This window comes from Oncorhynchus clarkii, chromosome 22 (genome assembly GCF_045791955.1).
Source record: "Oncorhynchus clarkii lewisi isolate Uvic-CL-2024 chromosome 22, UVic_Ocla_1.0, whole genome shotgun sequence".
Lineage (NCBI taxonomy): Eukaryota > Metazoa > Chordata > Actinopteri > Salmoniformes > Salmonidae > Oncorhynchus > Oncorhynchus clarkii.
The window spans coordinates 8,746,157-8,890,335 of NC_092168.1; the positions used below are offsets into that span (position 1 = coordinate 8,746,157).

The 144,179-nt window shown below is 41.6% G+C and overlaps 5 protein-coding genes and 1 pseudogene across 11 annotated transcripts in view; 3 read left to right on the forward strand and 3 right to left on the reverse strand.

Moving 5' to 3' along the window:
* Nucleotides 1-3,059, forward strand: part of LOC139380283 (interferon-induced helicase C domain-containing protein 1-like) — an 18,068-nt gene extending 15,009 nt beyond the window's left edge. For both annotated transcript variants that reach the window (XM_071122848.1, XM_071122849.1), the window contains exons 12-16: nt 162-311; nt 570-731; nt 870-1,063; nt 1,300-1,393; nt 1,955-3,059. In XM_071122848.1, coding sequence (XP_070978949.1) covers nt 162-311; nt 570-731; nt 870-1,063; nt 1,300-1,393; nt 1,955-2,149 — 795 coding nt within the window. In that variant the 3' untranslated portion in view covers nt 2,150-3,059. The remainder of the gene's footprint in view (nt 1-161; nt 312-569; nt 732-869; nt 1,064-1,299; nt 1,394-1,954) is intronic.
* Nucleotides 3,060-7,139: 4,080 nt separating this feature from the next.
* LOC139380054 (prolyl endopeptidase FAP-like) lies at nt 7,140-13,884 on the forward strand (annotated as a pseudogene).
* Nucleotides 13,885-21,087: 7,203 nt separating this feature from the next.
* On the forward strand, nt 21,088-22,543 carry LOC139380412 (pro-glucagon-like). Its single transcript, XM_071123064.1, has 4 exons — nt 21,088-21,170; nt 21,281-21,386; nt 21,518-21,673; nt 22,075-22,543. Exons 2-4 carry the CDS (start codon nt 21,292-21,294, stop codon nt 22,193-22,195), a joined length of 372 nt encoding a protein of 123 aa, XP_070979165.1. The 5' UTR covers nt 21,088-21,170; nt 21,281-21,291; the 3' UTR covers nt 22,196-22,543.
* A 3,980-nt stretch (nt 22,544-26,523) lies between these two features.
* On the reverse strand, nt 26,524-84,251 carry LOC139380285 (sodium-driven chloride bicarbonate exchanger-like). Of its 6 annotated transcripts, XM_071122853.1 has the most exons (28): nt 65,554-65,741; nt 58,939-59,020; nt 54,954-55,097; nt 54,585-54,723; nt 53,557-53,717; nt 52,893-53,075; nt 51,952-52,016; nt 51,590-51,665; nt 49,853-49,944; nt 46,540-46,697; nt 46,148-46,235; nt 45,910-46,056; nt 45,702-45,796; nt 44,406-44,580; nt 43,252-43,385; nt 42,101-42,346; nt 41,487-41,592; nt 37,297-37,458; nt 36,756-36,869; nt 36,473-36,634; nt 35,784-36,035; nt 34,133-34,201; nt 33,748-33,921; nt 32,791-32,913; nt 29,864-29,931; nt 29,647-29,733; nt 29,119-29,136; nt 26,530-28,182 (listed from the first exon to the last, which is right to left on the reverse strand). In XM_071122853.1, coding segments are annotated over exons 1-27 (3,360 nt in total). In that variant the 5' UTR covers nt 65,611-65,741; the 3' UTR covers nt 26,530-28,182; nt 29,119-29,135. The 6 variants fall into 6 exon arrangements, 5 of the variants coding, with proteins under 5 accessions (XP_070978956.1, XP_070978954.1, XP_070978953.1 ...); XR_011628433.1 differs by having other exon boundaries at nt 29,119-29,733; XM_071122852.1 differs by lacking the exons at nt 29,119-29,136; nt 65,554-65,741 and adding an exon at nt 83,557-83,951.
* A 24,325-nt stretch (nt 84,252-108,576) lies between these two features.
* Nucleotides 108,577-112,385, reverse strand: LOC139380286 (T-box brain protein 1-like). Its single transcript, XM_071122856.1, has 6 exons — nt 111,703-112,385; nt 111,253-111,407; nt 110,870-110,991; nt 110,386-110,544; nt 110,162-110,223; nt 108,577-109,535 (listed from the first exon to the last, which is right to left on the reverse strand). Exons 1-6 carry the CDS (start codon nt 112,383-112,385, stop codon nt 108,698-108,700), a joined length of 2,019 nt encoding a protein of 672 aa, XP_070978957.1. The 3' UTR covers nt 108,577-108,697.
* A 21,492-nt stretch (nt 112,386-133,877) lies between these two features.
* On the reverse strand, nt 133,878-140,185 carry LOC139380203 (TRAF family member-associated NF-kappa-B activator-like). Its single transcript, XM_071122672.1, is given in 9 exon segments — nt 133,878-134,353; nt 135,659-135,760; nt 135,762-136,060; nt 136,642-136,760; nt 136,845-136,918; nt 137,866-137,975; nt 138,245-138,356; nt 138,699-138,862; nt 140,051-140,185. Coding segments are annotated over 8 exon segments (1,107 nt in total). The 5' UTR covers nt 138,798-138,862; nt 140,051-140,185; the 3' UTR covers nt 133,878-134,161.
* Between the last annotated feature and the right edge of the window lie 3,994 nt (nt 140,186-144,179).

Consider the following 144,179-nt stretch of genomic DNA (forward strand, 5'->3'; position numbering starts at 1 on the left):
CTGTGAAAATGTACTAAAGTGGATGACAGTAGTATTACATCAAATTGGTTCATATTTGTTTGACTAATGCACACTGTCATACACATCCTCTTCTGTGTAAAGTTGTGCTTAATTACATTGTATTGAATAATATATATTTTGCCCACGTTTGTGTTTCTCAGGCAGAACAAAGGGATGTTTTGAACAAGTTTCAGAATGCGGAGATCAACTTGCTGATTGCAACAACAGTGGCTGAAGAGGGTCTGGACATAGCAGCATGTAACTTTGTGATTCGATATGAGCTTGTGACCAATGAGATCGCTATGATTCAGGTCAGTGATTTAAAGGTTAACTGGCTTTGCCAAAAACATGTCAATATCCACAGTGTCATTATTAACTGAGAACTATGAACTTAGATTCTGTATCGTCTGCTAACTCTTTTGGTATGCGCCAAATAAATAGTATTCACTGGTTAGCAGACGATGTACTCACTGTATCACTCAATCTGCGGTATCATGCTGTTAGCCTGACTTCAAGCGCTCACTGCCATGGTTTAATGAGAACATGTTTACTGTGTTTGTGTCTTGTAGGCCCGAGGCAGAGGCAGAGCTGAGGACAGTAGTTATACCTTAGTGGCAGGGGAGGGTTCTGGGGTCGCCGAACGAGAGAGTGTCAACGAGTACCGTGAGAAGATGATGAGCAAAGCTATCGATAAAGTCAAGAAATTAGATCAAGAGGAATATGAAAAGAGGGTAAGTCTCCTCTCAACTCTTAACTGCCAGCTTGATATTAAATGAAATATATTTTAAGATTTGATTTCTTAAACCTAGTTGAGTAACGTCAAAAAAAAGAAATGATATACTAATTGCGTTTTAATTGTTTGTTGCAAGATTAAAGAATTCCAGATTCAGGCGATCATGGAGGAAAGAGTGCGAACAACCAAGAAGAAGCAGAAAGGAATGAAAAAGGAGAGCCCGTCCAAAGTGAAGTTCAGTTGTAGAAGCTGCAACAAACCAGTCTGCTCTGGGGAAGATGTTGAAATCATTGAAAATATGCACAGAGTCAACGTAACACCCCAATTTAAGTATGTTCTGCTGCAAACAGCTGCCCTCTTGTCAAAGTAACCCAACCTGTGCAAGTTTGTAGCCTACTATACAGTACACGGTTGTTGGTAAAGATCTGTAGTACACAAGTTCTAGCATTAGAAATCTAAAAGATATATATTCACATTTTAAAATGCTTGCCTTGAGTCTGCATACAGCCCCTCAACCACAGATGTCAGTTATTATTGAAACCATGTCTGTTCTCTCTCTTTTGCAGGGAACTTTTCATTCAAAGAGAAAACACCTCACTTGTTAAGAGGCTACTGGACTACGAGACCAATGGTTTCATAGCATGCAAAGACTGTGGACAGGTAGGCCTATGCCCTGTCCTAATTCTGTAAAGCGAGAAAGACGTTGGTGTTGACCTATAATAGACAACAATTGACGTTAAAGTTTGAAAGGCACTTGCCAATCTAGCAAGTAAGGAGTATTTTTTTTCTTCGGTTGCCTGAAGATTTGCCTAAGAATGTACATTTGCTTTTTACATCCAGGAGAGCCACATATGGCCTACCTTACACCTACACATATGGGAGGAATCAGAAAGATCAGTACTGGAATTATTGTATTTTGGTTGTTATCAGTAAAAGATTCTCAGAGCAGGCTCAACTTGTCCGACTGCCATAAAGTGTCTTGTCTTTCACTTAAACAATTGGGAGAAACCCAAGCGATCAGTTTTAGGCTACTAGAATTCTTTCTGTTTGGTTGTTTTCAGAGCAGGCTCAACTTGCGTGACTGCTTAGTTCATTTGCCCAAGGCAATAGGGCAACCCTTAATGTCAATCCCTGAATAGATATTCAAACATCTCAATCTATATCCACTGTAAGTGCATGTTACAAAGCCAACTGTCCACTCACGTCGATTTCCTCCTGCAGAGGTGGGGTTCAATGATGCTCTACCGTGGAATCGAGTGTCCCTGTCTTCACGTCAAGAACTTCCTGGTGACGTATGATGAAAAGAGGAAGAACGTCAACAAGTGGAGCGAGCTGGGTATCCAGTTACCTGCCTTTGACTATGCTGAACACGCTCGATCTGTGGCCGAAAGCTCAGAGGATGAAGACTCAATGTAATAATATGGTAACGACAAGGATTGTTTTGCGAAAAGTAAGAATCAAAACAAATGCATGCAGCTCTGTGTATCTGTGGTAGTTGGATTGGATACATCAGCCTTACATTTTCAGTTGAAGGTGCAAGCTTTTACAATGTGACTTTGCTCATATCTTTTTAATTGCGAAAGCCGTCATTGATGCAGTATGATACGGGGGGGTTTCAGGTGTCTTACAAGCTGCTGCTTTTAATTGTCATGGATGAATCATTGTATTATTCCATTTATTGTCAATGGCTATCAGTAAATGTTGAATCAAATGAATAATGTGCTTTTCTGATTGAAAAAAATATGACATTACTATGTGCCCTAGACATCTCCATGCTTAATCACTGATTGGGGAAAACGGGTTCAGCAGGAAGAGCGATTACTAGTTGAATATGGTGTGCAAACATTTTCTTTTAAAAACATTTCTAATCTGTGCTCCTAGACGAGCTGTTGTTGTGTCAGACACCGCATACATCATGAATGGGTCAAACTAAAGATGAAATTGAACATCTCGACACACTTCCTCTCCCTTGGGATCCGCTGGTGTTTTCCCGGACCCTATGGTCCGCACCGGTCAGCACACGTTTATGTTTAGATCTAACACACTAGACAGGTGGGGTTTTTTGTGTGTATTGTCAGTAAATTCACTTATCACTTTGCCCAATGTCACAGGTGTAACCTGTCCAGGGGTATGGTGATGTGTTGTCCTGGCTACTGTGACTTGATAGTTCAGGGAGTAATAAAATGACAAAGTATGGGTGCCCACGTGATTACTTCTTTCTTCTTCATTGTTTAGTTTAATCCTAAATTCATAGCTTTCAAAATATTTCCATAATACAAATGTCTGCAATGTGTAAAGTGTATGAGACAATAAATTGAGCAGGCAATTTGCCTCAATGTGTGTTTGCTTTCAATCCTCTCTGTCACTTGGCACACCCCTGCATGGAATAAACTGTATATACTTTGCAGACATACAAATTAATGTTTATTTATTCACAAAATGCCTAGAACTCCACAACTTGCGAATGTATTCTATATAATTCCAAAGGTTGCCCATGTTCACTGATAATAACTGGACTACTTATGATATGTGGTGAATGGAAAAGTCACTTCGTAAATCTTGGCAAATTCAGCGCCCTTTGAAAGTTATTTGGGCTGCTGACTTCGAGGAGGCATCCCTGACTAGCATGCCTTACAATTTCCAGATTAATAAAGGATGCCAAGTGCAACTTTAATTGGAAGGAGTAACATATACTGTATACATTTTTTGGGGTGCTTAAGTTCTGATTTTTATGCGTTATGTTAAATATTTGACATCCAGAGAGTGTGCTATGAAGTTTACTTGTCATTCCACTAGCGGATGAATGCCTATACAGAATCGGTGCTACTACGGTCAGTAAAACTAATTCATATTAGAAATACATACAAATTGTGTTTTTAAATGAATTTAACGGGAAGCCTCATCAAAATGATCTTGAAAAATACCTCACAAATGTTTTGTTGCTAATATATATAAATAAATCCCGTTTCAGCATTGTCAAGCATCATGTTGCCTTGTCTCGTTTTATGCAGGTATTCATTATCTATAGGTGACACATGAGCAAAACGGAGAGACACATGAGCAAAACGGGGTCACTTCAAAAACAAAACTGACAATGACAAGGAATGCATGCATACTCTAGTGGAAGCAATTGAATAAACAAAACAAGTAAATACCTGATATCAATCGCAAATGATAGATTTTATACCTAATGGTGTCATTGAAATAATCTGCCAGGGTAAAAGGCCTCGTGGCGCTTCAGTCCTTTCCTAACATGAAAATAAATGAACTTGTCTACAGTGTGTCAGATTTAACATGAACATATCTTCAACAAATCAGTGGAAATTGTACTGCATCCACAGAGGCAATAGCAATCACTTGGTGGCAACACATGGTTATCGGTATACTATATTGCATGTAGTAGGCCGACTGGAATTTGCAATGTTCACATTGGTGGTTTAATAAACCCCATCCTATCTCATCTTTGGATTTAGCGATTTATGAAATGTAAAGAATTCTAGAATTCTAAAAACAAGACTAATTCATGAATGCTCATACTGGAAGTTGCAGTGAATCAACAAACTCATTTGAAATGTAAAATCCTATTTCTGTTGATTATTCATTATGACTGACTAAATTGAACTTGGTGAAGTTGAATAATCATCCATTTGAAGGGTCATTGGTCAGCAAAAAAAAGCATAATTAGCACAATAAGCTACTCAGTGGACACCATAGAAAATCATTCTCATATAATTAAATGTTGAAATCATCCATGAATGATAAGATAAAGCAACTTACTATTCAGATATATTGCCATGGGGATGGTTATTAACGTGATGACAACAGCAACCCCCAGTACTGCCCAAAGCACCTTGCTGTAGCAATGTTATTAAAGGTGAGGGTGAAACAACGTTGCAAAAAGCTCTGTGTGAATATAAAATCTCATATTTGGACTCATCAGACCAAAGGACAGATTTCCACCGGTCTAATGTCTATTGCTTGTGTTTGTTGTCCCGAACATGTCTCTTCTTATTATTGGTTTCCTTTAGTAGTGATTTCTTTCCAGCAATTCTACCATGAAGGCCTGATTCACACAGTCTCCTCTGAACAGTTGATGTTGAGATGTGTCAGTTACTAGAACTTTGTGAAGCATTTATTACTCTAATGAACTTATCCTCTGCAGCAGAGGTAACTCTGAGTTTTCCTTTCCTGTGGCCGTCCTCGGGAGAGCCAGTTTCGTCATAGCACTTGATGATTTTTGCGGCTGCACTTGAAGAAACCTTAAAAGTTCTTGAAATGCTCCGTATTGACTGACCTTCATGACTGTTATTTCCCTCTGCATATTTGAGCTGTTTTTGGCATAATATGGTCTTGGACTTGGTCTTTTATCAAATTATTTATTTATTTTTATTTAACCTTTATTTAACTAGGCAAGTCAGTTAAGAACAAATTCTTATTTACAATGACGGCCTACCAAAAGGCAAAAGGCCTCCAGTGGGGACGGGGGCTAAAAGCATAAATAAAAGATAAGTATAGGACAAGACACACATCCCGACAAGAGAGACAACACTCCATAAAGAGAGACCTATGACAATAACATAGCAAGGCAACGACACATGACAACACAGCATGGTAGCAACACAACATGACAACAACAATGTAGCAACACAACATGGTAGCAGCACAAAACATGGTACAAACATTATTGGGCACAGACAACAGCACAAAGGGCAAGAAGGTTTAGAGATAACAATACATCACGCAAAGCAGCCACAACTGTCAGTAAGAGTGTCCATGATTGGTTCTTTGAATGAAGAGATTGAGATACAACTGTCCAGTTTGAGTGTTGCAGCTCATTCCAGTTGCTAGCTGCAGCGAACTCCTAACTTGTCACAACACAACACAACTGATTGGCTCAAACGTGTTAAACGCATCAAACACATTAAGAAGGAAAGGCACACCTTTTAACAAGGCACACCGGTTAATTGAGATGCATTCCAGGTGACTACCTCACGAAGCTGGTTGAGAGAATGCCAAGAGTGTGCAAAGCTGTCATCAAGGCAAAGGGTGGCTACTTTGAAGAATCTCAAATATAAAATATATTTTGATTTGTCAAACACTTTTTTGGTTACTACATTATCACATATGTGTAATTTCGTTGATGTCTTCGCTATTATTCTACAATGTAGAAAATAGTACAAATAAAATAAAAACTTGAATGAGTAGGAGTGTCCAAACTTATGACTGGTACTGTATATCTGAGAGCCATGAGAAAGATCAGGAAACTATTTTAAAATGTTTTTGCGTGTATTTATCCCCTTAATTAAGGCGCTAAACTATCTCCATATAGACTAGCACCGAGACCTTAAGCCAAACGGAGAACATCATCCTGTTAGTGAGTGTCTCATCTTTCAATAGAGGGGTCATAATAGTTTTGTTAGACCAAACCGTTCGGACACAACAGACGTTTTTGTGAGGAGACCGATTTTCAGGATATCTCATGATCTGACAAACACTGCTCTAGCTCTGCCACCTCTCAGGGCGATGTCAGCGGATGTGGTGGATTGAGACACAGCCCATGCAACAACAAAAAACAACAACATATCTCTAGTTTCAACAGACAGACTTTGATGGGAATTTCTGTGTGATGTTAGTTATTCTTATTTTTTTAGGTGGTAGACCAGCTTTAATGTTGCAGATAGATTGTAGCATCCATCAATGTGATTGTCTGCATCATTTCCAATCCCCCATATATTTGGGAAAATGTATATATATAGTGAACAACAACGCTTAGGCCTCTACTTCCAGCTTATATATACTATATACATTTAACGGACACAGTCTGTTTTACAATAGTTATATTCTGTTTGTTTTTACTCCTGTCCTTCATCTACCCTCAACCTCCCCCATCTATTTCTGATGTCCATCCGGTTTGATTTCTATTTGCCATATATTTCAAACTGTGCTCTTTCACAAAAGTTCTTAGCCCATAAACGTTTTGTTGTTGTTTGTAACATTTGCAAAAAGCTTTGGGAACTTTGTATCTGTAGTCAACTTGATTCTGATTCTGCGGTCACAGTCAAACAGATACCTAGCCTAAACATCTTGATTCTATGTTTAGCGGAGATCTTCTGTGAATAAAGTAGTTAAAAAAGGGAAGAAGAAAAATGTCCTTTGGCTGCTCTATGAGTGGTCTGGATCACTCTTAGATGTGGGGAGGTGTTTAAGAGCAAAGTTACTAACGAAGGCTCTGGGAAACGAGGCCCTGATGTTTCCATCTTTTTTCCCCCCCTAGAACATAAATCAATATATCAAATTGTGCCAAAGGCCTGATGCCAAAGGCACATCTTATCTTTAACTTTCACCCAAACACCAGATGTGCTCTCTCTCCCATGTCAAGTATGGGCAATGGCCCTGAGCGATAAACATGCAAAAGCACAGTGGGGTTAGCGCTGCACCAACCAAAATAATCTGGAATAGGAAACCACTGAAGAGGAAGTCCCAGTAGGCTGTCTCTAGTGTAAACTAAAGAGAATGGAATGCTGACATTAACTTGACTATCGGTCTCTCTGCCAGGCTTACGTCTGGAATTACAACATTTATTTGAAACCCAACACCACTGCTGAAGCCATGCAAGTCGCCCATAATGGAAAAGATCATCAGATCCTTAACGGTGGCCCTGACTGGGCATATGAGGGTGAGTACTGAGTAGCATTGACACATTTTAGAGGGAATCAACAAGGTGTGTTTCATCACACACAAGGCTTTTGAGTAACGTGATATCTTCCACTTTTTTTCAGAGCAGGTTTTCTCATCCATTGAGGCAATATGGTGGTCACCAACTGGAAAGTGCCTGTCTTATGTTGATTTTAATGACACAATCAACTTCTTTTTGTATGGATATGGACAACACCTCAGAACGGTGGTTGTCCCATACCCTAAGGTGGGATGTTGTAATATGTGCCCTTTTTAAAACATGGTATGAATGTCATAAGAATGATATATATACCACAGATAGCAGGTAATAGGTCAAATATACAGTATACCATGATCCCACATTATGTGTGTGTTGTACATTGTACAGAGTAAATACAGTATTTGAAGTATATGTACTGTATCCTGAAAGAATGCTCATAATTTTTGTTATCTCCTGTCAAGGCTGGTTCAACAAATTCTAAGGCAAAGCTGTTTGTGGTGGACACAACAAATCCGTCAAGGCGGACACAGGTGGGGGTGCCAGATTCCATTGGTGCAGGGTACAGTATCATGTCATACTTTCATATACGTTGATAGCGGTTGATATAGTAAAGTGTTGTCATAGGGTGATAGAAAAAAGGGTGATACAAACTGGTCGCTTTGTGTTGTTTTTCTCCCAGTGATCACTATTTGAGATCAGTCAGATGGGGTGACGGATGAGCACGTCGCTGTTCAGTGCACCAGGAGGAAGAAGAACCATGTCCTTTTACAGATCTATGACCTTGACGGAAACAACTGGATTGAGAACCAGGTAGTTGTCACCTCACCTCACTCTGTGGGTGGGCTCCTTGGTAGACAACAGCATTCAGAGAACAGAGAATCATGTGTTTTCCAACATTAACACCAGGAATGTTGCTGTTTGAATCATACTGGAACTGTATAGGCTAATAGAATATTTTGTCTTGATTAACGTATTGAAATACATTTATATTTTTATTTTAGAAATGTGAACATGTAAGCAAGACAGGTTGGGTTGGCCAGGTAAGTTCACATACTGTATAATGAAAGAACCATGAGAACTAAATGTAGCTTTTTATGAAATATTTTGTTTTATGATAATCCATTATTTCCATTTTCCAATATGTTCCTCTCCAACCAATGTTTGCAGATGATCAGATACGTTTCTACAAAGGAATAAGTGACACATACGGTTCTAAACAAATTGGCCATGTGAAAGATGTGTTTTAGTGTTTTATTCCTCAAAGTGATTGTTTATTCAATATCAAATCAAAGTGCATTTGCCATTTGCACAGGATAATAAAATGCAGACTTGCAAGCTATTCAAGGGAAAGGGGGATAGCTAGTCAGTTGTACAACTGAATGCCTTCTGCATTTAACCAACCCCTCTGAATCAGAGGGGGGGGGGGGCTGCCTTAATCAACATCCAACAGCAGGTTAACTGCCCTGCTCAGGGACAGAACAACAGCTTTTTACCTTGTCAGCTCAGGGATTCAATCCAGCAACCTTTCGGTTACTGGCCTAACGCTCTAACCACTAGGCTACCTGCCAGGGGTGGTGCCAAATGTGTAGATTTGAATGATTGATTCCAGTCTACTGTAAATGTTAGCAATATCAGAATTCAATACCTACAGTATGAAAGTGTATATCATTCCAAAGGGAAAGGCAACACCCATTACCTCAGGCAAATGGGAGGTCATCTACATTTCAAAACTCACCCAAGGCGCTATGTAAGTACAGATGCAAATCCATTTCACTTAATTAGATAACAAAATAGAGTAAACCTACTATTTATCTATCACTTTGACCACATTGTCTTAAATGTGTTTCTTATAACCCCCCATGGATATTTCATTTCAAGTGGTTTCTCTAAATTCATGATCCTGAATACCAAATAAACCATGAAAGTATGTTCAATTGTTCATCGTTCAGACGGAGATGTTGACTCGTATGAACCTGTGTTTGTTTGTTTGTGAGGGTTATGATCGGAAGGAGCCACTCTGCTCCCCAGTGCCTCATCTGTGGCCTGTATAAGGACAGGTGTCAGTACAACTCAGCCTACTTCAGCTACGATGCCTCTTACTACCGCATGGTCTGCTATGGTCAGTTACCCCATTCCCCATTCACACCCTGAGCACTAACCCATCCGTGATCAATGCACAAAAATAACTGTGCTGGTCAATATCAATGAGTAACACAATAAGTGTCCCAGATAACACCCGATTCCCTATCCAGTGCACTACTTTTGACCAGGGCCTATAGGCCACAGTCTCAGTTCTGTCCTCTGACCTCCAGGTCAGTTAGTACCTGAGGTTACAGTGCCTTGTGAAAGTATTCGGCCCCCTTGAACTTTGCGACCTTTTGCCACATTTCAGGCTTCAAACATAAAGATATAAAACTGTATTTTTTTGTGAAGAATCAACAACAAGTGGGACACAATCATGAAGTGGAACGACATTTATTGGATATTTCAAACTTTTTTAACAAATCAAAAACTGAAACATTGGGCGTGCAAAATTATTCAGCCCCCTTAAGTTAATACTTTGTAGCGCCACCTTTTGCTGCGATTACAGCTGTAAGTCGCTTGGGCTATGTCTATCAGTTTTGCACATCGAGAGACTGAAATTTTTTCCCATTCCTCCTTGCAAAACAGCTCGAGCTCAGTGAGGTTGGATGGAGAGCATTTGTGAACAGCAGTTTTCAGTTCTTTCCACAGATTCTCGATTGGATTCAGGTCTGGATTTTGACTTGGCCATTCTAACACCTGGATATGTTTATTTTTGAACCATTCCATTGTAGAATTTGCTTTATGTTTTGGATCATTGTCTTGTTGGAAGACAAATCTCCGTCCCAGTCTCAGGTCTTTTGCAGACTCCATCAGGTTTTCTTCCAGAATGGTCCTGTATTTGGCTCCATCCATCTTCCCATCAATTTTAACCATCTTCCCTGTCCCTGCTGAAGAAAAGCAGGCCCAAACCATGATGCTGCCACCACCATGTTTGACAGTGGGGATGGTGTGTTCAGCTGTGTTGCTTTTACGCCAAACATAACGTTTTGCATTGTTGCCAAAAAGTTCAATTTTGGTTTCATCTGACCAGAGCACCTTCTTCCACATGTTTGGTGTGTCTCCCAGGTGGCTTGTGGCAAACTTTAAACAACACTTTTTATGGATATCTTTAAGAAATGTCTTTCTTCTTGCCACTATTCCATAAAGGCCAGATTTGTGCAATATACGACTGATTGTTGTCCTATGGACAGAGTCTCCCACCTCAGCTGTAGATCTCTGCAGTTCATCCAGAGTGATCATGGGCCTCTTGGCTGCATCTCTGATCAGTCTTCTCCTTGTATGAGCTGAAAGTTTAGAGGGACGGCCAGGTCTTGGTAGATTTGCAGTGGTCTGATACTCCTTCCATTTCAATATTATCGCTTGCACAGTGCTCCTTGGGATGTTTAAAGCTTGGGAATTTTTTTTGTATCCAAATCCGGCTTTAAACTTCTTCACAACAGTATCTCGGACCTGCCTGGTGTGTTCCTTGTTCTTCATGATGCTCTCTGCGCTTTTAACGGACCTCTGAGACTATCACAGTGCAGGTGCATTTATACGGAGACTTGATTACACACAGGTGGATTGTATTTATCATCATTAGTCATTTAGGTCAACATTGGATCATTCAGAGATCCTCACTGAACTTCTGGAGAGAGTTTGCTGCACTGAAAGTAAAGGGGCTGAATAATTTTGCACGCCCAATCTTTCAGTTTTTGATTTGTTAAAAAAGTTTTAAATATCCAATAAATGTCGTTCCACTTCATGATTGTGTCCCACTTGTTGTTGATTCTTCACAAAAAAATACAGTTTTATATCTTTATGTTTGAAGCCTGAAATGTGGCAAAAGGTCGCAAAGTTCAAGGGGGCCGAATACTTTCGCAAGGCACTGTATGTGGTGAACAATTAGCCTACGTGATGTTTTAGTGTATTGTGTTCACACTCAGGGACGATAGAGGCTCAGGTGAAGGTATGCAAAAAAGTACCACTATTATGAAAATACTCTTTGTAACTGACCAATACTCAGGTTCATGAATCTTCACCACAAACGGGCCAACTTCTGATATGACTTTTAATTGATAAAGAAGTTTTGTTTTAAAGCTCCTGGTTCTTCGTGACAACAAAGATCTTGAAGACATGATAAAAAATAATTCCAAATGCCGACCATGCAGTGTGGGACCCTGAGGGTAGCAGAATTTGGTGGGACTGAAGTTTTACAGACTGGCAGATCAAATCATACCACGCTAAATCAAATGTATCTCTATTGGCCTCATGTTTCACTACTTTTTTGCCAACAGATCTTTGGTATCAAATGATGTTACGCCCTAATTTCCCCAAAAAATGAAAAGTACCCTCTTCTAATTGATATGTAAGTACACAGGCCTAAGCATCTTACAGGATTTGCAGAGAGTTGATTATCCATTCCACTTCAATTTACTGCCTCCAGATCCAGTACATTATATTACAATAATTGTAATTGGTCAAGTTATATACTGATTTCCCTTGCAGATATGGAGGCCCCTGTAGTCAGAAGGCAGATTACAGACAGAAGACAGACTGAACTGGGGGTTCGTACCTCTCCAGTACGGAGGGGATCACAGTGGCCAGTTTCGATGGATGGGGAAGCAGTTGCCAAGGGGACAAAATAATGCACTCCATCTACCAACGTCTTGGAACGTTGAAGGTGGATGATTAAATAACGGCCGTGGGGTAAAATGCCATTGAACTACAGAGACCTCAGTGTGTCAAGTATAACATCTGTTTAACAGTATGTAAAAACAATTTACAAGTTCAGCAATGTATTCATTTCTGATAATTCATGCAAATTGGAATACCCCAAAGTGGGCTATCTGTTGCTCTTGAAAAAGGTCTCATTAATGTAATCTGCTCTCATCGGTTTTTGATTCTGATGAGATCAACACTTGAATGACATAATGCTGTAATTCCCGTCGCCGGGAATACTAACCACCGGTCCTGGGATCCATCATTACGCACACCTGGCATCCATCATTACGCACACCTGGCATCAATCATTACCTCCCCTATATCTGGCACTCCCTTAGGTTGTTTCCCCAGTCAGTATTGTTGATGTGTTTCATGTCTACACGCTACTCGTGTTTGTTATATTGTTCAATGTTCCGTTTATTATTATTAAACTCACCACCTGAACTTGCTTTCCGACTCGTATACACCCAGATCCCACAATCTCCTTTGTGGTGGAGGTGGACGCTTCAGAGGTGGGCCTGGGGGCAGTTCTGTCTCAACGACAGGGTCATCCACAGAAATTGTATCCGTGTGAATATAACTCTTAACAAACTGTCCCCCGTAGAGAGGAATTACGACGTCAGTGATTGAGAGCTCCTGGCGGTGAAGTTGGCATTAGAGTGGAGACACTGGCTGGATGGCGCCAAGGAACCATTCGGTATCCTTACCGACCATCGGAACCTGGAGTACATACGGACAGCGAGGAGGCTGAATCCGCGCCAAGCAAGATGGGCCCTTTTCTTCACAAGGTTTGACTTCACGCTGACCTATCGCCCATGTTTTAAAAAAACACCAAGGCCGATGCCCTGTTCCGTCTCTACGATTCGGGAGAGGGTCCTGTCCAGAATGCACCAATAATCCCATCCTCCCGAGTCGTAGCTCCTGTGGTCTTGGACGTAGATGTGGACATTCGCCAAACTCTGGAGAGGGAGCCCACACCCACTAACTGTCCTCCTGAGCGCATCTACGTTCCCAAAGGGATAAGGGATCGGCTGCTGACCTGGGCACACACAGCTGTTATCACTTGACATTCAGGCATTTCTCGCACTTCCCAATCCATCTCCGAGAAGTACTGGTGGCCCACCTTGGCGCAGGACGTCACTCGTTACGTCAACTCCTGTTCCGTATGTGCCCAAACCAAATTCCCCCAGAACGCTCCAGCAGGGAATCTCCTTCCCATGCCTCAGCGTCCATGGTCCCATCTATTCGTTGACTTTGTTACTGATCTCCCCTCTGACGGTTTCACCACCATTTTGGTGGTTGTGGATAGATTTTCAAAACCCTGTCGTTTAATCCCTCTTTCTGGTCTCCCTACGACTATTCCAGCAGGTCTTCCGGCATTATGGCCTTCCCGGAGGACATTATCTCAAACAGTGCCCCCCAATTCACATCACAGGTAGGTAGAGCCTTTATGGAGAATCTTGGGGTCACTATCAGCCACACTTCCAGGTATAGGCCTCAGTCCAACGGGCAGGTGGAGAGGATGAACCAGGAGCTGGGGAGGTTCCTGACGAGTCACTGTCAGGACCGGCAGGGAGAGTGGGCTCGATTCCTTCCATGGGAGGAGTATGCCCAGAACTTGCTACATCACTCCTCCACTGGGTTGACCCCCTTCCAGTGTGTTCTGGGTTTTGGAGAATCTCTCACGTGAGACTCCAGCATGTCATCCACCGTCAAAAGGAACAGGCAGACCTCCACCACAGTTAGACCCCCGTGTAACACCCTGGGGTCCGTGTCTGGCTTCCTACCAGGTACCTTCCACTCCGCCTGCCCGCAAGAAGCTGACCGGAGGATCAACGAGGTGACATAAAGGTTTCAGTTTCCCATTGACTTTTGTATCTCACCTTCTTGGTACCCTAGCTGATGCTGTCCCCCACGACACTTCTCCACCCATCCTGGACATCGAGGGTGGTCCGGCCTAAGCCGTCAGATCTCTACTAAACTCCCGACGTCGTGGGGGTCGGCTCCACTATCTGGTGGACTGGGAGGTGTATGGCCCGGAGGAGCGGTGTTGGGTTCCGGTGAAAGACATTCTGGATCTCAACATCATCCGTGATGTCCACCTTCGCCACCCGGACCAACCCTCTCCTTGTCCTCGGGGCCGTTCCTCTGGTCGGCGTCGTCCTGCGTCTGGAGCCACTGCCACTGCCACATCACAGCTACTGCCACATCTACTCTCACTCCTCCCCTCCGGCGTTTGATGTTGCCGGTATACTAACCACCGGTCCTGGGATCCATCATTACGAACTCTTGGCTTTACACGCACCTGCACGTCATCAGGCACACCTGGACTCCATTATCTCACTTATTACCACTCCTATATCTGGCACTCCCTTAGGTTCTTTCCCCAGTCAGTATTGTTTATGTGTTTCATGTCTATACCTGCTTGTGTTTGTTACATTGTTCAATGTTCCGCTTATTATTAAACTCACCACCTGCACTTGCTTTCCGACTCCCAGCGTCTACGTTACAGGGTGCTGGAAGTGGAGTTTTTAAGTGTCGAATAGCAGTTGCCCCAGTAGCTAAGTGGGTATATTATGGTATGTATCAGGGCGTATAATCATACAACCGGTCAAATACTATAAAAACATGCATTTAGTAATGCAGAAAGTTCAAAAGGCAATGTTTGTTTCACCTTATATGAGTACAGTCACTAGCTGGATATTCCTTTCCTAGACTTGTGTATACTGAATGCTACATTAGTAAACTGGAGAAGAATGCTGAAGGTAAAGACATCCGAAACATCACAATGTCCCTCTTAGTCATCAAATAATCTATTGTATGTCAACTGTAACTGTGTCTACATTAAAAATACATTATATTCTACAGAATTCTACAGTAACAACTAGAGCACAGAATTTCAAATCAGTGGACGATCTCCTGGTTCATGGGACAGCTGCTGGTATGTGTCTTTGTTTCAGTTAAATATTTTACATGCTACTCAGTCACTCACTCACACACAATGCTGTATTCTTAATTTTTAATGTATAGAATATAGTACTCGGTATAGCCATTAACAGGTGAATGCTCCTGATCTTATTCAAAATTGGTTTTAACCTGTTGAGTCTATGGGGGCGCTATTTCATTATTGGATAAAAAAACGTGCCCGTTTTAAGCGCAATATTTTGTCACGAAAAGATGCTCGACTATGCATATAATTGACAGCTTTGGAAAGAAAACAGTCTAACGTTTCCAAAACTGCAAAGATATTATCTATGAGTGCCACAGAACTCATGCTACAGGCGAAACCAAGATGAAACTTCAAACAGGAAATTAGCAGAATTTCTGAAGCTCTGTTTTCCAATGTCTCCTTATATGGCTGTGAATGCACCAGGAACGAGCCTGCGCTTTCTGTCGTGTCTTCAAGTTGTCTGCAGCATTGTGACGTATTTGTAGGCATATCATTGGAAGATTGGCCATAAGAGACTACATTTTCCAGGGGTCCGCCCGGTGTCCTTTGTCTAAATTGGTGCGTAATCTTCAGTTGCGGTCATTTTCTCCTGGGATTCAGGACAGAAAGCACACTTCCACAAACGATATATCATCGAAGAGATATGTGAAAAACACCTTGAGGATTGGTTCTAAACAACGTTTGCCATGTTTCAGTCGATATTATGGAGTTAATTTTGGAAAAAGTTTGGCGTTTTGATGACTGGATTTTCGTTTTTTTTGGTAGCCAAACGTGACGCACCAAACGGAGCGATTTCTCCTAAACAAATAATCTTTCAGGAAAAACTGAACATTTGCTATCTAACAGTCTCCTCATTGAAAACATCTGAAGTTCTTCAAAGGTAAATTATTTTATTTGAATGCTTTTCTGGTTTTTGTGAAAATGTTGCCTGCTGAATGCTAATGCTAACGTTAAATGCTACGCTAGCTAGCTACTGTTACACAAATGATTGTTTTCCTATGGTTGAGAAGCATATTTTGAAAATCTGAGATGACAGTGTTAACAAAAGGCTCAGCTTGAGAGCTAGCATATTTATTTCATTTCATTTGCGATTTTCATGAATAGTTAACGTTGCGTTATGGTAATGAGCTTGAGTCTGTATTCACGATCCCGGATCCGGGATGGCTAAGGTATTTGACCGATGCAAATATTTCCTTGTTCAATAAGGTATTACAAACTGTTTGTTTTTCTTGTAGACAATGTTCACTTCCAGCAATCTGAACAGATCTCCAAAGCCCTGGTTGACCAGCATGTTGACTTTGAGGCAATGGTAAATATTGGTTTGGGGAGGACAACCTGAGGAATGTGGTGGGGATGATGAGTTGCACTTGGAGTCCGCGTGAGAAGTGTCAAATATTCTTCATTGGTTCTGATCTACAGTATGCCTATGTTTGATAGTCATATGGCTAACTATAGTATGTGTAATAATATTTTGGGGAGTTACTACTGTATGTTACATACAAACTATATGTTACAACTTTCATTACACACATTTGACAGTTTATAAGACATTTTGCATACCCTTCACTGAGTGGTTTGAATATGACCTAACTGTATCTATGATATGAACTACACTGAGTGTACAAACATTAAGAACACCTGCTCTTTCATTGACATAGACTGACCAGGTGAATCCAGGAGAAAGTGAATCCAGGTGAACGCTATGATCCCTTATTGATGTCACGTGTTACATTCACTTCAGTCAGTGTAGATGAAGGGGAGGAGACGGGTTAAAGAAGGATTTTTAAGCCTTGAGACAATTGAGGCATCGATTGCGTTTGTGTGCCATTCAGAGGGTGAATGGACAAGACAAAAAATGGAAGTGCCTTTGAGTGGTTTATGATAGTAGATGCTAGGCGCACCTGTTTGTGTCTAGAACTGCAACGCTGCTGGGTTTTTCACGCTCAACAGTTTCCCCTGTATCAAGAATGGTTCACCAGCAGTGGCGACCCGTCATTCAGGTTAGGTGGGGCAGAGCTCCACCTGTTTTGAGCCCCACCTGTTCAGCAAAAATACCACATATACAGTTCCTTCGGAAAGTATTCAGACCCCTTGACTTTTTTCCACATTTAATCCTAGTAAAAATTCCCTGTTTTAGGTCAGTTAAGATCACCACTTTATTTTAAGAATGTGAAATGTCAGAATAATAGTAGAGAGAATGATTTATTTCAGCTTTTATTTATTTCATCACATTCTCAGTGAGTCAGAAGTTTACATACACTCAATTAGTATTTGGTAGCATTGCCTTTAAAGTGTTTAACTTGGCTCAAACGTTTCGGGAAGCCTTCTACAAGCTTCCCACAATAAGTTGGGTGAATTTCGGCCCATTCCTCCTGACAGAGCTGGTGTAACTGAGTCAGGTTTGTAGGCCTCCTTGCTCGCACACGCTTTTTCAGTTCTGCTCACAAATGTTCTATAGGATTGAGGTCAGGGCTTTGTGATGGCCACTCCAATACCTTGACTTCGTTGTCCTTAAGCCATTTTGCCACAACTTTGGAAGTATACTTGGGGTTATTGTCCATTTGAAAGACCCATTTGGGACCAAGCTTTAACTTCCTGACTGATGTCTTGGGATGTTGCATCAATATATCCATATAATTTTACTACCTTATGATGCCATCTATTTTGTGTCCCTCCTGCAGCAAAACACCCCCACAACATGATGTTGCCAAACAGTTCTATTTTTGTTTCATCAAACCAGAGGACATTTCTCCAAAAAGTACCATCTTTGTCCCCATGTGCAGTTGCAAACCGTGGTCTGGATTTTTTAAGACGGTTTTGGAGCAGTGGCTTCTTCCTTGCTGAGCGGCCTTTCAGGTTAGGTCGATATAGGACTTGTTTTACTGTGAATAAAGATACGTTTCTACCTGTTTCCTCCAGCATCTTCACAAGGTCCTTTGCTGTTGTTCTGGGATTGATTTGTACTTTTCGCACCAAAGTACGTTCATCTCTAGGAGACAGAACGCGTCTCCTTCCTGAGTGGTATGATGGCTGAGTTGTCCCATGGTGTTTATACTTGTGTACTATGAATGTGGTACCTTCAGGCATTTGGAAATCTGCTCCCAAGGATGAACCAGACTTTTTTTTTTTGGTCTTGGCTGATTTCTTTTGATTTTCCCATGATGTCAAGCAAAGAGGCACTGAGATTGAAGGAAGGCTTTGAAATACATCCACAGGTCCACCTCCAATTGACTCAAATGATGTCAATTAGCCTATCAGAAGCTTCTAAAGCCATGACATAATTTTCTGAAATTTTCCAAGCTGTTTAAAGGCACAGTCAACTATGTAAACTTGTGACCCACTGGAATTGTGATACAGTTAAGTTAAATAATCTGTCTGTTAACAATTGTTGGAAAAATGACTTGTGTCATGCACAAAGTAGATGTCCTAACCGACTTGCCAAAACTATAGTTTGTCAATGAGAAATGTGTGGATTGGTTGAAAAACATGTTTTAATGACTCCAACCTAAGTGTATGTAAACTTCCAACTTCAACTGTATGTACATGTGACCTATCAGTTTTTATATTTTTAATACATTTGCAAAGCAATTATCTTTTTGTCCTGAATACAAAGTGTTATATTTGGGGCAAATACAAAACAACACATTACTGAGTACCACTCTCCATATTTTCAAGCATAGTGGTGGCTGCATCACGTTATGGGTATGCTTGTAATCGTTAAGGACTGAGGAGTTTTTCAGGATAAAAAATAAATGGAATGGAGCTAAGCACAGGCAAAATCCTAGAGGAAAACCTGGTTCAGTCTGCTTTCCACCACACTGGGAGATGAATTCACCTTTCAGGAGAACAATATCCTAAAACACAAGGCCAAATATACATTGGAGTTGCTTACCAAGAAGACAGTGACTGTTTCTGAGTGGCCTAGTTACAGTTTGGACTTAAATTGACTTGAAAATCTATGGTAAGTCTTGAAAATAGCTGTCTATCAACAAACAATTAGACAGAGCTTGGAGAATGTTGAAAAGAATAACGGGCAAATGTTGCACAATCCAGGTGTGGAAAGCTCTTAGAGACTTACCCAGAAAGACTGACAGCTGTAATCACTAACAAAGGTGATTTTAACATGCATTGACTCAGGGGGTTGAATACTTGTCTAATCAAGATACATTAGTGTTTTATTTTTCATGAATTTACAAATGTTAGCATTTTTCTTCAAATTGACAAAAAATGACAATTAAATAAATTTTAATTCCTCATTTTGTGGAAAAGGTCAAGGGGTGTGAACACTTTCTGAAGACACTTTATATGATTGTTCACATGGTACGCTACATTGCCAAAAGTATGTGGACGCCTGCTCGTCAAACATCTCATTCCAAAATCATGGGCATTAATATGGGAAGGCTTCTGGGAAGGCTTTCCACTAGATATTAGAACATTGCTGCAGGGACTTGCTTCCATTCAGCCACAAGAGCATTAGTGAGGTCGGGCACTGATGTTGGGTGATTAGGCCTGGCTCGTAGTCGGCGTTCCTATTCATCCCAAAAGTGTTCAATGGGGTTGAGGTCAGGGATCTTTGCAGGTCAGACACATTCTTCCACACCGATCTCAACAAACCATTTCTATATGGACCTCGCTTAGTGCACAGGGTTATTGTCCTGCTGAAACAGGAAAGGGTCTTCCCCAAACTGTTGGCAAAAATTGGAAGCACAGAATCGTCTAGAATGTCATTGTATGCTGTAGCGTTAAGATTTTCCTTCACTGAAACTAAGGAAGGAATTACCCAAACCATGAAAAACAGACAATTATTCCTCCACCACCAAACTTTACAGTAGGCACTATGTATTGGGGCAGGTAGTGGTCTCCTGGCATCTGCCAAACCCAGATTCGCCAGATGGTGAAGTGTGAATCATCACTCCAGAGAATGCATTTTCCATTGCGCATAGTGATTTTAGGCTGTGTGTTGCAGCTCGGCCATGGAAACCCATTTCATGAAGCTCCTGAAGACGAGTTAATGTGCTGACATTGCTTCCCGTTCTGTGAGCTTGCTTGGCCTACCACTTTGCGGCTGAGCTGTTGTTGCACTGCACTTTACAATAACAACATTACATTTGGCCGGGGCAGCTCTAGCAGTGCTGAAATTTGACGAACTGACTTATTGGAAAGGTATCATCCTATGATGGTAACACGTTAAAGTCACTGAGCTCTTCAGTACGGGCCATTCTACTGCCAACATTTGTCTATGGAAATGTCATGGCTGTGTGCTCGATTTTATAGACCTGTCAGCAACGGGTGGAGCTGAAATAGCTGATCCACTGATTTTAATGGGTGTCCACATACTTTTGGCCATGTAGTGTATATGAGTATATACCAAGTTCACATGGTATATGATTCTTCAGTCTGGACACATTATTGATACAGACTGTGTGTTTTGCATGTGATCACATTAGTATTGAACAAATAAACAAATTAATATAATACTGAATTACATTGTGTTCGTTCCTTGATCACCTAAATATCTGATCAGTCTCTAAATTCCACTCAGGGATAAAATGCTGAAAGGAGGTGTTTCAATGTTTGCTTAACTCCATGTTCTTACGTTCCACAAACACTGAACCTGCAGTGCAAACCAGGTTATCTGAAAACAGATGGTAGACTGTTATATAAGTATTTGGATTTGTTGGACAGGATGAAATCATGTTTGATTTCGACACCTAAGTGACAGCTTTTACCTCTGGACAGTTCCACATTTAAACAAAGATGGACTGCAAATGTATCTAGTGCGTTGAGTCGAGTTCTGACTAATGGATTGAGAGTAACGAATGTGCTTGTGCGTCTGTGAGGAGGGTGCCACCTGAGCAGACAGTCACCCAGCTCAACTATATAAAGGCTGGCCAGACCAAGAAGGGGCCAAGAAGCAGCTCCAGGGAGCCAAAGAAAGAAAAAAACAGCAGAGATCTACCTACGCACAGCAGGCAGCCAGGCACAGACTCCCCCTTTCTCACCGACGCTCAACAGAGGGAACACAGGTGAGCAGCACCAAACCCCTACAACTCATTTTCAACCGCTGATACTTCACATCAGGAAGTTTCTCTGAATTTGTTTTTAGCAATTTCCTATTTCCACTGCTAATATCTAGGAGGTCAAAAGATGAAAGGCACCCACTCTTTCGCTGGACTTCTGCTCTTGATCATTGCTCAGAGCAGCTTGCAAATCCCGCAGGAGGACACAGAGGACAACTCCAGGTAGGAGCCTCAAACTCTGAGAAACTTTTGAACTCTGCACCAATCAGGTTTAGTCTCTCTCTTTCTCTCTCTCTCTCTCTCTCTCTCTCTCTCTCAGCATCCTGTAACTACTGACTTGTCTGTTTCTGCAGCCTATTGACAGAGGACTCTATGTTCAGCGAGCCAAGGGAGCTTTCGAACACGAAGAGACATTCAGAGGGAACATTCTCTAACGACTACAGTAAATATCTCCAGTCGAGACGAGTGCAAGACTTTGTCCAGTGGCTAATGAACTCGAAGAGAAGTGGGTGAGTGTTTCTTTATTTTTCTCCTACTGTGTGTGTCTGTTTTCCTCATTCCATTTCAAAAAGCAGTAGATCATCTTCCAATATGTTCCAGCTTAACCTGAAACTGTATGAATGCAGTACTTAAGCGATAGGATGAATGAGCTATAATGAGCTATAAACAAAGACAAAAATGGCCAAAATGTTTATGACTGTAGATATTTACTACATGTTGGTGATTTACATGGTTTTACATGGTTTTACATGGTTTTACATGGTTTTCAGTTACAGCTCAGAGAAATCTTACTATAGCAGCTTAATAATGCACAGTGAATCAATGTGTTCAACAACTGCTTATTTCTCATATATTATTATTTTTATATAGTTACTATCAACACTATAAAATCTCTCCATATTTTTTTCAGGGGTCCCATCAAACGACATGCAGAGGGTACCTACACCAGCGACATGAGCTCCTACCTGCAGGACCAGGCAGCCAAGGAATTTGTGTCCTGGCTGAAGAATGGCCGAGGCAGACGAGAATAGGGCTCCTCTACTCAGCCACAGAGTCCCAGTGTCTTATTAATCAGTCACAGAGTCCCAGTGTCTTATTAATCAGTCACAGAGTCCCAGTGTCTTATTAATCAGTCACAGAGTCCCAGTGTCTTATTAATCAGTCACAGAGTCCCAGTGTCTTATTAATCAGCCACAGAGTCCCAGTGTCTTATTAATCAGTCACAGAGTTCCAGTGTCTTATTAATCAGCCACAGAGTCCCAGTGTCTTATTAATCAGTCACAGAGTTCCAGTGTCTTACTAATCAGTCACAGAGTCCCAGTAGCTTATGTCTTATGAGCCCCCAGTCAAGAGAGAATGCAACTCATCCAGAATGACCCCCCTGTATCCTCCTTCTTCTGGTCATGCTAATAAATCCTCCGACAAGAAATTGTGTTGCCTGTCAATTGCTTTTTGTTTGTTAACATAAAATGGTGACATACTGTATTAACAAAATGCTTCACTTTCTACTTCAAGGGCAAGATTTTCAGTGTTAGGAGGGGAACAAGACCGAATGGTTAAACAATAAAAAGGTTTGATAAAAAAAACACTCTCCTTCTAAAAATAACAGGTAAAAAATGTTGGTAAAACTGGCCCAAAATCTGTAGTCTGTAGCTTGCTAATTTTGTTGGAGAAAAATGTTAATAAACCATTATTCTTGCCATACAAAATGTATTCAAATATCCAAAGATACACTCAAAAGTATGTGGACGCCCCTTCAAATTGAGTGGATTTGGCTATTTCCCGTTACTGACAGGTGTATAAAATCGAGCAAACACCCACACAATCTCAGTGCTCCGTTACTTTCAACGTGGCACCGCCATAGGATGCCACGTTTCCAGTAAGTCAGTTTCATCAACCTTCTGCCCTGCTAGTGCTGCCCCGGTAAACTGTAAGTGCTGTTATTGTGAAGTGGAAACGTCTAGGAGCAACGGCTCAGCCGTGAAGTGGTAGGCCACACAAGCTCACAGAGCGGGAACACCGTGAAATGGGTTTCTATGGACGAGCAGTCGCACACAAGCCTAAGATCACCATGCTCATTGCCAAGTGTCAGCTGGAGTGGTGGCCTGCACAAAGCCCTGGCCTCAACCCCATTGAACACCTTTGGGATGAATTAGAACGCCGACTTCGAACCAGGGCTAATCGCCCAACATCAGTGCCCGACCTCACTAATGCTCTTGTGGCTGAATGGAAGCAAGTCCGCGCAGCAATGTTCCAATATCTAGTGGAAAGCCTTCCCAGATGAGTGGAGGCTGTTATAACAGCAAAGGGCAGACCAACTCCATATAATGCCCATGATTTTGGAATGAGAGTCCACATAATTTTGGCCATGTAGTGTATCTAAACACTAACCAGAGAGATGCCTTATTTTATGAACCCATAAACACAAATACTGTGGAAATACTATATTCAGTTCAAATATAATCCTTACTTTTATAATACATGTCATTGTATTATATATAAATATAGAACCTGTGTCAATCGATGAGTAACAATTCAAGATCATGTTCGAGTAGAGAACCTGTGATCACGGAGGTGGAACCCAAATCAATCAGCCTTGAGGACAGCCATATCACCAAGGGGAAAACACACCCAGGGATTTCAATCAAGTAATGGAATGACGTGATGTGAATCAACAGCCTGGCAGGGATCAGTGATCAGGGAGCACTTCCTAGGTGTTACTGGCATGGAAATAAACTAGTCACATGTGCCAGATATATGTCATGCTTTGGGATGTGATACCTCTCTAAGCTGTCAGCTAGTGAATTGAAAACCATCTGTTGATTTAGAAAAAAAACGCCTGCCCACACAATTCTATTTATATTCCAAATCTCTAAGGGTCATACTGGGCATTTGTCGTAATAGAATTTGGGTCTCTTTTGTTGTTGAATAAAAAATTATATGTAACTCACTTCTGTGGATGAGGCTGTCATTGTTTTGTACAATATGTTCAAGTGAAGTCACAGTGTATAATCCAACGTATTACCTCCAGGCAAATTGAGGTCCTGCAATGAATGACTTCAGCAATTGTACTTCCTCTTTATCCAACCTTATGCTCAACAAGGCAGGTGTGGCTGTGAGTGAAGTGGAAGACTCAGTTCAGTTGAGGGGATTTCTGTCAAACACTTTCACCCACAGTGTAATGTGACCTGACCTTTGACCAATCACATCCAATTTTTTTCAGAGCTGATCTGATTGGTCAAAAAAACAATTAGTGAAAAAATTATTCTGAATTGGACTGCCTGTCTAAACGCTGCCCTAGTGTATAAGGTTGACTGGTCAACTTGAACTGAAAGTTGACCCTCCCTGCCTTTATTCACTGGAAATTGCATACTCCTTGGCTTTCTCCTAGATCAAAGCATACAGAGTAAATCTAAAAACTCTTACAAATTTAGAATTAGGGTTCTATTTTGGGCATTTGTTTTAGGTGTCAAGGCCACTTCAGATCACTAGTTGACTTACTCCAAATCAGACATTCCAAACAGCATGCAGTAATATTGATGGGGAAAAGAAACATGTTCAAATAAATGTATTAAGTTTGAGTTTTATACTTTCATAGTAAATGTACATACAGTTGAAGTCAGAAGTTTACATACACTTAGGTTGGAGTCATTAAAACTCGTTTTTCAACCACTCCACAAATATCTTGTTAACAAACTCTAGTTTTTCTACTTTGCGCATGACACAAGTAATTTTTCCAACAATTGTTTACTGACAGATTATTCCACTTATAATTCACTGTATCACAATTCCAGTGGGTCAGAAATATACATACACTAAGTTGACTGTGCCTTTAAACAGCTTGGAAAATTCCAGAAAATTCTGTCATGGCTTTAGAAGCTTCTGATAGGCTAATTGACATAATTTTTGTCAATTGGAGGTATACCTGTGGATGTATTTCAAGGCATACCTTCAAACTCAGTGCCTCTTTGCTTGACATCATGGGAAAATCAAAAGAAATCAGCCAAGACCTCAGAAAAAAATTGTAGACCTCTACAAGTCTGGTTAATCCTTGAGAGCAATTTCCAAATGCCTGAAGGTACCACGTTCATCTGTAAAAACAATAGCACTCAAGTATAAACACCATGGGACAATGCAGCCATCATACCACTCAGGAAGGAGATGCGTTCTGTGTACTAGAGATGAACGTACTTTGGTGCGAAAAGCGCAAATCAATCCCAGAACAACAGCAAAGGACCTTGTGAAGATGCTGGAGGAAACAGGTACAAAATTATCTACAGTATATCCACAGTAAAAAGAGTCCTATATCGACCTAACCTGAAAGGCCGCTCAGCAAGGAAGAAGCCACTGCTCTAAACCCTCCATTAAAAAGCCAGACTACAGTTTGCAACTGCACATGGGGACAAAGATTGTACTTTTTAGAGAAATGTCCTCTGGTCTGATGAAACAAAAATAGAACTCTTTGGCCATAAAGATCATCGTTATGTTTGGAGGAAAAAGGGGGACGCTTGCAAGCCGAAGAACACCATCCCAACCGTGCAGCATCATGTTGTAGGGGTGCTTTGCTACAAGAGGAACTGGTGCACTTCACAAAATAAATGGCATCATAAGGAAGTAAAATTATATGGATATATTGACGCAACATCTCAAGACATCAGTTAAAGCTTGGTCGCAAATGGGTCTTCCAAATGGACAATGACCCCAATCATACTTCCAAAGTTGTGGCAAAATGGCTTAAGAACAACAAAGTCAAGGTATTGGAGTGGCCATCACAAAGCCCTGACCTCAATCCTATAGAAAATGTGTGGGAAGAACTGTGCGAGCAATGCGTGTGCGAGCAATGAGGCCTACAAACCTGACTCAGTTACACCATCTCTGTCAGGAGGAATGGGCCAGAATTCACCCAACTTATTGTGGGAAGCTTGTGGAAGGCTACCTGAAACGTTTGACCCAAGTTAAACAATTTAAAGGCAATGCTACCAAATACTAATTGAGTGTATGTAAACTTCTGACCCACTGGGAATGTGATGAAAGAAATAAAAGCTGAAATAAATCATTCTCTCTACTATTATTCTGAAATTTCACATTCTTAAAATAAAGTGGTGATCCTAACTGACCTAAGACAGGGAATTTTTACTAGGATTAAATGTCAGGAATTGTGAAAAACTGAGTTGAAATGTATTTGGCTAAGGTGCATGTAAACTTCAGACTTCAACTGTACACAAGATACATAATAAACAGTCATACTTCAGCTCTAAAGACCAGTAACAATAGCAGAAAGTAAACGTAATATTGTTTTGCAGTGCCATGTTTCCTTACACTGCTTCACGGATTTCTGCCACAAACAAAACTGATTGAGTGACTTTTCAAACACATTTATTCAGAGCTAAGTACAATTAGTAACACGAGTAGTAGTAGCAGAGTAGAAATGTTCAACAAGAGATTTTCAAAATATTGTGCAGATACTGATCATTTAAAATGAAGCAAAAGGTGTTATAGATAAATAGGCTTAGAAAATTAGATGTGAACAAATTCGTTGTTGGTATTTTACAAAGGAAATATAGTTTAATAATCTTTATAACAATAAATATAGCTCCTATAAATGTTCCCCTTCTAGAAAAAGTGCTATTGCATTTGTTTCTATAGCCATGTATGTTGCCCTTTAGCAGACACCTTCAAGTATCAGTTAAGCTTCATATTTAGTTACTGAGTGGACAATCATTCCTGGGCACACACACTGCCCCCATGACAAACAACTCAAATAAAAAAAAGAACAAACGAGCATTAACTTTGCAGCTTGAAAATATTGATATACTGCAATAACTGCAACTATTTCAACTTTGGCAACAAATATTTATGATTTAAAATAAATGCCAGGATTATATTTTCTTCTTGAACATTGTTTCAATACTATCTATTGATATGCATAACAGTATTCTACAACGTAAGTCAGGCGTTTTACTAATCAAATGCTCAATGCAATGTTTGCTCTTTGTACAATAATAAATTGCCAACAATAAATAATATAGAAATGCTATTTTCAGCTAATCTCTTTACTGGTAGTAACACAATTGGAAAATATTCTAAACTTAAAGACTATTGCAAATAGCTAAACTCATAATGCAATACATTGGATGTTTTAACACAGATACTGTAGATTTGTATTTGCCAATGAAAGTAGCCAATTCCTGCAGTCAAACGACCTAGTGGCCCCATGGGCGAAATGTTTGTTTTTTACGCCGGGATGCAAACTTAAAAGGTAATAAAAAATGTTTAAACTCATAACCATCTGTGTGAGGTGTATACTTTTGTTTCAAAGTAGATTTGTTTAAGACGACCAAGAAACACTCCAAGTGACCGTGATTTAGCCCACTGCAGTAAAAGGTTCATCAGATGCTGTATATTTCATAAAAGTGGATTAATTAAAGTTGCATGCATACAGTACATTTTCACTTTGCCTATTTTGTAGATATATGAACTCGTCAATTGTATATACTGATGCACAGTACATAGTCTTTAACTGCAGTATTGTACACACTTTTTTAATCGATTGTTTATCTGGTTGGATAATTTAGCAATTTCAAAACAACTGTCATATTATGATATTGAAAAAAATACAAAAACATACAAAATACATTCAATAAATTAAAAAACAAACACAAGCTGAAAACAGTTTCTCAATGTGACAGATATATCCTCGACAAGTAACATTCCGTTGCTTTCACATACAGTCAAACTTACCTCTCCTATATCACGCGGGTATTACTTGACATTTAAAAACACAAAAACAAATCAAAACAAAGAAGCAGCTTCCGACACATAAACTATAAACACTAACGCTTTTGAACACACAAAGATTTACAAGACAAATGTAAAGGAATGGTAAACTGTGGCACACAATTTTGATTTGTTTTCAACACAGTGGAGGGGGAAACGTCATAGACTTGTCTCCCTTGCGAAGCAGCCCTTCTGCATATTTATCCTCTTCTTTTGTTTCCTTCCACTGTTCTTGGATAAGCTGTGGGTATCAACACTGGCTGTTAGTGCTTTCAAGTATACCATTTCAGAACGTAGCTTATAACTAACTATCAGCTGTCTGGCTCCAACAATGGAGATTCTACATTATGAATCATTTTTTTGTCCAGGATTAGACTTAATCTGTGTCCCCAAATGTATCATCAACTGATGTTTTAGTAGGGAGGGGCTTTAACGTGAACATTAACACCATATTGATGTGCTTTAGTAAATCGCATGGTAATCCCATCCCATACAGAGTTGCACTGTATGTTCAGGCAGCTGAGAAGTATAATGGGATCAGAATCTCAGACAATGTTCATGAAAGAGCAGTTTTCACAAGAGAGATGTACTAATATAATTACACTCTCCAGCTGTTGCGTAATGGGAGCCTGCAGCTAGTACGCTGTCGTGCTCCTTACCGAACTGCCCGTCACGGCCATTGGCTGAGGCATAGTAGATTGGGTAGAGGGATGACTGTCATGCTAGCAGAGCCTGATTGGCACAGCAGCATCATGTTGTCAGAGATGCACTTTCCTACATGCACTTTACATCCTTGCTTTCTCAGTCATGTCACTTTAGACTGAGCACATTCATTTGTCTCTGCCTGTAATACGCTGGGTTTATATTCCAAGCAGTGAACAGGTAACGGATTTAGCATCCATAATATTTACCTTTGCCTAACATTGGCAGTCATCAAAGAGTTTCAAAGAGCTGTGCTCTCCCAGTGTTCATGAACTCGAAAATGCATAACATGACAATTTGAAAGATGCAAAATAAGCAGCATCTAATTTCAACCTGATGGTAAATTGAGGAATAAGACATTGTATAATCCTGCCTCATATCATGCAAAGATAAACATAATTATTTTTATTCCAAAAAGTGATGGTCACCAAATGGAGTAAGGAAGCTCAAACGGGCACGGGGATCAGACTCTTACCTTTGAGGGGTTCAGCATCTTAGAGGACATAAGAGAGTTTATGACAGAGATGGAATGGGAAAATACAGTCAAGAAAAGTCATCAGTTCTAAAGTGGAGAGACAACTCCTTTCTACAGCGAATAAGTAGCATCTAGTTTCAACCGAACGGTGAATCTGCAATTTCGTTCATATACAATAGCCATGACATATCAATATCCTGAAAATTCTCTGAGCATAGAACTTGGGTCAATAAGAGGCATTTTATGAATTCAATGGTACATTGTCATCTGTTTCCAATATAATGGTTATGACACGGTATCTATTCAGTATAGGAGGTATCCTAACTTGAGATATTCTCAACAAACTCCATATTTTCACAAGGATTGATGCCATGGGGAAATGTGCAAGAAAGTTTGAGTTGCAGGCACATATCTTAAATTAAGACACATTTTTATACAAACTGACAGAAGAGAAACAAAGATACGTTTTAAATGAAAAACCCCAATGTGCTGATTTTGGGGAAACATGCTTGAGGCAAAATGCAATACCATTTTGAGTTGTCGGAGTTGACATTCCACGTGTTTCCAAAAGAGCCTTTGGACATTTCATCTGTGATGTTGAGTACGGATTCACTCCTAAAAAACAAGACATAATCATGCATTATAATACACAACAAACAGTCAACTATTTTACTACCAATGAAGCTTGAAGTCTTTTTACAGTTTAAAAAGGGAGATATAATGTCATCATAACGGCCTGACTTACTTTTGATATCCTTCTAATGGTAATTGCACTACTCCCTCTTCCTCTCCCAATATGCTTTGCTCCTCCTCCTGAAGAATATGATAATCAACAGGAAGTTGTTAAACTATAGTGATAGTACTATATATAATTAATTGGTTAAAACACATGCAGAGATAAATCATTACAATAAAAGTTACATACAGTGCCTTGCGAAAGTATTCGGCCCCTTGAACTTTGCGACCTTTTGCCACATTTCAGGCTTCAAACATAAAGATATAAAACTGTATTTTTTTGTGAAGAATCAACAACAAGTGGGACACAATCATGAAGTGGAACGACATTTATTGGATATTTCAAACTTTTTTAACAAATCAAAAACTGAAAAATTGGGCGTGCAAAATTATTCAGCCACTTTACTTTCAGTGCAGCAAACTCTCTCCAGAAGTTCAGTGAGGATCTCTGAATGATCCAATGTTGACCTAAATGACTAATGATGATAAATACAATCCACCTGTGTGTAATCAAGTCTCCGTATAAATGCACCTGCACTGTGATAGTCTCAGAGGTCCGTTAAAAGCGCAGAGAGCATCATGAAGAACAAGGAACACACCAGGCAGGTCCGAGATACTGTTGTGAAGAAGTTTAAAGCCGGATTTGGATACAAAAAGATTTCCCAAGCTTTAAACATCCCAAGGAGCACTGTGCAAGCGATAATATTGAAATGGAAGGAGTATCAGACCACTGCAAATCTACCAAGACCTGGCCGTCCATCTAAACGTTCAGCTCATACAAGGAGAAGACTGATCAGAGAGGCAGCCAAGAGGCCCATGATCACTCTGGATGAACTGCAGAGATCTACAGCTGAGGTGGGAGACTCTGTCCATAGGACAACAATCAGTCGTATATTGCACAAATCTGGCCATTATGGAAGAGTGGCAAGAAGAAAGCCATTTCTTAAAGATATCCATAAAAAGTGTAGTTTAAAGTTTGCCACAAGCCACCTGGGAGACACACCAAACATGTGGAAGAAGGTGCTCTGGTCAGATGAAACCAAAATTGAACTTTTTGGCAACAATGCAAAACATAACGTTTTGGCGTAAAAGCAACACAGCTGAACACACCATCCCCACTGTCAAACATGGTGGTGGCAGCATCATGGTTTGGGCCTGCTTTTCTTCAGCAGGGACAGGGAAGATGGTTAAAATTGATGGGAAGATGGATGGAGCCAAATACAGGACCATTCTGGAAGAAAACCTGATGGAGTCTGCAAAAGACCTGAGACTGGGACAGAGATTTGTCTTCCAACAAGACAATGATCCAAAACATAAAGCAAAATCTACAATGGAATGGTTCAAAAATAAACATATCCAGGTGTTAGAATGGCCAAGTCAAAGTCCAGACCTGAATCCAATCGAGAATCTGTGGAAAGAACTGAAAACTGCTGTTCACAAATGCTCTCCATCCAACCTCACTGAGCTCGAGCTGTTTTGCAAGGAGGAATGGGAAAAAATGTCAGTCTCTCGATGTGCAAAACTTATAGAGACATACCCCAAGCGACTTAGAGCTGTAATCACAGCAAAAGGTGGCGCTAGAAAGTATTAATTTAAGGGGGCTGAATAATTTTGCACGCCCAATTTTTCAGTTTTTGATTTGTTAAAAAAGTTTGAAATATCCAATAAATGTCGTTCCACTTCATGATTGTGTCCCACTTGTTGTTGATTCTTCACAAAAAAATCCAGTTTTATATCTTTATGTTTGAAGCCTGAAATGTGGCAAAAGGTCGCAAAGTTCAAGGGGGCCGAATACTTTCGCAAGGCACTGTATCTACAGTAAAAATGAACATTATTTTGAGTTATTGACATAGCCTTGTTCTGTTCAATGTTCTCTAAGGCCTTGCTGGCCTTATCTCGGGGTAATAAGTTGGTGGTTGAAGATATTCCTCTAGTGGTGTGGGGGCTGTGCTTTGGCAAAGTGGGTGGGGTTATATCCTGCCTGGTTGGCCCTGTCCGGGGGTATAGTCGGACGGGGCCACAGTGTCTCCCGACCCCTCCTGTCTCAGCCTCCAGTATTTATACTGCAATAGCTTATGTGTCAGGGGGTAGGGTCAGTCTGTTATATCTGGAGTATTTCTCCTGTCTTATCCGGTGTCCTGTGTGAATTTAAGTATGCTCCCTCTAATTCTCTCTCTCTCTCTTCCCTCGGAGGACCTGAGCCCTAGGACCATGCCTCAGGACTACCTGGCCTGATGACTACTTGCTGTTCCCAGTCCACCTGGTTGTGCTGCTGCTCCAGTTTTAAATGTTCTGCCTGCGGCTACAGAACCCTGACCTGTTCACCGGACGTGCTACCTTGTCCCGGACCTGCTGTTTTCGACCCTCTCGTCCTACCACACCTAACTCTAACTCTGAATGATCGGCTATGAAAAGCCACCTGACATTTACTCCTGAGTTGCTGACCTGTTACACCTTCTACAACCACTGTGATTATTATTATTTGACCCTGCTGTTCATCTATGAACATTTTAACATCTTGGCCATGTACTGTTATAATCTCCACCTGGCACAGCCAGATGAGGGTTGGCCACTCCTCATAGCCTGGTTCCTCTCTAGGTCTCTTCCTAGATTCCTGCCTTTTCTAGGGAGTTTTTCCTAGCCACCGTGCTTCTACATCTGCATTGCTTGCTGTTTGGTATTTTAGGCTGGATTTCTGTATAGCACTTTGTGACATCGACTGATGTAAAACGGGCTTTATAAATACATTTGATTTGGTACTCTAAATAACCAAATTCATGTTGTTACTTCAAAAGACTACAAGATAAAAATCACTGGCACCATTCAAACTAATGAGAGTCTGGAACTTTAAAGCCAATTATCTCAGAATCATATTTTTGCAGATAGAACCTTATAGTCTCAAACTCTAGCTTTGTTATGTAGATGCTATTTTCATACCTCTTCTTCGGCTTCCTCCAATTTCTTCTTCTTACTCTCTGGCATGAGATCATCCAGCCAGCTCATCTCTCTCTTGGTGAAGAAGCAATCCATCAGCTTCCTAATAAACACCAGAGCCAACACCTGCAAAGAACACAAACACACTTACTACTTAACTTACTATTCACGGATTGCATGTTTCGTCAAAATATAGTTTTGAACGTTCGTTTTGGACGGATGCCTAACTGAGCATTCTACTTAATGCATCTACTTAATGCATCATCAAGGAGCGCTGATGAACATTTAATCAAAAGTGCATTACGGGGGCTTGGAAATAGAATGACATTCAAAAGGGGAAAATAATTAGTAGGAAAACCTTTTGTCATCATTTTGATGTCACCAAATTTACTTTAGATGCCGTATAACATTAGCTAGCTAACTAAAATTGAGGGGGGGGCACCGGATTTTAGCTAGCTAACGTTATCATTGCTAGCTAATGACAACACTGCCATCTGTCTAAAATAATTTGACAACATGATAATGCTGGCAAAGTTGTTTCCTACAAAATATGTCTCTACTTTATCAATGTCATTCTATTTCCATGCACTATAGTGTAATTTCGACAGAACAGTAGTTATTCTCCGTCCAGAATGGCTGAGTTTATCACCATTTTAGAGGGCTGATAGATGGCTTGAGAACGTTCAAAAACAATGGCATGACGTGACCGAGTGACGGAGGTGCAACCTATGACACTCAGACAAAACCTACTAAATAATCCTTGTCCCAGCAAGAACGGCCCATAGGGCAGGAGCCTATCTCCTGTTTCTGGTGTGGACGCATTCTAATGTAAAACTTAAGTCAGTGGCTATACTGTACATCTCATAGTGGTGCTAATTGTGTTAAACTACAATGTGGCCAAATAAATCCACATGTAACCTATGACCCAGGGAGAAAGCTAGGAGAAAGGCATTTGCTAACCATCATGGGGAAGACAATGGCATAATTGGAGGTCTTGATGACCCAGAGCATGACCAGGCAGCTGAGCTGGATGATGGTGAAGAGGTGGACCTTCCTCAGGGGAACGTATCTCAGGTAGATGAAGTCTGGCTGGTGCTTGGCTGGCATTCCAAACAGCTTCAGACGGTCAAAGAACTGATGAGCAATAGAACAAAGGCTTTACATGATAACCTCAGGAGAATTCAATTCAGGCCAACTGTGTGGTGATAAGTCTGCATTTTCTCAAGATGGTATTTTTGAACTTAGCTTTAGATGTTAGCCAAGTGTTTTAGAACTTAGCCTTACAATCATATTTTGACTGAGAGTGTACTTTAACTTTATCTGAGTGTGCTTCGTGACATCTTACCTGTATCCCTCTGAGCGAAGATGCTCCCATGTACAGGAATACTCCATACAAGACAGGCATGGGAATATACTGAAGGGACGAGAGCAATCATATTATGATTCAGTTATACAAGCATCAGTAAAGACGGGAAACAGTCGAAAACGTGGCCTTGAACCACATAAAACATAATGGTATAAATTATCTGTTCACTTTGAGGCACTGCAGACTTATACTCTGGGTGCAAAATAAATACAACTTAAGCAAGACAGAGATACTTATATTGCATTCGGAAAGTATTCAGACCCATTGACTTTTTCCACATTTTAATACATTATAGACGTATTCTAAAATGTATTCATTTTGTTTTCCTCGTCAATCTACACACAATACCCTATAACGACAAAGTGAAAAGAGGTTTTTAGAAATGTTTGCAAATTATAAAAAATAAAAAACAGAAATACCTTATTTACATAAGTATTCAGACCCTTTGCTATGAGAAATGAAATTGAGCTCAGGTGCATCCTGTTTCCATTGATCATCCTTGAGATGTTTCCACAACTTGATTGGAGTCCACCTGTGGTAAATTCAATTGATTGGACATGATTTGGAAAAGCACACACCTGTCTACATAAGGTCCCACAGTTGACAGTGCATGTCAAAGCAAAAACCAAGCCATGAGGTCAAAGGAATTGTCTGTAGAGCTCAGAGACGGGATTGTGTCGAGACACAAATCTGGGGAAAGGTATCAACAAATTTCTGCAGCATTGAAGGTCCCCAAGAAAATAGTGGAACCACCAAGACTCTTCCTAGGGCTCGCACCCGGTCAATCGGGGGAGAAAGGCCTTGGTCAGGGATGTGACCAAGAACCCAATGGTCACTCTGACAGAGCTCCAGAGTTCCTCTGTGAAGATAGGAGAACCTTCCAGAAGGACAACCATCTCTGCAGCACTCCACCAATCAGGCCTTTATGGTAGAATGGCCAGACGGAAGCCACTCCTCAGTAAAAGGCACATGACAGCCCGCTTGGAGTTTGCCAAAAGGCACCTAAAGGACTCTCAGACCATGAGAAACAAGATTCTCTGGTCTGATGAAACCAAGATTGAACTCTTTTGCCTGAATGCCAAGCGTCACGTCCGGAGGAAACCTGGCACCATCCCTACGGTGAAGCATGGTGGTGTCAGCATCATGCTGTGGGTATGTTTTTTTTTTTCAGAGGGAGGGACTGGGAGACTAGTCAGGATCGAGAGAAAGCTGAACGGAGCAAAGTACAGAGAGATCCTTGATGAAAACCTTTTCAAGAGTGCTTAGGTCCTCAGACTGGGGCGAAGGTTCACCTTCCAACAGGACAACGACCCTAAGCACACAGCCAAGACAATGCAGGAGTGGCTTCAGGACATGTTTCTGAATGTCCTTGAGTGGCCCAGCCAGAGCCCGGACTTAAACCTAATCTCTGGAGAGACCTGAAAATAGCTTTGCAGCGACGCTCCCCATCCATAGATTGATGAGGGGGGAAAAGGATTTAATCAATCTTAGAATAAGTCTGTAACGTAACAACATGTGAAAACGTGTAGGAGTCTGAATACTTTCCGAATGCACTGTATATTACACTGTGATAGGAAAAGTCTTTGGACAGCCCGGAGGCTAGGGCCAAAACAATATGAGCTCAGATGACCTTGAGCACAGAGGTCATGAAGACGGAGCAGCCCATGAGCAGGAAGATCATGAGGCCGGTGAAGCGCTGCTCCCGGATGCCCAGGAATTTGGGCTGTTCCCCGGGGGCCGAGCACTCCGACTCCAGCTTCAGACTGTTGACGTGGGAGATGGAAAGCACGGTGGCAGCCACGAACCAGGGCAGCCCCATGATGGAGCACACCCCCAGCATGATGCCCACCACAAACAGATCCAGATGGTACCCACAGCCTTTCTGTGGGAATTGATAGACAATACAGCACAACTGAGAATGCACTACTCAATACTTAGGAATGGCAACACTTTCAAATGGAATGTTTCAAGAAATGATGTTTACAGAAGTGCTCCACTGTCAAAATGTTGACTACTCTGCGATGATTAAAAAAAAATACTTCTGAAGGGGGCTTCTTTAATCCATGTCAACAACCAGTACCAAACAGGTAACGGTCAGGCTATGGTATATAAAGCCTCCCAGATGATCTGAGCCTCCCCATTCCAGTAGCCTACTGCACGGTTTCCCAAACTCGGTCCTGGGGTGCACCTTTTGGTGTTTGGCCCTAGCACTACACAGCTGATTCAAATAATCAAAGCTTGATAATGAGTTTGGTTATTTGAATCAGCTGTGTGGTGCTCGGGCAAGGGCCGACTTTGGGAAGCACTGGTCTACAGTACCTTTAGTTTGTGCTCCTTCCTGTTGATGATGACCGCGGTGATCTGCTGGTCCATGAAGATGAGGATGGTGCAGAGCAGAGCAGGGATCACTGTCACTAAGGTGGTCCACCAAGGGTTGCCGCCTAACGGGCTGATCAACCAACCACGGTCATCTCTGGTCGGCTGCAAAGATTTAAGTTCTTGGTAAATATTGCATCGACATAGCATGGCGACTGTCCATAGTGTAGAGTATCTTGAGTTAAAAATGTGGAATCACATGGTAATATCTTGATATCTACCTCACCTTAAACACACTGGGGACTTTTAGTTTTGGAGACGGGACCCCTAAGACATAGTCCACCAGGACCATGGTAAAGATGGTGATGAACACAGCAAAATCACTGATGACGGCTCTCAACTGTGCAAGAGAGGGGTGCATGTCAACTGTCTGGTTTTAGCACGGGGGAAAAATCTATATTATTGTTCAACATCAAACTACTATGTCAATCACAGATTGCACAGGTAAATCAAACACAGAGCACCTTGGTTGTTGATTCAATTCTCACATGGGCCACACATTTGGCTTGAAGAAAAAACGGGGGTTCTGTGCTCAGACAACGGGAGAAAAAGTGCTGCCTTAAACCATAATAGAATCCAAAGGAAGTGGTGGAGGCAGACACGTCTCCATTAGAAACTCCGACAGTACTCAAATATGACCACTAGAGTGCTTCACTGCACCATGAAACTCAGGAGCATGACAGAAACCCTACCCTGTCTGCAGTCGACAAACACATAACAGATACAAATGAGTGGGATTACAGCAGGAACTGGGTCTGCTGCCTTACCTTGGTGGGGAAGTAACGGCTGAACTTGAACTCTTTGAGGAAAGCCGACATGAAGACAGTGGAGAAGAAGAGAACCACAGACCAGAAGAGAACATCTGGAATGTAGGGTCCATGAGGGCCACAGGCGGTGCCCACAAACTCCCCTCGCCTCTTTATGCAGTCCTGCAATAATAGGTGGTCATTCAAAACATCCTGTATTACAGGGTTGGGGTCAATTCCATTTCAAATCAGTCAATTTACACGGACAAGGGGACTGAGTGTATAGGGAATGTTGTTCCAAATGTGACTATTAAAACCTACCCAAACCAGAAACCGTGGATAGATGGCAGCATTCCCGCGAAAAACTGAAAGCGTGAACCATCGCATTTAATCATGGCAAGGTGACTGGGAATATGGTTGAATACAAACAGTGTAGTTACTCCCTCCGTTAGGCAATCAAACAGGCAAAACATCAGTACAGAGACAAAGTGGAGTCGCAATTCAATAGCTCAGACATGAGACGTATGTGGCAGGGTCTACAGACAATCACGGATTACAAAGGGAAAACCAGCCAAGTCGCGGACACCGACGTCTTACTCCCAGACAAGCTAACCACCTTCTTTGCCCGCTTTGAGGATAATACAGTGTCACCGACGCAGATCGCTCCCAAGGACTGTGGGCTCTCGTTCTCCGTGGCCGAAGTGAGAGACATTTAAGCGTGTTAACCTGGCCCAGACGGCATCCCCAGCCACGTCCTCAGGGCATGTGCAAACCAGCTGGTTGGAGTGTTTATGGACACATTCAAAAAATCACCGGGGGCCATGGCCTGTTCGTCCCGCTATCATCCAGAAGGCGAGGTCATTACAGGTGCATCAAAGCTGGGACCGAGAGAGTGAAAAACAGCTTCTATTCCAAGGCCTTTAGACTGGTAAATAACCATCACTAGCCGGCTACCACCCGACTACTCAACCCTGCACCTTAGAGGCTGCTGCCCTATATACAATTGATGTTTACAAGTTTACATACACTTAGGTTGGAATCATTAAAACTCGTTTTTCAAACACTCAACAAATTTCAAGTCGGTTAGGACATCAACTTTGTGCATGACACAAGTAATTTTTCCAACAATTGTTTACATACAGATTATTTCACTTATAATTCACTGTATCACAATTCCAGTGGGTCAGAAGTTGACGTACACTAAGTTGACTGTGCCTTTAAACAGCTTGGAAAACTCCAGAAAATTATGTCATGACTTTAGAAGCTTCTGATAGGCTAATTGACATCATTTGAGTCAATTGGAGCTGTACCTGTGGATGTATTTCAAGGCCTTCCCTCAAACTCTGTGCTTCTTTGCTTGACATCCTGGGACAATCAAAATAAATCAGCCAAGACCGAAGAAAAATAAATGTAGACCTCCACAAGTCTGGTTCATCTTTGGGAGCAATTTCCAAATGCCTGAAGGCACCATATTCATCAGTACAAACAATAGTACGCAAGTATAAACACCATGGGACCATGCAGCCATCATACCGCTCAGGAAGTAGATGAGTTCTGTCTCCTAGAGATGAACGTACTTTGCTACGAAATGTGTAAATCAATCCCAGAACAACAGCAAAGGACCTTGTGAAGATGCTGGAGGAAACAGGTACAAAAGTATCTATATCCACAGTAAAACAAGTCTTATATCGACATAACCTGAAAGACCGCTCAGCAAGGAAGAAGCCACTGCTCCAAACCCACCATTCAAAAGCCAGATTACGGTTTGCAACTGCACATGGGGACAAAGATTGTACTTTTTGGAGAAATGTCCTCTGGTCTGATGAAACAAAAATAGAACTCTTTGGCCATAAAGACCATTGTTATGTTAGGAGGAAAAGGGGGGAGGCTTGCAAGCCGAAGAACACCATCCCAACCGTGAAGCACGGGGGTGGCAGCATCATGTAGTGGGGGTACTTTGCTACAGGAGGGACTGGTGCACTTCACAAAATAGATGGCATCATGAGGAAGTAAAATTATGTGGATATATTAAAGCCACATCTCAAGACATCAGTCAGGAAGTTAAAGCTTTGTCGCAAATGGCAAAATGGCTTAAGGACAACAAAGTCAAGGTATTGGAGTGGCCATCACAATGCCCTGACCTCAATCCTATAGAAAATTTGTGCGCAGAACTGAAAAAGCGTGTGCGAGCAATGAGACCTACAAACCTGACTCAGTTACACCAGCTCTGTCAGGAGGAATGGACCAAAATTCACCCAATTTATTGTGGGAAGCTTGTGGAAGGCTACCCGAAATGTTTGACCCGATTTAAACAATTTAAAGGCAATGCTACCAAATAATAATTGAGTGTATGTAAATGTCTGACCCACTGGGAATGTAATGAAAAAAAAAAAGCTGAAATAAATCATTCTCTCTACTATTATTTTGACATTTCACATTCTTAAAATAAAGTGGTTATCCTAACTGACATAAAACATGGGAATTTTTCCTAGGATTAAATTACAGGAATTGTGAAAAACTGAGTTTAAATGTATTTGGCTAAGGTGTATGTAAACTTCCAACTTCAACTGTACATGGACATGGAATAACTGGCCACTTTAATAATGGAACCCTCGTCCCTTTAATAATGTTTTCATACTGCTTTACCCATCTCATATGTATATACTGTATTCTATTCTACTGTATTTTAGTCAATGCCACTCCGACATTCCGACAATTTCATGTTATTAAAATAACATGAAATTGATTAGAAATACAGTCTAGACATTGTTAATGTAGTAAATGACTATTGTAGCTGGAAACGGCAGATTTTTTATGGAATATCTACATAAGCGTACAGAGTCCCATTATTAAAAACCATCACTCTGTGTTCCAATGGCACGTTGTGTTAGCTAATCCAAGTTTATCATTTTAAAAGGCTTATTGATCATTAGAAAACCCTTTTGCAATTATGTTAGCACAGCTGAAAACTGTTGTTCTAATTAAAGAAGCAATAAAACTGGCCTTTAGACTTTAGAGTATCTGGAGCATCAGCATTTGTGGGTTAGATTACAGGCTCAAAATGGCCAGAAACAAATAACTTTCTTCTGAAACTCATCAGTCTATTCCATGCGAGAAATTGCCCAGAAACTGAAGATCTCATACAATGCTGTGTACTACCCCTTCACAGAACAGCACAAACGGGCTCTAACCACAATAGAAAGAGGAGTGGGAGGCCCTGGGGCACAACTGAGCAAGAGGACAAGTACATTAGAGAGTCTAGTTTGAGAAACAGATGCCTCAACTGGCAGCATCATTAAATAGCACCCGCAAATTAACACCAGTCTCAATGTCAACAGTGAAGAGGCGACTCCGGGATGCTGGCCTTCTAGGCAGTTGCAAAGAAAAAGACACATCTCAGACTGGCCAATAAAATGAAAAGATTAAGATGGGCAAAAGAACACAGACACTGGACAGAGGAACTCTGCCTAGAAGGCCAGCATCCAGGAGTCGCCTCTTCACTGTTGACGTTGAGACTGGTGTTTTGCAGGTACTATTTAATGAAGCTGCCGTAGAGGACTTGAGAGGCGTCTGTTTCTCAAACTAGACACCCTAATGTACTTGTCCTCTTGCTCAGTTGTGCACCAGGGAGCACTGTTGGAGCTAGGAACACAAGCATTTTGCTACATCCGCAATAACATCTGCTAAATATGTGTATGTGACCAATACAATTTAATTTGAATTAACTGAAATTCCAATTTAAAAAAATTCTCAGAGCATTTAAGGGAATTGGAATTGGAACATCCTACATTTAAATGGAATTGACCCCAGGGTCCTGCTGGGATAAGAGCATGCTTGTCCACAAAAAAAGTTACATTAATACTAAAAATGTGTTTTCATGATTTGTCATGGGGTAATCCAGAGTAATCCAGCCCACATGTCCTTAATCCCCTGCACTGGGCCAGCTCCATCTGAGAGAGCCTGCCACTTTGTGTGGAACAACCTAAATGTGCTCTTTTTTGGTCTCTACCATCATGCTGGGGGTGTGCTGTTTAATCAAAAATACAATACAACATTTCCTTTTGTGTGTAGAGTAAAACGTTTATCCTCAACATGTGACAAAACCTGGAAAAACCACAAGACTAACCATGGGTTCTATTTACAGTATCCATCATCTTCCTAATTTTGCTTGATCCTATCAACAAATTATGCCACACCCTCTCATACACTACCTTGACCTCAAGTGCCTCCCAATAGATCTCCGAAGCAGTAATGTTGTTCTGCTCCCAGTACCGTAGGGTGGCATTACTGGGATCCGGAGGTTCAACACATGAACACCTATGGAAACAACAGAACACTTCACCATCAAATCCCTTACCGATCACGATCATCTCAAATGCTATGCAGGACTTCTTTCAAACACAAGTTAAGATGTTGCTGTCATTCTGAACTCTAAGGGACGGTTTGCTTGACACAGATTATGCCTAGTTCTGGATTAAGATGCAGTTTAAGAGGCCAAGAAGATGATCAAGGACCTCAGCAAACCGAGACGGTCTGTTCACTCTACCTTCTAGCAGAAAGAGATGGTACAGATGCATCAAAGAGAGACTGAATAACAATAACAGCTTCTACCTTCAGGCCATGCCTAGCCACCTGGGAATCTGCCCTGCAGTTTGAGACTAATGTGCCATGTACTGTATATAGAGAGTCATTGAACGCTGGTCACCTAATATTCTGTTTATATACTGTTGTTTACTATAACACCTGCAAATCTGTGTACGCAATCAATAAATGCGATCAATAAATGTTGATTTGATTTGATTCAATGGAGTGAGTGCACACTTACGAGTATCGTGTGAGTTTGTCCAGGTTGTTGTTCATGTTGATGGGGTAGTGTTCCCCCAGGTGGATGAGCTTCTCCAAGGCCTCGTAGATGAAGATGATGCAGATGAGCGAGGCGAAGGCCTCCTCTGTGAATCGTGTGATGTAACACACCAGGGAGCTGGCATCTGTGGCCACCAGGAGCAGACAGAGGAATGCAGTCCACAGCCCTATACAGGTTCTCAGTGAGAGGTAGGATAATCCATACTCCCTGAGGACAGAGTGCAAAACATCCCATTTATTTTATATTTGTAAATGTAATCTTATTTATTCAGGAAGTCCCAAAAAGGGCAGCTCAATTAAAAAATACATAGATCCTTCACAGTACAGTGCATGCACAGCACCGGAAGAGAAATCACTGACACTGCAGCACTAACATCTCGTAAATTATTTTGACAACATCTGAGGTTTTAACCTCCTCTCTGATCTATCTGCAGGATATGGGATCTGAGGTTGTCATTACCACAATGGTATTTTAATACTACTTAAAGCAGTATAGAACATTAAAACAAATGATCAATGTACTGTGGCAGTACTGTATATGACATCCGGTCATCCTCCATCAGCATGTGACCTTAACTATTGTTATAGGGACGGATGATCATCATGCAATCAAATCGCACATTATCAGATGTGGTGGCAGAATTTGGGGTGAGCTGTTGTAACTTCTCACGGGATATGTTCTGTGTTGGACTGTGATGTCATGCCTTTCACAGACTCCTGGTATGTCTCCACCCTAACACAAAGCCATTGTGTTCCAGAACTGTTGCTTGTATTGAAAGAGGTGTTGGGTAACAATATGATTGTATTATCACCTCCCACTATATAAGGGGCATGTAACCATTTATCATTTGAGTTCTTCCCTGTGAAATCAGAGGTGGATCTCCCCTCCAGCTCCTTGTATTAAAAATGTTATAAAATTATATTATATTATATCTCTGCCTTAATCTTTGGATCGAATTTTCCACAACACAGAGATGTGAGTACAGAAATGGCCTGAGTGCTATAGACAATACATAGAGATTATTAATAATGTGGGCCCATAGCGTTATACTACTGTATATGTAATTATAACTATATATAACAATACAACTATACTGTTGTCAACAAACTTACTTGCAGAATTTGTACAATATCTTCTCAAACACCAGCACAGGCCCTGTGCTGCCCAATATGGTGAGTGGCTGGCCAGCAAAGAGGGAATAAGCTATTCCTGTCATTGAGGCGCCAAACAGTGATTCAATTGCACTCTGCGGGACACAAAGAAAAATACACTGTAAACCCCAAGGCATTTTTAACTCAAATACTTCTAGTAAGTTGTACTCAAACTCAATGAAGTCATTATTACTTAAAATGTTAATGTGGTACTGACTCAAATCTAAATGAGAATTCACACCAACTACATTTAAAAAAAACGTATAATATCAAATGTTTTAAAAATCCCAGCATGCTCTTTTGCAGGTTGATTTTATGCAATTGTTTTTAACATCTGCATTTTTGCATGTACCTTGAGTGATTGATTGATTAAATGTTTAGCTACACAAATATTTTTTAGAAACTTATCCGATCATTGAATTTTTACATCCCGTTACTGAAATGGTTGTTCCAGTTTAAATGGCTTTAGATAGTTTCTCCACCACAGTTCTTGACCCTGGCAGTCATTCTGAATGCTGGTTACGGGTGAATACAAATGTAAACTGTTGGATAGCCTAATGCTGGCTAGGTTCCAATAGGAATACACATCACTTTGCAAGCCAACAGAATGCGATTTACAGTGAGGGTTGCAAAATTCTGGTAAATGTCCCAGGGTTTTCCAGAACACCTGGTTGGAAGATACCTGAACAAATACTTGGGAAAGCTTGTGGAATTTTGCAACCTTACTTGCAGGACTGATGTGCCCATGTGGGGGCGTTGGATTTAAGTATACCTTACAACAATAAACAGTGTGTTACTTTTATGGAGGTAGTACTGCTCACTTCAGCTATTTCATCTTCTTAACTGATTTTTTTTTTAGGTAATTGGTTTCCTCAAAATGTTTGAGCAGACAGAATTGGTTTTACAGCGTAGATAACATTTATGAGCAAGAGAAATCTCTCAATAAATGTCGAAGCCGTTTATTATTCTATTACTGTGTACTTGATCGGGATGGGTTGCATCCTAAATGGAATGCTATTCCCTATATAGTGCATTACTTTTGACCAGGTCACAAAAGTAGTGCACTATGTAAGGAATAGAGGGAGCCATTTGGGATGAAACCCATGGTGTCTTACTATGCGTCCTTCTGTTGCCTCTCCCAGTAAACCGCCGAACGTGATGACAGGTGACATGCAAGCACAGTACAGGAAGAGGAAGGAGGCCAAGCACTGCAGGCTGAGACCGTCTGTGTAGTCAGACAGGTAGTGGGGCGCCTTGCGTTTGATGTCCATCAAGAGACCACCAAATAATCTGTAAACATAATGATAACATAAGCCATTTAGCAGACACGTTTATCCAAAATGACTAATATTATTGTGTGCGTACACGTTTAGGTGGCTCCAGCAGGAGTCGAAACCCACCATCCTGGTTTTGCAAGCTCCATGTTCTATCAACTAAGACACAGAACACCTACTGTATATCTAATACCAGCACAGATAAAATTATTTTATTTTATATAATGGTAATTCATTTAATCTCTTGTGACGCTCACATTGAAACTAACCTCCTAACAACTGCCTGCATTTCAAATCCACATCCAACCGCATTGGTAATCTGCTGTCTCGTGGTGAAGTGTGGATTTTGCAGTTGGAGCCTTTTTACACAATTAAAAAAAAAACTTGATGTACTCCTCACACTACTTAATGAGCATGAAATACTGTAGAAAGAGTAATGAGGATGACTTAGCATGAACTCATGCGGAAGAATATAGACCAGGCATTTGGGAACCCATCAATAGGTTGCTACACTCTGAGGTTGCAAATTGTACTTAAATTGGTACAAACGCTTGTCACTATAGTTGTACACTATAAGGTACATCAATTGTACTATTAGTTATAGGTACACAATTGTACCCTTATAGGCCATGCTCAAACTTGAATTAACAGACTATAGGCAAATTGTCCCCTCACGGGTGGCAAAAAGAACTAACTGAAAGCCACTCCTCCACTAAGCCACACCTCCAATAATTATACCTTTCTATTCAAAATGTTGTGTACACAAATGTACCATTATACTAGATTGTCTTCACATATACCCTTAAAGGTACCGGACAGTACCATGTGAGATCATATGTGTGTACCTCTGTAAGTACATTATGTGTATTTTGATATTTTGTACCCCATGGAACAAAACTGTACCCTAATCGTACCTTTATTCTGAGAGCGTATGGCAACCATTGCATGACTTTCGTTCACACCTAAAATGAACTGCATGCAATGGCATCCTGTCCTCTGTCCAAGGATCCGTAGATGTTTTTCAAAAAAAATAGGTGAACAACCTGGTTACTTTGAATCTATCGTTATTTCTTAATACACAACCACGACCACATACACTCACACTGTCTGAGCACCAGGCTGCCCCGCCTCACCTACCGTCCTGTCCGCTGCAGCTCCGGACCACCATGTCCCTCGTGCTCCTCTTCATCACCTAGGTCTATGCCGGTCTGTGCTGCAATCTTCCTCTTCTCCTGTTATTCAAAGAACACTGTTATTTCTTTCATTTTTTGGGGGAATGAAAGACAATGCTGTGATTTGTATGTCTGCTGAGGACAGACTTGTTAAAGAAAAGGCTTCAACTCACCTGAGACGGCACATTTTTTGGTGGCTCTATTCGTATAGAAGGATCCCACTCCCCTGGTGGCAGGACAGTCACTTGGTCCAGGAACTCATCGATTCCAGCAATTAGATCATTGCGGTCCTTCGCTTTGTAGGCAACATCATGGAAAACCTTGGAAAACAAGAGTACATTCAGTCATGAATTGACATGTTAATTCAGTCATGCCCAACAGCTATGTTCATTATCGGAGAGGCTGTCTTACCTCGTCTGTCATTAGTGTTGCGATGGATCGGCCAATCTCATGGTACTGTGGCCCTTTCCCAAGAGGCCCTAGTAGAATGAACAAGAACCTAAAAAAACAGAGCGGTGTAGAGACAGTTGAGGGTCAGCCCAAAAAGGACTAAGGAGGGCATAGTATTAGTCATAGACAGAAGACCATAGTTACAGACTTATAGAAGGTAGGGTTGTAAAATTCCCGTAACTTAAAAAAAAAATCCCGGGCTTCCAGAAATCCTGGTTGGAGGATTCCCGGATGTCCTGCTTATTTTCTCCTGATTCCAGGAATATTCCATCCGGGATTTCAAGAAATCCTGGGAATTTTGGGAGAGTTATGGGAATACTGCAACGTTAATTAGGGGTCATAGTGTTACTAACCTGGTAACGATGGGGACCTCAGCCAGCCCGTTGAGCATGACGGCAGGTGAGAGACGTACAAACGCCACCACAGGCTTGTCTAGGAACTCCGCCTCACCCACCAACACATTGGACGCTTCCGCTCCCGGGGGAATCTTCTTCATGAAGTGGAGGTCTATCTAGATGGACACGGGATAGAATATGCCAACGTTTAGTGGAGCATTTTACGACTGAAGTCTTAATATAGCATTTTACTGTATTAGTATCTCAACTCCTCAATTCAAAAGAAGAGTATTCATGGATGGCACGTTTCGTCACAATATTGTTTTGAATATTTGTTTTAAGACTGATGCCCAACTGAGAATTCTACTCAATGCATTGTCAGTGGGCACTGTCTAAAATGCATTACTGTGGCTTGGAAACACGATGACGTTTCAAAAGTAGGCAAAAAATGTGTAGGGAAACCTTTTGTTATCATTGTGTTGTCGCCAGATTGACTTTAGATGCAGTATTTAGTTAGCTAGCTAGAATTGAGGGGACCCCACCGAATTTTAGCTAGTTGACATTACCATTGCTAGCTATTTTTGACAAACTTCGATAGCTAATGGCAACATTGCCATCTCTCTAAAAATAAATTTGACCACATCATAATCATGCCAACGTTGTTTCCTACTAATAATTTGCCTACTTTAGCAATGTCATCATATATCGATGCCACGTTAGTGTAATTTTAACGAAACAGTCATTAGTCCCTGTTATGTGTGGGCACCAGTCGCCTTAATGACGCAGGTGTTGTAAGAATGCTCATAACAATGGCATGACGTAACCGAGTGATGAAGGTGCAACCCATAATAAATAGGTAAAGAAAAGCAGAACATCTGGAATATATTCTAAAAACACAAATAACTCTACTGAAAATGTGTGACTAGGGTTACAAAATTCTGGTAACTTTCCTAAAATTCCCTGGTTTTCTGGATTGCCTGCTAGTTTTCTCCTGATTCCTGGAATCGTCCAACCAGGATTTCTGTAAAATCTAGGAATTATGGGATATTTACCAGAATTATGCAGCCCTGTGTGTGATAATAGTGCATTTCCTGTTAATAGCTAGACATAGATTGGCCAACTGGATCCTATTTCATAACATAACCATCATAACATACATATGAACATGTGTTATATATAAACTATTACAGAAGAATACCATAAATCCGTCTAAAGTGCTATCTCCATTTACATAACATTTCCAGAGGTTATTATCTCCGTGTTGTTACATTGTCTGCCCCCGCAGTGACACATCCATCCAGACCTGAGCCTGCCTGGCTGCCTGCAAACTGATCCTCCTGTCTCTGTTCTGCTGTGATCCTGTCTGCCTGCTATGGAGCCGCACTGCGTCAAATGGAAGTGAGGTAACTTTAAGAAGAGGCAGTAGGGGCATCGGAGTCCCAGCTATAAACTCCAGGCTCACTGCTAACAGAATAAGGAGGCCTCAAACTATATTGTAGTGAAGTGGAACAGAAAAGCGCAGCCTATAGAATGTGTAGCAAATTGAAGTAACTTAATTTTATTTATAATATTATAGGACAATAAATGTGTAACATGAGCTTCTATCCCCTGACAGAAGAGTAGGGATATGAATGAGCAGCAGTTACTGAGGTTAAATATATTATTTATGTCATTTGTACTTGTTATTGATAGATATAGTGAAGAAGTGATTGAGAGGAGGGGGATAGAGGAGAGGGACATAGAATGGAAAGTGACACAGTCAGGGTTTGAACCCAATACAATGTGTGGTCTGTGAGCAGCGGCACTACTACCAGATCAACCTCTGGCACAATACTGAGGTTAATAGGGGTTGGCGCCCCCCCCTCGGGTTGTGCCGAGATCTTTGTGGGCTATACTCAGCCTTGTCTCAGGATGGTAAGTTGGTGGTTGAAGATATCCCTCTAGTGGTGTGGGGGCTGTGCTTTGGCAAAGTGGGTGGGGTTATATCCTTCCTGTTTGGCCCTGTCCGGGGGTATCATCGGATGGGGCCACAGTGTCTCCTGGCCCCTCCTGTTTCAGCCTCCAGTATTTATGCTGCAGTAGTTTGTGTCAGGGGGCTAGGGTCAGTTTGTTATATCTGGAGTACTTCTCCTGTCTTATCCGGTGTCCTGTGTGAATTTAAGTATGCTCTCTCTAATTCTCTCTTTCTCTCTTTCTTTTCTCTCTCTCGGAGGACCTGAGCCCTAGGACCATGCCTCAGGACTACCTGGCATGATGACTCCTTGCTGTCCCCAGTCCACCTGGCAGTGCTGCTGCTCCAGTTTCAACTGTTCTGCCTGCGCTTATGGAATCATGACCTGTTCACCTGACCTGCTACCTGTCCCAGACCTATTATTTGACCATGCTGGTCATTTATGAACATTTGAACATCTTGGCCATGTTCTGTTATAATCTCCACCCGGCACAGCCAGAAGAGGACTGGCCACCCCTCATAGCCTGGTTCCTCTCTAGGTTTCTTCCTATATTTTGGCCTTTCTAGGGAGTTTTTCCTAGCCACCGTGCTTCAACACCTGCATTGCTTGCTGTTTGGGGTTTTAGGCTGGGTTTCTGTACAGCACTTTGAGATATCAGCTGATGTACGAAGGGCTATATAAATACATTTGATTTGATTTTGATTTGAATAGAGGTGCTATTGTTAAAGTGTACAATCCAAATACAGGCCTAAGTATGTTAAATAGGCATGTTAAATCTAGAACATCCGTAGAACACTCTCTATTAAGCTTCTTTGTCCCAAATAATATTTGGTTGCATTTTATTTATGGCTTTATTCAACCACATTAGACAGTCTTAAATACATTCTCAGAACAAGAACAAAAGGCTCTGATACTTTGGTATCAGGTCACAGACAAATGGTTACTGACAAAAGGTTAGGATTTAGAGGTAAGTGAGACTGCTGTTGTCCCAGTCTAATCTACAGTGCTAATGGCAGTGTTGGTGAGATGACTGTTTTGCTATAGAGTGGTTATAATGGTTTAAATCCTAATCCACAAAAAGAGGACTTTTGTGGATCAAAAAAGCAACAAGTACAAACAAATGAAAATGGAACAGATTATTTTTAACGTTCATACACCCGTCAACTGCAACAGCTGGTGTGTTAAGTGCAGTATGTGGCAGTGTTGTACGTTAGTGAGTTCAAGGGCTATATTCATAAAGTGTCTCAGAGTTGGAGTGCTGATCTAGGATCAGTTTGGCCTTTTAAATCATAATGAATGAGAGGGGGGGACCTGATCCTAGATCAGCAATCTTACTCTGAGATTCTTTGAGAATACGGGCCCAGAATGTCTTACTGTACCTTACTGAAGTCCACAGCACTGTTCTCTCTGCTGACATCAGCTTTGCCGTCATTGGGGATGGGTAGAGAGGTCTGGGGAGGAATCACCTGACCTGGAACAAAAAGACAGGAAGGAGTCCAATAAGTAAACTACTGAGCCCTCTATATCAGACCAACATCAAGGTTTCACAGCAGTGCAGGTGCCAATGGTAATAAAGCACAATGTCTCACAGAGAGAGAGAGAGAGAGAGAGAGAGAGAGAGAGAGAGAGAGAGAGAGAGAGAGAGAGCGCGCACTCTTGGGATACCAAAATGACCAACAGTGCTTTAGATATCTATAGATTTGCACTGTAATGGTGATGTAATCTGGGATTTATCAGACATTGGCAAAGTACCCTTATTTAGTGCAGATCCCAAGAGAGGACTGAAGATAAAGCCTAAGAGTGGCTGCATGGGGGAGGATGGGAGTCATGGATGGCCTTGGGGAGGATGGGTGGGCAAAGCTTGTCCATTAGGATTTCAGCATGATCATTTTAGCATTATCATTGTGTCAAGGAGACTGACTGATGCAAACAGGAAATTAGCCCACAGCTGCCAGAGTAGAGCAAAAGGATTTAAATCGGAAGGATTACTTTTTATTTGTGAGAGGGCACAGATTAATACTAATTTCAGTGTTTGATCCGTTCACAAGCCAGCAGAAACTATCAGATGCATAACAAATCGAAATAATCAGAAATAAAAGCATGCCTTGTAATGATTCATTTTGACTCATAGTTCCACATGAACTCAACGAGAGAAGCCTCAAGCTATTTACCAAGCTAGCTGCCCATGAAGAAACACCACAGCCTCTTTAGCTTTAAATGGCATTACTTGCAATGAGTAGGAGGGTGCCCTCACTAACATGGCCCTGGTTTTGTTAATTAGTCCCACACTCGCTGTTTGCCGCTCTTTAATGTAGCTTTTGGATAAACACTCTACCTAAATGAATATGCCTGTGTCACACCACTCTGAATAAAATTACAGCAGAGAGTGACTCGCTAAAAGAGTTTTGGGTGGTCTTCGTGTATCAAAATTGCCATGTGGAATGCTGGCAAACTTGCTTCTCGAAACTGAATTCCTGTAAAAGGTGATGGACATTCTGAATAAGGTCATTCCTTGTTATCAGTGAACCCTGCTGCTCAGGGTCTTTTCTCTTCTGAATGTTTCCCTGTCCACATCTTCTACACTGATCACACCTTATCTCTATATTTTCAATTCTGATATTAAAAACATATAACTCAATGTATAGTCGATGTTAATGTTCATGATAAGTACAGCGACTTGATAAATATGCCTAATAACTGTCACTGATGTCTCATTGTGATCAATGGCATACATTTACAATGCACGGCTCATATGATATGAGTTGTTGTCTACACTATACACTAACTGACTCTTGGTTAAATGACCTGAAGCACAAAGCACAACCTCTAACTGTTATTGACAGAAACAGCTTTGAAATGAGCAACCTTCACAAGTTATGTTTTAGGACGTGCTAGCAGTAGAGAAAGGTCCTGTCAAGGTTTAAGAGTGGCCTGGGTTTGGGTCATCCTCCTTGTCCACGGGCTGCATATCAGACTGGGGTCTGGGGCCCTGTTTCTGGGTCCTGGGGCCTGTGTGTGGAGTGGCTGGAGGGTGGCGGGTGGTGGATGAGGTCAGGAGTGGAGAGGAGACACACTGGGGACAACACAGTGGCCGTGGGGTGCAGGATGAGACCTGCCTTTCACTGCAAGACCCCGCTGCCATAAATGAGCACCAGAAGGAGGACTTAAGGGTAGAACAGAGTGATGGACCACCTGCCAGACACACATACACACATTCATCCACATATACAGACACACACAAGCACACATTCATCCACACAAGCACACATTCATCCACATATACAGACACACACAAGCACACATTCATCCACACAAGCACACATTCATCCACATATACACACATTCATCCACATATACACACACACACAGGAAACAAGAGAAGAGAGACACACTCAACACTGAACAGAAGGTCAAATATGGACAATGTAATGTAGAATGAGAAAGTTATCCACATGGGATGATTCAAACCACTACTTACAAGACTATTTCCAATTTTAAAGTTGCTGTGACCAGAGGTAAAAAGTGAGGAGAACTGAAACACTTCTGAATGCACCAGGGCCCAGGTTTCACCAAACGTTTTTTGAAGAAAAAAATCGAGGATTTTTCTTAAAAGACAAATAAGAAGTTCATAAGATAGTTCTTAGATGCAATTCCTAAGAACTATCCTTAAATCCCATGCTATCTTCTGCAATATTTTAGTGCTTCCATACCCTCTTAAACATTATGTGTTTGAGCTAAAGACTTCTGTAGTTCATTCATCAGATTTGTCTATTTCTTCTGCATCCACTGATGCCAACTATTAGTCTGTGCGATTGACGGGGGCTGAACTAGAGGTTTGCGAGACTCGCGAGACTCGAAAACGCTTCATATTCAATTATTGCATTGCGATCTTGCCTAGTGTTTCCTCAAGCTTTCCTATATCTCTCAGATGTATTTCAGACACTCATCTTGTGGATATTAACGTTTATTTCCCTCATTTCAAGTTCAAGGACAAATTCCGCCCAGGACATAGATTATATAATATTGTAATTAACCTCACATCGTTTCTGTCACAAACTCCGAACTCCACACAGTTGTCACTGACTGGTTGGATATTCATTTCCAATTTCTGTACTATCAGGTTTTTGCTTGACAGACCTTATTTTTTTATTGACATTTGTCAATAAAACTCAAGAATGCCAACGTCTTATGTCAATTTTGTGTTCTTCTTGTAGCCCTGGTTGTCCTGAGAAAACACTTCAATGTGAGGCTAAATGTGAGGACATAAAAGATCAAATGAAAAGAGTGATTTTTTCAGGTTTTAGATCCAGGGACTGGCTGGATTAAATTAGATAAGAACTTTTCAAATATCTTCTTAAGATGATTGTTCTTAAGATGATTGTTGCTACTTACTTGAGCAGAGAGCTGCCTGCTACTCACCGTTCTTGTCCATGGACTGGGGCTCGGACTGCTTCTTGTCAGCGAAGGACCGTACAATGGGGATGCGGTTGGCCAGCTTCTTCTGGTTCTGGTGGTGGTGCTGCTTGAGGAGGGACTCTCTCACCTTCCTTCTCACCTCGTCCCCCAGAGGACCCACGGTCTCCTGCTGGTCCAACACCATGTCTGACAAACAGGACCACACAGTCAACAGTTCGACAGCAATTAGGAAACCATCTATTACATTCTGATTACAATGCTTACAATTAAAGATTGAAATGAAGATCATAGAACAGGGTAATTTTCACTAGGAACAAAACGTTATGTTGCAAAATGTTTCTCTACGGTATGCACGAATGAATACAACGCAGGCGTATGCGGTAGTTCCAGATGTCACTCAGCACCACAGCAGTGATTTTCAACCTGTGGTCCGCAGACATTACTTTTCACAATGCAAATTGTTTAACAAACATCCATCTGTAATAATCTGCCTTTAATCTGTTACATACCCTGATCAAATTGACTCTACATTTTAACGCTAAGACATTTTGTGTCATTTTGTGACATTCCGTGACTCAGTTAATGGTGGTCATCCAGAAATGTTGACTGTGACTTGATGGTCCCCTGAAAGGAAAAGGTTAGGAACCGCTGCTCTACTGTACAATACCTGCTACCTCCTCCACAGAGCTGGCCCTCATGTCTAGCAGCACGATGCCTGTGAGGATGCAGCTGCGCAACTCGAACAGGCTGTGCAGGGACAGCGTGGCCACGTAGGGCTTACTCCAGCGCTCTCCTCCATCCTCCACGTCCTCTTCAAACTTCAGCCACCTGTATGAGGGACAGAGGCCCAGTTTCAGTCAAACTGTTCCAGGGGACTAGGGGATAGATGACAGCCAGCTGTCCAGCCATCTGGAAGCCCTGTACTGATAGAGCTCAGCTTACACAGACGGGGACACCAAGAACGTACTGATGCTGTGCCGGAGTCTGGTCGAGTGGTAATGCACTCGACTCCGGACCACGCCCCTCAGTGATGGGGTTCGAACCTTGGTCCGGCTGCTGCAGTCTGTGCCCTCCCTACCAGTCATTCCTCCTTAATTGTCTGCCCCCTGTCCTGTCTAAAAACCAATATGAAAGGATGTTTGGATCTCCGATTTGCTTTAAAAACAAAAAAGGAATATATCTATGCTATGGAAGAGACTGACTGCCTGACAATCCATGAAAAGGTGTATCAGTCAATATCAACGTGACAGAAAGTATTGTAGTGTAGTATGCACAACATGATATTTATCCAGTCCAGACCTTAGGCTTGTTGATTACAAGTAGAGGTACAGACATTTTTACTACAAGTAGACAAGGGTTCGTTTCCCTTTAAATCTGGGCTCCCTCGTACTCATGCACCAGACTTTATGCACCAGACTTTATAATCAGAGCTTTACTTAGCCCATCCGTCCCCAAGGTCAATCCCTCCTTATGTAACGTTGACTCTTTCAGGTAACAGTTTTGGGCATTAGGATATTATCACAGAGAATAAAATGATAAATAAATTAATCATATCATATATATATATATATATATATCAATTCCATCACTTTGCATGATCAACCCATGGACCAACATGGAATCCCTAGGATGTGTCATTGGAATTCGATGAAAAGCTTTCAGTAGTGACAAGGGGTGTGTCATGTGACTCCCTACCTGGCGGTTTCCCTCCACTCGGCGTCCTCTCCGTCTTTCAGGCAGATCTCGTCCAGCTCAGTGAAGAGGTCATGGGGGATGTGCTCCTCGTCGTCATCCTCTGTGCCCAGCAGGAACTGCACTCTCTGGGATGGCGTGTCTGGAGTGCAGGGTAGGGTAAGGGCATCACTTACAGTGCTATCTGCCATACAGACTCCCTGACTAAGGAGCTCTGCAGCAGGTTATGCCCATAGTGTGGACAGCATCCCCTCTTTTGAAATGCACAATGCCACCATGTAGACATAACATATCGTAGAGCTCATAAGAAGATAGAAATATAATTTGGCTGCTGCTTTTTACATGGACCAGCCAGACAGTGGCAATACTTACAGTATGTGGGAGACTCTCTTCCATTGTCCACTCCAGAGTCCAGCTCCCTGCTTCTCTTCCTGTGTCTGTGTCCGTGATGCCGATGTCTCCGGTGGCTCTTCTTCCCAATGGGGACATGTACCCCAATGTAGAGTGTCCTGTGACCTAGATGCAGCCACGGGGATATAAATATGATGAGATAAGATGATAACATAAGATAATAGGTTGAGAGGTGTCACGTTGTATAAAGGATTGGAGACAGGCGCAGGATGGATTGGAGACAGGCGCAGGAATGCGTAATAGGGGTTTTAATACTCCGTCCAAAAATACAACATGCCATGAATAACCGACCCTAAATGGAGACAGCGGGAATGGCAGGAATGCCGCCGCAACTTCGGCAGGTCTACGTCACCGGCCTCTAGGCGGTACTGTCTCATTATGCACACCTGATTCCAATTCCCCTGATTAGTAATTGTATATATGTGCGCTCTGTTCACCATTGTCTTGTCGGTTATTGTTCCCATGTCCGTTGGTCTGTGAGTACCTGTGCACTTGTTATTATGGGTCTCGTCTCGTGTATTGTTGTGCATTTGTAGTTACGGGTCTCGCGTCGTGTATTGTTATTACGGGTCTCGTCCCATGTATTTATTCAAGGTTTTACCTCGCTCTTTTGTTTGGGTTTACATACCAGCGTTTTTGTATATGTGTTTGTTTTGGGCTTCGTCCCCGTGCCTTTCATGGCATGTTGTATTTTTGAGTGGAGTATTAAAACCCCCTATTAAGTATTCCTGCGCCTGTCTCCAAATCATTTATACAACGTGACAAGAGATAGAGAAATCATTTTATTGAAAGAGGTCACTGATTAAGGCTGCCCTTTCTGTTTGTATTTGCGGGTCAATATCAACAGAGATATACCCACAACAAAGACAAACATTGTGGTTTACACTTTACTTTCTAAACCAGCTATAAGTAAATACCAGCTTACATACCGGCTATAAAATAAAGCAAGACACAAATTGCATAAATATATCTTAGAATAATCTGGATTTCTACTTCTAAGGTCAAGCCACTGATTTTTAATTGAGCGATACAATAACCTACCACAAATCTCTCTGACATTAAACAACTGTACACAACCCTTTTATTAACATCATTGTTTTGTATCAGTGGAGGTCTAAAAATACATCTCTAGGAATGTGTTATCTTCAACATCTGCCATAGAAGTACGATACAGGCCTCTTAAAATCCCCCTAGTGCATCATCTGGTACGATAAATAAAAAAGACGTCACCTTTTATTACATGAATTGCAGTAAAAAGACCGTGAGAGCTTGAAATATGGCTGTGTCTGTTAGAATAACATGCAATATTGAGTCAAGTACAGATGAATATTATGAAATTGATGAGTAATTCACCCTAGTCTCTTATAGAAACTAAACCATTTGCAGTTGACCGGGATCTGTGCAACCAGACAACTGCAGAATGGGGAGGATGATGAGACAGCAAGGAGTTTAGATGGGATATGCAGCAGGGTGTGGACCGTCACCTTGCTGATATCAGTGAGACTAAATTGATGTGCTGCTGTGACAGTGTAAGGGTAATCCGCCCTGACTCCAGGCCCGCTCTTGCCTCAGGGAGAAACACAGCTTTGTGACAGCTCCTTCAGGCCTGGGGCTTTAAGAAGGCAGCTAGCAGCCTCTGCTGTTCAAACCAATTCCAGTTATCCCACAAACACTAGCGTATCATTGCTAATCACTTCCTCTATTTACACAAGTACTGGGAACTTCAGTGCGATGATAAATGCATAGCTGGAAATGAAAATGAAATTATTTGGAAGTAACATCCTTGAAAGCTCAGCATAAATAAATATGTGCATTCGTGCATGCATTTGTGTGTGTGTGTATGTTTTCGTGTGTGTGTGTGTGTGTGTGAGTGTGTGTGTGTGTGTGTGTGAGAGAGAGAGAGAGAGAGAGAGAGAGAGAGAGAGTTTGTGCCTGTGGAGGCTCCTCAGAGGAGGAAGGGGAGGACCAATTTTCACAATTTCAGAAAAATGTAAATAGTGAAACATTAAAAAAGTTACAACTATACTAAATATAATCACGTCACCAAATAATTAATTAAAACACACTATTTTGCAATGAATGTCTACAGTGTCTACAGTACGACAGCACTCTGTAAGGTAGAACCATGGTGTAGCCAGAGGACAGCTAGTTTCCATCCTACTCTGGGTACATTGACTTCAATTCAAAACCTAGGGAGCTCAAGGTTCTCACCCCTTCCATAGACTTACACAGTATTATGACAACTTCAGGAAGATGTCCTCCAACCTATCAGAACTCTTGCAGCATGAACTGACATATCCTCCATCAAAGGATCATAGAATGAATCTTGGACCAAAAGCATAAGCTACAGTTAGCTAGCACTGCAGTGCATACAGTGTTGTGAGTAGTTGACTTAAAAAGAGAGAAAGACAATAGTTGAACAGTTTTAAACAAATTAATTTATAAAAAATGTAAGGAAAAGCAAGAGCGAGAGAGCGAGAGGGATAGCGAGAGAGAGATATATTTCATTGTAGTTTCTTCACTTACTTAGCTAGCGAATGCAGCTAGCTAGTTTAGCCTACACAAACACCCAGCTCAAACAGAGAGGGATGCTATGTTAGCTAGCTGGCTATGGCTATCCAACACTGGAACTCTTCCAAGTCAAGGTAAGCGTTTGGTTGTATTAATTTGCTGACTGTACACTGTCCTGCATGATTGTAACGGGTTTTCTAACGCTTTAGTTCTAGTAGCTATGTTGACTATGACGTTAGGTAATATGGTGACAACAATGTAGGCTGTGTGTAGCGGTTAGCGGTTATGATATGTTTTTTTCGACTGGTCAGAGACAGCTGTTTTGTGTTGTGCACTGAAGTCCACAAGCGAATGGAAAAGGTGAGAGGAGAGTACGTAGATGTGAGAAGGAATAATTCAATGAGCAAAGTGATCATGCTGTTTGTATGTGGGTGCTATGAAAGTGTTTGCAGGTAATCAAAGGTGTAATCATTCCGCCGATTCTTTTGAAAAATGTTTCTTAAACGGAAGCAAACGGAACGAAACGGTGATAAACATATCTGAATGTGTCCAATAGAAACTCTAGTTTGCAACTGTTGCACTAATGTTTACACCCTAGATCAGCTAGATGCAGGAAAGAGTGTGCAAGGTGTATTGCAAGTGTATTGAATGTCTCACTGTCTGTCACCTTGATTACACACATTTTTCTCTTGGCCTGTGCACTTACGTTGTAAACTTTCAATAATAGCCTAGGTTATAGCAACCTCATGATAGGTATAGGGAAAATGTGAGTATCACATATCACAATGCTACATTGAACTGGGTGAAGGGAATATGAATGACATTTATCTAATATGCTGTAATAGAAATAAGGCCATGCTCATAACATTTTTTATTTGTCCTCCCTCATCTTAAACGGCACGGACCGCCACTGGTGTGTTCTCAGACTGTGTTGTTCAGATACTGTGATTCTGGCCTGGGGGCTTGTGAGTGACTTCACACGGAAGAGACCTGAGCACACACTGTTGGCGTGAGCTGAATCCTAGTCACAACACACAACACACAACACAGAGTCACCAGCCACTATGCATTAGAGCAACTTAAGAACCAGGCAAATCAAACTTCACAAAGTGTTACTATGTGCTAAAATGAGCAGGTCTTCTCTTTGGTCGTCAGGTTTTTACAATTCAGATACAAAGATAGATGATTTTCAGCGATCTACACACTATTGAAATCATGAGTCACGACTAACCGACCAATCAGAGCGCTGCAGCTCAAGCAGCTCTCGTTACCACCCTCTCTAGTCTCACGGGTACGGTGTCCATATTAGGTCAGCCTCAGTCTTGATAACAACAGCCTTCTTTCAATTGACCCTGTGGGTTGGTTGCCTTCTAACCTTCTTTTCAGGCTTCCACACAATTAACTTAAGGTATTGTACTACATAATGTCAATGTACCTTCGAGTTCCTCCTTCTCAAAATTGGTTTTCACCATGGACCGGTATCCACCTCTGTCCACCACAGCCTCTTCATCATTTCTCTGTGAAGGAGAGACAAAAACTGAAATGATTGAAATTACATAATTGGAATGTTGAATCCATATAGGCATTATGTACATGTAGTCATTATCTTCCCCAAGAGAATATTATTGCTTTCTAAAAGACTGGATAACAGCCAGGAGTCTCATTTGGTTGCTTTGAGGTGCACTGAATCACACTGATCACACTTAGCTAGCAGATTGTAAAGGGCTAATGTGACGCGCCATTAACCAATACAGGTTAGGTATTGGCGTAGCACAGGTGATTTTTTCACCAACCTTAACTTGGCGAAACTTCCTCAATTCCCGACTTGGAAGACAACCAATGTCCGTTATGAAATAAAAATAAATGTTTTGTTCCATGAAGTAATCCAACAATGTGTACGACGCCATCTTGTCTCTCTCAAATCGTCTCTCTCATTGACTGAGACAGGTGGGTGTCCACCCCAAAGTGCTGCAGGTCACGATGACACTCAGCTGTCTCGATCAATGAGAGAAGATTTGAAATAGACAAGATGGCAGTACCTATCTAATAACCCCTATCAACCAGCTGGAACAGAGTAATGGTCGGACTAGGCAATATTTTTAGTAGCTATATCACACTTTGGTTCATCAGAATAGCACGTTATGCTTGTTGTCTTAGCTGCATGCTCATGGGAGCCAGGTCACCTAAGCATTTCAATGTTCCAGCTCAAACAATAATCTACTCGAGGGTCAACAAAAAAGTACTCAAAGTATAGTTTATTCCTGACAAATAACGTTGACAGACTTACATATTATCAAGAATTATAAACTGGCACGTTAGCTACAATAAGCATTGGGGCTATAGAAGTGAGCGAGGTTATAACATCAAAACAGAAAGGGTATATAAGACCTTTGTGAGAAGTAAGTTGACCTCAGAAAAGGTCATTAAATGGTGACAAAAAGACAGCTGGATAGTGTAGATTTACACACTGCGTTTCCTGTTTGGCAAAGCCCCAGTCTGACTAAAAGCGCCTCTTCTAAAAACCCTTATCAGAACAAACAACCACTCAGTCCTATTGCGAATGAACTGTGATGCAGTTACTTAACACATTTTAACACATATGGCACCTTACACCACACAATCATTGAGCAACTCTGCTCTCCAAAACAATAGACGGAGGAAGAAGTGTCTAAATGAAGTGTGAACGTGTCAGATGTGTGGTGCTGATGAGAGGGAGACGTGGGGGTATTAGTGGTGAGTGCTGCTGATTTGATGACCTCACATGTCCACCTATGTAATGGTGGCAGGGAGGATGATGAGAGAGAGAGAAACAGTGTGTGAGAGCGAGAGAGAGCGAGAGAGAGAGAGAGAGAGAGAGAGAGAGAGAGAGAGAGAGAGAGAGACAGAAGGGACAGATGGGTGTCACGACACAGCAAGATGCTCACAAATCTAATTTAAATGGATTTCCCCTTCGAAACCCTAGGAATTACAACCTCCAACTGAGCAGTCTTTGTCCAGATGTGACGTGTTGTCAATGTAGATTACAATCCCACAATTATGCTTTGTCATTGTTATGACTTGGGCTATGGTCTCAAGGTGGCTGTTATATTGCGAAGTCCAAATGTTATGTTGCTGCTGCAAACAATAAGAATGTACAAATAACAGAGATGGCACGGAAATCCAACAACCCAACAACTTCAAGATGTCTTACCCCTGCTTCAGTTGAACACAAACCCTACATGGTATGCTGTCTAAATGCAAGTACTTCTGCTGTTCTGTTAGCAGATATTGGCCAGCTCTATCACGACCCGCTGCTTCCCCAGACACACAGCCAGCCGGACAAGGGCACGGAATTATCATCTCAACTCTGTTCAAGCCTTCGCAGTAGTTCACAGCTCTATATTTTAACATGCCTTATTGAGTGCCTTCCATTCACTTAATATGCTAATGCTAATGTGTGCAGGTGGCAGCTCGGAGGTCATATGACCAGAACTCCCAGGAGATGGGGGGGGGGGGGGGTCTGGTACTGCAGGATGGAGCAGAAGAGTGCACGTCACCAGCCCACTCAGTGATTTCTGCAAGAGGTACATACACTGCCTGTGAGGGAGCCTTTGAGGAGACATAAGAGAGAGAGCTGCACACACACAGCAGAGAGAGAAGCATGGCCAGATGAAGATATACTCCCTCTAACACCTTGGCCTTTCCACACAGGGGCATGGAGTAGCAGGCAGAGCAAGTGAATTGTGGGAAGGCTCTAGTAAGCTAAGTGCAGCACTTCAATGATACTGCCCCCAACAAAGAGTCCTTGAATGTGTTTGTCAATCCTGCTCAACAGATGTACTCTTTGATTGGTTTATCAGTATGAACTGTCAGAAACATACTGCAACATTGGACAGGCCTGCATACATTAACCGGAAAGTTGCTACATTTGATGAATGCGCGGAGATATATGTGAAAGATCCGGTAGTTTGTTGTACCATGTGCTCTATATAGGAGTCGCTCTCTATATGAGTCACCACACACACAGACACACACATAGACACACACGCATACATAGGCTCACAGACATGAGAGCACTTAATTCAAAAGATAAGCATTTTATGTGCTAAAAAATGTGACATTTAGTTTGTATAAGACATGATCCAGATCCCTCTTCTCCTGACATAAATACTGTCATTACAATGTCAGCATGTCTATGGAAATGTGTGACCCAAATAGCTGTCTTCTCCCTAACCGCCCGAAGCCTACGGAGTGTTCCGGAGAACTAGCAGTAATAACCTCATTACTGACAACGAGTTAGGTGTCGAAAGCGTTCCACAGGGATGCTGGCCCATGTTGACTCTAATGCTTCCCACGGGAGTGTCAAGTTGGCTGGATGTCCTTTGAGTGGCGTCCCATTCTTGATGCACATGGGAAACTTTGTGAAAAGTGTGTGAAAAACCTAGCACTCTTGCAGTTCGTGACTGGCACCTGCTACCATACCTCGTTCAAAGGCACTTCGATCTTTCGTCTTGCCCATCTCGCCCCAGGAATGGCAGACATACACAAACAAGGTCTCAATTGTCTCAAGGCTTCAAAATCCTTCTTTTAACCTGACTCCTCCCCTTCATCTACACTGATTGAAGTGGATTTAACAGGTGACATCAATAAGGGATCATCGCTTTCACCTGGCCAGTCTATGTCATGGAAAGAGCAGGTGTTCCTAATGTTTTGTACACTCAGTGTATATCAGTATTATAGCACCAGCGCTGCAGTAAATCAATAAGAAGGTCTGGCCTGTCAATAGTGCTATGTATACAATTAGCACACCCTGAACACAATCAATAAACAAACAGGGTCCCATGTCTCACTGCTTCACTGGGGCAACTTGGACAGGGCATCATGACATGGATATCACACAACATTTTTCCACGGGTAGTTGTTACGAGCCGTTACGAGAGAACTGAAGCCAATTGAACAAGTTATGCTATATTCTTCAAACACAGTTAGTGCACCATGTTCATACCAAGCACAGGAAATGTGAAACATTGACGAAGTCGGTATGTTGTACATCTGTGCGCACTAAGGATGACAGAATCAGCTTTGTTTGGATGGGTTCTCTAACATAGTCAGAAACTGACAAATGAAATCTACTTAGTAACCAAAATAAGTTGATTTTTTTAATTACTAAAAGCTTCTAAAGTGTAAACCAAACGAAGTGCGTGAAAACCATGCTGGATGTGGCAAAAAAGCTACATGAAACTTTGAAGACAGCTGCTCTGATTCTTCAGCCAGGCCTGTCATGTGCGTGAACAGGTTGTGGGGGGGGGGGGGGGGGGATTCTCGGATTCAGAAAGCATCAAAAACAGAGACAATACATCGCGCACTAGCGACTCCTGTGGCGGGCCTGGTTGCTAGGTTCACAGGGTTTCCTCCGACACATTGGTGCGGCTGGCTTCCGGGTTGGATGCACGCTGTGTTAAGAAGTAGTGCGGCTTGGTTGGGTTGTGTTTCGGGGGAGGCATGGCTCTCGATCTTCGTCTCTCCCGAGCCCGTGCGGGAGATGTAGCGATGAGACAAGATAGTAACTACTAACAATTGGATACCACAAAATTGGGGAGAAAAAGGGGGGAAAATGTTTAAAAAAATAAAATTAAAAAAACAGAGACAATTAAAGACAAAAAGTTCAGAGGTCAAAGATCAAGTTTTCGAAAGCATTGATGATATCTCTCCATGGCCGCGTCTCAAATGTCACCCTATTCCCTATTCGGCGTACTACTTTTGACCAGTGCCCATTGGGACGCAACCAATATATTGTAGAATAATGTACTAATGGTCTGGTCTCATCAAGTGCAGTAAGAGTGCATCCAAGCTGTAACTACAGCGCAGCAGCATTTCTGTGTTCGAGCAAACATCTGGACTTGGGAGCATTACATCACACACTACTGTAGTGCTTCAATGACGCAGTAGCACGCTCTGCTATCAGACCTGTCACTCCCACAACACAGACACGAGCATAGAGGTTCATCTACAAATGACATCTACAGTACAACTGAAGTATGGGTGAAGTGTGTTATCATTGATTACATGTGCTGTATAGATCTAGCATTTCTGGTTTGCCTTGGCTCATGTTTCTCTGAAACCTGTCTTGGACATCAAATCAAAATCAAAATCAAATGAAACGTTATTGGTCGCATACACTTATTTAGCAGATGTTATTGCGGGCGTAGCGAAACACTTGTGTTCCTAGTTCTAACAGAAGCTCTGGCCCTGGACCAGCGCTAGGACATAAGGGCCCATTTGGATTCTGAAGGACACTGCTGTCCTTCCACAGCTGCTGTGGCACATGGGTCAGGCTCCGTGGCCAGGACCCAGGTTGGTAATCTGCATGCTGATACACAGGAGGGATCAAAGTCTGTACAGTGCCTCAGGATTAAAGTGCACCCCGCGCATTTTGCTTAGCGATATATTAACAGAACATTTACTTGCTTAGTCCTCTTTGTCCCGGCTGCACAGTACATTAGCTTCCATTGAAATGTGTTCTCAATGTATTCAGTTTTGTCTGTGTGCATCCGGAAGTGTTCATGTTTGTCGTGGGTAGCGTTCTACGCTGTCTGTACAATATAGCAGGCCAAGGCGTGTATTGTTTTGCGTGTAAAGTGTTCATGTAGTGTGTTTTAGGAAGCAATGGCTTGTGACCTATTTTCCCCCCAAACTACAACAACTCTCTATGTGGGGTTTCTGGCTAACCTGGTGTGACACACTACATGTGTGCTTCTACACCTGCATTGCTAGGCTGTTTTGGGGGGTTTTAGGCTGGGTTTCAGTACAGCACATTGAGATATCAGCTGATGTAAGAAGGGCTTTATAAATGCATTTGATTTGATTTGATAGTGACTACATCCAACACCACATCCAACACCACATCCAACACTCCCAATGAGAATGACATCGAGCATACAGCAACAGCATGACATACTGTAGGAATGAATGACAAGAGAGAAAAAAGATGACCAGAGATCAACAGGCTACAATACATGAACAACGGTGGTGAAAATAGAAAGGGTGGTGGTGTGGAACAGTGTTGGCCTAACTCGCACTGTGGAAGCGCTGTGCACTCAAAGGCAAAAGGCATATTTAAGAGCAGAGGACTGTGGGGGATTAGTGGGGGCAGCCCAAGTGATTTAATTGGATGAGGCAGACATAATTTGGGGTCTGATCCGTGCAGATGGCAATGTTCACTCTGGCAGCAATAGCACCAGCAGCCTCGTAATGACAACAACACCGTGCTCAGATGGCTCCGGGGTGAAGTTTCCCATAGATACAGATCTAGGTTCAGCTTCCCTTCCCTCAATCCTAACCTTAACCATTAGTGGGTGGGAAATGCTAAACTGATCCAAGATTGGCGTCTACTGCTCAGATGAGCTCAGCTTTGCATAGAACACAAAGTACATAATACATAGAATACAGTCCTTCAACCTCCATTCACTTTTCCCGCAACAAAGTTGGCACCTCTATAAGAATCACAAAGGACATCCAAAAACATATCATCCCTACAGGCTCTGCAATACAAAATGGCAAGCAGGCTTTGCCTTTGCTGGTGCAGAATTAATATGGGTGCACTCATCTCCTCTCCTGTATCCCAAGGATCAATGGCTGACACCAGCAGGACAGGCTATCTCCTATCTCTCACACCTCGGCCCCCTGGCTGCCCTCTATCTCTCCTCTATCTTCTCCTATCTCTGAGAGGTGTACTTACTGTACTCTTCGATACAGTGTTCACTCCGCTATTAACGTTACACCGTTCAAATAGTATACTTCGCTGTTTTAACTTTGCCCTGATGTCATTAAAGCACAGGATACTGCAAGCATGATAAAGTGAAGCTGTTTGACACTGAGTTGTACAGATATATCTAAAAGGCTTTTAGCATTAACAGGAAACATCAGCATCACACACACACACACACACACACACACTTTAACCTTAGATAGCCTTAAGAACATCTGGCGAAGAACATCCTCCAAAACACAGAGCAGAACAGAGAGCAGAGCATAGTCACACCATTACAGAGTAAACAGAGCACAGTTGTACCTTTAAAGAATAAAAACGACTTTTAGGACCCAAGCCTCCAGCAGAATGCATGAACATATCCTTAATGGTGTCCTCTTGTACTTAGGAGTGCTGCTGAGCCGAGGTCAGGAGGCTGAGCTGAGCTCCGTAGTACCTGTGTGCCTCTGCTGCCGGGACAGGCAAACACTCTGCAAGGCAGTCTACCTTCTCACAATGACAAGAACAGCCTTACAAATGCACACTCACTCCCTCTGTTGACTTTAACAACTGAGCAACCATTTATCCACCAATCCTGCATGAGATTACAACAATGACATCACTGGTGTCCAGACTCTTCTCTAAGAGGGAGATAGCTGGTGCTAAGCCATTGTTTCCCTCTTTTTGTATGGCTTTCAGAGTAAAGCCCCTGTTGTAGCAGCTTGCCATCGCTGCACCACTCCGCTCCGCCTTGACCTGTTAGCCTAGCCACTCTGGCCTGACCTTGTTCGCTCTCTCTCTCTCTCTCTCTCTCTCTCTGCAGACTGGAGCTCAGGTAAACCATGAGGCAATACAAAAGATGGGGAGCTATCACCCCAACGCACTCAACTAAAACCCTTCTATACAGTGTAAGTTCATTATTTTAAAGGCCCAGTGCAGTCAAAAACGTATGTTTTATATTTCTACACTATGAGGTTGGAATAATATGATAATGCCTTTTTAGTGTAAGAGCTGTTTGAAAAGACCGCCTGAAACTTCCGCCAGTTTTGGTGGGAGGGGGTTGTGTTCCAAACCTCTGCCAATAACAGCAAATGTTCCGTTTTTCTCCTCCCACTCAAACCACTCCCAGACAGCCCTAGCTAAATTCTTGCTTGAGAAATGTCTCTTTGCTAAGAAGCTATTTTTGTTTATTTTTGACCATTTCAATTGAAAACAATCATAGTAAGCTACTTCATTGTTACCCAGAAATAATTTGATATTGAGATAAAAACAGCTGCATTGGACCTTTACGTGATGCATTGCCTACCAGTACCAGCATTTACATGTTGAACAATGTTCGTTTGTGTATCAATGCCAGTTTGAACAAACACAACAATGTCACTGACACTGAGATAATTCAATTGTTTAGCATTGATTTTATGAATCTATTTTAGAGACACATAAGGATGTACTTTGATAGAGAGACCAGTGAACAGAAATAAAATGCTTGTTCAAGCTCCTAAAAAATGCTTCTGAGAACTAACTTAACACACTTCTGTGTCCAGGTGTTGACACCTGAATGAACAGTATTGTCATTATAAGCATTTTTTTAGGCAAGCAAGTCCATGGCAGTTCATGAAACATAACAATTACAAAAGCAGAAATGGTAACCTGTGTAGGGCAGAACTTGTGCTGCTCATCAGTATTTTTTTGTATTTTGTATTTTTTATTTAACCTTTATTTAACTAGGCAAGTGAGTTAAGAACAAATTCTCATTTACAATGACGGTCTACCAAAAGGCAAAAGGCCTCCTGCGGGGACGGGGGCTGGGATTAAAAATAAGAATAAACTAAATAAAAATATATGACAAAACACACATCACAACAAGAGAGACAACACAACACTACATAAAGAGAGACCTAAAGACAACAAAATAGCAACATGACAACACAGCATAGTAGCAACACAACATGGCAGCAGCACAACGTGGTAGCAGCACAAAACAGGGAACAAACATTATTGGGCACAGACAACAGCACAAAGGGCAAGAAGGTAGAGAAACAATACATCAGGCAAAGCAGCCACAACTGTCAGTAAGAGTGTCCATGATTGAGTCTTTGAATGAAGAGATGGAGATAAAACTGTCCAGTTTCAGTGTTTGGTTGCAGCTCGTTCCAATAGCTAGCTGCTGCAAACTGAAAAGACAAGCGACCCAGGGATGCGTGTGCTTTGGGGACCTTTAACAGAATGTGACTGGCAGAACGGGTGTTGAAAGAGGGTTTTATAAATAAGCATCAACCAGTGGGTCTTGCGACGGGACATACAGAGATGGCCAGTTTACAGAAGAGTATAGAGTGCAGTGATGTGTCCTATAAGGATATAATCTCTACATAATCTCTACATAATACACTACTTTTGATCAAAGCCCTGGTCAAAAGTAGTATAAAGGGAATTGGGTGCCATTTGGGACGCAGTCTGAGTGAGCCTTTTGGAGAGCAAAGGCCTCCACATGCCTAGTGGGGCACATTACTGGCATGATACTGTTCTATGCCATATGGTTCATCAATCACATCCGTTTGAGCCACCAGTACTTTTCAACAGGGTTGAGATGACAGTTATGGTTTTTAGGCCAAATACTTCTCAGGGGGAAGCCAACATATACAGGAAAGTATTCAGACCCTTTGACTTATTCCACATTTTGTTAAGTTACAGCTTTATTCTAAAATGTATTTTAAAAATGTTTTCCCTCATCAATCTACACACAATATTTTTATTTTTATTTTTCACCTTTATTTAACCAGGTAGGCCAGTTGAGAACAAGTTCTTCTTTTCAACTGAGACCTGGCCAAGATAAAGCAAAGCAGTGCGACAAAATCAAACAACACAGAGTTACACATAAACAAACGTACAGTCAATAACACAATAGAAAAATCTATGTACAGTGTGTGCAAACGTAGAAGAGTAGGGAGGTAGGCAATAAATAGGCCATAGATGCGAAATACTTACAATTTAGCATTAACACTGGAGTGATAGATGTGCAGATGATGATGTGCAAGTAGAGATACTGGAGTGCAAAAGAGCAAGAGGGTAAGTAATAATATGGGAGTGAGGTAGATTTACAGATGGGCTGTGTACAGATACAGTAATCGGTAAGCTGCTCTGGCAGCTGATGCTTAAAGTTAGAGAGGGAGATATAAGACTCCAGCTTCAGTGATTTTTGCAATTTATTCCGGTCATTGGCAGCAGAGAACTGGAAGGCAAGGCATCCAAAGGAAGTGTTGGCTTTGGGGATGACCAGTGAAATATATCTGCTGGAGCGCGTGCTACGGGTGGGTGTTGCTATGGTGACCAGTGAGCTGAGATAAGGCTGGGCATTACCTAGCATAAACTTATAGATGACCTAGAGCCAGTGGGTTTGGCAACAAATATGCAGTGAGGGCCAGCCAACGAGAGTGTACAGGTCGCAGTGGTGGGTAGTATAGGGGCTTTAGTAACAAAACAGTTGGCACTGTGATAGACTACATCCAGTTTGTTGAGTAGGGTGTTGGAGGCTATTTTGTAAATAACATCGCCGAAGTCAAGGATCGGTAGGATGGTCAGTTTTACGAGGGTATGAGTGAAGGAGGCTTTGTTTGCGAAATAGGAAGCCAATTCTAGATTTAATTTTGGATAGGAGATGCTTAATGTGAGTCTGGAAGGAGAGTTTACAGTCTAACCAGACACCTAGGTATTTGTAGTTGTCCACATATTCTAAGTCAGAGCCGTCCAGAGTAGTGATGCTAGTCGGGCGGGAGGGTGCTGGCAGCAATCGGTTGAAGAGCATGCATTTAGTTTTACTTGCATTTAAAAGCAGTTGGAGGCATCGGAAGGAGTGTTGTATGGCGTTGAAGCTTGTTTGGAGGTTTGGGTTAGGGTGTCCAAAGAAGGGCCAGATGTATACAGAATGGTGTCGTCTGTGTAGAGGTGGATCAGATAATCACCAGCAGCAAGAGCGACATCATTGATATATACAGAGAAAAGAGTCGGCCCGAGAATTGAACCCTGTGGCACCCCCATAGAGACTGCCAGAGGTCCGGCCAACAGACCCTCCCATTTGACACACTGACTGAGAAGTAGTTGGTGAACCAGGTCAGGCAGTCACTTGAGATGACAAGGCTATTGAGTCTGACGATAAGAGTGCGGTGATTGACAGAGTCGAAAGCCTTGGCCAGGTCGATGAAGACTGCTGCACAGTACTGGCTTTTATCAATGGCGGTTATGATATCGTTTAGGACCTTGAGCGTGGCTGAGGTGCACCCATGACCAGCTCGGAAACCAGATTGCATAGTGGAGAAGGTACAGTGGGATTAGAAGTGGTCTGTGATCTGTTAAATAACTTGACTTTCAAAGACTTTAGAAAGGCTGGGCAGGATGGATATAGGTCTATGACAGTTTGGCTCTAGAGTGTCTCCCCCTTTGAAGAGGGGGATGACCGCGGCAGCTTTCTAATCTTTGGGGATCTCAGACGATATGAAAGAGAGATTGAACAGGCTAGTAATAGGGGTTGCAACAATTTTGGCAGATCATTTTAGAAGAGAGGGTCCAGATTGTCTAGCCCAGCTGATTTGTAGGGGTCCATATTTTTTAGCTCTTTCAGATCAGCTGTCTGGATTTGGGTGAAGGAGAAGCGGGGGGGCTTGGGCAAGTTGCTACAGGCGGTGCTGAGATGTTGGCCGGGGTAGGGGTAGCCAAGTGGAAAGCATGGCCAGCCGTAGAAAAATGCTTATTGAAATGATCAATTATCGTAGATTTATCGATGGTGACAATGTTTCCTATCCTTAGTGCAGTGAGCAGCTGGGAGGAGGTGCTCTTATTCTCCATGGACTTTAGTGTCCCAAAACCTTTGGGAATTAGTGCTATAGGATGCAAATTTGTGTTTGAAAAAGCTAGCCTTAGCTTCCCTAACTGACTGAGTATATTGGTTCCTGACTTCCCTGAAAAGTTACATATCGCGGGGGCTATTCGATGCTAATGCAGACCACCACAGGCAGTCAAGTCTGGGGTGAACCAGGCAGTCTCTATGGGGGTGCCACAGGGTTCAATTCTCGGGCCGACTCTATCTGTTCTTAGTTCTACATTTTTTGAATGGGGAATGCTTATTTAAGATGGAGAAGAAAGACCTTTTAAAGAGCAACCAGGCATCCTCTACTAACGGGATGAGGTCAATATCCTTCCAGGATACCCGGGCCAGGTCGATTAGAAATGCCTGCTCGTGTTTTAGGGAGCGTTTGACAGTGATGAGGGGTGGTCGTTTGACTGCGGACCCATTACTCACGCAGGCAATGAGGCAATGATTGCTGAGATCCAGGTTGAAGACAGCATAGGTGTATTTAGAGGGCAAGTTGGTCAGGATGATATCTAAGAGAGTGCCCATGGTTATGGATTTGGGGTTGTACCTGGTAGGTTCCTTGATCATTTGTGAGAGATTGAGGGCATCTAGTTTAGATTGTAGGACGGCCGGAGTGTTAAGCATGTCCCAGTAGATTGCAACTCTGCCCCCTTTGGCAGTTCTATCTTGTCTGAAAATGTTATAGTTAGGGATGGACATTTCAGGATTTTTGGTGGCCTTCCTAGGCCAGGACTCAGACATGGCTAGGACATCCGGGTTGGCAGAGTGTGCTAAAGCAGTGAATAAAACAAATTTAGGGAGGAGGCTTCTAATGTTAACATGCATGAAACCAAGACTTTTACAGTTACAGAAGTTAACAAATGAGAGCGCCTGGGGAATGGGAGTGAAGCTACCATAATACATTTTAATGACAAAGCAAAAGCAGGTTAATAGACATTTTTGCTCTTTATTGAAAAGAAAAAACTGAAATATTACATTTACATACATAAGTATTCAGATGCTTTACTCAGTACTTTGTTGAAGCACCTTTGGCAGCAATTACAGCATCAACTCTGCTTCGATATGACTCTACAAGCTTGGCACACCTGTATTTGGGGAGTTTATCCCATTCTTCTATTTTCAGGTCTCTCCAGAGATGTTGGATTGTGTTTAAGTCCGGGCTCTGGCTGGGCCACTCAAGGACATTCAGAGACTTGTCCCTTAAAAGCCACTCCTGCGTTGTCTTGGCTGTGTGCTTAGGGTCATTGTCCTGCTAGAAGGTGAATCTACTCCCCAGTCTGAGGTCCAGAGTGCTCTGGAGCAGGTTGCCATCAAGGATCTCTCTGTACTTTCCTCCGTTCATCTTTGCCTTGATCCTGACTAGTCTAAGAGTCCCTGCTGCTGAAAAACATCCCCACAGCATGATGCTGCCACCACCCTGCTTCACCGTAGGGATGGAGCCAGGTTTCCTCCAGATGTGATGCTTGGCATTCAGGCCAAAGAGTTTAATCTTGGTTTCATCAGACAAAATAATCTTGTTTGTAATGGTCTGAGAGGCTTTATGTGCCTAGCAGGCTGCCATGTGCCTTTTACTGAGGAGTAGCTTCTGTCTGGCCACTCTACCATAAAGGCCTGATTGGTGGAGTTCTGCTGAGATGGTTGTCCTTCTGGAAGTTTCTCCCATCTCCACAGAGGAATTCTAGAGTTGTCAGAGTGACCATTGGGTTCTTGGTCACCTCCCTGACCAAGGTCCTTCTCCCCCAATTGCTCAGTTTGCCTGGGTGGACAGTTCTAGGAAGAGACTTCTTCCATTTAAGAATGATGGAGGCCACTTTGTTCTTGGGGACCTTCAGTGCTGCAGAAATATTTTGGTACTCTTCCCCGAAACTGTGCCTCTACACAATCCTGTCTCGGAGCTCTACGGGCAATTCCTTCGACCTCATGGCTTGGTTTATGCTTGGACATGAACTGTCAACTGTGGGACCTTGGTGGACAATCAAGTTGTAGAAACATCTAAAGGATGATTAATGGAAACAGGATGTGCCTGAGCTCAATTTCGAGTTTCATAGCAAAGCATCTGAATACTTATGTAAATAAGATATTTATGTTATTTATTTTTAATACATTTGCAAAAAATCCATTTTAGAATAAGGCTGTAACGTAACAAAATGTGGAAAAAAATCAAGGGGCCTGAATACTTTCCAAAGGCACTGTGTACTATATAGCTTTCAGCAACTACTGGACTAGAATATAATGAAAGAATATCCAATATTTATGATGATGATGCCTCTGAAGATGAGTCTGATATATGAATGCAGTGAATTCAGCAAAGCCATGTGGGCAATACATGAAGACATATCCCTCTGGGCAGAAACTGGCTGAATCAATGTTGTTTCCATGACATTTCAACAAGACAATTCAATGTGATGACGTTGAATCAATGTGGAAAACTGATTGGATTTGCAAAAAGTCATTATCGTAAGGGAATTTAGACTTTTTTTCACCCGACTTTTAACCTAAATCCAATGGCGTGGTGAAAGGTTTTGTTGATTTCACGTTGAATTCACCCTAGTTGACAACTCAACCAAATGTAAATCAAAACTAGGCGTTGAACTGACATCTGTGCCTCGTGGGATGTCACATAAAATAAGTTGTCATCTTCATGAATTCTTTGTATGTATCTTTTAAATATTTATATCTCATCTTTTTGTTGTGGATTTTTAACACGGGGCATTTTCTGCACGTAAATTACATTTCTGTAAACAACAGGCAAGGAAGTAAATCTGATCTAAATCAAATTGCTGATGAAGTGTGAGGTCTGATTGGATAATGAGCACATCAACATTTTGTGCACAGAGAGTAGAGTCAGGAATACAGTATAGTGCTGTAAGCAGAGATTACTGTACTCATCATTCCACACGGCTCAAAACAACTTAAAGAGCATTCAAATGTTGGATCCTGACCTAAACCTCCATCTGCATGTTAAGAAGGTTGTCCAGTCCTGCTTTTATCATCTAAAAAATATAGCTTAAGTCAAGTCTTTTATTTCAGTCACTGATCTGGAGAAAGTTATACATGATTTTATTTCCCCACACCTAAATGACTGTGAAATTGGTTACGCACAGGAACAGAACAGAACAGCCTCGTCCACCGGTCGTCCTGCTGTCCGTCATCACACCAGTCAATGCAATCTATGAAGAGGATTGTATTTTGGGGGTTATATAAAAAGCTGCTTTACTGTCAACAGCAAATGGATAATGAAAACAAATCTCTTCGGAAGTGATTAGAGCAGCCGAGATGCCGGAAGTGCATCAAAATTCTATTTTTAATTTCATCTGGACTAGTTTGAAAAATGTTAATTGCATCCTTCCTTCCAGAAGCACTCAGAGACATGCTAAACTGAGGTTGACATAAGCAGCTTAAGGCCCTGCGACCACTATGAAGTCAGTCTGGGTCTAACTTATTGTTAGTTTGGATAGTAGAATAGGCTACACAACCCGCAATTTCGAAATTTGGTAGTGCATGAGCAGCCTTCCTTTTGTTATGTCAGTCACTGAAAGTCATTTAATTAACCCATGTCAGCTAACATTTAATAGATTGCTAGGTAAGTTGGTCTAGCCAGCTATCTACACCTTGTAGTAATCATGGCCGAATTGGGGCCCTGACCTCTAGAGGGCCCCAATTGAGTTTGTTAGTCACTCTCACTCTGATATCATATGAACATGGCATAAGTCATAGCAAAATGTGATGAACTGCAGGAAATCTGCTTTAAAACTGCAAAGTTGTCTCTCTGTCCCATAGAAAAAAAAGTAGAATTGCAGAAAATCGGCTTTAAAACTGCAACATTTCAAAAAAATATATATTTGTATTGGTGACATACACATATTTATCAGATGTTATTGTGGGTGTAGAGAAATGCTTGTTTTCCTAGCTCCAACAGTGCAGTAGTATCTAAAAAAGATTCACAACAATACAAACAAATATAAAAGTAAAAGAACGGAATTAAGAAATATATAAATATTTGATTGAGCAATGTCAGAGTGGCATTGACTAAAATACAGTAGAATAGAATACAGTATATACATACGAGATGGGTATAGCAGTATGTAAACATTATTTAAGTGACTAGTGTTCCATTATTAAGGTGGCCAGTGATTTTAAGTCCATGTATACAGGGCAGCAGCCTCTAAGGTGCCGAGTTACGTAACCGGGTTAGCGATGGCTATTTACCAGTCTGATGGTCTTAAGATAGAAGCCAGGCGCAGGACACAGGTTTTGAGCAACACAACTGAGTTTACTCAAAAAGTCAAGCAAAATTCCAAATAGGAACATACATACACACTAGCACAATCAACAACCACTAAAGACACCAACAATCATGGAGAGAACAGACATTTATGCCAGAGGGTTAAATAAGGAACATGATATGGGAATTGAAACCAGGTGTGTGTAATACAGACAAAACAAAACGAAACTGAAACATGGATCGGTGGTGACTAGGAAGCCGGTGACGTCGACCGCCGAACACCACCCGAACAAGGAGAAGGGCCGACTTCGGCGGAAGTCGTGACAGATGCACCTGTACTGACCTCGCCTTCTGGATGTTAACAGTGTGAACATCGGGCTCGGTGGTTTTCTGTACGGCTGAAGGCCAGAATGTGTAGAATTGCAGGATATTATATTTAAAGCTGTAAAGGTTTCTCGCCACTCCTCTAAAATGTTTCGCCCGTGAGGTGGCGGGGATCCCCAACCAAATCTCACTTAGGGCCCCCAAAAAGCTAGAAATGGCCATTCCATCACCCACCAATGCAGCCAACCAAAATACTTTAACAGTTATGTGCAGTGCAAGATACGTTAACTTTGTCCACAGGCAAATGTCTAATATAGTTTTATTCCTGGTTACAGACACCCTTGGCCTAAAGTGCACTCGAAGGGATGGATGACTGTCTATAACCACTGGAATCAAACTGGTTGAATCAACGTTGTTTTAGTGTAATTTGTCGACGTATTGTGACGTGGAATCTACATGGAAAATATATTGTCATCAAACGTTTTAAAAAAAAACCTGTTTGAAAAACGTCATCAACAAAAACTTTTGTTTTGAGTGTGGAATTTCAACCATAGGAGGATGTCATCATTGTAACCTCTTTTCAACATAGACAAACCCGGTATAAAATATGTTGAATTTGCACCTTTTAAACTAAGTCAGATTTTCAACCTTATTCCCACTATCAGAAAAAATATATATAGGCTGGGCAGCACCTCCTATGGAGTGTTGCTCTATCTACAGCTATTCAGTTGTTCTCCCACCAAAAGCTTCAACCAAGCCCTGCTTAGCGTTTACATTTGTCACTGTGTACGGTTACAGGCACACAATAAGGAGATTATTGTGGATAGTCAGATTAATGTAATATTTAGATTAAAATGCTTACATGCTTTACAAAAAGATCGATGTCCCTAATAATCCTGTTTACACGGACACATCTGAAATCAGGCTACCTGATGGCAATCCGATAAATGCAGAAAATCGCTAATCAGAATAAACTCTCTTCTACACCACTATTTCTGGGAAACATATTTGATTCTGAGTTCAGACATACAAGTTTGTATGTGAAAACTACTTATAAGACACATAGATTCAGTTGTTCCGAACTCACTTCGCTTGCGCTAAAGAGGGAGGCTCCGTCGGCTGGTGCTAGCACATCCGCAGATCAAATACACCGCTGGAATGCCGATTAGGTGTCCTAATAATTTGAGATTTCGCAGAAAACCAGATGTTTTAAGGTGTTTACGTGACTACTGTGTAATCTGCCTACTGCCAAAATCAGTATAATATCTAATTATTACTGTGTACTCACTGACTACTACCAATGTGTTATCTTGAGAGGGATTATTGAGAGATGTCTTAAGACCTAAATGTATTCGAAGTCATTCCAACAGGTAGGTAGGTATAACAGCGCAAATGAAATGTAACCATACTTTATAAGTCAAATTTCATCAATGAGACTATTTAGGCCTATATAGTATAGCATTTACAAAGTCATCAACAGCTTCCATTTCAATTCAACCCAGGGTTCAACTAAAAATAGACAATACGTAAATGTATACGCCTAAGGTTTCAAGCTTTGGTTGAATTAAAATGTTAGTCATTAATATGTTGGATTCACGTCTCCATCTCAACCAAAAGTCTAGGTTAAAGAAAAGGACTAAATCAAATCAAAGTGCAATTCATTTGATTTGATTTGATTAGATTTAGTCATATTCTTTAACTTAGATGTTTGGTTGAGATGGAGACATGTGCCACTGACTTAGTCTGGCTTTAATTCCAGTTTGCCTACAAATGAATAAATTATATGTTGGATGTACGTCTCCAAACAATCAAAGTAAAGAACAAGACTAAATCAAATCAAATCAAACATTAAATGCACTTTACATAAAGGTTGATTTGATTTAGTCCTATTTTTTACTTTGATTCTTGGTTGAGATGGAGACATGAATCCAACATATCAATTATTCATTTGTAGACAAACTGGAATTAAAGCCAGACTAAGTCAGTGGCACAGATGGAACTGCGTTGACAACCAATGGCACGAAAGATACATCTCCTTCAAATGTTGATATTTGGTTGCATTGACAACCAAACACAATTCAATATCCCTTTGGCAATAGAGTAAATAGCATATTAACTTGTTAACATAATGTGTTAACTTGTCAACAAGTCAATAGGCTATTTACTGTATTGCAAAAGTGGCCATGGATGTGTTACAAAGGTAATATTGGATTGTGTTTGTTTGACAACGCAATCAATTAACAACATTTAAAATATATTAAATTATATGTTGGATTCCAACTAAATCAAAAATAAAAGTGAAAGTATAGGATTAAGCCAGTGGCTCAGATGAAACCTTCCAAGCATTAGATATCCTTTAAATGTTAATATTTTGTTAAGCTGTCAACCAAACACAATTCAATATTATTTTTTTAAATACAGTAAATAGCCTATTTTACAAACTAATGTAACCATATTTATTCAACCTTAAAATAAATAACACATCCATGGCCACATTTTGAGGTTAGCCTACAGTAACTATAAATGTTTTCTTGTGTAATCATAGAAAGTGTGCATGTTCAAGATAGCATGTTAACAAAACAAAGGAGCTGATCGTGGACTTCAGGAAACAGCAGAGGGAGCACGCTCCTATCGACATGGACGGGACCGCAGTGGAGAAGGTGGAAAGCTTCAAGTTCCTTGGCGTACACATCACTGACAATCTGAAATGGTCCACCCACACAGACAGTGTGGAGAAGAAGGCGTAACAGCGCCTCTTCAACCTAAGGAGGCTGAAGAAAATTGCATTGGCACCTAAAACCCTCACAAACTTTTACAGATGCTCAATTGAGAGCATCCTGTCAGGCTGTATTACCGCCTGGTACTGCACCTGTACCGCCCGCAACCGCGGAGCTCTACCGCCCGCAACCGCGGAGCTCTCTTTGTCAAACTACCTGCCCTCCAGGACAGCTACAGCACCAAATGTCCCAGGAAGGCCAAAAGATCATCAAGGACATCAACCACCCGAGCCACTGCCTGTTCACCCCGCTATCATCCAGAAGGCGAGGTCAGTACAGGTGCATCAAAGCTGGGACCAAGAGGCTGAAAAACAGCTTCTGTCTCAAGGCCGTCCGACTGTTAAATAGCCACCACTAGACGGCTTCCACCCAGTTACGTAACCCTGTACCTTGGAGGCTGCTGCCCCGTATACGTAGACTTGAAATCACTGGCCACTTTAATAATGGAACACTAGTTACTCTAATAATGTTTACATGTTTTTGCTTTACTCATATCATATGTATATACTGTATTCAATTCTATTGCATTTTAGTCTATGCCACTTTATATATATATATATATATATATATATATATATATATATATATATATATATACCTTAATTCCATTATTTTACTTTTAGGTTGTGTGTATTGTTGTGAATTTTTAGATATTACTGCACTGTTGGAGCTAGAAACACAACCAATTCGCTACACCCGCAATAACATCTGCTAAACATGTGTAAACATATGTATGTGACAAATACAATTTGATTTGATTTGATTCGATGCAAAGGTTACAGGTCTGAGAAGATATTCACAATTGCTATAATAATCTGCACAGAATCTTGTACAGCATTGATCACTTGCACTATGTCCTTTTAATGTGATCTCAACTGCAATCTAGGGCATTTGGTTGTGCTATTAGATAAGCACAGTTATAACACATTAAGTTGTATAAATACAAATATCTGACATTGTATTCCCATTTGAACTTTGTTGCAATATAAATGGTTGAAAGCACAGTGATAACACATTTAGATGACAACTAAACCAAAAATCTGACATTGGTTTTCCATTGGAATTTGGTTGAGCTTTCATATGGTTGAATGCATAGTGATAACACACTGGGAAATCCCAAAACTTCTGTCTGTCTTTTTGAGTCGGTGAAATAAGGTTGAAATCTCAACCAAATATTACCCACATTTCCACGTGGAAATGACATGGTTTGCCCAATGGGTTGTCTCTATAGGTGGGACAACATATTTGTTACAAATGGCAGCCTATTCCGTAGTGCACTACTTTTGACGGGAGCCCTATGTGCCCTGGTCAAAAGTAGTGTACTGAAAGGAATAGGCTGCCATTGGAACGCATACAATTTGTCTGATCACTTATCTCATTTGTATTAAGAAGGCTCTCTCTGATCTTTAGCAGGGCACTTGGCAGGCACCCTGAGACGATCCCCAAGCATCAGGCTTATGAGTTCATAGGTTGCACTCATGAGTCTGTGATTCAGTGAATGTGAGTGTAAACATACTGTACAATCTATTTCCCTGGGTTCATATACTGTATAATCTCAGCGCATGAGGTCACTACTGGTTTTACCAAATGTAAAATTAAATGGCATCTGCCATAGGAGAAGCAATTACAACTATGTGTACAGGCCTGCAATGCTAAGCTACACTCATCACTGAAAACGGTAGCCTGTTGTTGAAAGTCAGCTTTTTTCTACAGATTCACAAATGTATTCATTAGCAATATGTTAATATTAATATTTTAGAACACGGTGGTATAATTTGTCCTTGTGCAAGGAATTTACTCTTAGAAGAAAATAAAGAACTCTATTATATTATATTTGAGATGACATGAGTATGGAAGCTCGTTCCTGCCACCCAATAAAATCTATGAGATAGTAAGTAAATTATGAGATGATAAATCATAACTTTATTTGGTAAACAGCTGAGGAATGGGACAGGATAAATCTAACCACTCTCAAATACATAGACTAAAGGACTCTCCAATACAGTACATTCGGAAAGTATTCAGACCCCTTCTCTTTTTCCTCATTTTATTACATTACAGTCTTATTCTAAAATGGATTAAATACAAATGTTTCCTCAATCTACACACAATGCCCCAAAGCGAAAACAGAAATACCTTATCTACATACAGTGGGGCAAAAAAGTATTTAGTCAGCCACCAATTGTGCAAGTTCTCCCACTTAAAAAGATGAGAGAGGCCTGTGACAGACAAAATGAGAAAAAAAATCCAGAAAATCACATTGTAGGATTTTTTATGAATTTATTTGCAAATTATGGTGGAAAATAAGTATTTGGTCAATAACAAAAGTTTATCTCAATACTTTGTTATATACCCTTTGTTGGCAATAACAGAGGTCAAACGTTTTCTGTAAGTCTTCACAAGGTTTTCACACACTGTTGCTGGTATTTTGGCCCATTCCTCCATGCAGATCTCCTCTAGAGCAGTGATGTTTTGAGGCTGTTGCTGGGCAACACAGACTTTCAACTCCCTCCAAAGATTTTCTATGGGGTTGAGATCTGGAGACTGGCTAGGCCACTCCAGGACCTTGAAATGCTTCTTACGAAGCCACTCCTTCATTGCCCGGGCGGTGTGTTTGAGATCATTGTCAAGCTGAAAGACCCAGCCACGTTTAATCTTCAATGCCCTTGCTGATGGAAGGAGGTTTTCACTCAAAATCTCACGATACATGGCCCCATTCATTCTTTCCTTTACACGGATCAGTCATCCTGATCCCTTTGCAGAAAAACAGCCCCAAAGCATGATGTTTCCACCCCCATGCTTCACAGTAGGTGTGGTGTTCTTTGGATGCAACTCAGCATTCTTTGTCCTCCAAACACGACGAGTTGAGTTTTTACCAAAAAGTTATATTTTGGTTTCATCTGACCATATGATATTCTCCCAATCTTCTTTTGGATCATCCAAATACTCTCTAGCAAACTTGAGACGGGCCTGGACATGTACAGGCTTAAGCACTGCAGGATTTGAGTCCTGCATAGAGGTGGTAGGCTTTGTTACTTTGGTCCCAGCTCTCTGCAGGTCATTCACTAGGTCCCCCCGTGTGGTTCTGAGATTTTTGCTCACCGTTCTTGTGATCATTTTGACCCCACGGGGTGAGATCTTGCGTGGAGCCCCAGATCGAGGGAGATTATCAATGGTCTTGTATGTCTTCCATTTCCTAATAATTGCTCCCAAAGTTGATTTCTTCAAACCAAGCTGCTTACCTATTGCAGATTCAGTCTTCCCAGCCTGGTGCAGGTCTACAATTTTGTTTCTGGTGTCCTTTGACAGCTCTTTGGTCTTGGCCATAGTGGAGTTTGGAGTGTGACTGTTTGAGGTTGTGGACAGGTGTCTTTTATACTGATAACAAGTTCAAACAGGTGCCATTAATACAGGTAACGAGTGGAGGACAGAGGAGCATCTTAAAGAAGAAGTTACAGGTCTGTGAGAGCCAGAAATCTTGCTTGTTTGTAGGTGACCAAATACTTATTTTCCACCATAATTTGCAAATAAATTCATGAAAAGTCCTTCTCATTTTGTCTGCCATAGTTGAAGTGTACCTATGATGAAAATTACAGGCCTCTCTCATCTTTTTAAGTGGGAGAACTTGCACAATTGGTGGCTGACTAAATACTTTTTTGTCCAACTGTAAGTATTCAGACCATTTGCTATGAGACTCGAAATTAAGCTCAGGTGCATTCTGTTTCCATTGATTATAACTGAGATGTTTCTAAACTTGATTGGAGTCCACCTGTGGTAAATTGATAATTGATTGTCTATATAAGGTCCCACAGTTGACAGTGTATGTCCAAACAAAAACCAAGCCATGAGGTCGAAGGAATTGTGGCCTCCATCATTCTTAAATGGAAGAAGTTTGGAACCAGCAAGACTCTTCCTAGAGCTGGCTGCCAACGGTCACTCTGACAGAGCTCCAAAGTTCCTCTGTGAAGATGGGAGAACCTTCCAGAAGGTCAACCATAACTGCAGCACTCCACCAATCAGGCCTTTATGGTGGATTGGCCAGACAGAAGCCACTCATCAGTAAAATGCACATGACAGCCTGCTTGGAGTTTGACAAAAAGCACATAAAGGACTCTCAGACCATGAGAAACAAGATTCTCTGGTCCGATGAGACTAAGATTGAAATCTTTGGCCTGAATGCCAAGTGTCACGTCTGGAGGAAACGAGGCACCACTCATCACCTGGCCAATACCATCCCTACAGTGAAGAATGGTGGTGGCAGCATCATGCTATGGGGATGTTTTTCAGCGGCAGTGACTGGGAGACTAGTCAGGATCGAGGGAAAGATGAACAGAGAAAAGTACAGAGAAATCCTTGATGAAAACCTGCCCCAGAGCGCTCTGGACCTCAGACTGGGGCGAAGGTTCATCTTCCAACAGGACAACGACCCTAAGTACACAGCCAAGACAATGCAGGAGTGGCTTCGGGTCAAGTCTCTGAATGTCCTTGAGTGGCGCAGCCAGAGCCCAGGCTTGAACCCGATCGAACATCTGAAAACTGTGCAGTGATGCTCCCCATCCAACCTGACAGAGGTTGGATGGGGAGCATCCTTGAGAGGATCTACAGAAACGAATGGGAGAAACTCCCCAAATACAGGTGTGCCAAGCTTGTAGCGTCATACCCAAGAAAATTTGAGGTTGTAATCGCTGCCAAAGGTGCATCAACAAACTACTGAGTAAAGGGTCTGAATACCTTTGGAAATGTGATATTTCAGGTTTTATTTTTAATACATTTACTAAAATTTTGAAACACCTATTTTTGCTTTGTCGTTTTGGGGTAATGTGTATAGATTGATAAGGATTTTTTCCCCCATCCATTCTAGAATAAGGCCGTAACATAACAAAATGTGGAAAAAGTCAAGGGGTCTGAATAGTCTAAATAGTTTCCGAATGCCCTGTATGGATGCATGGACTGACCATTTATGAGATCAAAATGATAGTTTTAACCATGTTTTGAATATAATCAGTGTTTGTTTACAATTACATTGTTTACAAACAATGGAGTTAAACAAGTTTATATTTTGGGTTCTGATGGGGTAAGACTGTTTGCTCATGAGGCATTTCTAAGTTATATTCTTCAATAATAATTTTAAAATCCAAAAATGGATGTACCAGTCCCTGATTTTCAAACAGGCACCAACTCACATCAACAAAACTCTCCAACCCCTTATTAATATAGGACAATATCACCACAAACTAACTCTCTCTCTATCTCTCTCTCACACACACACGTGCATCTTACTACTTCCTAGTACTTACATACGACTAACTTACTTAGTACACACTTACAACTTACCATAATATTATGACTTACATATCTCAAAATAATGACTTGTTATCTAAAAATAATGGCATACTATCTCATAATTATGACTTACACTCTCATAATAACAACTTACTATCTCATAATTATTACTTACTATATCATTATACTGACAATCTCATAATTATGACTTACTATCTCACAATAATGTCTTCCTCTCATAATTATGAATTACTATGTCATAATTTGTAGTCAGGTTAGTTTTTTGCCTGGCAGGAACGAGCATCCATACTGAGAAGATAAATATATCGAGTTTCACTGATGTTATTATTTTACATTTATGAGAAGCCTATAATAGAATGGCTGCTTAATGGAACGTCATTCAACGTTATCAAAAATAAATTAAATTGCATTTCACATGAAATTACAAAAGTCATTCGTGAATAGGTTGAAACTGTCTGATGTGTGAAAAGAATATGGCATGTGTTATGCTAGGTATTGCCGTCATTGTAAATCATAATTTGTTCTTAAAACTGACTTGCCTAGTTAAATAAAGGTTAAATAAAAATAAAATAAAATATTTTAAAAAACTGCAGGTGATTGATCATAGCGGATATAACAATTATACCGGCTTCCCTGTTGATCTAATTAGTTCGATATCGCTGATTTTGATATCGTCTAGAATATGACACTGTAGTACATTGAACATGATACTTGTCAAATATCTAAATTACTTTCACCCTCAAATATTTGGATCTTAAAGATGAGTGCCCCACAAAGAAGATAACGTCTGCCTAATCAGTGTATTGCAATGGGAAAGAGTAGCTTCTTACCGTTGGCAGTAGCGCCTCCATTTGAGCGCCTTGGTCCTTAATGTCCATGTTCGATAGTCTAATTCCCGGAGTATGGAATGGTGGTGTTATTTTTACTATTCTCAGTGTTAGATCTGAAAAGTGCAGTACGGAAAACCACGAACTGGCACGCTATGGTCACATGTTTAGCAGAAGTCGTGAAGCCTTGGCAGATATCATTATTCCTCACATGGGCGCAGTTTATATTTTATCAATACACAAACCATAAGCATCCTTCTTGCTTTGTGACGCCACAGAATAGATTGTTGGGAGCACATTTATTATCGAGGGAGTTTCTCATAAATGTAGAATGTTGGTAGGCTACCGTATCTGGCGGATGTTTATTACGACAAAAGTATCATTCTAAAAGACACCCGAGACAAACTTTACACAACTCACTGACTCAAACTGCATTAGAACAGAGAGCATATACATTAACGTAACTACATATAAGCACACCTATAAACAAATATATGTATATTATAATACAAAAAATATATTTTGTACACAATAAATCAAATAAATAACGGGTCAATATCTAAATGTTGCCCCTTGAGTTGATCAAAGTTCAGAACGCTTATTATATTCTTGGTCTGACCATTCAAATCGCAACTGCCTTTTTGCGAACGAGTGGAATCATCAACAGTGGTTTGTTCGTTATGTTCTCCTGCATCCCCAGCACTTGACTTCCGGGTGTGCCCTTTTACCAGCACATTCACCACGCTCTCTTAAACGGCCAACCCGCCTTCTCGCGGCACAGACCGAGGGCCTGAGACGTGAAACGAACAAGCCTACCCCAGCACGAAGTCGGCTCAAGTAGGCAAATAGAGACGTTGCTGGCAGAGTTTGCGAGATGCCGGACAAAAGGCCTTTTTAAAACCACCCTGCGATTCCTGCCGCGTCTACAGACATCCCTCAAACAACCAAAAACCTACTCTCGGAGAATGAGTGCACAAATGGTAAATAGTCGCTTTGTTATAGATAAAATATATATGTCATGGAAAGGTGGCTGCTGGCAGAGATTTATGTTGCAGTAACGTTGAAGGTCTCTGGCTAGCCTACTTAGCCAGCTAGAAGAATGAAGTAAGGAGCTGACATTAAACGGAGCCTATATTTACATGAGCAAAAAATAGGCTACTAAGTTCTCATAATAACTTTGCTTTACAGAGAGTAGGCTACTGAGACAGACAGTGATGTGGCGCTCAGTGAGTGGTGAGGCTGAGGCAGGCTGCAATGCATGCAATTGAGCAGAGGAGACAGAGGGAGGTTAGTACAGTCAGTATTGGAGGCTGCTGAGGGGAGGACGGCTTATAATAATGGCTGGAACGGAGTCAATGCAATGGCATCAAACATATTGAAACCATGTGTTTGATGTATTTGATACCATTCCACTGATTCCGCTCCAGCCATTACCAAGAGCCTGTCCTCCCCCAGTTAAGGTGCCACCAACCTCCTGTGGTACAGTGGTTCCCAAACTTGCTGTCGGAGCCCCATGTGGGGTCCCCTGAGAAAATCTGTAGTAATCTTATCAAACAAGTCGATTTTTGTTATTTTATTAGATAAAGATATGTTTCATTATGAACATCTCCACATGGCCTATCTTCCCTATAGGCCTATATTAAATGGCAAACAATATAGTTGTACAAATGTCATACATTCTCGTTTATATCGGTGGTTGTTTGTCTTATCTCGATCACCCACTGGAGTTTATAGTTTTCCCATTACCCACCTTTGTCTTACCACTACGTCACTGATATTAATACAGAATCATAAGTAATATTACGATCCTCTGTGTGCTCTATTGACGTCTTATTGTGCAGAGCTTGATTAGTAATGCCTAGGAATACAAGATGTGAACACTATGTCATTTTAGAAAAGAGATATCTATGTAAAGAGTCGATGATTTTATGCAATTCATCATTACAATGGACTGAAGAGTCGCTGATGCTATATGTCAGTGCGAATTATTCAGCTTTCAGGGGTATAACATTATATTTGTATGGCTATATGTGTTTGTACATCGACTGCGGTGAATGAAACTACAGCAGCCATGGCAATAATGGCTGGGTTCATTTTTGGTTGTTTTTGCTGTTCACCAAATAGTATTTGAAAGTTTTTTTTTATTGTATAGAAATGCAGTAAATGAGCTTCAACTTTACCAAAAAAATACTATAAGAAACAGGGGCAATGTTTAGTCGTTTATTATCATAATTGATTAAAATTACATGGACATAGGGAATCCGATCCTAGATCAGCACTCCTACTCTGAGACCCCTTTTATGAAGACAGGCCCTGAAGGATACCAAGCTAGGACATCACATGACTCAGACTGGCCACACCCACTCACTACTGGGCCATGCTCCCTCCATCCAAATTCAGTGTCCAACTTGGCCATGGTTCAAAAGCCATGGCAGCAGCTCTCCCTTGGCTCTCAGCATCAAAGAGCATCAAAGGGGAAGCCCACATTGCCCTCCCTTAGGTGTCACTGTGCTCCCACTCTACGCAACACGTCATTTATGCTCTGTACCAATCCCATGTCCTCCTCAGAAAGAGCTCACCGTCAACCACAAATACCATCACTCCTTGCTTGGCACAATGCCTGCTGCTTGGCATGATATAACATATATCAATACAATCATTCAGTCAACTTGCGAAGTTGATGCTGTTTTGACTGATACACCGCAACCATTCTCATATTTTTGAAAGTACTTGATGCCCTCTGGTGTATATGAATGGAACAGCATCAATAAGATACACTGAGATAGTGTTGCGAAATTTAGACAAGAATATTAGTCAACAGTTGTGAAAAGTGACACTTTATTTGAGAATGCCTCGCATAGCGAAATAGTCCTCATATAACTCAATTATGACTTGTGTTTGTATTGTCTACCTAAAAATATACTGAATAATACACGATTGAACATGCAATGCATTGTGATAGCCACAAGGTGGCAGTGGTAAAGATGCAGTATGCAGGCCTACATGTCCTGAGTAACAGAGACGGTTTGTATTGTCCCTGCATCATTTTTTAGGTAAGCGTATTAATGTAACGGACTATTTTACATCAAAACCAGTATCCAAAGGTTTACCAAAGTTTTCCAGGATAATACAATTGTGGATGTGCTTTGGATGTGCACTGTTGGCCCACCTCACCATCAGTGACTTAAAATAATACCTGCATAGTCTAGCCCCATAATAATCTTCATGATCTGTGAGTGTAACTTATGCGCTCTCCCTCTCTCTCTCTTTCTCTCTTCTCTCTCTCTCTCTCTCTCTCTCTCTCTCTCTCTCTCTCTCTCTCTCTCTCTCTCTCTCTCTCTCTCTCTCTCTCGCTCTCTGAAATGGCACACTATTCCCTTTATATTGCACGGGGACTAACTTTGTGTTGCATATTGGGGGTGGGGGTTCAAGGTCAATGGGTTCCAGTGTCAACACTCCTCTAGGGGGGGTCCGTGGTCATGAAGGGAAAATACATCCAAAAATGACCTGATAATTTGGTCAATATACCCCAATCACAACTGAAATTCCAAAAATGTTCTATAAACTGTGTTCTTACTTTTAACAAGGGGTTTTTCTGCCATTGTAATCCTTGGACAGCTGGCGGGCTGCCTAAGCGTTTTTCAGGCCACCTAAGTTCAAACAGTCTAAAAATGTTTTTTAAAAATGTAAATGTTTTTGGGGGAAAGATAAAGTATGTAGAAAAGTAATAGAGCTATACATTTTGTAATAATATAATCTTTGAGAACTAACAGTCACCAAACAAATAAGCTAGACCATCAAGGAGAATTGAAAATTCCAAAAACAATGAATTTAGCAGTATTGATTTTGTTATCATATTTGAGCAGGGATGGAATGTAAGAATTTTTGGCTCTGGCCAGCATGGCTAGTAGACTGCATGTTTTCTCAGCACTGGTCCATAATCTGTAACATGCAATATTTGAAATGACAAAGGATTTTGGGCACAGGCCAAATGGGCTAGTAGACTGCAATTTTTAAGCTAGCGGGCTTTCCATCCCTGTGTTTGAGCATGAGAAATCAGTATTAGCCATGGAAAGGTGAGACTCCCATGAACATGTCACTTGTTTTGTTCTAGGATGCCCACAAGCCTCACAAGTCTCGTCTGAAGATAGCCTGGTACCAGTTGAAAGAATGTATAGAAGTACACAGTGCATTCAGAAAGTATTTACACCCTTTGACTTTTTCCACATTTTGTTGTGTTACAGCCTGAATTTAAAATTGATAAAATGTAGATGTTTTGTCACTGGCCTACCCACAATAAATACCCCATAATGTCAAAGTGAATAATATTTTTTTGAAATTAATAAAAAATTAAATGTCTTTAGTCAATAAGTAGTCAGCCCCTTTGTTATGGCAAGCCTAAATAAGTTCAGGAGTAAAAATATGGTTAACAAGTCACATAAGTTGCATGGACTCACTCTGTGTGCAATAATAGTGTTTAACATGATGTTTGAATGACTACCTAATTTCTGTCCTCCACACAAACTCAGCAAAAAAAGAAACGTTCTCTCACTGTCAACTGTGTTTATTTTCTGCAAACTTAACATGTGTAAATATTAACAAGATTCAACAACTGAGATATAAACTGAACAAGTTCCACAGACATGTGACTAACAGAAATGGAATAATGTGTCCCTGAACAAAGGGGGGGAGTCAAAATCAAAAGTAACAGTCAGTACCTGGTGTGGCCACCAGCTGCATTAAGTACTGCAGTGCATCTCCTCCTCATGGACTGCACCAGATTTGCCAGTTCTTGCTGTTAGATGTTACCCCACTCTTCCACCAAGGCACCTGCAAGTTCCCGGACATTTCTGGGGGGGAATGGCCCTAGCCCTCACCGTCCGATCCAACAGGTCCCAGACGTGCTCAATGGGATTGAGATCCGGGCTATTCATAGGCCAAGGCAGAACACTGACATTCCTGTCTTGCAAGAAATCATGCAAGAGCGAGCAGTATGGCTGGTGGCATTGTCATGCTGGAGGGTCATGTCAGGATGAGCCTGCAGGAAGGGTACCACATGAGGGAGGAGGATGTCTTCCCTGTAACGCACAGCGTTGAGATTGCCTGCAATGACAACAAGCTCAGTCCGATGATGCTGTGACACACCGCCCCAGACCATGACGGACCCTTCACCTCCAAATCGATCCCGCTCCAGAGTACAGGCCTCGGTGTAACACTCATTCCTCCAACGATAAACGCGAATCCAACCATCACCCCTGATGAGACAAAACTACGACTCGTCAGTGAAGAGCACTTTTTGCCAGTCCTGTCTGGTCCAGTGATGGTGGGTTTGTGCCCATAGGTGACGTTGTTGCCGGTGATGTCTGGTGAGGACCTGCCTTACAACAGGCCTACAAACCCTCAGTCCAGCCTCTCTCAGCCTATTGCGGAAAGTCTGAGCACTGATGGAGGGGTTGTGCGTTCCTGGTGTAACTTGGGCAGTTGTTGTTGCCATCCTGTACCTGTCCCGCAGTTGTGATGTTCGGATGTACCGATCCTGTGCAGGTGTTGTTACACGTGGTCTGCCACTGCAAGGACTATCAGCTGTCCGCACTGTCTCCCTGTAGCACTGTCTTTAGGCGTCTCACAGTACGGACATTGCAATTTATTGCCCTGACCACATCTGCAGTCCTCATGCCACCTAGCAGCATGCCGAAGGCACGTTCAAGCAGATGAGCAGGGACCCTGGGCATCTTTCTTTTGGTGTTTTTCAGAGTCAGTAGAAAGGCCTCTTTAGTGTCCTAAGTTTTCATAACTGTGACCTTAATTGCCTACCGTCTGTAAGCTGTTTGTGTCTTAACAACCATTCCGCTGGTGCATGTTCATTAATTGCTTATGGTTCATTGAACAAGCATGGGAAACATTGTTTAAACCCTTTACAATGAAGATCTGTGAAGTTAAATGGATTTTTACGAATTATCTTTGAAAGACAGGGTCCTGAAAAAGAGATGTTTATTTTTTTGCTGCGTTTACAATTATCTGTAAGGTCCCTCAATGGAGCAGTGAATTTCAAACACAGAGTCAACCACAAAGACCAGGGAGGTTTTCCAATGTCTCGCAAAGAAGGGCACCTATTGGTAAATGGGTAAAAAAAAGGAAACATTGAATATCCCTTTGAGCATGGTGAAGTTATTAATTACACTTAGGATGGGGTATCAATGCACCCAGTCACTACAAAGATAAAGGCGTCCTTCCTAACTCAGTTGCCGGAGAGGAAAGAAACCCATCAGGGATTTCACCATGATGCCAATGGTGACTTCGAAAAAGTTACAGAGTTTAATGTCTGTGATAGGGGAAAACCGGTGATGTTGTACCCACGGTGACTATTAAAACCTTCCCCAACCAGAAACAGCGCGAACCACTGCTTTTAATCATGGCAAGGCGACCGGAAACATGACCAAATACAAACAGTGTAGCTATTCCCTCCGCAAGGCAATCAAATAAGCTAAGCGTCAGTATAGAGACAAAGTAGAGTCGCAATTCAACGGCTCAGACACGAGACGTATGTGGCAGGGTTTACAGGCAATCACGGATTACAAAAAGAAAACCAGCCCCATCGTGGACACCGACGTCTTGCTCCCAGACAAACTTAACAACTACTTTGCTTGCTTTGAGGACAATACAGTGCCACTGACACGGCCCGCTACCAAAACCTGCGGGCTCCACTTCACCGCAGCCAACATGAGTAAAACGTTTAAACGTGTTAACCCTTGCAAGGCTGCCGGCCCAGACAGCATCCATAGCCGCGTCCTCAGAGCATGTGCAGACCAGCTGGCTGGTGTGTTTACGGGACATATTCAATCAATCCCAGTCTGTTGTCCCCACATGCTTCAAGAGGGCCACCATTATTCCTGTACCCAAGAAGGCAAAGGTAACTGAGCTAAACGACTATCGCCCCGTAGCACTCACTTCCGTCATCATGAAGTGCTTTGAGAGACTAGTCAAGGATCATATCACCTCCACCCTATCTGACACCCTAGACCACTCCAATTTGCTTACCGCCCCAATAGGTCCACAGACGACGTAATCACACTGCACACTGCCCTAACCCATCTTGACAAGAGGAATACATATGTAAGAATGCTGTTCATCGATTACAGCTCAGCATTTAACACCAAAGTACCCTCCAAACTCGTCATTAAGCTTGAGACCCTGGGTCTCGACCCCGACCTATGCAACTGGGTCCTGGACTTTCTGACGGGCCGCCCCCAGGTGGTAAGGGTAGGAAACAACATCTCCACCCCGATGATCCTCAACACTGGAGCCCCACAAGGGTGCATTCTTAGCCCTCTCCTGTACTCTCTGTTCACCCATGACTGTGTGGCCATGCATGCCTCCAACTCAGTCATCAAGTTTGCAGACGACTACTACAGTGGTAGGCTTGATTACCAACAACGACGAGATGGCCTACAGGGAGGAGGTGAGGGCCCTCGGAGTGTAGTGTCAGGAAAATAACCTCACTCAATGTCAACCAAACAAAGGAGATGATCGTGGACTTCAGGAAACAGCAGAGGGAGCACTCCCCTATCCACATCGATGGGACAGTAGTGGAGAAGGTGGAAAGTGTTAAGTTCCTCGGCGTACACATCACGGACAAAATTAAATGGTCCACCCACACAGACAGCGTGTTGAAGAAGGCGCAACAGCGCCTCTTCAACCTCAGGAGGCTGAAGAAATGTGTCTCGTCACCGAAAACAATCACAAACTTTTACAGATGCACAAACGAGAGCATCCTGTCAGGCTGTATCACCGCCTGGTACGGCAACTGCCCCGCCCACAACCGTAAGGCCTGTTCACCTGCCTGTTCACCCCACTACCATCCAGAATGCGAGGACAGTACAGGTGCATCAAACCTGGGAACGAGAGACTGAAAAGCAGCTTCTATCTCAAGGCCATCAGACAGTTAAACAGCCATCACTAACATTGAGTGGCTGCCGCCAACATACTGACTCAAATCTCTAGCCACTTTAATAATAAAAAATTGGATGTAATAAATGTATCACTAGTCACTTTAAACAATGCCATTTTATATAATGTCTACATACCCTACATTACTCATCTCATATGTATATACTGTACTCTATACCATATACTGCATCTTGCCTATGCCGTTCGGCCATCGCTCATCTATATTTTTATATGTACATATTCTTATTCATTCCTTTACACTTGTGTGTGTATAAGGTAGTTGTTGTGAAATTGTTAGATTACTTGTTAGATATTAATACACGGTTGGAACTAGAAGCACAAGCATTTCGCTACACTCGCATTAACATCTGCTAACCATGTGTATGTGACCAATACAATTTGATTTGATTTGAGAAGGGCCTTGGTCAAATCAAATGTTATTTTTCACATGCGACGTCCTCAACAGGTGTAGACCTTAACTTCTTACCGTGATATGCTTACTTACAAGCCCTTAAGTTCAAGAAATAGAGTTAATAACATATTTACTAAATAAACTGAAGTAAAAAAAATCTGATTACTCACAAGTTAACACAAGAAATGTACATAACTATAATAAGGCTGTATACAGGGGGTACCGGTACCGAGTCAATGTGAGGGGGCACAGGTTAATCAAGGTCATTTGTAAAGTGACTATGCATAGATAATAAACAGCTAGCAGCAGCAGTGTAAAAACAAAAGTAAATGTAAATAGTCTGGGTGGCTTGATTAGTTTAGCAGTCTTATGGCTTGGGGGTAGAAGCTGTTAAGGAGCATTTTGGTCCTAGACTTGGCGCTCCTGTACCACTTGTCGTGCGGTAGCAGAGAGAACAGTCTATGACTGGAGTCTTTGAAAATGTTCTGACACCGCCAGTATATGGGTCCTGGATGTCAGGAACCTTGGCCCCCGAGATGTACTGGGCCGTATGCACTACCCTCTGTAGTAGTGCCTAACAGTCAGATGCTGAGCAGTTGCCATACCAGGCGGAAATACAACTGGTTAGGAAGCTCTCAATGGTGCAGCTGTAGAACTTTTTGAGGATCTGGGGACCCATGCCATGAGGGTTTCAGTCTCCTAAGGGGGAAAAGGTGTTGTCGTGTCCTCTTCACAACTGTGTGTGTTTGGACCATGATAGTTTGTTGGTGATGTGGACACCAAGGAACTTAACTCTCAACCGGCTCCACTTCAGTCCTGTCAATGTTAAGGGGGTCCTGTTCGGCCCTCCTTTTCCTATAATCCCCGATCAGCTCCTTTGTCTTGCTCACATTGAGGGAGAGGTTGTTGTCCTGGCACCACACTGCCAGCTCTCTGACCTCCTCCTTATAGGCTGCTTCATCATTGTCGATGATCTGCCCCCTGTTGAGTCGTCTGCAAACTTAATGATGGTGTTGGAGTCGTGCTTTTACATTTTTATTTATTTATTTTATTTCACCTTTATTTAACCAGGTAGGCTAGTTGAGAACAAGTTCTCATTTGCAACTGCGACCTGGCCAAGATAAAGCGTAGCAATTCGACACATACAACAACACAGAGTTACACATAGAATTAACAAAACATACAGTCAATAATACAGTAGAACAAAATAAAACAAAAAGTCTGTATAGAGTGAGTGCAAATGTGGTAAGTTAAGGAAATAAATAGGCCATGGTGGCGAAGTAATTACAATATAGCAATTAAACACTGGAATGGTAGATTGGCAGAAGATGAATGTGCAGGTAGAGATACTGGGGTGCAAAGGAGCAAAATAAATAAATAAATACCAGTATGGGGATGAGGTAGGTAGATAGATGGGCTGTTTACAGATAGGCTAAGTACAGGTGCAGTGATCTGTAAACTGCTCTGACAGCTGGTGCTTAAAGCTAGTGAGGGAGATGTGAGTCTCCAGCTTCAGAGATTTTTGCAATTTGTTCCAGTCATGGGCAGCAGAGAACTGGAAGGAAAGACGACCAACGGAGGAATTTGCTTTGGGGGTGACCAGTGAGATATACCTGCTGGAGCGTGTGCTACGAGTGGGTGCTGCTATGGTGACCAGTGAGCTGAGATAAGGCGGGGCTTACCTAGCAGAGACTTGTAGATAACCTGTGGGTTTGGCGACGAGTATGAAGCGAGGGCCAACCAACGAGAGCGTACAGGTCACAATGGTGGGTAGTGTATGGGGCTTTGGTGACAAAACGGATGGCACTGTGATAGACTGCATCCAGTTTGTTGAGTAGAGTGTTGGAGGCTATTTTATAGATGACATCACCGAAGTCGAGGATCGGTAGGATGGTCAGTTTTACGAGGGTATGTTTGGCAGCATGAGTGAAGGATGCTTTGTTGCGATATAGGAAGCCGATTCTAGATTTAATTTTGGATTGGAGATGCTTAATGTGAGTCTGGAAGGAGAGTTTACAGTCTAATCAGACACCCAGGTATTTGTAGTTGTCCACGTATTCTAAGTCAGAGCCGTCCAGAGTAGTGATGCTGGACGGGCGAGCAGGTGCGGGCAGTGATCGATTGAAAAGCATGCATTTAGTTTTACTTGCGTTTAAGAGCAGTTGGAGGCTACGGAAGGAGAGTTGTAATGGCATTGAAGCTCGTCTAGAGGTTAGTTAACACAGTGTCCAAGGAGGGGCCAGAAGTATACAGAATGGTGTCGTCTGCGTAGAGGTGGATCAGAGAATCACCAGCAGCAAGAGCAACATCATTGATGTATACAGAAAAGAGAGTCGGCCTGAGAATTGAACCCTGTGGCACACCGATAGAGACTGTCAGAGGTCCAGACAACAGGCCCTCCGATTTGACACACTGAACTCTTATCAGAGAAGTAGTTGGTAAACCAGGCGAGGCAATCATTTGAGAAACCAAGGCTGTAGAGTCTGCCAATAAGAATGTTGTGATTGACAGAGTCGAAAGCCTTGGCCATGTCGATGAATACGGCTGCACAGTAATGTCTCTTATCGATGGCGGTTATGATGTCGTTTAGAACCTTGAGCGTGGCTGAGGTGCACCCATGACCCGCTCTGAAACCAGATTGCATAGCGGAGAAGGTATGGTGGGATTCTAAATGGTCAGTAATCTGTTTGTTAACTTGATTTCGAAGACCTTAGAAAGACAGGGTAGGATAGATATAGGTCTGTAGCAGTTTGGGTCTAGAGTGTCACCCCCTTTGAAGAGGGGGATGACCGCGGCAGCTTTCCGATCTTTGGGAATCTCAGACGATACGAAAGAGAGGTTGAACAGGCTAGTACTAGGGGTTGCAACAATTTCTGCAGATAATTTTAGAAAGAGAGGGTCCAGATTGTCTAGCCCGGCTGATTTGTAGGGGTCCAGATTTTGCAGCTCTTTCAGAACATTGGCTATCTGGATTTGGATAAAGGAGAAAAGGTGGGGGCTTTGGCTGGTTGCTGTAAAGGGTGCATCGCTATTGATCGGGGTGGGGGTAGCCATGTGGAAAGCATGGCCAGCCGTAGAGAAATGCTTCTTGAAATTCTCAATTATAGTTAATTTATCAGTGGTGACAATGTTTCCTAGCCTCAGAGCAGTGGGAAGCTGGGAGGAGGTGCTCTTATTCTCCATGGACTTTACAGTGTCCCAGAACTTTTTTGAGTTAGTACTACAGGATGCAAATTTCTATTTGAAAAATCTTGCCTCAGCTTTTCTAACTGCCTGTGTATATTTGTTCCTAACTTCCTTGAAAAGTTGCATATCACGGGGGCTATTTGATGCTAATGCAGAACGCCACAGGATGTTTTTGTGCTGGTCAAGGGCAGACAGGTCTGGCGTGAACCAAGGACTATATCTATTCCTAGTTCTACATTTTTTGAGAAGGGCATGCTTATTTAAGATGTTGAGCAAGGCACTTTTAAAGAATAGCCAGGCATCATCTACTGACGGGATGAGTTCAATGTCATTCCAGGATACCCCGGCCAGGTCGATTAGAAAGGCCTGCTCGCAGAAGTGTTTCAGGGAGCGTTTGACAGTGATGAGAGGTGGTCGTTTGGTCGCAGACCCATTACGGATGCAGGCAATGATGCAGTGATCGCTGAGATCTTGATTGAAAACAGCAGAGGTGTATTTGGAGGGCAAATTAGTTAGGATGACATCTATGAGGGTGCCCGTGTTTACTGATTTGGGGTTGTACCTGGTAGGTTCATTGATAATTTGTGTGAGATTGAGGGCATCAAGCTTAGTTTGTAGGATGGCTGGGGTGTTTGGCCACGCAGTCGTGGGAGAATAGGGACTTCAGGAGGGGACTAAGCATGCACCCCTGATGGGACCCCGTGTTGAGGGTCAGAATCGCAAATGTGTTGTCGCCTACCCTTACCCCCTGGGTGCGGCAGTTGCAGAGGGAGGTGTTTAGTCCCAGGCTCCTTAGCTTAGTGATGAGCTTTGTGGGCAACTATGGTGTTGAATGCTGAGCTGTAGTCAATGAACAGCATTCTCACATACATTGGAGAGAACAAGTATTTGATACACTGCCGATTTTGCAGGTTTTCCTACTTACAAAGCATGTAGAGGTCTGTAATTTTTATCATAGGTACACTTCAACTGTAAGAGACGGAATCTAAAACAAAAATCCAGAACATCCCATTGTACGATTTTTAAGTAATTAATTTGCATTTTATTGCATGACATAAGTATTTGATAACCTACCAACCAGTAAGAATTCCAGCTCTCACAGACCTGTTAGTTTTTCTTTAAGAAGCCCTCCTGTGGGGGATCACGTGACCCTTGAATGAGATGGCCGCATGAACTAAGAGCTCCGCACAAGTAGTTTCCAATTCCTAATCTTACCTCCACCCCAAGTTCAAACTCCTTTAGCTTTAGTAAATGGCGGCTACAAAAGGCGACACAACAGGTGACATTTTTACCCGGGCTCGGGCATTAGCGACGGAAAAAGCCTCCAAGAAGAAGCTAGCTTCAGAAAAAGCTAGCGCCATTAGCCAGGAACAAGAGGACCCGCTCCCCCCCGAGGCACAACGAATGCCAACCTCGCACTCTGTCAAAGACATCCTTTCTGAGTTGAGATCCCGACGTACAGAACTAAACACTAAATTAGATGCCATTAACTCTCAGCTCAGTGCGATAGGGGGAAAGGTGACAATCCTGGAAAACGCTTTGCCTGACATCAACAAGAAGATAACCATAAACGCTGGGTACCTGGACGAGGCAGAGGGGCGAATCCTATCCATGGAAAACTTATTGACAGATGCCATGGAAACAATAGCATATGCTAAAAAGAAAATAGAGCATCTGGAAGAGAAAACAGAGGACCTGGAAAACAGGGGGCGAAGGAATAATTGTGTTCTATTCAATCTGGGCGAAAAAGAAGAGGGAAACATGCCACTGATCCCCTACCTGCAAGACAAACTTCCCGAGTGGCTCCACCTGTCCACCGACAGGCCCATAGAACTCGAGAGAGCTCACCGAGCACTGAGGCCCCAACCAGCAGCCAGACAACCACCGCTCCCAATCACCATACGTTTCCTGAGATTCACCGACAAGGAACGAGTCCTACAGGCGGCGAAAAACAACACCATCACAGTGGGAAACGCCAAACTCACTTTACACCAGGACCTGTCAGCTGGAATACGCCAAAAGCGCCGAGAGTTTGACGAAGTGAAGAAATACTCAATTGACCGAGGCATCTTCAGGGGATTCAAATACCCAAACGAGCTCAGGATTCTTCACCAAGGAGCCTTGCGACGCTTCAAAACTCCCGAAGAAGCAAAACGTTTTTTGAAAGACAATCCTGGTCAATGAGAAACGGACCAATGACTAAATGCTATTAATGCTATTACTGAAGGAGGTAAGACTACATATAGCCGATATCCAAAGACCCACCTGCTAAATGTCATTATAGCTGTCCAATTTATATTTATTTTCCTTTGGCTGAGAGGGATAGGCTCTATAGCCTAACCTAGGCCTACTAATGTTTCAGCCTACTTTTATTTCCCTGTTTTTTTGTTGCTATTATTACTTGGGGTTCCCTATGTTCCTTGGGGGAGGTATATGTAGGGTGGGCTATTGATTTTATTTTTCTCCCTCTTTTAGTGTGGTCTGGACGGGGGCTACTGTGTCATTTACTCAATGCGGGGTGGAGAGGATGAGGCATTTCTTTGGTGGGGAGAGGGAGACGTTGTGCGTTGCTAACTGTTCCCGGTTTTTGTTTTATTCGGAACACAGAATTGAGACTGAGCGGGGGGGTAATAGATCCAACGGGATATGTCGAGTTGTTTGGGAACTTGGCTGGGGTGTTCAGAGATTATTATTTCATGTACACCATTTATTTTCCTTTTATGTGCAGCTGTAACTACTATCCACTTTTACCCAGCGATGACTTGCACTAAAGCTCGATTACTGTTCGATGACGATGCCTAGCACCTTAAATCTATTGACATGGAACTGCCATGGTCCAGGCCATGCAATAAAACGGAAAAAGATACTATGTGCTCTAAAAAAAGAAAAAGCAGACATCGCGCTATTACAAGTTCCACATCCCTGTCCTGCTGGCTTCACTGGATGCTGAGAAGGTGTTCCACACCCCTGTCCTGCTGGCTTCACTGGATGCTGAGAAGGTGTTCCACACCCCTGTCCTGCTGGCTTCACTGGATGCTGAGAAGGCGTTCCACACCCCTGTCCTGCTGGCTTCACTGGATGCTGAGAAGGCGTTCCACACCCCTGTCCTGCTGGCTTCACTGGATGCTGAGAAGGTGTTCCACACCCCTGTCCTGCTGGCTTCACTGGATGCTGAGAAGGTGTTCCACACCCCTGTCCTGCTGGCTTCACTGGGTTCTGAGAAGGTGTTCCACACCCCTGTCCTGCTGGCTTCACTGGATGCTGAGAAGGCGTTCCACACCCCTGTCCTGCTGGCTTCACTGGATGCTGAGAAGGTGTTCCACACCCCTGTCCTGCTGGCTTCACTGGATGCTGAGAAGGTGTTCCACACCCCTGTCCTGCTGGCTTCACTGGATGCTGAGAAGGTGTTCCACACCCCTGTCCTGCTGGCTTCACTGGGTTCTGAGAAGGCGTTCCACACCCCTGTCCTGCTGGCTTCACTGGATGCTGAGAAGGTGTTCCACACCCCTGTCCTGCTGGCTTCACTGGATGCTGAGAAGGCGTTCCACACCCCTGTCCTGCTGGCTTCACTGGATGCTGAGAAGGCGTTCCACACCCCTGTCCTGCTGGCTTCACTGGATGCTGAGAAGGCGTTCCACACCCCTGTCCTGCTGGCTTCACTGGATGCTGAGAAGGCGTTCCACACCCCTGTCCTGCTGGCTTCACTGAATGCTGAGAAGGTGTTCCACACCCCTGTCCTGTTGGCTTCACTGGATGCTGAGAAGGCGTTCCACACCCCTGTCCTGCTGGCTTCACTGGATGCTGAGAAGGCGTTCCACACCCCTGTCCTGCTGGCTTCACTTGATGCTGAGAAGGTGTTCCACACCCCTGTCCTGCTGGCTTCACTGGATGCTGAGAAGGCGTTCCACACCCCTGTCCTGCTGGCTTCACTGGATGCTGAGAAGGTGTTCCACACCCCTGTCCTGCTGGCTTCACTGGATGCTGAGAAGGCGTTCCACACCCCTGTCCTGCTGGCTTCACTGGATGCTGAGAAGGCGTTCCACACCCCTGTCCTGCTGGCTTCACTGGATGGTGAGAAGGTGTTCCACACCCCTGTCCTGCTGGCTTCACTGGGTTCTGAGAAGGCGTTCCACACCCCTGTCCTGCTGGCTTCACTGGATGCTGAGAAGGTGTTCCACACCCCTGTCCTGCTGGCTTCACTGGATGCTGAGAAGGCGTTCCACACCCCTGTCCTGCTGGCTTCACTGGATGCTGAGAAGGTGTTCCACACCCCTGTCCTGCTGGCTTCACTGGGTTCTGAGAAGGCGTTCCACACCCCTGTCCTGCTGGCTTCACTGGATGCTGAGAAGGTGTTCCACACCCCTGTCCTGCTGGCTTCACTGGATGCTGAGAAGGTGTGCCACACCCCTGTCCTGCTGGCTTCACTGGATGCTGAGAAGGTGTTCCACACCCCTGTCCTGCTGGCTTCACTGGATGCTGAGAAGGCGTTTGACAGGATGGAGTGGAGCTTTCTGTTTTCAGTCTTAGAAAAGTTCAATATGGGCCCAAATTGTATTAAATGGATCAAATCACTATACACTCATCCAAATGCCATGGTGACTACTAATGGACTGAACTCTGACAGATTCCCTCTGTAACGGGGCACAAGACAAGGGTGCTCGCTGTCCCCCCTGCTCTACTTGTTGGGGGCGGAGCCTCTGGCAGAGCTGATAAGGAGCAATCCAAGTATTATGGGTGTTTCTGCAGGCGGCCTGCAGCACAAGATTTCGCTTTATGAGGATGATGTCTTGCTCTACATATCCAACCCTGAGCGATCCATCCCTCTCATTTTAGACACAATTGCTCAGTATGGCAAGTTTTCAGGTTATAAGATCAATTTTAACAAATCCACTGTCTGCCCTCTCAATATTACACTCACCAGCTCTATGAAGACACTATGTCCTTTCCAATGGAAAACACAGGGGTTTCAATACCTCGGGATCTTCATAACACCAGATCTGAATAGCCTTTTCAAGGGAAATTATCTTCCACTCCTGGATCGAATCAAGAACGATCTCCAAACCTGGATCTCCCTACCAATTAGCTTAGTAGGAAGAATTCATGTCATCCGTATGAACGTCCTCCCTAGACTGAACTACTTATTTCAGATGCTCCCATGCTATCTCCCAGTTTCCTTTTTCAAAACAACTAACCAAAGCATCACCAAATTTATATGGGGCAATAAAAAACCTAGGATCAAGTTTTCCACTCTATCGAAACCTGAATCTAAGGGTGGTCTTGCCCTTCCCTCCCTTCAATTGTACTACTGGTCTGCCCAAATCCGCAACATGCTAACATGGATCAAAAACAGACAAGAGTCAACGTGGATTCAGATAGAAGCCCAATCCTGTGGTTCATTGCCCTTAAGCTCAATTATATTCATTAATAACTTTAGTGAAGTGGGCAACATAGCCAAAACCTTTGTGATTTATAGCACCCTACTAGCGTGGAGGGACTGTAAGAAATACCTGGGCATTTCCTCCCAAATATGTTCTCACTCGCCTATAGTAGGCAACCCAGACTTGCCAAAAGCCCTGAGGGATGCCAACTTTAATCTTTGGCATACTCTAGGAATCAGGACCTTTTCAGACCTATTTCATCAGAAAACCACTACACTGAAATCCTTTCAAGAGCTCTGCACTGAGTTCGATGTGACATGATCCCATTTTTTTTAAATATCTTAAAATTAGACATGTAATTTCCTCATTTACCTCCAAGAGGAGGTTTAGAACTCAGTTGAATGAAGTTGAAACCCTTCTTGTCACAGCACAATCCATTAAAGGCAAAATATCTTACATCTATAGACTCCTTTCTGAGAAAGGACTATCTGACTATCAGTGATGAGTTATGGGCGGAGGTTTGCAACAGGGTATACTGCACCTCTACTAATGTAAAAATGAAAGAATCTAATTACACATTTTTGTACAAATGTTATTATGCTCCTTTGAGACTCCATAGAATGAAAACAGATATGTCTCCTAACTGTAAAAGATGTACCTCTGAAAGTGGAACCTATATGCATGTATTTTGGAGCTGTAGAGAGATTGCCAGATTCTGGCAGGATGAGTACAACCCCAAGAACACCATCCCAACCGTGAAGCATGGAGGTGGAAACATCTTTCTTTGGGGATGCTTTTCTGCAAAGGGGACAGGACGACTGCACCGTATTGAGGGGAGGATGGATGGGGCCATGTATCGCGAGATCTTGGCCAACAACCTCCTTCCCTCAGTAAGAGCATTGAAGATGGGTCGTGGCTGGGTCTTCCAGCATGACAATGACCCGAAACACACAGCCAGGGCAACTAAGGAGTAGCTCCATAAGAAGCATCTCAAGGTCCTGGAGTGGCCTAGCCAGTCTCCAGACCTGAACCCAATAGAAAATATTTGGAGGGAGCTGAAAGTCCGTATTGCCCAGCGACAGCCCCGAAACCTGAAGGTTCTGGAGAAGATCTGTATGGAGGAGTATTGTTCTCCCCACTGTAGGTGTTCCTTTTGTCCAGGTGGGAAGGGCAGTGTGGAGTGCGATTGAGATTGCGTCATCTGTGTATCTGTTGGGGTGGTATGCAAATTGGAGTGAGTCTAGGATTTCTGGCATGATGGTGTTGATGTGAGCCATGACCTTTCAAAGCATTTCTAAGCACTTCATGTGGCTACCGACGTGAGTGCTACGGGCGGTAATCATTTAGGCAGGTTACCCTCGCTTCCTTGGGCACAGGGACTATGGTGGTCTGTTTGAAGCATATATTACAGACTCTGCCAGGGAGAAGTTGAAAATGTCTGTGAAGACATTTGCCACTTGGTCCGCGCATGCTTTGAGTACAAGTCCTGGTAATCTGGCCCCGTGGCTTTGTGAATGTTGACCTGTTTAAAGGTCTTGCCACATCGACTACGGAGAATGTGATCACACAGTCTTCCGGAACAGCTGGCGCTCTCATGTATGCTACAGTGTTTCTTGCCTCAAAGCGAGCATAAAAGGCATTTAGCTCGTCTGGTAGGCTTGCGTCACTGGGAAGCTCGCAGCTGAGTTTCCCTTTGTAGTCCGTAATACCTTTCAAGCCCTGTCACAGCCGACTAGCGTCAGAGCCGGTGTAGTAAGATTCAAGGAGGTGACCAAGTATCTGATGGTCACTCTGACAGAGCTCAAGAGTTCTGCTATGGAGATGGGAGAACCTTCCAGAAGGACAACCATCTCTGCAGCACTCCACCAAACAGGCCTTTATGGTTGAGTGGCCAGACAGAAGCCACTCCTCAGTAAAAGGCACACGACAGCCCGGTTGGCGTTTGCCAAAATGCACCTAAAGGACTCTCAGACCATTACAAACAAGATTCTCTGGTCTGATGAAACCAAGATTGCATTATTTGTCCTGAATGCCAAGAGCCACGTCTGGAGGAAACCTGGCACCAACCCACTGTGAAGCATGGTGGTGGCAGCATCATGCTGTGAGAATGTTTTTCAGAGGCAGAGATTGAAAGACTAGTCAGGATCTAGGTAAATATGAACAGAGAAAAGTAAAGAAGATCCTTGATGAAAACCTGCTCCAGAGCATTCATGACCTCAGACTGGGGTGAAGGGTCACCTTCCAACAGGACAATGACCCTAAACACACAACCAAGCCAACGCAGGAGTGGCTTCAGGACAAGTCTCTGAATGTTCTTGATTGGCCCATTCAGAGCCCGGATCGAACATCTCTGGAGAGACCTAAAAATAGCTGTGCAACAACGCTCCCCATCCAACCTGACAAAGCTTGAGAGGATCTGCAGAGAAGAATGGGAGAAACTCCTCAAAAACAGATGTGTCAAGCTTTTAGCATCATACCCAAGAAGACTCGAGACTGTAATTGCTGCCAAAGGGGCTTCAACAAAGTACTGAGTAAAGAGTCTGAATATTTATGGAAATGTGGTATTTCAGTAGTTGTTTTTTTAAAAATAAATTTGCAAAAATCTATAGACACTTGTTTTTGCTTTGTCATTGTGGGGTATTGTGTGTAGATTGATGAGGGGAAAAATATTTCATCTATTTTTAAATAAGGCTGTAACATTACAAAATGTGTAAAAAGTCAAGGGGTCTGAATGCTTTCCGAATGCACTGTATATATAAAGTTGAAGTCGGAAGTGTACATACACCTTAGCCAAATATATTTAAACTCAGTTTTTCACAATTCCTCACATTTAAGCCTAGTAAAAATCCCCCACCTTATTTTAAGAATGTGAAATGTCAGAATAATGGTAGAGACAATTATTTATTTCAGCTTTTATTTCTTTCATCACATTCCCAGTGGTTCAGAAGTTTACATACACTCAATTAGTATTTGGTAGCATTGCCTTTAAATTGTTTAACTTGGGTCAAACGTTTCGGGTAGCCTTCCACAAGCTTCCCACAATAAGTTGGGTGAATTTTGGCCCATTCCTCCTGACAGAGCTGGTGTAACTGAGTCAGGTTTGTAGGCCTTCTTGCTTGCACATGCTTTTTCAGTTCTGCCCACAAATTTTCTAATGGATTGAGGTCAGGGGTTTGGGATGGCCACTCCAATACCTTAACTTTGTTGTCCTTAAGCCATTTTACCACAGCTTTGGAAGTATGCTTGGAGTCATTGTCTATTTGGAAGACTCATTTGCAACCAAGCTTTAACTGATGTCTTGAGATGTTGCTTCAATATATACACATACTTTTCCATCCTCATGATGCCATCTATTATGTTAAGTGCACCAGTCCCTCCTGCAGCAAAGCACCCCCACAACATGATGCTACCACCCCCGTGCTTCACGGTTGGGGTGGTGTTCTTTGGCTTGCAAGCCTCCCCCTTTTTCCTCCAAACATAACAATGGTCATTATGGCCAAACAGTTCTATTTTTGTTTCATCAGACCACAGGACATTTCTCCTAAAAGTACAACTTTTGTCCCCATGTGCAGTTGCAAACCGTAGTCTGGCTTTTTTATGACGGTTTTGGAGCAGTGGCTTCTTCCTTGCTGAGCGGCCTTTCAGGTTATGTCGATATAAGACTTGTTTTACTGTGGATACAGATACTTTTGTACCTGTTTCCTCCAGCATCTTCACAAGGTCCTTTGCTGTTGTTCTGGGATTGATTTGCACTTTTCGCACCAAAGTAAGTTTATCTCTAGGAGACTCTAGGTCTCCTTCCTGAGCGGTATGTCGGCTGCATGGTCCCATGGTGTTTATACTTGCGTACTATTGTTTGTACAGATGAACGTGGTACCTTCAGGCGTTTGTAAATTGCTCCCAAGGATGAACCAGACTTTTTTTTTTTCTGAGGTCTTGGCTGATTTCTTTGGATTTTCCCATGATGTCAGCAAATAGGCACTGAGTTTGAAGGTAGGCCTTAAAATACATCCACATGTACACCTCCAATTTACTCAAATGATGTCAATTAGCCTATCAGAAGCTTCTAAAGCCATGACATAATTTTCTATATTTTTCCAAGCTGTTTCAAGGCACAGTCAACTTAGTTTATGTAAACGTCTAACTCACTGGAATTGTGATACAGTTAATTAGAAGTGAAATAATCTGTCTGTAAACAATTGTTGGAAAAATTACTTGTGTCATGCACAAAGTGAATGTCCTAACTGACTTGCCAAAACTATAGTTTGTTAACAAGAAATTTGTGGAGAGGTGAAAAACTAGTTTTAATAACTCCAACCTAAGTGTATGTAAACTTACGACTTCAACTGTATATAGTCTGGACACACCTACTCATTCAAGGGGTTTTCTTTAGTTGCACTATTTTCTACATTGTAGTATTATAGCGAAGACATCAAAACTATGAAATAACACATATGGAAACATGTAGTAACCAAAAATGTTAAGCAAATCAAAATAGATTTTAGATTTTAGATTCTTCAAAGTAGCCACCCTTTTCCTTGATGACAGCTTTGCACACTCTTGGTATTCTCTCAACCAACTTCACCTGGAATGCTTTTCCAACAGTCTTGAAGGAGTTCCCACATATGCTGAGCACTTTTCCTTCACTCTGCGGTCCAACTGATTCCATTTAATCTCAATTGGGTTGAAGTTGGGTGATTGTGGAGGCCAGGTCATCTGATGCAGCACTCCATCACTCTCCTTCTTGGTCAAATAGCCCTTACACAGCCTGAAGGCGTGTTGGGTCATTGTCCTGTTGAAAAACAAATGATAGTCCCACTAACCGCAAACTCCTCTGAACAGTTGAGATGATGAGATGAGATGTGTCTGTTACTTGAATTCTGTGAAGCTTTTATTTGGGCTGCAATTTCTGAGGTAAAGTTAACTCTAATTAACTTTTCCTCAGCAGCAGAGGTAATTCTGGGTCTTCCTTTCCTGTGGCGGTCCTCATGAGAGCCAGTTTCATCATTGTGCTTAATGGTTTTTGCAACTGCACTTGAAGAAACTTTCAAAGTTCTTGACATTTTCCGGATTGACTGATCTTCGTGTCTTGAAATAATTATGGACTGTCGTTTCTCTTTGCTTATTTGAGCTGTTCTTGCCATAATATGGACTTGGTCTTTTAGCAAATAAAATTATCTTCTGTATACCACCCCTACCTTGTCACAACACAAGTGATTAGGCTCAAACGCATTAAAAAGGAAAGACATTACACAAATTAACTTTTGACAAGGCACACCTGTTCATTGAAATGCATTCCAGGTGACTACCTCATGAAGAAGCTGGTTGATAGAATGCCAAGAGTGTGCAAAGCTGTCATCAAGGCAAAAGGTGGCTACATTGAAGAATCTCAAATATAAAATATATTTTGATTTGTTTAACACTTTTTTGGTTACTTTATGATTCCATGTGTTACAGTGGGGCAAAAAAGTATTTAGTCAGCCACCAATTGTGCAAGTTCTCCCACTTAAAAAGATGAGAGAGGCCTGTAATTTTCATCATAAGTACACTTCAACTATGACAGACAAAATGAGAAAAAACAATCTGAAAATCACATTGTAGGATTTTTAATGAATTTATTTGCAAATTATGGTGGAAAATAAGTATTTGGTCACCTACAAACAAGCAAGATTTCTGGCTCTCACAGACCTGTAACTTCTTCTTTAAGAGGCTCCTCTGTCCTCCACTCGTTACCTGTGTTAATGGCACCTGTTTGAACTTGTTATCAGTATAAAGGACACCTGTCCACAACCTCAAACAGTCACACTCCAAACTCCACTATGGCCAAGACCAAAGAGCTGTCAAAGGACACCAGAAAAAAAATTGTAGACCTGTACCAGGCTGGGAAGACTGAATCTGCAATAGGTAAGCAGCTTGGTTTGAAGAAATCAACTGTGGGAGCAATTATTAGGAAATGGAAGACATACAAGACCACTGATAATGTCCCTCGATCTGGGGCTCCATGCAAGATCTCACCCTGTGGGGTCAAAATGATCACAAGAACGGTGAGCAAAAATCCCAGAACCACACGGGGGGACCTAGTGAATGACCTGCAGAGAGCTGGGACCAAAGTAACAAAGCCTACCATCAGTAACACACTACGCCGCCAGGGACTCAAATCCTGCAGTGCCAGACGTGCCCCCCTGCTTAAGCCAGTACATGTCCAGGCCCGTCTGAAGTTTGCTAGAGAGCATTTGGATGATCCAGAAGAAGATTGGGAGAATGTCATATGGTCAGATGAAACCAAAATATAACTTTTTGGTAAAAACTCAACTCGTCGTGTTTGGAGGACAAAGAATGCTGAGTTGCATCCAAAAAACACCATACCTACTGTGAAGCATGGGGGTGGAAACATCATGCTTTGGGGCTGTTTTTCTGCAAAGGGACCAGGACGACTGATCCGTGTAAAGGAAAGAATGAATGGGGCCATGTATCGTGAGATTTTGAGTGAAAACCTCCTTCCATCAGCAAGGGCATTGAAGATGAAACGTGGCTGGGTCTTTCAGCATGACAATGATCCCAAACACACCGCCCGGTCAACGAAGGAGTGGCTTCGTAAGAAGCATTTCAAGGTCCTGGAGTGGCCTAGCCAGTCTCCAGATCTCAACCCCATAGAAAATCTTTGGAGGGAGTTGAAAGTCTGTGTTGCCCAGCAACAGCCCCAAAACATCACTGCTCTAGAGGAGATCTGCATGGAGGAATGGGACAAAATACCAGCAACAGTGTGTGAAAACCTTGTGAAGACTTACAGAAAACGTTTGACCTCTGCCATTGCCAACAAAGGGTATATAACAAATTATTGAGATAAACTTTTGTTATTGACCAAATACTTATTTTTCACCATAATTTGCAAATAAATTCATTAAAAATCCTACAATGTGATTTTCTGGATTTTTTTTATTCTCATTTTGTCTGTCATAGTTGAAGTGTACCTATGATTAAAATTACAGGCCTCTCTCATCTTTTTAAGTGGGAGAACTTGCACAATTGGTGGCTGACTAAATACTTTTTTGCCCCACTGTATATACATTTCAGTTAAAAATACAATGAACAAAACATAGATCACATATAGCCTCTCTCTGATATGCATGCTTACCTTGCATTTCCGCATAATTTTGCACCTTTTGGGAAAGTGGTCCAGGCCCTCCACTACCCTCTGTACGAGCCTCGTTAGGCTATGGTCCCTGCTGTTTTATACCGGTGACCTGTAGGCCAATCAATATGAACTTGAGCCACAAAAATGCATTATTTCATCATTGGTACATGCATAGGCTAGTTTGGATTTAGAAAGATGATAGCTTCTTGCTCCAGGTAATTAGCTTTTATATCGTTTATTGCAATGAAGCACATTACAGCAGATACAGAAGCTTCCACATAAAACACAAGCTATAAAAAAAAATGATGGATGGTCAGAGAAAGACTTGAAAATTACATGTTTTTTCTCTTAGTAATGTAGTAAAAATTACACTATATTAACATGTATAACGTTTATTACCACACCTATAAGGAATGTCTGTCTTATTTTGAGTTTGATCAAATGGCTGTGTCCTCAAATGTCTAACATCTGATTGTTTTCTACGGACACTGATTGAACATTATGGACAAAGAGTACTACAATGGGAACATAAATAATTAGGCTACATGTACTCAGATCTCACTCTGTTACACAACGAAATAGCCATCATAGACTCTCTCTCCATCGTTTAAAAAAAAATCACATTGTATGAGATCACTTGACTATATCATAGGCCTACGATGTGCGTTTTTAAAACACAACTAACAACGATTTCTATTCTTCAGAATCTTACAAATCAATTAAATAGTTTACAATCATTTCACAATATCACAAAATGGTTAAATAGCTTATTATGTACATAATTTTCATAATTACAATAGACAATAGCTGTTGATTAAAACTAGTTTAAATTAAATAAATAGGCATGTAGGCCTTCAGCTATTATATAGCAAACTAATCATGTTAAATGTAAACGTCGCCTAAATTTTCCCAGTAGGCCTATGCGCTACAAGCCGAAATGTTTTAATCGTTCGTCAATACGTCAATATTGGTCCAAGACAGGGTGTGCATTACAACTGATCGGCCTATTAGTTGGATATTATCAGTTGCATATAAAGATAGATTAATCTAAATAGAACACATTTTTCCCCCCCGTTTTGTGGTTGTTTAACTGTGTGGATAGAAACTATAGTAACCAATGTCCTTAACGCAATTTTTCTCACACTCTCTTGGAGGCAAGATCTCCGATTTCAACGGGGACACTGTTTCCGAAACCGGTGTGGCAGACGGTGAAATTCTTCTCCGTTTAGCTTGCTCAAAGATACCAGAATCACTTGAATCAATCGACTTGATTGAAGACGGCGTCTCTATCCAGCTGGATTCGGATAAGTCTTTTGATTTTGCCTCGTTAGACCCTCCGATGGGTGACCTTTCTGTTGGGATGGTGTCCGCGTTATCAACCAGGTAGTTGGACGTGCCTGTTCTGCCAACAGAATTTGTTGGCCAGCAAGAGAGCACAGAGCTAGACTTACTGCAGTACTGGGGTGGTGTGTGTGTGCCCCAGCCGGAAGGGTCGGCATAGTAACCTAGAGGTCTGTTTGAGCACCCTGTAGTGGGCAGTGGAAGTGTCTTTACTCCAGCTGCTGCATAGGACAGCAGGGTGGCCGCGTTACCGGCAAAATCAGCAGCCGCGGCAGCATCGTATGGCGAGGCGGCAAAGTCCAGTCGGTTATTGGCAGGGTTGACAAACCATCGCTGCGGGGATGCAACTGTGGGCTCTTCGGTTTGTTGCGGGGATAGCAAGCTGTTACTAAGTGGGACGCTGCGGTCGGTGCCAGGTCCAGTCCCTACGCCAGGGTGAAAGCGAGATTTGGCATAACTGCTGACAAATTGGTCCTGTAGGAAAGAACCAGCCATGGCATATCTCGCACCAGGCATGATCTGAGAGCGAGGCGAGTCACCCGGTGATGGTGTTAACCGGTCAATGTCGCAACCTGTGTAGACACTGAAAAGACGAGGAAGAAACAGACAAACAAATTATGAATCACCATGGGCTAAGGTTGTCACTGCCAATGTGATGTGCAAGAATGGAACAAACTTTGTTCATGACTCATTTGATAAAAATGCTGAATAAACTATGTTTTTGGAGAGGGAACATCAAGCAAATAAATGTAAAAAAAATGTCGTGATAAAATTGTCACCATTTTATAATGTGCTAATTATATTGGATTGTATAAAGGCCTACTCCAAAATATAATGCTTACCCACTGGGTACAGACGTCAATTAAACTTCAAGTCCACGTTGGTTCAACGTAATTTCGATGAAATACATGGAAACAACGTTGATTGAACGTGTGTGCCTAGTGGGTATGATCAAATGTGTCCCCATTGACATTCAATAACATTTTAATTTTGATCAACGATGACACAAAATAATGTTTTCCTGCCAGTTAAATGTATTTACATTTCAATTGAACACGAGCAAAAAAAATATGAGGTAGCCTATGCTACACTCCATGTACATAAACTCTATAATTTGTATTGCCTCGGAGAGAAGAGGAACCAAACGAATCAAACTGTTTCATAACGAGAAGGGATCAAGAACAAATAATAAATGGCAAATAGTCTTACGTGTCATAGTTGTCCCGAAATCCTTTAGCAAATGGATTGTGGTCAATTTTTAGCTGGGTAATCTGCACACAAAAACAAGTATGAAGATTTAGGAATAGTTGCATGTAGTTGTTTATTCCTAATTACGTTGCAAATCCGAATATGACAAACGCATTGTGTCTTTCGATAGGCAACAATACTAGAATACTTAACGAATGGAATTATCATCAATCAGATTCTCTTACATCGGTATTCTGGTAAGCTGTGACTGCGATGAACTGTGTTTCTGGGAAGGTGAACGTCTGTACTCTTCCAGGTTGGCTGGAGTCCTCGGTTCCGTCTTCGTTGACTTCCACCACATGGAGCCTGGGCTGGTACTTGTGAAGCGATTGTAGAACTACCATCTGGAAGTAGACAAGTAAGGAATAGATTCCATGACCACTGTCAATTTCGACCTACATTTGGAGCCAATAAGCCATGATGTAGGCTAAATGACTCAAACTGAAGACAGGGTATGGCTTTCGTTTTTTATGACATTTTATGAAAACTATTATTTGGACTTTTGATGGTGATGTATCATTGGAGAAAGACCTAATAAATAGTGTGTAATAACTGCATAAGGTGTGCGCAACAAACTCTCTCCATGCACACCGCTCAAGAGTTAATTCAGGGTCTTTCAAAGTCTCTGATCATATTATTTTACGTTTATAAAACAAGGTCCTAGCTGACCTGTCCGGTGTTGTTTGAGCCTCCTTTATTGTTCGTTAATTTCAGCTTCCCAAATGAGATTTCTTGGCGCATCCAGTGCGCACCGGTGTTTGGAGAGTCAGGGTGCATGTACACCCTGTTTCCTGTGGAAAACAAAGAAATGACATAGCCTACATTGAAATGCGTTGTTTTTACAAAATATCATACACATCACAATATTGATTTTCAATTACATTAATTCGATGATATCATTTTGTGATTGTATTAGCCCAATGTTGCGTGTTAGCTTGGAACGGCTGAATCAATTTAAGATGATTCTTCTTTTTATAATATAAACTACTCTTAATTATCAATCATTATCATCACTGTATTATTCACAGAGATGTAGAGGAACGTAGGCCTACCTGTGACATTGGTGTCCGCTTTGCCACATGGTACCCACTTGCCACCTTGGAATCGCCAGTGATTTGGATCAGCAAGAATAACATCCACAAATATGTTGTAGTGCGCCGTCGGATCCAGACCAGAAATGTTGAAACTCAAAAAGGGGAACATTCGTCTGCAGGTAATAATTAAAAATATGTAAATAATGTTTGGTCAAGATCGATGTAAATGTCCTGCATAATAGACCCTGTCCAACATTTGGTGATTTACCCAATTTGAAAGTATTACTGCAACAATTCAAGAAAAACATAGTCAGTTAATTTTTTTAATTTGTAATTTATAATAAAGGCAATATATTGAACGAATTACAATTGCAATGCCCTTCCTTATTTTAAACAAATCGGACGCACGCATACTTCACAAGCTATACCAAACTTGTGATTAAAATTAATGTAGCTGAGAATACCTACCGTCCTTGTTTGGTGATTATCATCTCTGTTTGATGTCTGTGAAACTTCAGCCACAGGGCCCTGTTGCACAGATACACCTGCGCTTTCCCAGGCAGCAGCCCAGCTTGCGCGGAGGAAAACTGGTAGAACGCCCCTCCTTGATAAGTGTGTCCATACTGTTGTGCGTATGGGTAACCCGCGGTTGGGTAGCCTTGCGGAGAGCTGTTGCTCAGAAGACTATTGTACGCTCCATTAGTGATGACTGGATGGTGGGCCAAATAACGACTCGGACTCCCGATAGAAAAAGCCGGGTGCGCTGGTCCATGTTGACTCGGATAGGGGAACATAGTACTTGGAGTTGCTGAGACTGACTGTGGTTGGCTAGATTGCGAAAGGGTATACCTTTCTCCTGTAGATCCATCGAAATTATGACGAATTTCAGAGACTCCGTGGAGATCAGGAGAGAGTTTACCTCTCTGGACGTCCCCTGATGCGTCCTTGGAGTCGGGGAAATTGTCGGCCTCTGACTGGTTCGTCATCCCCCTGGAATTTTTTTTCAGAGTTGAACTTCTCTCCAGGTTGTCACTAGCAGATATAATAGGATGGTCGTGCAAGGATAGCTCAGATCCATCGGAGCTTGGGTAGCCACTGCCCACATTCAGACATTTCTTGGAGAGCCCACTAGTGCAATTCTCGAGCTGCATAGCTCTCAACACTATTAACGCAAACTATATGGAATCGGAAGCTTTTGTTCACTCCTAACTCTATATAAGACACGCAAAAAAATCGCCGTCCTATGTTTTCAGTCACCTTGAGTAAGAGCAAGTGAGCCAATTGACACTATCCTGCAATCAGGAAGGTTTTGCTATTCATCACTCTTCATGCATTGCTAATGAAACAACTATTGCTATTGGTTAGCTCAAGACAATAATTTAATTAGACAGCTCTTAATTAGGATAATCATGAGGGCTTTGCCCATAAACCCAATTTGCTTTCAGAGACAATCAGCCAGTCCTTATTTGATAACATTTTACTTTATGTGATATATTTGTGTAGATATCACACCAATGTTAATTGTTTATTATCTTAATGATGCATTGCCACATGCTCATATAAATATCAACAAAAATAGGCCGGAATCATAGTTACGTTTTTCCCCTGTATATTTCGACATTATTATGGGAAATATGCGTTATTTACCTATTCATCTGGTAAGAGTGGCAAAGTATGTCTACCGGAGAAACAAAAATATATTATGAACATACCAAAGGTGACAAGCAATGACAGGCAGTGCACTTCATGCTTTAAAATGTTTGTGATAGCGTGAAATGATGCCGTTCCTCTGAAATGTGTTTATGAGTCTCAAGGCAGATAAATATTTCATTATACTGGTCCAAAGTTATGAATCAGAGCACTTATAACAATGAGTGAGTGAGTGCAATGACAAATAAAATAAAAAACACCATCAAAATCAGCAAGAATGGGGGAAAAAACACCAATAAAATAACGTTATGAAAGTAATTTTGAAATTTCCGAATTTTAACAAATGTATAAAATATTTTTGTTCAATGATGTTATAATTATTATTAAAAGAGTCGACTCTTGAGTTTCATTGTTTGATTAGCAGTTATAGGCCTAATTAATAATACACAGGGAAAAAAGGGAAAATCTGATATTCCTCTAAAAATATTTCTGCATTAAAGGTCGATTTCATCTAATCATTTTGACTGTTTTTCCGTATGAGAGCTTCATTGATGTGCATGGGCAGTGTGACAGCGTCATTGGATAAAATCCAACCTGAACGTTGTGGTCCAGACTGAGCCAAGACGATGCTGTGTCTTGCTTTGCAAGGCTGGCAAAACTCCAACTACTTACTTATTGACTGAAATACATTATAGGTTATCCAAATGTGAGATGTAGACCAATATTTTGTATTTAAATGTCGCTTTGGAAACTCAGGCGATTAATAATTTTTTGAAGAGGATAAATAAATAAAAAACGTTAAAGCTCCATATCAACACTGGTATTTGTTTGCTGTTTGGCTGACATAATTTCCTCCTCAACAGCTAGATTTAGAGAACTCAACTCAGTAACCATCATGTGCAGTGTTCACATTTGTGTATTAATCTTAAACATTAAGTTATCTATTTAGGAGATTTTGAGCCGTTCTGGCCCGTTTCCGACTGACATTTTTGTGTACAGAGCACTCGGTGAGTGACGCAACATCAATTGCCGTGCACTCCGTGAAAGCTCTGGTTGTCCCGCTTCGCATGACGCTCTCTGCTCTCGTCTGAGATACAGTATGTGAAATCTCACACCATGATAAATATTTGCATAGAGAGCGACATGTCACATTTTCTGGCCTATCCAGACAAAGGATCGACTTCCTCTGGCGGTGACCCTTGCATCTCCGTTTACAATAAGGCATATGAGGGATTTGAAATGGAGAGCCTGGCAATTGCAGAAAAAGCAGCACCATCTAGCTTGGATATAGTCAATTGGATTTAGAGCACTAAATATGCAAAACTACAACATCATTTTGTAGAATTGAAACAATTCCACTTTCTCTTCGTCACAGAGGGATGAAATCACATAGTGCTTAAAGCTGAAGTTATAATGAGTTAGCAGGCATTTGAATGCTGGAGCGGCTGGTAGTTTAGTGGTTAGAGCGTTGGGCTAGTAACCGAAAGGTCGCTGGATCATAATTCCCGAGATTACAAGGTAAACAAAACCTGTCGTTCTTCCCCTGAACAAGGCAGTTAACCGACTGTTCCCTGGTAGGCCGTCATTGTAAATAAGAATTTGTTCTTAATTGACTTGCCTAGCTAGTTAAAATTTGATTTAAAAAAATGGCGTCTGGGGTTGCTGGACAGATCATTTTATGTCATCAATTCAATTAAATGGGGACAATTTTGTACAGTCACTAAGTATGAACATATTTATTTTACTGTTATAAGAAAGATTAAATAAGTCGTTTATAATTTGATTGTTACTATATTTTGAAACCACTTAATTCATTTCAAGCCCACTTTTGTAGAAAAGGTAAAAAATTATATGTGTTTTCATATTTTCATCATATTTTTTATACTGTGTATAAAGCTTTTGTCCTCAAAAGTGAGCAATATAACTATTTTTACTAGAAAGGTGCAATTTTAATATTTCTGGCAGTATAAGCATTACATTTAAGTCATTTAGCAGACACTCTTATCCAGGGCAACTTGCAGGAGCTTTGCTCAAGGGCACATCAACAGATTTACAGTTGAAGTCGGAAGTTTACATACACCTTAGCCAAATACATTTAAACTCATTTTTTTTTTTTTTTTTTTACAATTCCTGACATTTAATCCTAGTAAACATTCCCTGTTTTAGGTCAGTTAGGATCACCACTTTATTTTAAGAATGTGAAATGTCAAAATAAGAGTAGAGAATGATTTATTTCAGCTTTTATTTATTTCATCACATTCCCAGTGGGTCAGAAGTTTACATACACTCAAGTAGTATTTGGTAGCATTGCCTTTAAATTGTTTAACTTTTTGGGTAGCCTTCCACAAGCTTCCCACAATAAGTTAGGTGCATTTTGGCCCAATCCTCCTGACAGAGCTGGTGTAACTGAATCAGGTTTGTAGGCCTCCTTGCTCGCACATGCTTTTTCTGTTCTGCCCACAATTTTTCTATGGGATTGAGGTCAGGGCTTTGTGATGGCCACTCCAATACCTTGACTTTGTTGTCCTTAAGCCATTTTGCCAGAACTTTGGAAGTATGCTTGGGGTCATTGTCCATTTGGAAGTTCCATTTGCGACCAAGCTTTAACTTAACTGATGTCTTGAAGTGCAGCAAAGCACCCAAACAACATGATGCTGCCACCCCTGTGCTTCACGGTTGGGATGGTGTTCTTCGACTTGCAAGCCTCCCCCTTTTTCCTCCTAACATAACGATGGTCATTATGGCCAAACAGTTCTATTTTTGTTTCATCAGACCAGAGGACATTTCTCCAAAAAGTACGATCTTTGTCCCCATGAGCAGTTGCAAACCGTAGTCTGTCTTTTTTATGGCGGTTTTGGAGCAGTGGCTTCTTCCTTGCTGAGCGGCCTTTCAGGTTATGTCGATATAGGACTTGTTTTACAATGGATAAAGATACTTTTGTACCCCTTTCCTCCAGCATCTTCACAAGGTCCTTTGCTGTTGTTCTGGGATTGATTTGCATTTCTCATTTCTCCACAGGTACACCTCCAATTGACTCAAATTATGTCAATTAGCCTATCAGAAGCTTCTAAAGCAATGACAGTATTTTCTATAATTTTCTAAGCTGTTTAAAATGCACAGTCAACTTAGTGTATGTAAACTTCTGACCCACTGGAATTGTGATACAGTGAATTATAAATGAAATTATAAATGAAATAATCCGTCTGTAAACAATTGTTGGAAAAATTACTTGTGTCATGCACAAAGTAGTTGTCCTAACCGACTTGCCAAAACTATAGTTTGTTAACAAGAAATTTGTGAAGTGGTTTAAAAACAATCTAAGTGTACGTAAACTTCCGACTTCAACTGTATCACCTAGTCGGCTCAGCTACGGGCCCAACATTCCCAACCTCTTGGCTACCTGCCGCCCATAACTAGGTATTGTTTATGGCCCATGATAAATAATTACTTTTGTGTATGTCTATTTAGGTGTAAATGTACATTTTGACATTACATTTAACTCAAAGGGATCAGCACAACCAACTGATAACATTTTTTTAGTGCTGGGTGATCCCAGCGTCTCTATCACGATGGTACAGTTTAGCTTTTGGTAGGTCCTTGGTAGTCTTGAAGTCCTAGCAAATTCAGCAAATGCATTTCTCTTCTCTCTTACATGATAGGTGGGGAAACACAATGTGAACAATCAGAAGGAGTGCTGTGGAGCTGCATGGTTCAATACCATTGCTACAGGCCAAGGCAGTTGACTAGTGATAGTGAGAGGATGAGCTACTAATAACTGAAATGGCGTATTGGCGGCAATCAATAAAGTTTGACTGAAGTAAATTAAACAGAATACTTTTGAATTATACAACTTCCCTGTTTTCTTCAGTCATCAACATTATATTTCAGGGGGAAAACAGCCAAGCTTGAAATAAAGCATAAAGCATCAGTATACTGAACACACATAAATGTTGTATTCTGTTTCAATAAAGTTGCATAAAGTGTGTGTTAGAACCTTAAACAAGCCAAATTGAATGGTGCAGAAGAAGCCCCCATCTCTGATAGTGGGGTTTCCAGTAGAGGCTAGAGGCTTTGTATTCTAATGAAGAGCTGCGCATCTATGAAGCTAACAAGAGAGGTCATTACAGCAGGGCAATAGGGTCCAGGATCCTATTCCTGTGAAACGTACAAGCATGGGCTTGCCCGTGCCTCTAACCAGGAACTGGCGCAGGTCTTCTCTTCCTCATTACAGGATTATGGTTAACTTCCATCACTGATCTTTAAAGGACAATTCCACCCCAAAATATTTTGGTATTTGTTTCATTCATCCATTGTTGACATAGTCCCGAAATGTTTTGCTTGTCAACAATCAAGTTTTCAAGATATGTAACTTTCAAAATACAGAAATCATCCCTGTATGATGCATTTTGCATCATGTGATGCAAAACACCGCATTATATGATCCAAAATGTATCATAAGGGGATGCATAGAAAAAATAGTGCCGGAGGAGATGGCTGCTGTTTTACGGGCTCCTAACCAATTGTGCTATTTTGTGGGGGTTTTTGCGTTGTTTGTAACTTATTTTGTACATAATGGTTCTGACACCGTTTCTTATGACCGAAAAGAGCTTCTGGATATCAGAACAGCGATTACTCACCTCGAACTGGACAAAGATTTTTTCTTTAACAAGTTGGACACGAAGGATTTACTCCAGATACCCGACCAGGCCCAAATCCCCGCCATTCACATGAAGAGAAGACGCCGATACAGGAATTTGCCAATACGAGAATTCTGTCGGCGAGTGGGTAACCCGCTTCTACCATCCATCCTATTGGCCAACATGCAATCATTGGAGAATAAACTGGATGAGCTCCATTAAAGACTATCCTACCAACGGGGCATTAGAAACTGTAATATCTTATGTTTCACCGAGTCGTGGCTGAAAGACGACATGGATAATATACAGTTGGCTATTTTTTCCATGCATCGGCAAGACAGAACAGCTGCATCCGGTAAGACAAGGGGTGGCAGTCTATGTCGATTTGTCAATAACAACTGGTGTGCAAAATCAAATATTAAGGAAGTCTTGAAGTTGTGCTCGCCTGAGCTAGAGTATCTCATGATAAGCTGTAAACCACACTATTTACCAAGATAGTTTTCATCTATATTTTTCATAGCTGTCTATTTACCCACCACAAACCGATGCTGGCACTAAGACCGCACTCAACGAGCTGTATAAAGCCATAAGCAAACAAGAAAATGCTCATCCAGAGGAGGCGCTCCTAGTGGCCTGGGACTTTAATGCAGGGAAACTTAAATTTGTTTTACCTCATTTTACCAGCATGTTACATGTGCAACAAGAGAAAACAATTCTACACCACCTTTACTCCACACACAGAGACACGTACAAGCTCTCCTTCGCCCTCCATTTGGAAAATCTGACCATAATTCTATCCTCCTGATTCCTGTTTACAAGCAAAAACTAAAGCAGGAAGTACCAGTGACTCGCTCAATACAGAAGTTGTCAGATGACACAGATGCTGAGCTGGCATCGAGGAGTATGCCACATCAGTCATCGGCTTCAGCAATAAGTGCATCAATGACGTTGTCCCCACAGTGACCATACGTACATAAGCCATGGATTACAGGCAACATCCACACTGATCTAAAGGGTAGAGCTGCCGCTTTCAAGGAGCGAGACTCTAACTCGGATGCTTATAAGAAATCCCGCTGTGCCCTGAGACAAACCATCAAACAGGCAAAGTGTAAATACATGACTAATATTGAATCCTACTACACCGGTCAGCGGATGTGGCAGAGCTTGCAAACTATTACAAACTACAAAGGGAAGCCCAGCCAAGTGTTCCCCAGTGACACAAGCCTACCAGACGTGCTAAATGACTTCTATGCACGCTTTAAGGCGAGCAACACTGAAGAATGCATACGATCACCAGCTATTCTGGACGACTGTGTGATCATGCTCGCCGTAGCCAATGTGAATAAGACCTTTAAACAGGTGTCAGAAAATAAATTACAAGATTATGTTATAATACTATTATTGCATCAAATGGTTGTTTATGCAACAGAATAGATGGTTCTTATAACTCTATTGTTTCTGTGTGAACGGAAAGTGGGCCTCTGGGAGATGTAACACTGACTGTAGATTTACAATGGATTGGTGATAAAGACAACATTCCATAGCATTTGTCTGTGTGCCTGACTGGAAGGTACCAGGGAGAGATGGCTCAGGGCCAGACCCTAGTTTCTACACAATGAGAAGTATTTACAGCAGATGCTTTTTGCTGTGAATTATTAGTATCTTCCATACGAATCTTAACTTTGTGACCCATTCCATACATCTGTTGTTTGTCATGCAAATCCAGGAAGATGAACTTTGCTATAAAATGCTGTGGCTCAAATCCGCTCTTTGGGCTTCTCAACTAATCACCTACGAGTGGGTTGTCGACAAGATTCATTATTTCAATAATTAATCAATGTTATTAATACGTTTTAAATGAAGTAATATCCTGATTGGTGATTGACGTTGTCTCTCCTCATTATTGATTAGAATTTCCATGACACAGGTCAACATTCACAAGGCCAGACAGATTACCAGGATGTGTACTCCGAGCATGCGCTAACCAACTGTCAAGTATCTCAACTGACATTTTCAACCTGTCCCTGGCCGAGTCTGTAATACTTTGTAATGTTTTAAGCAAACCACCATAGTCCCTGTGCCGAAGAACACCAAGCCCCCATGTGTTAAGGGCAGGCAACAACACATCTGCCACGCTGATCCTCAACACGGGGACCCCTCAGGGGTGCATGCTTAGTCCCCTCCTGTACTCCCTGTTTACCCATGTCTGTGTAGTCAAGCACGACTCCCAACATCGCCATTAAGTTTACAGACAGCACAATGATGGTAGGCCTGATCACCGACAATGCTGTGACAGCCCATAGGGAGGAGGTCAGATACCTGGAAGTGTGGTGCCAGGACAGCAACCTCTCTCTCAATGTGATCAAGACAAAGGAGATGATCGTGGACTACAGGAAAAGGAGGGTCGAGCACGCCCACATTCTGGAGCAGGTTAAGAGCTTCAAGTTCCTTGGTGTCCACATCACCAACAAACTATCATGGTCCAAACACAGCAGGACAGTCGTGAAGAGGGCACGACAACACCTATTCCCCCTCAGGAGACTAAAAATATTTGACATGGGTCCCCAGATCCTCAAAAAGTTATACAGCTGCACCTTCAACAGCATCCTGGTTGCATCACCGCCTAGTATGGCAACTACTAGGCCTCTATCCGCAAGGCGCTACAGAGGGTAGTGCGTATGGCCCAGTACATCACTGGGGCCAAGCTTCCTGCCATCCAGGACCTCTATACCAGGTGGTATCAGAGGAAGGCCCTACAAATTGCCAAAGACTCCAGTCACCCTAGTCATAGACTTTTCTCTCTGCTACCGCACGGCAAGAGGTACGGGAGTGCCAAGTCTAGGTCCAAAAGACTTCTTAATAGCTTCTACCCCCAAGCCATAAAACTGCTGACCAGCTAATCGAATGCAACCCCCTTTTTTTACGCTGCTGCTACTGGCTGTTTATTATATATTATTTATGCATAGTCACTTTACACCTACCTACATGTACATATTACCTCAATTACCTCGACTAACCTGTACCAATGCGGTACCGGTACCCCCTGTATATAGCCTCGTTATTGTTATTTTATTGTTGCTCTTTTATTTTGTTACTTTAATTTATTTAGTAAATATTTTTATTAACTAAAATTGCATTGTTTGTTGAGGGCTTGTAAGTAAGCATTTCACAGTAACCTGTTGTTTTCGGCGCATGATTTGATTCAATTTCTGTATTTTGAGAGATCGTATTTGGGTGGAGTTTTCCTTTAATAAGCAAACTGGGCTTGCTTTTTTAGATTCAGACAATTGTTGAGTCATCCATGATGCAGCAGCACCGTAGTTTGTCTTCTCCCCATGCTCTATTCCCATTTGTTTGTTATTAGCCTCAGTACTTTGCTCTTATTAGCCCAGCTAGTGACCATAACCACAGAGAGACCAGGCTGATTATCCATGCCACGGCCAGACAGTCCCTCAGGAGGTCATTGTGCAGGTTTGGGAGGGACTATACCTTATGCTTGGCACACACCAGCCACTGACCAGACTATATGAAAACAATATGACGTAATGAAAATGTAATCCATTATAACCATAAGCATTCTTGATATGGATTATAATGGAAGATATAACAATAGTGCCTATTTGATAAAAAATATTTTTTATATTTTGTAAGAGACTTTACCTGTAGGAATATGGACAGCACATTCAACTATAGTTCATGTCCGAAAAACATCATGTTGGCATCAATGTAAGGATAAAAACAAACAAAATGTTATTTACAGTCAGAGTCCACCGCACCAACAGATCTGCTTATGGCTGATAGTCAGGTTTCTTTATAATGGTCTCATTCAAACAGCTATAAAGATTAAAATACATAATGCTAACATCTTTCTAACATTTTACTCTGAATGTTTAGTCAAATTTATGATTTCTTTAAGAAATGTATCATTCTCCTTTTCCATGTTGTCCCAAGGAACTATGTTTGCCACCTGGGTCTAATCTAATCTATGTGGATGACAAGGAGAGAAAAAGACTGAAAGTGAGCACCAGCTCAGGGACTTTACCTAATGCCCGGCACTGTCACATCAATGATGTGATCATAGCACACAAAATGTCAAAAAAAATTATAGCCAGCAAGGATATGGAGACAGTGTGCTGCCCCAGTCAGATACAATTGCTTTTTTGTGACTATGAAATGGCATCTCTCTTGTCGGATGGGTAAACATTTCCCTGTCAGGCCAGTAATAAGGAATGAAACTCACTGAGCTGAACTAAGAAGATAGAGCCAAGGTTATTTGTGATTCATGACAGGTAGTGGCTTATATTACAGTGGCACTAAACATTTTATGGGAATGCATTTAAGATGCCCTTTAAGTTATTTATATGTTGTTTGCCAGGCTTCACATTGGAATTTCCATCAATAAATCAAGTTAAAATATTTATCTTTTTCTCTTCCATTTGAATAAAAAAGAGGAAGCAAATAAATTCCCCCTGAACTTGAATTAGTCTGACTAATTTGTCTTAAGCCTTTGTTTGTTTGATGCTAACATAACTGTTGGCCCCTGTGGTCTCCTGCAACCACAGATCTCCCACTGTCAGAAAGAATCAGGGTGCACTTTGGGTAAAAGACAGCAGGTGGTCTGCTAAGGGGCCAGGTGGACAGTTGTGGCTTTTAAACCCTTATTAGCCATCCTCCCTCTCCTCCCTCTCCCAGAGACACAGTGAGACACTCGGCCATGTCATCCCCAGAAGTGCACTCCTATAGCCATCATTATTGATGCCCTTTTATGTCCTCGAGTCAGAGATCCCTCCGATTCTTGACCACAAACCTTAAACCTGGCTGTCAGTGAGTTTGATAAAAGGGTAGATGAAATAAGGTGTCTCTTTGAATACTTTGGACTCCAAACTAAAATGAAACTCTGGTCGCCAAGCTGTAATTACAAGCTTGCAAACCCTTGCGCCTGGAATCTTGAAGCTAAATAAGAGGCTTGACGGTTTCAGTGGATTGTCAAAGGCAAAGATAGTATGAGATCATCCTTTTACACTTTCTTATTTATGTGGCACAAAAGACAGTGGTCAAGTGGAATTAAGTCCAGTTGTTTGTTTCTATAACCCTCTCAAATGTCTTGAGACCTTGACTGCATTACAATTACCACATTTTAGCCCTTTGTCATTGTATCAGTATGTTGTGATCAGCAGGTAAAGCTGTGCATGTGTGCAAAAATGTTACATTCGTATTTTTCGCCGCGGAAAATGAATCGAGTATTAATAAATAAAGCTACAGAATTTTTCCTTTCGGTTGTGGAAAATAAACAGGCGCCGAGCGTCCGGATCGCCAGATGTCCCTGTGTTTGAACTCAAGCTCTAGGACTGGAGCACAAATTAACAGCTGTGGAATTACTGACACATATGAACTCAGGAAAATCAGCAATGTTGTAAAAAAATATATATATATGTCTTTACCAAAGAGCACTAAAGTAAGCTAGTACGATATTCATTTCAACGCTATAGGATTTTCTACAAGTGCTTTGCCAAGCTAAATCAGTAATGTGTATTATAAAGGATTATCGGGCTAGGAGGAGATAATGCCAGAAATCACAAAGTGTAGAAATGGGCTAATGTTCCAACTAAAATGTATTTTATCACCTGCTAGTGACCTGTTATCAACTGTTCAGTTCGTTGCTAGTCTCTTAAAAAAATTACTGGACTGTGTGACCCTGTGAGTGCAGCTGGGGTTTGTGACCATTTTGTTATTTCTGCTGCCATGCACGGTCAGTCATCTACAAGTGAAGAACATTGGCTACTGTCCCTAGTGGCATAAAAAATTCAGGCTAACTCTACTTTTTAAGCCATTTCTGATGAAAAGCATAAGGAAATTAAACTGACTTATGCCAAATGAATATCACTGAATCGCTGAGATTGTGGGGCTGATGTTTGTAACGTTGAAATTATTTATAAAACATCAATTTCATTTTAAGAGTACCCATGCCATGAAGTGTGCAAATTTCCCTTCAGCCTCCCCAGAGAGTTTCTATGCACTGGGCCTAAATCAAATGATGGAGAAAAACCTCCAGTATCCTCAGCATTGTCCTTCTAATAGATCAAGTAGTAGAAGCGACACTGCTACAATCCCAATATCTGCAAAGAGACTGTGGATAACACATAGCTAAAATCATATTGTAATAACATTTGCTTTGTGATAGTGAAACCAGTAGTATTTAGTGAAACAATTATTTTTCTATTTTTCAACTGAATGTTGTGATTTTGTTTTCTCCTGAAAATGACAATCATATTTATATATTTTGTGACAAAAACAATCATATTCACAGCAAATGAGTGGATATTGCGTAACACCGAGATATATATTACGTGTACAACCAGAAAATACACAATTCTCAGGCAAAGTGCAGAAGAGATGATGTCTTTGAAAATGGGAGCAAACAATTGTCGTCTTAATTAAAGAGGCAAGCAACAACAGCTGGCCAACACACGGCTCATTGGGAATGCAGTGTGAAAAGAGAGGCCCACAGATTATCTCTTTAGCTCATGTTGAATTCATCCTGGAGCAATACAGTCCGGGGTCCCTCTCTGTCAAAGGAATAGTGACTGATAAAAGCTGGAATCCAACTCCAAAAAGCATAACACAGCCACACAGTCACCGCACAAAATGGCTGAGTGAACGCTCGAGAGTGAAAGCATTGGAGACGTCGTCAATATGTTTCGCACGACGTCACAGCAGCGCCATATCACCCCTTTATGGCCATTAATACTTCAGGACCCCATCTCTAAGTGAAGTTAACAACGAGGTGTTCGCGCAACAACCAAACATGATATGCTTAACCCTTGGAGTAATTCCAAACTTCAGGAGGAATATCTGCGCCAGCACTTAAGGCCTACACACAATACATTTGATCATAGTAATAAAAAAGAAAGAAGCAAAGCAATAGAAGCAGACAAAACAGTGTCCTTCGCCATTCAACTGTGAGAGGTAGCCCTCGGCCAATTTCTGTGTGCTGTACGGTGCACCTGACTCTTTCCTCCTCCCCATGGCAAAGTGAAATGGAATTGCCTCTCACATTCACAGACAGCTCTGTGAAGGTGACAATGGAGCTATACTCCCTACTGTCTGCAGACAGGAAACAGGAAAGTGGCATATGGGGCCAGGAACCAAGTAGAAAGGACCAGGCGAGGGAGGAAACCAAAGGGAAGGTTAATGATCATTTCTGAATTGTACAAGGGAGAAACTACGCTCTAAGTTGAGAGCAAAGAAATGTGACATGATTGGCAGACTGACGCACATCTCTTCCCAAACAGACAAACAGCCACAGGTGAAAAAAACAGTAATATCTTCATCTTCTTCGGGTGCCGCTTTAAAAACCAAACTATGACAGTAATGTAGGCTGATGAAATGTCAAATTGTTTTGACATTGAATCAACTCGTTGTCCTGAAACTGAAGGATCAACATAGCATTGGGTTTCTCTCAAGTAAAAATCACTACGTTTAAGTTATATGTTACAATGTTACAAATGTTACAAATGTCACATTGCCTCTCATGTGGACATGAGAGACACAAGGGCGAAGGTGAGGAATAGAAGCATACCTGGTAGATCTACTGTATTCTCTGGAAAGGCTCCACCATCACCATGGCACCACCTGCATGCTCCGACAAGAACCTCTGCTAGCTGTTAGTATGGTCTCCAGACAGCCTGCAGTTACAACCACAATGGCTTTGATAGTCAATCACCAGCACCATCTCAGGCCTGCAGCACAAGAAGGACTTACGAGGAGCTGTGCCAATCCGTAAATGACCGGGCACCTGCAGCAATATTTTATCAATTGAGCAGGTGGGTATGATGAAAAATGTAGAAGGACATTTAGGACATTTAGGGATGTTTCTTAGAACATCCCTGTTGAAAACATGAGAATGAGAGCTGGATTACAGAAGGTGTGCGTACATTAAGCGGGATGTACATTAGCAGTGGAAGAACTTGCTTTCAATTTTTCACACTGTTACCACACCATGGCTGAGACAGTTTGTAGCCTTTCAGCACCCGAGACTGGATATCCACCCTTTAAGGATCCATTAAATCAGCAGTGGGACGAAGGAATCCATCATCAAGCAATTTGCACTGTGTTGCTTTGCCGCTGAGCCTTTGTTCACATTCATTTTTTTGATGTTTTTTTTCTTCTCTTTCTACATCAAAGGTATTCGAAGAAGTGGATAACAGCTGTTGAAGGGAACAAAATGGACAATTATTGTAACTGAAATAGATTGAACTGATCCTCATAAGATGTGCTTTCTATCCTTCTCTAAAACATGACAATAGAATGCAATACAATAGAATGCAATACAATAGAATGCAATACAATGCAACGCAATACACAGATACAGACAAAAACACACTTATTATACCTATTCACAATTATACAAAACTAAGCTGATGTATACTATTCTATAATGATGCACTGCAGTAACAGATGACAACAGATGTCTCCGTGACGTCCTGAATCTGACAGGGAGATCACTGGAACCTGACAAGATAACACTTAAACACGGAGGTGACATGACAGTGTCTTCTGAGCCAGATGGATCGATGCTTAGCTTAGCTCAGCGAGCATCTGAGCAGTTATACGGCAGCGTTTAGCCGCTTCAATATTAAGTCCTACCTGATTCGGCAGCTCTACATTATTTGTATTTTTTTTTTGAGTAATAATGATGAGGTTCCTTAATCTTCAAACTATAGAATGCCTAGTAAAGCTTCCCCCTCAGAAATGCTTATGGTCTTTTCAAATGTTGACCTCTCAATTACTGCAAGTGAGGTGATGTGACTTGCGTGGCAGTGTTCCTCAGTGGGGCATATGTAGGAAGTCTTACACAAGTGAGTGTGAGATAGCCAGAACTATAGAAATAAAAAAACATCTGTAAAGCTGCACATTCCTGAGAAATGTGACGATGTCACTGAACAGCATTCGATGTCCCAAAGGGTGAATAATAACATCTTACTGTATTATCTCTGGTAGCCTAGTGTCACACCCCATTTTTTTATACATCTAAATCTATGTCCTTTAAATCAAAAATCCAATATTTCCTTCAAATATTCAACAGTTGCTTTTTCCCATCTGAGAACTAGGGAGTGTGGTTTAATACTGCAGCTACACAGGGATCTACCAGTGCAGGTCTCTACAGACATGGCAGAGTAGCTCTGGTCTGTTGTGGCGCTATAATGTTTCTGGACAAGATCATCACACACACGGGGGACATTGAGATCGTCCCATAGATCAGGGAGTAGTATCAAAATTGAAATTGCTCCAAATCCAAGCAGTTCTATGCTACACATATTTAGATCAATCTATCGGCCATCTGTTGATCTAAAATCATGGTTCGACTGCCAGTTCTATATGGAACATGATCAGCATGCTTGTATTGTGTAAAACAGTAGCTAGCACATTTGTTTGAAGAAGGCTGGCCTATAAGACACCCACATATTGCTCGATCTTATGTAATCCTATGGGTTGTGTAAATGCAAAAACCACAGAGACGAGGGAAGAAGAAAACAAAAACATATCTCTTCTCGATGCAATGACAGAGCAGAGTCCCTAACTTACAGATCGGGGCACTGGGAGCACTTTGCAGGTTGTTGTCTCAGGTATGACGGGAGATAATTGCGCTTGCTCTCCCCAGATAGAGCAAGGTGTGAAAAAAATATGCAGCCAATTTGTCTTGCGCTGATTTAAAATAGAGGAAAATATAACCTGCATATATTCTGGATCATCTAAAACGGTCAAGACATAGATTGGCTATGACTCAAATTCCAACTACTACTAAACATAAGATCAACCATGAAAGAGATTTTTAAAAAAGCAAGAAATATATAAATATCCAATGATGTTCAATCTAATCACACAGACAAAGAGAGAGTGTGAACATTGGCACCAGAACCACTGATCCATGGGGAATTGGCAGGGATAACAGCAAGCAGGAGCATTACATATGGGTTGCCATTTTCACAACTTTGACAAAGAGAACGCAAAAAGTGCTATCTTTCTCACCGTCCAACTGTTAAAACAATAAACAAGATTACCACCGTAACACCGGACTCCAGGTGAATTAACTAAGCACACTTTGTCAAAAAAACAAATACTGAAGCGAGAGATGGATCTTCCACAGGGATGTAATAATGTTCAGACCAGTCTGAGTGGCAGAGCAAAGAGACTGGGCATTAATGAAGCCATCATCCTCCCACTAATTCAATGAGGTGTCAGTAAGGGAGGTGGCCTGCCAGAATGACTCAGTTCTACCCAAGCCAGATGGTTTCTTAACACCGAATAAATAAATGGATTCATGTGTAGACCTCTATCGCAGGGTTTGTGTACTTAAAATACAGGACAACAGGATGGTCATCAGAAGGAGAAGAAAGTTCTGATCCAATAACCTGGTTAGCATGTGTTCCCAAGGAAAGGTTTCTGCTGCCATTGACGTTGATTCACGTGTCCATGGCGTTTCAAGCCGTTATGTTGACAAAGTGTTAGGACAGGCCTTTGTCAACGTAACTGTACACAGCTCACACCTAAAAGTGCTCTCCACCAAGTCCTTCTCCACTTCACATTGTTAACATCATTACATAGACCGCCCCCCCACCACCTTTCCTTATGGTGTGAACTGGTATCAATTATTTAGCTGTCTTTTAATTATTACATATCGTTCAAATACCTGCTAATGAATTGTGAAACCAAGTGTTATGGTGTGATTGTGGCGGCTCAACTAGAATGATTCACTACATTTACAGCGGTACGCAAGCACCGTTTTCAATTACAGTCCATCTTTAGGGGTTTTCATTCATTAGGCCAGTAGCTGGTGTGAGGATGTCCACCTTACACATAGACAAAGGTGTTTCTGTTTTTTTTTTTTTTTTTTCCCGCCATCATTACAGGCTGAAAGCAGAGGGCCCTCTACCTGCAGAGGGACTCGGAGGAAAACAAAGGAGGTGCCCACTGTGATTTTCACCAGGGGCTTGGAAATTCACACCTATACGAGTGTTGTTTGTAAGGCTGATAAACGTGTGAAACGTAAGGGGTGGAGTAGAATGGATACTTCATCCGAAAAGAAGAGTCTGGATTTTCTGACATAGAAATCAAAAGAATAGTGAGACTCAGATGGTTCATGTCTTTATCTCTATGTAAAACAAAAAAATAATAAATAATTACAGAGCAGCAGTGTATCTGAAACCAAAGTGGTTGTTCTAACTGGAGCTGAACATGGCCATATGGGCAAGTGCGAAAATAGAATGTCCAGGAAGTGCATAAGGATTCATATGGCACATGAAAAAAGACAGCATTTCCAATATTACCAGTCTGATAGTCAATTCCTGAAGATCTCATCAACGAATGGCAGGTTCGTCATGACAGTTAATACAAAGATACCTTGGCGGAAAGAATCTACAAAAGATTCTACAAAAGAAGGATAATTGGTGTTGGCAAATGATTATTCGTTATTACATGCCGAATTTCTAGTCCCTAAAAATAACAAGATCAAAAGGATGAAAACAAAGTGCATGTGAGTTGCTCCTCCTCCCAGCATTGGTGATGTTCAGAGGCAGCCTGTTATTGGAGGTGTTAATTGGCAAATTCAGTAAAAGTCAAGAGCATGTTCCCTGTCGTCCTCGCCCAGCAAGGCTAGGTCATTAAACCGAGAATGGATTCTTTCATGCTGCCTTAACCCTTGAAATGCAAGTTTATTCATTTTACCCCCCCCCCCATGCTCCAACCCGCCCCTATGTGTTATGGTGAAAAACAATCTACATCGATGAAACCAAGGGCCATCGAAAGATGAGGAATTTCTTGTAGGCTACAGCTTTCAATCTCACAACCATAATGCAAGCCAAGAAATGGCTATCTACCAACAGTTCTGCAATTAGGCTCATGATAATCCTTCTAAAACACAGCCATGAGATGTTACTGTATGAGGCCCACTCAACACCATGTCAATAAGGGTCACATTTCTTGGAACTGTTAATATGTTTGAAAAATGTATCAGACAAGGACATTATCAAACTCACATTGACCACTATCTCTGCGAACAGTGTACATATCCAGCCTCCAGGTCCCCTGAAACGGGTGGCTCCTTTGGGGTTCTGGGTGCGATCTCACCACTGCCTCTTGTCATCACTTGCTGTGACTGCCAAATTTGTTCTCCAGAAATCCGGGCTCTCAAATCAGCACCCGAAACAAACACATCACGGAGAGAGGGGCCCGTTCTGAGACTTTCCAAAGGCAACAATGGCGTCAACACATTTCATCTGACACGGGTAACTTAGAAACAAGGAGCAAGATGCAGCTCAGCCCAGGGCACATGAAAACTACGAGGTGATACTTTGAGTTCACTATGCCAGGAGATTTGGCAGTCCAAAGTGACATTGTGACCAGCCCGCAGATAACTGAATATGGTTCTTTCATGAGTTGTTAATTGTTTGCATGACGTTGATGTTGAGACGCCGTTCCGGCCAGGTGGTCTTATTACACTGGCTGGGCATGTGTAAACAGGCATCTAGACTGGAAGCTTTTTTTTTTTTGCAAACAGCACACAAGAAAATGAGAAAATGAATAAGAGATTATACAAAGAATCAAACGGATTATTCCAAAACTAGCAGGCCAGGCCTTTGAAGATCACATTATGTGTTACCTGTAGAATATCGTAGAATAATGTTCAGTACGAAGAAGGTTTGCTTTTTTACCTTGCACTAAAAGCAGTAGGAACACATTTGCACCTGTCTGAGTCATAGCATTTCCAACCTGGTGGGTCTGTCTATGTCTGTAAATAAGAAAAAGCCAGAGAAAGAAGCCATTGTAAACAATGCATCAGTCTACTAGTTTGACTTCCCAAATGTCGGTAGTAAGTAAAAGGGTTGTTCAAACTTCCTGTTAATTAACACTACATACAAATTCTAGAATCTGTCTTTCTTTTCTCTCTAACAAACATTTTCTATATTTTTTATTTTCTTCAGATGATCTGGTAAGCAGTACGGTACAGTAGTACTCTTCAGTGATTGTGATGTGTTGAATCTGTTGAGAGATTGACAAGTGTTCTCACTAGGGCCATGTTGTCTTTGCTTCAAGCTTGGTGTACATTCCACCCCAATATAGCAGGCGTGATAGCCCTTGAGTAATGTCATGACAGTGTATTGCATATAGTATACCTTACTCTAAACACGATGTGCTGTAAGTATACCTTACTCTAAACACTATGTACTGTAAGTCTGCCACTAGAGCAATTCCTTTAGTAATTATGAACATCTCAGCGATTATAGAATTGCATATAGAGTCAAGATATATCATACAATCTAAAAGAAGACACGCATTAGCAGTTCCATTTCAATAGCAGCTATTGTCAAAGGAAGCAAATCATTTACAGCAACAAAAATGAACCGCAGATGCTACAATGATCACTGTGATCATAGAAATCCCTCGTTCAAGTTAGATTAGATTCAAAGTAGAATTATAAAAAACAAAACTTCAGATGTACAATCTGCTGATTCCTTATCTAAGTTGGTTAGAATACAGAGATGTGGTGATACAGGCCACTTGCTGTCTAGGAGGACCTTTAGGCTTATTCATTGGCTGGCAGAACTGGTGCCAGAACAAATATGCCCCCCCCCCCCTCCTTCTCTCCTCCAGTTGGAATTGACTGAAGTCCCCTGAAACTGGTGACTTCCTATTTATCCCTGAACTCTGTACAGCTCAGAATGGCGGTGCAGCAGCACTCCTGATTAGCATGCAGTAATGATTGTGAGCTGGGCTCCATTGTTCTAACACCTCCCCTCTCCTCCGCACCAATCTGTCACCATTCAGCGGGCTAGCGCTGCCTCAAATGCTGCTCTCCACAAATGAGATGGATAATTAGTTGCCCCTCACGAATGCTGCACTCTTCTCACCCCTGATTGCTTTCACCTTTTTGCTCCTGGCAATTTTGACACCTCGTAATCAGCCTGCTGCTTCTCCCTCTCGATCCATATCCATCTTCATCCTCCTCCTCTTCAATTTATTTTATTTTATATTTCTTCCTATGTTCCCTCCAAACGTACCTGCCACAACCGTCACAGCTCACATGGAACAACAAGCTGGCCCAGGTTAGGTACACAAGCTGTTCCCCTCAAGGTGGGCATACAATGGGCTCCCAAGAGCTAAAGTCAGCGTCCTTAGCTAGCTGTCCACATTGCTTTATTAACAAGTGAGTAAACATATAAAAAAAATAAAAATCATAGACCTAGCTGTCAGTGCAGCTTCCCTCTTCCAAATAACAAGCAGTGACAACATAATTATGTGCAAGCATCTGTCGATGATTCCAGAGAGAGAACCATACAGTCTGCACTGTGTTCAACTCTTCACAGATTTACAAGGCAGCATCATTAGGGAGATGGGTTATTTGTATTTGCTACATTTTTTCGGAATAAATTCTCTCTATCTTTCACTGTCCATAATTTGATGTGAAAATTCTGCAATTTATGTTCATCCAAGTTGGGCATAGCACATTATGCTTGGCACATTGTACATGACTAAAATGTAATATTCAGCTTTGTAAATACAGCACAAGGACATGTTGTTTCAGCTATTTCACCCTCTAAGATAATGTATTGTTGTTGTATTTGTGTGGTACTAATGTCTTCCTCTCCCCTTGTCCACGTGGACAGCAACAAATTATTATAATAATCTATTAGCATATGTCAAAGAGGACGAATAGGCTCTGCTCTTTCTTTTGATATCAACTCCTGCTCACTTTTGGTTGCTCCTCCATCACAGAACATAACCATGAAGATTGGTGAAGTATATATATAAACCAGGCAATAATGTCCGTGATAAAGCAAAGGCCATATTCTGTGATTATAAAATCCTTTAGACTCGACTCAATATGATTCAAAATCATGTAAAATATATTAAATAGCTATGAAGTATCCACCGGTGTCAAGAAAAGCATGTAAAATGGGATTAATAACAGACCCTGTTTGCAGTCTTCACACCAGCTCATCTAGACAGCACAAGTGTTACTAGCCCATATCCGAAGGGCTGCAAGGTCCTCACTGCACACAAATGTTTTAATGCACGTATTTCCCCTACTTCACTAAGACATCATCACACAAAATAGTAAAAATGACTACAATTGTTTGCAAAGCTGTGAATAAATATTGCCGAAGTCAAACGCTATTTGTACACTCTTAGAAAAAAAAGGTGCTAGCTAGAACCTAAAAGGGTTCTTCAGCTGTCCCGAAAGGATAACCCTTTGAAGAACCCCTTTTGATTCCAGGTAGAACCCTTTTTGGGTTCTATGTGGGACCTTTTCCAGAGGGTTCTACATGGAACCTAAACAGGGTTCTACGTGGAACCAAAAATGGTCCTCCTATGGGGACAGCTGAAGAACCCTTTTAGGTTTTGGGAACCCCTTTGGGAACCCTTTTTTTTAAGCATGTAGGCAAGAGGCTAAAAGTCTCGTGAAAATCGACTGTGTTGCTAACATCTTGTGTATTGGTACACTTTTACTACCTGGTCAGATATAAGTAAAGACTATAAAATGAAAGAGTATCAAAATGTAAAATGTATTCATGTCAACCAACCCATAAAAGGGGAGCAGGGGAGTGCTAAATCACGTTCATGCGTCTATTCATCTGTTAATAAAGTACCACCTTTCGTCTGAAGATGTATAAGACTAATATTGTCAAGGATAAAAACATTGATCTACAAATTGCAAGATAATTTGTCATGTAATTGAAGAACTGAACCGGTACCTGATATCATGCGGAGTAACACACAGTTTAATTAACCTGTTTACCTGCACAAATCTGCTTTCAATGACCATATGGTGTTATAAATTATAACATTGTTTCAATTAAATGGAATTATTTCATATTCTGCACTAAGCATACCATGCAGCTGCTACCAATTACAAAAGCTAATTTAGCCTATTAGTATTTATGTATAGCCTACTTTTAATAAAAACGCCTGTAACCAGTATTTCACAAACCAACATGTGCACAGCATAATCATTTAGACAGAAATCATCACTATAAATTGATTAGCAAAACATTATGCTGGCATATGTATCTTGGATTGAAATATTACTATATGCCATAAAATAACCACACATTTTTCTATACTTGTAATTTGCATGACTCACACATTTCCAAATCCACTTGGAGAATCAAAGTGGATGCTTCTTCAAAGATCTCAGTGAATGTTCCCCTGAAAATACATACAGTTTCAATTTGTTACAGCTTTGGGGGACAAATGTAGGTCTACATGTACACACTGCATGTCAATATACTTGCACCATGCATGCCATTCAAATCCTTGTGTATAATCAAAAAACATATTAAATAATGTGTGAAAAACCAAGATTAAATGTTTGCTTTATTACACTCAGACCGATACTGTACAAAATCATTTCATAAATCGACGTGCAATTTCCAAGTAATATCTTAAGACAAAAACTGTAAAATGTACCATTAACCTCTTACAAATTAAATAAATGTTTGAGAGTGGATTCAAGTCCCAAAACGCCAGTGTCATGTGACATACAGCAGAGCGCGTGTTATTCATGGTGTGGAAACAAAGACATGAATTAACCATGAATCAACCCTAGAGGTGTTGTACTGGGCAGCCAATGTCTGCTAGTGTCAATTGCTGTCTTCACTCTCCCTCTGGCAATGAGTAAAAAGGTGGCTGTTCATGTGCTCTTCGGGAACTACCGCGTTGCAGTAGGTACATATATCAGGGCTGTTGCTGTTCATCTGTTGTTGCTGTTCCGCACTCACGGCCTGCGCTGCTGTTGCTGTAGTAGCGTTGCAAAGCTCAGGGCGCCACAGGGGCTACATGGAAGGACAAACACACCACTTTATACTCTAGAATTCATACACTTAGCATTGCTTACACTCACCCACTTACAGCACGGTAGGTCATGTGCTTGGGTCTTTCACTGAGGAAAGATCTGTTGCTCCGGGGGAATACAAGCAAAACATTGTCCAACTTGAACCCGCTTTCTCAACATCCATAGTTCCTGCCCACGACTTGTACTATTGTAATGCTGTATATTTGCTACAGTAGGATTGAATAGTTATTTGTGGTAAGTTAGAAACTGAGAAATCCAGCCAATGACATGATCTAATAGCAAAATAAAAGCTACTATCAGTGTGGGTGTTCTACCACTATTTACCATACAACAGCCACACGTCTCAACAAAGGTGTATTTCTTTTATGTTGTTGTTATTTTTTATTAATTACATTTATTAGATATTTTTCAATCTGTTAATTGTTTTTCTTTTCTCCACAATTTTGTGGTATCCAATTGGTAGTTACAGTCTTGTCTCATCATGTTATCCAGGTGTACGGAGGAAACACTGTACACCTGGCGACCGTGTCAGCGTGCACTGCGCCCGGCTCGCCACAGAAGTTGCTAGTGCGCGATGGGACAAGGACATCCCTGCCGGCCAAACCCTCCCCTAACCCGCACGACCAATTGTACGACTACCGGTCGTGGCCGGCTGCGACAGAGCCTGGACTCGAACCCAGACTCTCTAGTGGCACAGCTAGCACTGCAATGCAGTGCCTTAGACCACTGTGCCCCTCAGGAGGTAATTCGGTGTATTTTCTAACCAAAAGCATGGTCTTAAATAATACTCAATAAAGGTCAGATGACCTTCCGAAAATTTTAAAGAATACTACGTGACAGGTAAGATCAATTTGACGTATACTGAAATAAATACAAAGCAATACTGCCTCTATCATTCTGCGCTCACGACCTCACAGGTGTGAACAGTTGTACTGATACTGGTAATCATAAAATATGCATTCCTTTGGTTCTGAGATCAACATAGACTTGTATAACCAACTACAAAACTGAATGGCATGAAAGCATTATCATCTAAAACAATTGGTGTGTTTTATGATCATTTGTAATAACTATGTAACAAGCATTGTTGTACACATAGGCCTATCATAGCTTATTGTGATTAACAACTTTCAGAGACTTGCCACACTTGTGTTGATGTGTGAGGTTGCCTTGTACTATTTATACGCTTTCTCTCTCCCATTTGTTTGCCAGAAAAAAAAATCAGTAGTTGAGTTTCCTAATTTTACCTGCAAATAAAGGAATGAGCATTTCCTGTGAACCTCACCTGCTGGTGTCCACGCACACTCTTGTGTGAGAGCGACACGGAGGGGGAGGGAGGGTGAGAGACAGAGGTAGGATACAGGAATGGGATGGCCAGCTCCATAGACGGTTACCTCTATGACGGCAGGGACAGTGCTGACTGTTGCCCTTGGCACGGACAGGTCAATGCGTTTTTCCAGAGCGCTGTTCAGGAACTCGTATTCACTGTCTGTGGAGGGGGGGAACTTGATGCTGAGTGTGGTGAGAGAGTCCACTTGGTTCATGTCCTCTGGGCTGGCACCGCGGGATGCCAGGGACATGGGCGGGTGCTGGAGGTCGACCCCTGGCCTCAAGGCTGAAGGGAAGGGCATCTCCGCCTGCTCCACGGCCACGTCTGTACACTGAATGGGCATGGAGAACTGCTGCTCTGTCGAATGTCAAACACAATGCTTTCATCATACTGTTTCTGTAACATATCGACAGTCACTTACGACAGTTAGATATGAAGTTTTCCCATTGAGTAGCGATTAGTTCAAGTAATGATGAATAATCAAGTAATAATGAGTAATGTAAAGAACATTTTCACTTTTATTTTCAACAAGTATAAATACACACGGTAAGTATAATATGATTGTAGTTTTTTTCATTCCCATCATTACATGACTAACCAGCGCTACATTACAGCATGTGTCTGTGGAATAATTCAACATATTTATCTGCTCATTCTATTTCCACACAGGTGGAGGTCCATGGTTAAAAAGGCCAACAAGGCATTAATGTACAGTTCTGCTTAAGGTGTTGATATCTAATTGTGTATAGGAACAAAGCTAAAGCTGACATATATAATTACTAATATCGTGTTATGACATATCCAAAGCAATTGTAGCTCAACATATTTTCTCTATTGTAATCAAATTAGAGTACATCAGTTCAGGCCTTGGGTTCCTTTCAACAGTGCTGGAATAATAAGCAAATTCCAAATGACTATTGTGCAGACTTTAATATTACCATTTGCCATGTCATTTCCTCTGTAGATTTTTTTCAGGTGATCTTTTTGTCTCTGGGTTAATGTGCGTATCTGCTGTAATTTCCCCCGGAGAGCTTGATACACTTCAAGAACATCTTTACTGAGAGACAAAGAAATGCAAGTAAAATAACTGCTTTTCATTTTTTTTTTTATGAAGAAAAGACGCACATACTAATGCACATACGTCTCAAAACTGCTGGCTACTGGTGCTGTGTGTGGTGAAGATGACACAATCACAGCAGTTTCCATATTTTCCTTCTGAAAAACAGACACACACGGCATTAAGGACTTACACTGCAGGAAATATCAGCCTTACACTATCCAAATTGAATACTAAAATGGTATTGTTTTCTGCATAATGTGATAATTTCATAAATCTAAATATTAATGTCATAAAAGTCATATACTGTAACAATAATTATGACAATTATACATTCTAACCAAAAAATCATGGGTGACGCCTTGTGATCTCAGTTATTAGGGAATTACTTCTCAACAATAAAGCTGGCGGTTCTATGAAGCTGATGACTATGGGGCGGCAGGCAGCCTGGTGGTTAGAGCGTTGAACTGGTACCCATAAAGGTTGCAAGATCAAATCCCCGAGCTGACAATGTAAAAATCTGTCGTTCTGCCCCTAGGCCGTCATCGGAAATAAGAATTTGTTCTTAACTGACTTTCCTATTTAAATAAAGGAAAAATGAAAAAGAAATGGCCTCAGACCCTGAGGGTTGGTGATGCTATCCTCTAGCGCCACCTGTTGATGAAAGATAGTATGTGCATGTTCATGCTTTTAAAATGATCCCCAATGAGGAGTTTTGATAATATTACAATATTACGAATTCATATTTTTTGAAAACATTGATGTTATCCAGCAATAAATGTATTACAGAAATGCAACCAGATGAATGATGGCCTATGTCACAGGAAGTGGATCTATTGTATTGTACATTGAGCTCTGATACAGCTATCAGGGCTTGAAGATACAGGACAGTATCTACAAGCAAATGTATGATTTATGAACAATAACGTCTGTGTGTGTGCGTGTGTATGTGTGAGAGAAGATATTGAGATTTTTTTGAGAGATTTGAGAGAAAAATGTTACGAGGCAGCCAATGGGGATGTCATGTTTGCACCCCAACCCCATAAATAAACAAGATCTAACTCTAATCTCGTGTGGATTGTTTGATTGTGTTAAACATATCTACCAAGTAATGAATCTTCCTCAAGGAGCTTTCTGGGTTGTCAAAGAGATGTTTGGAAGGAGACAAGGTTTCTTCTTCCTGTTTTCTAGGTGCAGCCTCACCTATGACCTCTCCTAAGAATCAAATAAGAGAGGAAATATAACATAACCTAACTACTTAGTCAACACAGAAAATCTAATTTGCAATGTCCTGAAACAACAATAATATTTATTACAGCACAATTTATCTCCCGGGGAATAGACAATGCAACGGTATGCCTGGATGTTCCCAATGTAGGCATTTCATTTCTTTCACTGGAGATGAACTGTGAGGTATAGAATATGTCAGAAAATGTCATCATGCAAACAATTCTATTAAGAAAACAACTATGCTTGTCACTTACCTGAGGGTTGCTTAGTTGCTGATATCAACTGAGCTTTGAGTTTCGAAATCAACTGCTGCTGGTCTTCTATCTGTTTCTGAAGTTTCTGAGTGTGCCGTTCATAATTTACATTCTGCAAATGTAAAACTACCATTACATATGAATCGTGAACGGCATCACTTACTGGTAGCTAGCCTTTTGTATCCTTTATAGTTCGTTACTATGTAATGATCATGTATTGCATTATATCGAAGCACTGTATGGAAAGCTATACCACATCTCACTGGACGGAGTTCAAGTCTCATAAGTGAATTAGAAGAGTTGGGGACGGATTCCCAGACCCAGATTAAGTCTAGTCCTGGAATAAAATGTACATTCAGTGGAGACTATCCATTAAAATACATTTAGAATCCAGGACTAGGCTTTCCGGGAAACTGACCGTTTGTTTTTTATCACTGTGCATAAGGTATAATACCATCTGCTGTAGTTCCTTTTTGGCGCTGTCTCTCTCGATAGAGGCCTGGCGGTAAGCTTCATAGGCCTTGTTGAGCTGATCTCCAATATTCCTCTCCATGCTGTGTGCTCCACAATCATCACTGACACAGCAGTCATGGGGCCTGGCGCAACATATCACACAACCTAAGTTTAGGGGCACAATACAGCATTAAAGCACACCATCACATCATTTGCTGTAAGAAGGTCCTATGAATCACATAACTTGGACAAACACCTGAATAAAACGGAAAAAGCCAAGTCATCCTCTCTCACCATGACACTGGGGCCAGTGCGTACTTCTCTTTATCACCTGTCCTTGCTCATTTTAGAAACTCAAAAGATCAACATTTCTGGTTGATTATACAAGTGTCCTCAGTAAAAAGAGCTTCTTAATGAAAACAAACAAACATCCAAAATATGTACAGAAAAGAAACTGTTGGGAATAAAAAACATAAACTGATTAAATCAATTGACACTGACGCGAAATTGAATATTAGTCTTCTTTAAAAAAAAAAACAAGTACTGTGCTGTGTACCAATACATGAATTTACATTATTGAATGCCATGGTTTGTTACTAGTCAATTAATCTTTGGTCATACGTGAGAAACGCCTGCAATCACTGCAATAAACACATGTGTGGAAAATATGAGATATTCACTGTGCACTGAGAAGATGTTAATAGATTTAATTAATTACAATGGCATGTATTTTGGGTAAACACACCTCAATGTGGTTACCCATTATTAATGATAGCTAATGAACAAAAACAAATAGCCTATCTCTTCTTTCAAAAACGTTGCATTATGCCACGATCAATACATTAAGCTACTAAGATGATAAAGTCAACAGCCAATGACCTAAAATGGGAAGCTATGACAGATCTAATACTTATAAAAGCCGTTGTTTTTCTGGGTGTCCTGAATATATTATTTTCAGACTTATGATAGTGAACTGAGCATGGTACTACTCTGATATGATTGGTTACATCATTTGAACACACAGCTAATCCAATTCTCCATCTAGTCATTTATTTTAATAAACACCCGTTTAAGACAGCACAATAGTAGTCACTGTATGTAACTGATTGCATACCAAAGTGCATGATACTACGAAGACATATACTAGCCTGAAGCAACCTAATAGTTATACATTGTAGCACGAACTGGCTACATCATATAACGTCGACCTTCATTGGCGAGTGTACAAAATCGGTCCGGTACAGTATCGAGCAGTGTCAATAGTTGAATAGTTGAGTACGTTTAATACCTAACCAGACACTCGCTGAGCTCGCCTCGACTTTCGTATCTGACTGTATAACTGCAGTATCTTACCTTCATTCGAATATGTCCAAATTATTGTTTTGATACTTCGACAAGTTCTTATTCTTCAGGTGGCCTACATTTACTACGTGCGGGAGTGGTGTATTTCGTACAAATGTTCATTGTACATGCATTATAACGCTTGGGGAACTTCCCTCGGGGAATCCCCGAGCCTAGTAGACTTCCGCCTTGCTTGACTGACCAATCATCTTTGAGGTAGTGAGTTCTTGCTGGGTGCTTAGCAAGTTGAGGGTTCTTCTTGCTGCCTACACGTCTGCAACGTTGTGCATGTAAAAAGTAGTCAGATAAAACAAAGTGTCAGAAATGTATGTGTTGATTTTTTTTGTCATCTTCTCTGATTTCTCTGTTTTCTCACACTGTTGAACTTAGCTAAATTCAGCAGAAACCAACATTTCAGCCTCATTAGTGTAAAAGGTGTTTTGCTTAAATTGTGACCACTTGGTCTCTGATAGATAACATGTATAGTAAAATATTAAAATAGACATGTTGCTCTTTGCAAAAAAGAAGTATCACTAGCTGAGATATTCATATGACCATATCACTAACCACTATTGATTTAGTAAACGTATAGTGTTATTTTTAATGATTCAGACATAAAGGTGGGGGCATGTCACTGTGTACTGCAGCCTACAGCAAATAATCTGCTTTCATTGCATAAACATAGTACACAAATATATCAGCATCCAGCTGTAGGCCAAGTTGTAAGATATACTCTTTTTTCCCACCACAATATGCAATTACACATTTATTAACATGTATTAATGCAATCATAACTCATGAGTATTTTGCTGTTTCACACATTCATTGAATAAGTTAATTTGTGCATAACTGCAAAAGGAAAATGGGACAGTGCCAAGTCCAATAGTGACCAACAGAGGGCAGCTAGTTGCCTTCAAACACATTCTGTATTGAAGAAAAATATATCTCACCATGGTCATCTTTATTAAGGGATTTCCTTAAGGCACTGTCAAAACAGTAAAAAAAAAATGTCCCTCTGTGAGACAGTCCAGTGGCCAAGAGAGATCGCAGGAAGGTGCTGAACAACAGTCTTTCAGGTGAAGTCGTGCTTTTTATATACAGCAATGTGTAGAGGTAGTCAGTCGACTTGATATTAATGGATCCAGAAAAATAATAAAAGCTCAAATACAAACTGTCTAACAAACACTATTCACAGTTATAACTACAGCTATTTACTATAGGCTAATGACTCTCATTACAGCCATCTCGTAGGCTAGTGACGGACAGGCAGGTATCCTAACAATCAGCAGTCTACCCCATTCCTCCAGGCCCGAAATTCTTAAACAGACTGGCATAAATACCAGTTGACAACCAACCTTTCTTCCTTGATTGGGTCATTCCAACTCCCTTCCCTGGCTCCAAAATTGGCGTCTCCAAACTGGGTATAAATGGACACCCTCGTTCCTCTTTTACTGTTATGTTATTACCGTATGTTGCCTCAGGATCTCACGGTTTGACTTCAGTGTTGAAGTTTGCCCAGGGAGGGGATAAACGTCAGTTTAGGCATTACATCTGAATGGTTAAGGTAAGGGTTAAAGTTAAGGTTTGGGATAGAGTAAAAAACTTGCACTCACAAACTTTTGTACAGTATAATTTCAGCCAGTAGTTTTGAAAGTGGTGCTCACGAGCCCAAACGGGTCCCCAATTGTCGTGTACTACGTCATCCAATTGTGTACTACGTCATGCATTTCATGTGATATATTACACATTTTGCAATTTGAAGGATATCATACTAATTTCACAATTCGTGTGATATGTTATAAATCCAATTCATGCAATATGTTACAAATTTGTTGTGCTTAAGATCCCGTAGTGCATCTTTAAGGTTACAATTCTAAGAAGATGGGATATTCTCAATATGACAACACATTTTTCAAAACATTTCAGTCCCTCCTTCTCAAATCAAGAGTAGGCCTACACATATGCCTGTTGGCAGGGGAAGAAGAGAAACCTAATAAATTCAGCTAAGGCACTTTGACAAAGATACCAAAAAATATATTAAAGTGTGAACCTCCATAGGGTTGAATGGCTTGTGTCCCTCTGAGTATAAACAGTGTGTGTGGGGAACATTTTGTCTCAGAGACTCATACTAAAGGAAGGAATGTGCTAGGTCAGTTGCAACAGTGCTTGCTCTACATGCTTCAACCTTAGCCACATGGATGTTTGGAGATATCTCTTTGAATACTTGGCATTCTTGTTAGCCTTGTCTGAGTGAGCCTCACACCTCTGTTTGCTGCCATAGCATTAATGGCCAGAGGGGGAAGATGCTGAGGCTCTGATTGACACATTAATTTCACCCCTACTCATTTTGTTTGCACTCTAACAATTAAAGCATGTGTTTGGCTATACAATAGGGGACTTGTACATTGAGTGGAAACACAACCTACACTCTAAACATTAGGGCTCAAATCACATTTTTCTAATCAAATCAAATATTATTTGTCACACACAGAATACAACAGGTGTAGTAGACCTTACATTGAAATGCTTACTTACAAGCCCTTAACCAACAATTGAGGTAATATCTACATGTAGGTAGAGGTAAAGTGACTATGCATGGATAATACACAGAGAGTAGCAGCAGCGTAAAATGAGTGATGGGGTGGGGAAGTGTGCAAATAGCCCGGGTAGCCATTTGATTAACTGTTCAAGGGACTTATGGCTTGGGGGTAGAATCTGTTAATAGGGATAGCCTCCTTTTTTTCAATATTCGCCTAAATGACATACCCAAATCTAACTGCCTGTAGCTCAGGCCCCGAAGCAAGCATTTGCATATTCTTGGAACGACTTGAAAGGAAACACTTTGAAGTTTGTGGAAATGTGACTTGAATGTAGGATAATATAACACAGTAGATCTGGTAGAAGAAAATACAAAGACAAAACCAACCAGCGCTTTTTTTACCAACATCTTTGAAATGCAAGAGAAAGATCACTGTTATAGCAATCACTCTGGTTTTAATTAGAATAATGTCCACAATATGACAGCAGTGTATGTGCAAAGTTTAAGATTGATAACTTGAAGTATGACTGAACCTCATGACTTTTAGTGTGAAGTCCCCAGGCACATTTGGCCAAATCGTGAAGGAGACATTCGCATTCATATTCCATTTTTCTGCAAGAATATCGTCAAATCTGTATACTTGGACTTTGCTTTAGCTTTCCAAGTATTAGTAGCCATATTATAAGTTCAACATTTGCAAACAACCAGTTATCATAACTTCATAACTCTGAATATCTTTATAATTTTTGTCCAAAATGAAAAGGCATGCTGTCGTACAAGGTTAGAAGCTACATTTTATGACATATACATACTGGATACTCCCGTAAAGCCCAGCTCATTGGCTATCTAGCTAGCTTTGTTTGACCCCGATTGGTGCTTATTTGACAAAGATAAAGTTCAAGTGATGGCCGCCCGCCATGAAGGCGTCGCTCTCTGACCAAATATGGTGTCCTGTAGGATATACTACACCCCTAATGAAATAGTGAAGTCTTGAGTGCTACGGGACAGACATGAGTGCTACGGGAGGATAGTCATTTAAGCAGGTTACCTTGGTGTTCTTAGGCACAAGGGACTATGGTGGTCTGCTTGAAACATGTTGCTAATACAGACTCGGGACAGGCTGAAAATGTCAGTGAAGACACTTGCCAGTTGGTCAGTGCATGCTCGGAGTACACGTCCTGGTAATCCATCAGGCGCTGAGGCCTTACAAATATTGACCTGTTTAAAGGTCTTACTCGCATCGGCTATGGAGAGCGTAATCACACAGTCATCAGCCCTGCCACATCCGACGAGCGTCGGAGCAGGTGTAGTACGATTCAATCTTAGACCTGTATTGAAGCTTTGCCTTTTTGATGGGTCGTCGGAGGGCAAGCAGAATTTCTTATCAGCATCCAGTTTAGAGCCACTAGGAGCACCGCGCCTGGATGAGCATTTTCCTGTTTACTTATGACCCTATACAGCTCGTTGAGTGCAGTCTTAGTGCCAGCATCAGTTTGTGGTGGTAAATAGACAGCTATGAAAAATATAGATGAAAACTCTCTTGGTAAATAGTGTGGTCTACAGCTTATCATGAGATACTCTACCTCAGGTGAGCAAAACCTT

Coding starts and splice junctions, on each gene's coding strand:
- LOC139380285 (XM_071122851.1), bottom strand. CDS start 65,610: ATGTTCATGCATTCTGCTGGAGGCTTGGGTCCTAAAAGTCGTTTTTAT. Junction 59,021..65,553: donor GTCGTTTTTATTCTTTAAAG/GTACAACTGTGC, acceptor TCTCCTTCACAG/AGAAATGATGAAGAGGCTGT. Junction 53,718..54,584: donor GAGTGGAGGGAAACCGCCAG/GTAGGGAGTCAC, acceptor TCCCTCATACAG/GTGGCTGAAGTTTGAAGAGG.
- LOC139380286 (XM_071122856.1), bottom strand. CDS start 112,385: ATGCAGCTCGAGAATTGCACTAGTGGGCTCTCCAAGAAATGTCTGAAT. Junction 110,992..111,252: donor AGCGGACACCAATGTCACAG/GTAGGCCTACGT, acceptor TGTTTTCCACAG/GAAACAGGGTGTACATGCAC. Junction 110,224..110,385: donor CAGCTTACCAGAATACCGAT/GTAAGAGAATCT, acceptor TTTTGTGTGCAG/ATTACCCAGCTAAAAATTGA.
- LOC139380412 (XM_071123064.1), top strand. CDS start 21,292: ATGAAAGGCACCCACTCTTTCGCTGGACTTCTGCTCTTGATCATTGCT. Junction 21,387..21,517: donor GACACAGAGGACAACTCCAG/GTAGGAGCCTCA, acceptor CTGTTTCTGCAG/CCTATTGACAGAGGACTCTA. Junction 21,674..22,074: donor ATGAACTCGAAGAGAAGTGG/GTGAGTGTTTCT, acceptor TATTTTTTTCAG/GGGTCCCATCAAACGACATG.